General features: G+C 39.0%; 2 protein-coding genes across 3 annotated transcripts; one reads left to right on the top strand and one right to left on the bottom strand.

Annotated features, from left to right (window-relative positions):
* The first annotated feature begins 15,464 nt into the window (after nt 1-15,464).
* PDE7A (phosphodiesterase 7A) lies at nt 15,465-91,958 on the top strand. Of its 2 annotated transcripts, none has more exons than XM_075705473.1 (13): nt 15,465-15,602; nt 56,159-56,219; nt 63,700-63,783; nt 76,676-76,827; nt 79,416-79,479; nt 81,789-81,884; nt 85,007-85,107; nt 86,954-87,085; nt 87,415-87,506; nt 88,122-88,266; nt 89,109-89,205; nt 90,222-90,302; nt 91,651-91,958. In XM_075705473.1, exons 1-13 carry the CDS (start codon nt 15,465-15,467, stop codon nt 91,860-91,862), a joined length of 1,455 nt encoding a protein of 484 aa, XP_075561588.1. In that variant the 3' UTR covers nt 91,863-91,958. The 2 variants fall into 2 exon arrangements, with proteins under 2 accessions (XP_075561588.1, XP_075561589.1); XM_075705474.1 differs by lacking the exon at nt 15,465-15,602 and adding an exon at nt 49,129-49,188.
* Nucleotides 91,959-95,745: 3,787 nt separating this feature from the next.
* Nucleotides 95,746-113,939, bottom strand: MTFR1 (mitochondrial fission regulator 1). Its single transcript, XM_075705156.1, has 8 exons — nt 113,894-113,939; nt 113,326-113,468; nt 109,843-109,941; nt 104,727-104,845; nt 101,444-101,685; nt 99,400-99,652; nt 99,052-99,220; nt 95,746-97,418 (listed from the first exon to the last, which is right to left on the bottom strand). The coding sequence occupies exons 1-8, from the start codon at nt 113,901-113,903 to the stop codon at nt 97,359-97,361; spliced, it is 1,095 nt and encodes a 364-aa protein (XP_075561271.1). The 5' UTR covers nt 113,904-113,939; the 3' UTR covers nt 95,746-97,358.
* Between the last annotated feature and the right edge of the window lie 6,680 nt (nt 113,940-120,619).

Genomic DNA, 120,619 nt, shown 5'->3' with positions numbered 1-120,619 from the left:
TGCCCACACAGCCCTAACCCTCTGTGGTTCCTGCATCGCGTGTTCTTCTGTAACCAGGATAAAAGCAGACAGGCAGCATAAAATCCTCACGAAGCGCTCTGCTAATTCGACAAAAATGTAATCATGTGCCCACACCTGATCCAGATCAAATTTGTACTGCTGGGTGATGTGGCATGGCCCAGAGCCAGCGGTAATGATTGTGGAACCACAGCGCTCGGCTAAGGCTTCTCCTGCAGAAGAATTACCTGTACGGGAGACTGTAAATACAGAAAGTGGCCTATCACTGTGGAAACAGCTTGTGCAGGCTCTCCAGGACATGCCCTGATCTGCACAAAAGAGACATAGCCTAACCCCTTGCCAAACCGCCTTTCTTTCTACCCTTAGAGGGAGGGTGCTAGGTTAGCCTCTGACTGAGAGCATTAAGCAGAGGAGGGGAAAAAAAAAAAGGAAATTACATGTCTGAGGTTTTTCTTTTGGGCAAGTCTCTTATAAAAATAAAGGAGTGTGCAAATGTCTTTGTTTCCCTGCCAACTTTTATAAGAACTAATTAAGACCAAGGAGAGCTTCATTTTCCTGTTTATTTCATACCGAGAACAGCTAAGGAATTTAACCTATTGATGATTTTGCAGCTGGCTGCTTTAATTTGCTTATGATTGAGAAATAAAAAGTTAGTGTAACAGCATGTATTGGGTTTGCATGGCAAGGTTTTGGTAGCAGGGGGGGCTACAGGGGTGGCTTCTGTGAGAAGCTGCTAGAAGCTTCCCCTATGTCCAATAGAGCCAATGCCAGCCGGCTCCAAGATGGACCCACCGCTGGCCAAGGCTGAGCCCATCAGTGATGGTGGTAGCGCCTTTGTGGTAACATATTTAAGAAGGGGGGGAAAAGCCCCTGCACAACTGCAGCCGGGGACAGGAGTGAGGATATGTGAGAGGAACACCCCTGCAGACGCCAAGGTCAGTGCAGAAGGAGGGGGAGGAGGTGCCCCAGGCGCTGGAGCAGAGATTCCCCTGCAGCCCGTGGTGAAGACCATGGTGAGGCAGCTGTGCCCCTGCAGCCCGGGGAGGACCCCACGCCGGAGCAGGGGGATGTGCCCAAATGGGCTGTGACCCCGTGGGAAGCCTGCGCTGGAGCAGGTTTGCTGGCAGGACTTGTGACCCCGTGGGGGACCCACGCTGGAGCAGTCTGCTCCTGAAGGACTGCACCCCGTGGAAGGGACCCACGCTGCAGCAGTTCGTGAAGAACAGTAGCCTGTGGGAAGGACCCACATTGGAGAAGTTCGTGGAGGACTGTCTCCTGTGGGAGGGACCCCACGCTGGAGCAGGGGAAGAGTGTGAGGAGTCCTCCCCTGAGGAGGAAGGAGCTGCAGAGATGGCGTGGGATGAACTGACCGCAACCCCCATTCCCCATAGCCCTGCACCGCTTGGGGGGAAGAGGTAGACAAAATCAGGAGTGACGTTGAGTTTGGGAAGAAGGGAAGGGTGGGGGGAAGGTGTTTTAAGATTTATTTTTTATTTCTCATTATCCTACTCTGATTTGACTGGTAATAAATTAAACTGATTTCCCCACGTCAAGTCTGTTTTGCCTGTGATGGTAATTGGTGAGTGATCTCTCCCTGTCCTTATCTCAACCCAAGAGCTTTTTGTTGCTTTTTTTTTTTTTTTCTTCCCTGTCCAGTTGAGAAGGGGAGTGATAGAGCGGCTTTGGTGGGCACCTGGCGTACAGTCAGGGACAACCCACCACGCAGCAGAGTTGCCAAACCCGTGGAGTGGTCACTGGTGCGTGATCCAGCTGTGTGATCAAACTTCAGTCAGGCAGCTGTGACAACAGAGCGCGGGCTGTCCTTTGGAGAAAGAAACCAGTATTAAATTATGGCCACTGTTTGGCAGTTGCTTATTTCCAAGTCAGCTGATTTGTCCATAATAAGGTCCATATAATCGTAAAGGTATAGAGCGCTGTCATTTATTCCCTGCTAAAGAACATCATGCACTTTTCAACTTCATGATTTACCTATTGATTGCAATAGGAAAGTCAGGCCATAAAATTCAGTGGTAATTGCTATCAATAAATTAAGAATTATGCTTTACCAGAAAGCAATCTTTGGGGGTAAATATTCACAGGCCTTAGCATTACTCATATTTCTTAGTTCAGGCAAATCGATTACAAGGCATTTATCATATCGAAGAGTCCTATGGACTTAATGGAAATCATACAGAATTCAATAAAGAATTTTATGGCTGCTATAAAACCTAAAAAATAATTTTTAATGTCCTTTTGATTCAGCAGGTGAGATCTCAGCCCTCTATAAATCAGTGACAGAACTCCCAAATGAGATTGACAGAAAATGAGCACCCAATCATTTGCGGCTCTTATTTATAAAATTTTCCATAAATTACTCTACGTGACTGGGGAACCTTATGGGTTTTACCCACAATAAATTCTACAGGGTTTTTTTTTTTCAAAAGTGGGGGGAAGATGACTCACTTCAGGGGAAGCAATGTACTTTATTCTCTTGCTTTCCTTAAAAAAACAGCTCTTCAAACTTTTACATGTTATTTCAAAATACTATTTCAAAACAATTTACAAATATTAGATAGGGATTCCCAAACTGTGGTATCCTAGCACTGGAGTACCTAAGCTACTTAAGAAGGCATGTGCAGTCCTTGGGAACTGCTGCTGCCCTGCTGCACCACCAGTCCCCAGCCAAGGTTAACCCTGCGTCAGTCAGCTCATGCATTGTAACAAATGGAAACTAGAATATTGAGAAAAAGGTAACTCTCCACATTTGCACTGTTACATGTTTATTCTATTCCAAAATCACAAGCCTGGAGATGTGAGGCTTTTCCTGGGAAGCTGGGCAAAAGCCTTCTCCTTACAGCAAGTAGAAATTGGTCACCAGCACCCTCTGGCTGGAATGTGGCAGTATTATAAAGACTTCTAGTGTGTGCATGGAGTCTATGCCATAGAAAGGGGAAATGATTTGCTGTGGTATGTATGTCGTATCAGAGCAGAAAAGAAAAGAATTCATATTATGTATTACTTGGTAAGAGTCAGTATATGCTGCTACTGTTTGTTCACATCGCAACCTCCTCTGCTGGTGCTCGGCTCCTGACTTTCTAATCAGTCTTTCATCATCAAGTTTTGATGTCACAATTCAAAACAGACAATTTGCAATAATGGATTTCACCAATTCCTCCTTTTGCTATTTGCATACTATTTAAAAGCCACATGCAATTTAAATTAATGTATTGTTACAAATTACATACAAAACAAATGTTCCTACATTTGATAAGTGGCAATTGTAAATAAGTTTGCATGATGAACATTTGTTCATTTTTTTCCAAGTAGTGTTTAGAAAGATCTATTTCATCAATTGTTTCTGCTAATGGACATTCATCCATATAGACATGATGAAGTGACAAGAAAACAAAAATATATCTGAAAATTGAATTACAAAGCAATTATGCTTTGAATTCATATGTTGCTTGGGAGCACAGCTTCATCCAGTGCATTTTTTTCCGTATCTTGCAATAAACCAGTCACTTGTAATGCAAATGGTACTGACTTGCAGTGTTTTAGTATTAGTTCTGACTTGTAATAAATTGAAGTCAATTCTCCCATTATCTGGGAATTGATTATCTTGGCTACAGGTGCAGTGATGTGTAGCTTGCCCACAGATCATCCAGTTCAAGATCAGCAGCAACATAACCAATCTTTCACCAAATTAAGCTATTTGGGCCTATTTGTTCTCAAACCTTTGTGCTCTGCAGTAAAGTATCAGGGTCTTTCTTTAGAAGCTTTACACTCTTTTTGTCTTTTTAGACAAATCAGAGGTACTACAAATATGTTTTTTCTACTTATTTTGTGTAATCATGAATTGAGTGTATAATTAAACCCCCCTGCATACAACTGAGCAGATATCATGGTTTTCCCTGGTTTAGGTACTGAACAATTTGCAAACTAGCATATTTATTCATATTTTTTACATTTTAGAATGAAATTGCTTAGTAAAAAGTTATATTAAGACATATTCAGAGTCCAAGGTGAGATTAAACATTATAAAAGTTGCTTATTTTCTTAGTCCTATCCTTGAAAAGAGTACTCTATAAACTTCTGGTCATGTAATTTAATCTAGAAAAATGCTGACATGGTATTGATTTATGTAGATTTAACTGATGTTCTGACACATGACTAGAGGGTGTTCTCCATAATCCCAACTCAGCAAAGCATGTAAGCACATGCATAAAATTAAGTACATACTTTGTACCACTAATACTATATGCCAATTAACCCACATTTTTGCCGCAAATTCTGCTATGCCTGTCTTGTATATAAGCATATATTACATATATATTCCACATATACGTTATATAATACATATATATATTATACATTCCATATATCTGTTATATATTTCAGTAAGTTATACATATATTCCAAATAATACCTTTATGTGAGATTTTAAAACTACATTTTCTAAAATGAACTACTGTCATGATTTAACTCTGGCCGGTAACTAAGCACCACACAGCTGCTCGATCACTCCCCTCCAGTGGGATGGGGTAGAGAATCAGAAGAGTGAAAGTGAGAAAACTTGTGGGTTGGGATAAAAACAGTTTAATAAGTGAAGCAAAAGCTGTGCATGCAAGCAAAGCAAAACAAGGAATTCATTCACTCCTTCCCATTGGCAGGCAGGTGTTCAGCCATCTCCAGGAAAGCAGGGCTCCGTCACACATAACAGTTACTTGGGAAGACAAACGCCATCACTCCAAACATCCGCCCCCTTCCTTCTTCCCCCAGCTTTATATGCTGAGCATGATGTCATAAGGTACGGGATATCCCTTTGGTCAGTTGGGGTCAGCTGTCCTGGCTGTGTCCCCTCCCAACTACTTGTGCACCCCCAGCCTGCTCACTGTTGGCGTGGGGTGAGAGGCAGAAAAGGCCGTGACCCTGTGTAAGCACTGCTCAGCAATAACGAAAACAGCCCTGTGTTATCAACACTGTGCTCAGCACAAATCCAAAGCATAGCCCCATACTAGCTACTGTGAAGAAAATTAACTCTACCCCAGTCAAAACCAGCACATTCTCCACCCCTTATTCCATACCATATACGTCATGCCCAGGTCTCACACTATCCAATACATTCTCATTACCCACCCCCCTTCCCATCCTTCAATACAATACACAGATATCATTCCCTTAGTCCATGGACCACCCCTATAAAACATCCACAAAACGTTCATGGAGTTCATTTAGTCCATGACTTTGGGCTCCATCTGTTATGGTTATGGAGTTACTGGGCACCAAAGCCAGCTGAGGTCGGGTCACTGCTGCACTTGCACTGCTTCTTGTAAGGCTTGTCCTCCATTGGTTCAGGTGGTTCCTGCTATACTAATTCCTATAACATGCAACTCAAATCATGGTTACAACAATTTAAAGGTATTTCCACTACAATCTCCACCTCTGGCCCCTTTGGGCCAGGTTATAGGGCTTAACATTGCAATGAACTCCACCGCTTGCCCCTGCTCCAGCTTGGACTTAGCCACAGACTGCAGTCCCTTAGATGCATACCTGCTGCAAGTGGAGCCTTATCTATGGGCCACAGTCTCTCCAGGGTATACGTGCTGTGGCATTGACTTATCCACAGCCATAGTCGCTTTGAGGTGGACCTGTTCCAGTGTGGGCTTCTCCATGGGCCACAATGCCTTCAGAGATAGAATCACAGAATCATAGAATCGTTTAGGTTGGAAAAGACCTTTAAGATCATCCAGTCCAACCATTAACCTAACATTACCAAGTCCACACTAAACCAATTAAGGGTAGACTAGGCTAAACCATGTCCCAAAGTGCCACGTCTACCCATTTTTTGAATGCTTCCAGGGATGGTGACTCCATATATGATATACCTGCTCCAGCGTGGCCTTATGCACAGCCACAGTCCCTTCAGAAGTAAACCTGCTCCAACATGACCTCACCCATGGCTGCTGTCCCTCCAGGGGTATACCTGCTCTGTTGTGGGCTTAGCCATGGCCACATGCTTTGAGGTGCTCCAGCATGGCCTCATGCACAGCCACAGATGCTTTGAGGTGTACCTTCTCCAGTGTGGGCATCCTTGGGCCACAATCCCTTCAGAGGTGTACCTGCTGCAGCACAGACATAACCACGGCCACAGACGCTTCGAGATGTACCTGCTCTGGTGTGGACTTATTCACAGCCACAGACGCTTTGGGGTGTCCTGCTCGTGCGTGCACTCATCCACAGGTCACAGTCCCTTCAACGTGAGTTCATGCTGGAGTTCCAGCCTGTCCAGCACAGCAGCACAGAAACAGCAGCGATGCCCTGGCCATCTGCCAGCCCAGGCGCATCGCCATTGCTGTTATCAGAATGTTCCCAGGCACAGCACAGTAAGACGACAAGCAGTACAGCAGGACAGCAAGCAGCAAAAGCAAAAAGCAGCCACTGACAAGCACTAGACTCTAACATACAGCAAGGCAAGCAAGCCCTGTGGCAAGCACAGAAGCCTGCCAATTAATAGCTGAATAGCAGAAACAGCTATAAATTCAATCTAGCACATTCCAATCAAACCTGTCGTTATCTTGAACCCTTCGAGCCCCACGTCAGGCATCAAAAAGAGCTGTCATGGTTTAACCCCAGCCGGCAACTAAGCACCACACAGCCACTCACTCACTCCCCCCTTAGCGGGATGGGGGAGAGAATCGGAAAGGTGAAAGTGAGAAAACTTGCGGGTTGAGATAAAGGCAGTTTAACAGCTAAAGTAAAAGCCATGCATGCAAACAAAGCAAAACAAGGAATCCATTCACTCCTTCCCATTGGCAGGCAGGTGTTCAGCCATCTCCAGGAAAGCAGGGCTCCGTCACGCATAACAGTTACTTGGGAAGACAAAACACCATACCTCTGAATGTCCCCCCCTTCCTTCTTCTTCCCCCAGCTTTATATGCTGAGCATGATGTCATGTGGTATGGAATATCCCTTTGGTCAGTTGGGGTCAGCTGTCCTGGCTGTGTCTCCTCCCAACTTCTTGTGCACCCCCAGCCTGCTCGCTGTTGGCGTGGGGTGAGAGGCAGAAAAGGCCGTGACCCTGTGTAAGCACTGCTCAGCAATAACGAAAACAGCCCTGTGTTATCAACACTGTGCTCAGCACAAATCCAAAGCATAGCCCCATACTAGCTACTGTGAAGAAAATTAACTCTACCCCAGTCAAAACCAGCACAACTACTTTTTGAATTATATAGTATCTGAGTAATCCCTTACATAATCTTGATTTATACCATGTAGGTGAGTTTTTATGATACAGATGATGTGGTCTAACTGTGGGCTGACTCCAAAAGGGGCACTCCCATTGCCAGTTATATATCTGCACCTTGTACCAGCTGTGCTGTTTGGCTGGTCCTGCTTTACTTGGGGGTGGGGGGCATAAGGTTCATTTTCTGCCAGCTTAACTCCCTAAACTCTCTTGGCTTACCCTGGAGCTGAGCATCAGTACTGGTAGGAGCAAACAGCCAGGAGGAGTGAGACGGAGTGGCATGGCCCCTCTGCATAGCAGCATCTAGCTTAGCATCGATGTATTTTAAAACCACATTTCCAACGCACTCCACACCATTAAGAGGCCCAGTGTCTGCGTTTTAGTGCACTAAACCCCTCCTCAGCTTTTAAACAAGACACTCGTGTCAAATTAAATGCAAAGCTGCTTTTAAGAAATTGATTGAAAAATGTTCTCCTAGTACTTAGACTAGCTTTTATCTGAACATAAGTCAGTTTATCAGAGTTAATTCTTTTAGTATGCACTTGTCTTACAAGAAGAATTTTCTTTCATTTGGTCAAGACAAAGGAATTCAGGAATTTCTGTAAACTAACCCTCCCATTGCTTTGTTGCATTTTTGTTGACATATTGGCAACATTCCTTCCAGTTTTAATTGGATTAAGCACATAGAAATTTAGTGAGTTGTAAATCAGACAGAATTCCAGCTACCTTTTTGCTATTGTTAAAAACAAAAGGTCTAGCAAAGAATAAACCTAAATAAGACCAGAGGTAGTCTCTTGAAAGTAATGAAATCTTCTCACTGCATTTGCTCAGGTAGTTAATGGGAAGACTGGCAGAATGACAGATGTTTTTCCACACTTTCAAGGGGAAGTAATACTAATGCTAACCCCGACACATTCTTTCCTTCACAAAGAAATGTCAGGGCGCTACATGATGGAAAAACATGAGCTGCTGCAAATATTTAATCTTCTCACTTCTATTCATCTGAATGGTATTACCTTTGACTGCTACGGGTTTTGATAGAAGAGCAGTCCCACCAATTAGCTAAAAATGCAAGCACAAAAAGATGACATACCTGATTAATTTTTGATGCAAGCTCAAATTTAATGGAGAAACAGAAGCAGTATATTTGAGCATCTTTTGAAAAGGCAGAAAAACCCCCCCTACTAGGAATATAATGGAATAATTTAATTTGGATACTAATTAGTATACATTTTTACTACTGATGTGATCCTCTGAATGTAATTGTTAATTCTAATTGTAGTTAATATTTATTTCTACTTAACTCTTTTTGTGAGGGAATAAGTGCACAAAATGACACTTCAATAAAAATAAAATTGAATAGTAAAAAAGCCAAAGTGCAAGAGGAAGGTAGGTGTAAGAGGAAGACTGCTAGGTTCCCACAGTCATCCAAATTATCAGATGTGCAAATGCTGCAAGTTACTCCAGTTCCCATTTCTGATTTGGTTCATCCATCAAAGTGAGACTATTGTTAATGTGTCCTTTTTGTTGCTAGAAATTTTCCAATAAGTTTAGCATATATAAAAAAGCAACTATTCTACATTCTCATACAAATAAGCTTCTGCAACAAGGGAGTACACTCATCTTTAATATAACCAGAAATAAATTAAAATGTTCTTTGTCTGAAAAATTCTAGTGTTATTAAGAAAGGTCTCATTTCTGAGCTTTAAATAACAAACTGCTTTCCTTTAGTTTTTGACAACACAACACAGTGAGATTAATAAGACAGTGTTGCTTCAGCCTAGTTGGTAAGCAGGAACTTTAGCTCATTATTTCACTTCTAGCAGTATTTGACATTCTCAGTTTTAATATCACAAGACACCTTTACCAGGTGCCAATAGGCCAGTAAAGAATCAGATGGGACACCAGGAATCTTTTGAACCTAAATACAACTTCCAAATCCAAACCTAACTCTCAGCCCCTAATTATGGGACTGCTTACTTAATTTTTTTAAAAATACGAGTCAAAATTGCTTTAAAAAATCCTTGTTAAGACTGTGCTGAAAATTACACCTTCATGTAAAAAAATCTAGAAAGGATGTGCAATTTTAATGAGGTATTGGGGCAACATATAAAACATAAAAAAGGCTACAAAACCAAATCAAAATAAACCACTACATTTTCTAAAGACAAATTTTCTAAAGACAGAACATGTGATTGATGCTCTACAGCTTAGCACAGAGGCTACCAGGTACTGTACACTGAATGGTACGTTGAGAAATGATTCAGCTGGTGAATGTGCAATGCATTTGTTACGTCTGTTCACAGGGGTGCAAACCCACTTCCATTACCAACACAAAAAGCTGTGAATTTTCAGCTTCTAATAACACCATTAAACTTGTAATCTGCACCTCTGAAACTGCACCTGAGGTTCTCATATCCTCCCACTCTGATATTAAAAATATTCTGCGCATCAGCTGTTATTATGCATGTAAAAATGACACAAAGAGAAGCTTTCTCCACAGGCTTATGCTGACACCAACGCCCTTAGTCATCGTAACTACTGTAGTATAAGGATTTTTGTCCAGACAACCATATTCACTGAGAAAACCAGAACTTCAATGGCTGAGACCATTTAACCTGTGCGCACTCTAGCAAGTTTTCTAGAAATGTATTTAAGAAGGAGTAGAGTGTGAAAAGAATCACCTTTTCACACTGTTATTCCCAGTAATATCTTCGGTGGAGTTACAAAAAGCTGTCTTTGAACTGATATTAAACTTTTGACAGTCTGCAGCTGTGTTCAGAACTGTCTTAGCCTGTTTCCACAGTCAGTACCTGTTTCTGGAAGCTATAACTTGTCAGTAAAACTCAAGTCTTAAGTTAAGCATAGAAGGGGATCCTTAGAGCTGGAAGCAAATTAAAACTGAAATCCTCTGGGATCACTCTTTTTAACTTTCTGCTCCAGGTTGCTGGTTTTGGTGCAGAATTGGTACATGTCCATTAGCCAATGTCAGTTTAGTGAAATTGAAGTTATTACAAATACTGAAAATATTCTAGATAGTTTTCAATATAATATTCAAAATACCAGAAATTGAAGCAAAAGCAAATGAGCAGTCTGCCCAAGCAAGTCAAACCAATTTAATCTGCTTCTCCAGCAGAGTGACAAAACCTGTAGCTAATGGGAACACGGTACACGTGACATAGTTCATCTTTGCTGACACTGCCCTTCTACACGGTCCACCCTGACTCTACCATAAACAAAATCACCTATCCCACTTCATGTGATAGACATCACGGACACAAACTGAAGCGTCTAAATTAGAAGAAAGGCTGCGCTGTGTTCCTTCTTAGTGAAGAGAAAAGCAACTTCAAAGAATAACTTGAATGGCCTGCCATCTTTCCCTTAATTATTGACTGTGAAATTAGCCTTAGGCAACTACTCTCTAGGTTAAGCCTCTAAAATTAGGAAAGATGAACCTGGGCCACAGAGTAGATAAAGCTACTGCAGTATGGGTGCAAAAATGGTTGGAAACCATTCCCAGAGGAGTTAGCAAGGGTTGACAGGATATACTAAATAGCATTCTTCAGGTCTCCTCCAGATCGTGGACTCACTCAATCATAGAATTTTCACTGTTGACCTGGCTGTTTTGGAGAGCACACTTATTAAATTTGCAGATGACAGAGAGCCAGGGAAGACTGCGAGTATATTGAAGGACAGGACTAGTATTCAATCTTGACCAGCTGAAAAAAAAGTCTTGAGGAAATCACAATGCACTCAGGTAGAGACAAGTGCAAATTATCCCACTCAGGAAGGACTAACACACTGAGGAGATGGCTAGAAGTTCTGCAGAAAACAATCTGGGGGTGCAGGGGTTGGCAAACCAGAGTCAAGGACGTCGTATTGCCACAAACATTCAAACAAGCCTGACGCAGACCCAGGGCAAGGCAGAGGGAAGGGACACACTAAATGGGGGCAGAAGTATGCTTCAATGGGGCTGCCAGATGTCTGGAAGTGCTGTGGAAATATACAGTATTCACTCAGACAATAACTCTGGGTAGGAAAAAAGGATGTAGCTGGGTACATGCCAGAGATATGGCACATGCCAAAAGCAACGTATAAAAATGCAGTTACTGAGTACATAACAAATGAAAAGACATTTTCCTGTCTATAGAAATAAACCCTGCCTGTCATACCATGTAACTTCTTCAGATAAGAAGAAAAGCTAAAAACTCTTTTGTGCTTGTCTTGATCATGTACCTGTATAAATAAATATTTTCTGTGTTCTTAGGGTGTTTTCAAAGTACAAGCATGTTATGCCTTTGAGGATCCTTACTTTCTGTTTTGTACAAGAACATGGGAAAAGCATCCCCTTCCGTTCAGACTGTTCAGTTCCGCCAGTGTTAGCTGCCTGTGCCCCAGAGGGGCACTCCGTGCTGTGTGGTTAGCCCCGCAGAATGTCTTGCTGGTCTGCCTGTGTGATTTCATCCTCTTGTCATAGTAACCAGGAAACTAAACTAACTCCAATTTAGTGATCTTCCACCTCTCCGGTATCACGAGTGCCCCTTTTTGTGACAAGTCCGGTCATGAGTAACACTTCTTCCTTGCTAGCCAGCACACTGAAAATGACAATGATGTGTAAAAGACATTAAGTGTAAATGTGTAAAGAATCACTGAAACTTTATTAACGTTCCCTAATTTTGAATAAATTCTGATGTGTAGTCTCTATTAAAGGTTGTATCTGCCATGATAAAGAAGCCACGATACACAAGGCTTACGTAGGTGAACTATGGCACCTCATGATGCCATATGATGCATTTAAGAAGCGCAGCACCATGGTGCCCAGAGAACTCCATGGTTCACAAGGAAAACAACTTAAACAAAATGCTGTGAATGAACACTTCGGTGTTGCTACACCGCTACAACAAAAATAAAAAAAACCCTCTTTCCTGTGCTACAAGCTCTTAACTTGCAGCAAGACAAGACAGCAGACAGAATAGCCAAGATATAAGGCATAGAACATGTATTCTTTTTGTAATGAACGTATTTAGGCTGAAAATATGACTTCCACCATAATTCTAAGGGTTTGTCTGTCATCCTGAGGTGGGATTCTTCCTTGTAAACTCATACAAGAAATCATCACCTGGTTAATATTAGTAACTGCTGTATTTATTAAAAATAGTCATTTGTGTCCTGAAAGCAGAACACTTATGGAATCAGTCACTGCCTGGAAAATTTATGCTTACTTCATAAGAATGTATTTGAGATTCCTTAAAGGTGTTTATGTAACATTAATTAGAGATCAAAGATAATTTGATTATTAGCGAGGGAAAAGAAAACGCTGATTATGTTATTTAAGGATATACTGGCTCAGACTGAGCACTAATATGAGCTTAAAGAACTAGTTTCAACTAGTCAGATGAAAAGTATGTAGAGCTGATAGGAACCATAAAACACATTATCAATGATCTTTATTTATAGTTTGTCCTTGTAGGATTGAAACATATACTATGCATATTCAGTGAAAATAAGAATGTACTTTTTTTTTGCCCTACCAAACACGATATATTGTTCATAAATTGAGTTTTAGATTGACTAGAGTAAAAATCCATCCTACCCGAGTACAAAAAACTGATTTGGTATTACTAGGAAAGAACCAAAAGTAATTTTGAAAAATGAATGGGGGAGGGAAATCCTGACTCCAGTGAAGCTGGTGGAGTTCTATCGGTAACTTAAACACACCATTGATTTAATGTAAGCAGGCCAAATATGAGTAAACTGTCAAAGAATGCGGAAAAAAACCTGACATACCTTAATTACTGGAAAAAAGAAAGCTGAGTGTTATTTTACTGTGAATTATTATGTGCTTATATATTTTAAATTATTGCATGCATGTATTATAAAATCATACTGTGAATGCTTGTGACATTTTTATTTCACAAAATGGGAGAAAAACAGCTGACGAAAGCTTTTAAGGCGAGGCAGTTGATCCAGTATCCTCCTTCATGTGTCCACATGTCCTTGTGGCTATCCATGAGACAACGTGGGATGGCAGTTCTGCAAAGGAACAAGGTGCATTAACTTCATAGGTCAGAGTAAAATGGGCATCAGTCCACACTTGTTTCTACAACTAGTTCAAACAGATGAAAATCCTCTATACAAACCACCTATTCTTTCCAAATGGGTTCCTCCAAAGCCATGTCATTGCCTATAAATAACCGTTATCATGTGAAATCTAAACCTTCCTGCCAGTAAGCAAGCACTTAGAAGAACAATGTATTATGCAAAATTAAATCATATGAATCATTTTGCAAAATCTGATTTTTAAGTGGGTACAGGCACTTCATATATTATTCAAAGAACAGAAATGTTCCCTTACCTGTCATGCTATATTTAGGATTTTTTTATGATGGAGAAATAAAAGAGATGAAAGGATGGAAAAAAGCAGCTGCAGGGAGAGACAAAGGGAGGCTTAGTCCTAAAAACCAAACCATAGTCCTAACTGTCCCAGCTAATGCGATGTACATAGCCACGGACCAGATCACTTTACGAATTCTTCTATTTCTTCCTTAAAGTCCAGTTCCCGGAGTTGCGTAGTTTGCCAGGAATCTAATTTTTTTACCTTAACAAAAACTACAGGGTTTCACCTCTTCATCTTGCAAAACCCCACCCCTCCACACTGTAAAAAATCAACACCAGGGATTCAACTGCAAATACAAACTCCTCCGTGTATGCTTTTGATAGGTAATGCCTTTTAAACCAAACTACCTTTCCATGTTCCATTTTCGAGCAGCGGGGCAAGCCGGGCGTCCCAAGGCCAGGCCGCAGCGACCGCTGCCCGCTTTCCCGCGGAAGCACCCGGAGAAGCCGGATCCCGCCCTGGCGAGGCCCCGCCGCCCCCTCAGCGAGGCTCCCCCAGCCCTCAGGGCACAGCACAGCCGGGTCGGGGGTACGGCACGCGGGGGACCGAGGGCTGACAGAAAACGCGGGCACCGAGTCACCCCCTCGCCCCACGACCGCCTTCCCCGCCCGGGGACTCCGACCATCGCCCCCCCCGCCGCCTCCCCGCGGGGCCCGGCCCCCTCAGGCCTCGCCCGGAGCGGCGCCGGCCATGGCACGTGCTCAGCCCGCCGGGAGGGAAGGGAGGAGGGAAGGGAGGGAAGAAAGGAAGGAGGGAAGGAGGTGCCGCCGGCCGCGGGGCGTGCCGCAGCCCACCCTCCCGGCCGCCCCCCCGGCCCGCCTCAGGCCCGCCTCAGGCCCGCCTCAGGCCCGGCCTCGCCGCCGGCCGCCGCCGCCACCGCCAAAGGCGGGAAAAGGAGGGCGCATGCGCCTGGCGCGGCGCGCGGGGCCCGCTGGCGCCGCTGAGCCACCCTGCTGCGCACGGGCGGGAGGAAGGGGAGAGTGGGTAGTTACGTGATGACGCGCTGCGTGTCGCCAGTCGCGCGACCCACGCAGAGTCCGTCGGGCTTGTGCCTCCTCCCGGGCCAGTGCGCTCGGGGCTGTTCCGAGTGGGGGCGGGCGGGGCGAGGGCTTCCTCCCTCCGCCTCCTCCTCCTCCTCTCCCTCCTCCTCTCCCTCCTCCTCCTCTCCCTCCTTCTCCGGCTCCTTCTCTCCCTCCTCCTCCTCCTCCTCCTCCTCCTCCTCCTCCTCCCCGGGTCCCCTCTCCGAGGGCCCGGCCCCTTTCCCCCGGCGGAGCGGGGCCGTGCGGCGGCGGCGCCTCCTCCTCCTCCTCCTCCCTTCTCCTCCTCCTCCTCCTCCTCCCGGCCGTGCCGGACAATAGGGGCGAGCGCGGCGTGTGTCTCACCCAAAGCGGCCCCCCCAGGCCGGCCTCGCCTCCATGCGCGGCGCCGGGCAGCGGGGCTGACAGCGGCTCTCGCCGGCAGCAGCGAGGCCGAGGGAGCGGCGGCGGCGGCGGCCGCGGGCTCCGGGCCCGGGACTCGCCGCCTCGGGCGCTGACAGAGGCGTCCCGCTTGGCCGCCTCCCCCTCGCTCCCGGCGGCGGTTCCCGCCAGGCTTTGGCGGCGGCGGACAAAGGCCCGGGGCCCGGCGCGGCCCTGCCCGACCCCCCGGGGGGTGCGGGGGCGGTGAGGAGGCGCCGGGCCCCCGCGGGGTTTCGCCGCGGGCTTCCCCCCCGCCCCGCCGCCCCGCTGCGGCGAGCCCTGCGCGGGCAGGTGCGGCGGCGGGCGAGGCCGCTGCCCTGCGGGGGGTCGGCTCACGGAGGCTTCTTCAATGGAAGTATGTTACCAGCTGCCGGTGCTGCCGCTGGACAGGCCGGTGCCGCAGCACGTCCTCAGCCGCAGAGGGGCCATCAGCTTCAGCTCCAGCTCCGCGCTCTTCGGCTGCCCCAACCCCCGGCAGCTCTCGCAGGTAGGCAGCCGCACCGGGCCCGCCGCTTCCCGCCTCTCCGCGGCGGCGGCGGCGGGGTCTGCGCCGGCTCGGCGTCCCGCCGGTCCCCTGCCCGGGCGGGCGGCCCCGGCCAGCCCCCGACGTGCGCCGGGGCCTGCTGCTGGTGCCGGCCGGGAGCCCCGGGGGGCTGCGGCGGCAGGGGCGAGCGGCCTCCCCGCCTCCCTCCCTCCCTCCCTCCCTCCCCGGCCGGGCCGCCGGTCGCGCCTTCCCCGCCTGCCGCCGAGTACGGCGGCGGTGGCGAGAAGATGCAGCGTGCTGTGGGTTTGTGGCTAGCTATTGTCCAGGTTATCTCTTCAGCATTGGTCGCAACGCGAGGGGTGAACTCCTTGGGGTGTCTTTCCAGAGCCACTGAACGATTTGTTTCTTCTGCAGTTTTTGAACTAGGGTTGTTTTCTAGCTTTCTAGCTTGGGCTTTCTTTGAAGGGGCTGAGTTTCCTATAGGGTTGCCAAAAGCTGCAGTGACTTTAGTGAAATGATGAACATGCAGTGCCGTGTTTTATTTGGGATGCTAAGCTATTTCTCCCTCCAACTATTAAGACTTGGCAATCTGGCTAGAAAGAGACAAAGATCCTTGGCTTTTTCGTTTCCACGGTATTGTTCCCTGCCCACATTACATCAGTCACACGATGATCTATACTGTATTTTCTTTCATCTGATCGTGTTGGAAATGCTACAAAAATGGTCATTATAACTGTCCGGACAAAAGGGAGGTTTTTTCTTGTGAACGCTGCCCTAAATTTCTGAATATGCGTTAGTATGGTTTCCCAGCAAAGAGCGATAAAATTGTATTCTGGCGGAAGTCTCTGGAGAGAATTTGAAATTATGGTGGAAAGCATGTGTTTCGGTGGGAAGTCAGATGGTTTTGGCTTCTAGGTATTTCCTATAATGTCTAGATTGAAAGGTCCGTTTTAGTGCTCTGGAGCATGCTGTCCTTACAGAAGATGTTGTCTTCGATCCTTACATGTGTAATGGTCATTTTTTCTTGTTTACACTTTTGGGGTATCTTACTAAGTTATTCTGCTTTTTCATTACTTGCTCTGCTTCATATATGCATATATAGAAAACACAGAGCTACCGGTCTCTTTTGGCTTTGTCCCTGGTTTGGTAGCAGTGAACCTCTGTGTGTATGTGAGCGTTAGGCACGTGTATGTTTGGAAAAGAGGAATCAACAAAATACTGTGTTAATGACCAGGAATTTGAATGCATATGGAAATAATTATTAGTAAACAAATGAAGACGAACATATGTTGGCAACCTTCCCTTCCCTGAGTATGAATGTAATAGTTGATAAAAAATTGTTTTTTATGACAAATTAGTTTTCCATGTAGCAACTGGGTTAGGATGTTTTCCATTTGTACCACTTGATCTGAGTTGCACTTGGTGATGGTGAATTTTCCATATGTATAAGTCTTCTTGAAAGTCCAACCTAATTTAGCACATTTTGTCCTGTGCAAATAAGAGAAGGGTCTCTCTTGTTTGAAGCATTCATGGTCTCATGGGAAAAGGAATAGGCAAAATGGTCAAGGTGATATATCATATTTATTCCTTTTCTGTGTGGTCTCCAGAGCAGGTGACGCATGAAGTGTATACAAGCTTATCAAATTAAATATGGTACTGACATTTAACTATTTTTTTTTTTTTCCCCCAACTTTCAAGCTTCTCAATGGATTCCTTGTTTCCTGACCAATACACTGCAGGTCTATTAGAGTGAGTCACAGGGAGAGGTGCTTGAATAACTTGTAAAAAAAAGTGAAAACTGTATGTGCGCTTGACCAAGTAGTATTTCTTTTGAGTAAACAAGCAAAATAAGCTTATGCATTAATAAAAGGGTGTTAGGATATGTAAGTGAGGAAATCTTTGCTAGTGTTGGCCAGCTGATTAGAGTACAGCTGTATGTATTGCTCTCTTTAGCTTTCTTCGTCCTTTCCCTGAAGTCTTCTACAGATAATAGGATGTGAATGTCTACCAGACCTGCAATCATGGGCTGGTGTACAGTTAAATACACATTTGGCAGATCTTCTTAAAAAATGTAAGGTCTTGAAAATTGAATTCACGCTTATAGATTAAAAGTGAAATATTTTAGACATAAGACATTTTAGGCTTATCCTTTCAGCAGGGGAGGTATTTTGCATGGAAACGCAGGCGAGACAAATGCATGCTACATTAGATGTAGCATTTAATTGTGAGAATGCTAAGCAGGCAAGTATTTATTTCTTTTAATTTATTAAGTGAAATTTCAGTATAATATTTTGTTAAAGTTTCATTAAATGGATTCAGAATGAGCTCTGTGTTACTTTTTCAAAGCTTAAGTAAAGTGCTGCTGGAAATGACCTCAAGAATTCTGGTCTACTCCTCTCAGCCCCAGGAAGGATAAATTGTACTTACAGTGTTATTAGTAGATGTTTGTCTAATCTGTTTGCTTAATCTGTTTTTTAAGATACAGTCTTATGAGATGCGGTGAGCTGACATAACTCATTATTGCTGAAGGTTAAAGTCCTGACATTGGGCATGTATTATTATTATTATTACTTCCTTTATGCCATCTCTGATGCTTGTCAGGTGTTTGCTGATTCAGTTCGCTAAAACAGCAGAAAACTAATACAAGCAGGAAACTGGGTAGCTGCTTGCCATCTCTTTGAATAAAATAGGCTTAGTGAAGTTTGTCAGAACTGATTTAAAGGAAAGGATGGTACCACTAGGCTTTTGAAACCCATAAAAGCCTCAGATAATAGAAATTACGTAATCTCACCAGGCAACTTAACTGTTGTTAATAGTGCTTAACTGTTCTTGTCATAAGAGAGTTCTTTCCTAATACTGAATTTAGATCTTCCTTGTGGCGATTTACACCTTTTACTATCCCCAGTAAATATAGAGAAAAGCTTATTCCTCTTCTCTTTGCAGTTTTTGTTTATGTATGAATAATTTTCCTGTAGTCGTCTTTTCTTCAATTTCAAAGTATTAACAGCAAAAGTAGTAAAAGTGACATCTGTTACCTGGAGGCTATTTATGATATTTATTGTTCAAGTCCAGTCAAGTGAAAAGCTGCTATTGTATGGGTTTATACAATTGAGTTAATAATTGTCTTTGAACATGAAATAATTTAAAATGCTAGTGTTAAAAGCTGTTTTTTAAGGGCACTTGAATGGGTAACTGTTGAAACAACTAGGACGTTTCACACTGGTGAGACTGAATTTAGGTTCACTGTGAGATCAAGTGGATGTTAAGTAGTACCTTGGATCATACATTTAGGGTGTCCATTCCGAATGTTACAAAATTATGTTTTTTAATTTAAAGCTGAGCTTTCAGAGGACTATTTTAGACTTTTTGCCTCATCTGGTTTTTAACTTGTGTTGTTAATAGTAAAAAAGTGTTTCTGAAACTGTACTACTTTCGTGTGAAAATTTTTAGTCTGATTTTTTTTTTTAATGAATAAGGTTTTACAATGAAAACCACTTTACAAACGTAGCTGTGAGCACTTTTAGATTACATGTCCTGCATTGCACCCCTCACCTCCCCCCAAAAGTTGAATTGACATAAACATACCACAAATGAGTAAGAAAACTGCGTAACCTGCTATTTTTGACTCATTTCTATCCTTTTGCCTTGTAACTCGTTCTGCGCTCTCTTCAGTGCCTCCAAAAATGGCATCAGTGGTATCTAGTGGCAGAATCTGAGTAGAAGTAAAGATCTAGTTTTGGCCTTTTTGCCCTTAAATGTTTGAAATTGATGATGGTAAAAGAAGATATCTCCTAAGGATGAAATTGCATGAAAAGGGAATGGAGCAAATAATAGAAGACTCCATTTGAATCTCAGAAATGCAGGCACTAAGTCTCTACCTGAAGTACTGAGTATTACTGTGTACCAGGTAGTACCATGTACTGCTACCTGGTATTTGATCGTCTAGTTCATGATCCCTCTTTATTGCATCTCTATTTCGTGCATTTAAGCAATATAGCATCATGCTTTGTGACTCTCCATGGTATATACACCCAAACACTAGACTGCAGATCATGCACATGGAATCCTGGATTTGACTTAAAGAGGATGCAGTGGGGGAAAAAAGTCACTAAGAGTAGCTGTAGGTGTACTGCACTGGTGGATCCTTCAGTGAAGGGTACACACTTCCTCCGAGAAATGTATTCCCCAACATTAACCAAGTGCTTCGGCTGCCTTTTACTGTGTAACTCCTCTTTTCAGAGTTTGTCACCTGATATGATCCAAACACATTTCACTCTGCATGTAGTATTACAAGTTACAAGACATAGTTAAGAGGTGTATTTTTATGGTCTGAACGTAGGCATTGGCCTTTAATCCCACGGTTGCACCTCTTTGCTGGGAGAAGTGTTGGCGTGACCTATTTTTCCCTTGCAGCTGCTCATTTCTGCTCCTGCATTTTCCTCTTAGTTGTGTCAACTTTTTTTTTTTTCTTTTTGATCAGATTATTTTTCAGCCCTGGCTGATTCATAGTAGTTTCACAAATGATTGTGCCTGTTAATAAGGAGGAAGCAGTACGCCACAATGCTAGAGCAGGAGTAACAAGGGATGGGGAGACAGAGGGAATGCCTTAGGCTGGCCCTGCTATTGAACGTGGAACCTTACCTTAAACCCCTTTCTTTCCTCATCTGCTGTTTTTCATAACTTTTCTTTTATACCTTTCTAATCCTCTCCATCAGTGTTTCTGAGTTGCTTCCTCTCTTTTATTAGCTTTCTCCTGCCATTTCCCATATCTCTGCTGCATGAATAATTAACAAGTTAAAATAATGAAATAATTTTCATGGTGTGATTCCTAGCCTCTGGAATTAATTCTGTGTGTTGCTGCTATGCTTGCCATTCCCTTCATCTTGTATTTATTGTGTCTGGTTGCTGAGATTGCATCTATTCATATGAGAGGCAGAGACTGACTTTGACTCTATGCACAGCACAGACAAGTTCTGATTGGGGATTTCATGCACTACAGTAATTTTATGTTGCAGTTCATTTTTAAAATGCTGTCTGAGTTTTATGACCAATTAACTTTTTCATATGTTGTAGTGTAAAGCAACATTGGTACTTTCATTCTGCAAGAGGTCATAGCAGCTTATTTCATGGCCTATAATTGCCTATGTAAGATCTAAGCAGAATACTAGTTTAAAGTCCCCATTAATTAGATTGTCTTAAATCACCAGAAGTCAATTCTTCTTTGTCCAGATTGTGTAATAGTATGTCTTGTGCTTTGTATGAACCTCAATTTTCTGATGCTATCTTTAAAGAGAAATTGGTTTGAAAAGAGAGATTGTAGCTATGTGCCCCTTAAGTTGTGAAATACTGAATTTTAACCATAAACCAATTTAACATTAAGTCAGCATTAGTATATGAATATTCAATATTCTGTATGAACTAATAATGTAGTAACATAATGTAAATACAGGTTGTTGGGATTAGAAGTGTTTTGTATGGGATGTCTGTTCCAGCAGCTTTTTTTTTTTTAAAAAAAGTAGTATTTGCTAAGTAAGTCAGGTTTTTTTAGGTTGCTTGAGAAAAGCAACAGTATCCGAATTGGGTTAATTCTGAATCAATATGGTAATATGATCAATTGTGAGGTAAAGTATCATAAAAATCACGTAATTTTCTGACACTTCTGTTGTTCTGTTGTTTTGTCATTCAGAAAATAATGTTGAGGACATCTGCAGTTTGAATCCTTATTTCTTCAGTGCGTTTATTTTCTGCAAAGCCTGTGGGGAGAAAAAAGCCCTGGTAATAGTTAAAAGGTGATTTGTTAAAACGTTCTCAGTCATGTCAATGACCATTGGCTTATTGTTTTCTTGTGTTTCCCTCATCACTCAGTATCTACAAGTTTCCACTTGTTTTCTGCTAAAATTGTAGGTTTCTGCATATACTCAGTCATTTTCTAGCACAGAGGATCTCGGATTCGTGACTGTATTTCCAGATCCTGCCAGGTTATGGCTCATGTATAAGAATCACCTTTTGGATTGGACTAAACCTGTTGTATTTGCCTGCCTTAAAAATTCACTGAATCTGCGTAGAAATAGTGATTTGGCAGCTCAAATTAGATTCCACCACCACCACCCCGCCCCCTGCCCCTGAAGTGTGAAACCAAAGTAACTTGGTTGTTCTCTACCATGTAAATCTTTGGTAACACACATCAATACTTTCCACATGTGAATTTGCACAGTTGGATGTCTAAGATATAAATTCATGTATCTCATGATATGATTAAAGGAACGTAGTGTATTCTGTTAGTTAGAATGCCCTTTCCTTGTACATGAGGGGCTGAGGATGGACAGGCTAAAAACTTGAAGAGTTTAATCTTAATCTTGGAAATGATACTAAATAATGCGTTTAGTGCAAATAGTCCTTTGTGTGCATTCACAGCTAAATGAAATGCTCAATTCTACTTGCGAAAATTGTTTTGTATAAGCAAATACAAATGGTTGATGTGTACATGCACATAGGGTCTTACAGGAAGCATGTGTCTGGGACCAGGATTTGAACATAGGCCTTTCAAATTCCAGTTTAGTGTTATGCACAGAAATCCTCATAGGAAAACTTGGAAGAGTTTGTGTTTCATTAGATGTGAAGTTTTCCTCAGTTTGTTCTGATTATGTCATTAACAAGTAACTGCAGTGTAAATAAGCACCCCATGTAATCCAGCAAGGCAGCCTGCCAAAGACAAAATATTTTATTGTAAAAATGCAGTTCTGGAAAAGTGGATTTAAGGGTTAGTTGGGGAATTGTTTATTTGTATGTTTGCATCCTAGGTGTATTGTAAGGAATTTGTAGCCAAATATTTTGTTTTCTTTCTGGTTGAAAATAAACTTGTGGCTGTTATCTCACCTTCCCTGCCCTCCTCCCTTCCATACCCTGAGAATTTTTTATTTCTGTTACAGCAGTCTAACTCCTGTTTTCCTCCCACTTCCCCCTGCTTTGTACACCTGTGATATGGCAATCTGATTTATTATCTTCCTGACCACACTCCCACAATAATTATAATTAAAGAGATTCCTGGAGTCTGCTTTTAATCGCAAGGTAGAGGGCAAATTCTTTTCTCAGCTCCTAGCTGGAGGAGCCAAAATTTGCAGCAGGCCCTCCTTCTCTACCTGCCTGAGCATCAGAAAGAGTATGCTGCAATAAGAACAATGAAGATAGCTCTGTATTAGCAAAAGATTTTACTGTTTCTCCCACTCCTTGCTGCCAGATGAGATATGTGGAGAGAAAGAGGCTGTTTCCTCTACCAGTGATCCCCCCCCGCCCCTGGCCCCAGCAGACATGGCTGAATATGCATTTAATACATGTGAAATACAACTGGTTGCCCACTTTAGGGCAAGGGGTTAATTCTATCCCAAGGGGAAAAAAAAACAAAGGAAAAGATACAGGAACCTATTCCAAGGCTGTGAGGGGAAAAGGTTATAATGGGAAGATTGAGACTTCAGTAGGCGGATCAGTCTTGGTACCTTGGAAAGGTTTAGCATCTTTGTGCGCAGTCTCTGTCTGATGTGGTGGTTCTTGTTGTCTTAGAAATTGAGGTATGTATGGTGTTGAGATGCTGAAAAGCAAGTGATTTCCTAAGGGACTCAGTTATATATCTAGATCAGAAAAAGTTAACGCTCTTACAAAAAATACTCTGTTTTTCAATAGCATAGTCTGGTAGTGGAGGGACCATAGCTGTCATGGCAGGAGTGACGCTGGCCTGTGTTATTTCTTGCTTTGTGTTTGATGTTGCAGTTGATGGCACGCTGAGGAGGTTTCATGTTTAGTCAAGCATGAACTTGCACTTCCATTTTTTCTAACCTTTCCAGTAAAGTTCCTGTGCAACAGTAATCTCCTGAAATATGCATATGTGGTGGTGGGGGGGGTCTTGTCAGTAGTGCCCTACCTTAGCTTCTCTTTTGGAATGCTAAAGGCCTGTAACAAGTTCTCAAAAAGTCTGGAGTACTTAAATTTCCTTGATTGTTACTTGTGGAATTTTGGACTTTAGATTTCAGCAACTGCAATAATTGATCTCTTTCTGGTATTGGGCAAAGAAAAATCCATACAGCTTCTTTTACAGCTGCAAACATGGTGTGAGACTGCTAAATATAAAATGTCTATGTATGGAAGTAAAGGCGAAGAGTTTTCTTTGATGTTCTTGCTTATTGTGCGAGATCTAGAGAGTAACTTTACGGCGTTTTGCTCTGTCGCATCGTCTTTTGTAAAGTCTGAGCTATGTTTCCTTTAGCATGGTGGTAATAGGAGTTTCTGCACTTTTCACTGGACTTAATATATTTAATCAGCTTTTCCTAGCTTGTTTTCATTTGGACAAAATGAACTGATTACCTCTTTGTCCAGATAAAACACCTAGTATTTAGCCCACAAATTGACAGAGGAAATGGTAGAATTTTATCTATTGCCTGAATTTAAAAAAAGGGGGGGAAAAAAAAAGGGAACTTGAGTTTTTTACCTTGAGAATCCCATAATGTCCCAAATACTTAAAAAAAAACCCCAAAAACACGATGTCCATGCCAATTTTTTTTCCTTCTCCATTCAAAAAGGATACTGGTTCTCTTCTGAATATCGTCACCCTGCTTATATCTTGGTCACTTCAGATTATTGAGAGAATGTTGCAACCTACCATAAATGAAGACTGGAAGTTAAACAGAGCATATTGCAGATACTGAGTTACTTAAGTTTTGTTTGTAGGGAATGTGTTGGGCTCATACTCTGTGATCTGTATTGAGTTTTAGGGTTTTTTAAGGAGGAGGAAGGCTTCATCTCCCTAGGAGCGTTGAGTGGTTGAAGCTATGGTTACCTTGGTGTTTTTCTGTTTCATGTGATGATATGGTGTTATTTTTGTCAGTGCCCCCCAGCTTAAGTTGGGGCCCGAAGGGATGTTTTGTGTCTTAATAAAAGGCCCTTGGTTAAAATTCTTCGCCTATCACCTTTTGATACAATAGACTGTAAGTGAAATAATCTGCTGTGCACTACAAGGCTAATCCATTTTCACAAGCTTTTTAGGAAAGATGATTTGAGAGGATTAGACAAGAAGTTATTATTCATGATTGGTTGACTAAGTAGGAAAGACTATTATGACTAATGAAGTTTAAGACTTTTTTTCTTTATCCTTAATACTGTTGTATTTGTATGAGAGCATAGGAAAGAGTCTACATACTAAAAAATCTGATTGTATGGAAACCAATTTGGGAGCCAGGAGGTCAAATTTTTCTCTTATGCTGAATGCAGCAGAGGGTCTGGTTAGGGTGGAAGGAGGCAAAGATCGATAAGCTAAAGGATACATCTTAAGCTTATTTCTTAATGTAATCATACACTTGTTACAGAAGTTTTTTGCTTCTGACACTCCTCAAATTAACATTGTTAAAGTTGAGTATGATGGTTTTTGTATTTAATGTGTCATGAAAATAGGAGGGCGATTTCTTTAATTCTGCCTTGTTTGACACTCCGTGATGCTGTGCTTAGTGCTTGGAGAGGCATAGTGGTTGATGATTATCGTTGACTGAAGCCATAGTTTTTATTACTAATATTATTTTCAGCAGAAATTCTTCTTTTTCAGAGAAGAGTTTTATTTAATGTCTGCAGTCATAGTTCCAAGCGCTTTTGGTGTTAAATGTAAGCAGTGTTGCTTGCACAGTAATTGCTTTTAGCTGCGTATCTTTATTCCTCCTCTTGTGCTGACATCTGTACTCCTCTGACCCCACAGAAAGCTAGTTTACTGAGCTACAGCAGCAGAAAGCCCTTTCCTTTTTGTCGCTGTAATTTTCTGCTTATTTGGCCCTCCCTGGCTTTCTTGCAGGATCTGAGGAGTGTTGGTGCAAGGGAAGGAGCAGGGATGTGCAGTCAGAGGCAGCACAATGTGTGGCAACACTGACTCAAGTTGTTTCCACTGCAGTTGGAGGAATGTCCAGAACAGCTGACAACTGTGTGGAATTGTTTCACTTTCTCCCCAAACAAGAGTGGGCTGAATAATTCCCTGGTGTTATTCAAATTAACTAATGCACTGTATTCTGCTATTCAGTATTCTTGAAAAAGCGTTGTGCACCCCGTGTCGTTTATACATTAGTATTCACATAACTTCAAAATCTGTAATTTTGTCTTTATTAGATGAGTGCATGCTTCTGTATTTTTCAGGTATTGGATAGATTTGGCTAGGTAAAAAGAACATTTTAAGAGCGCTGTTGTTAACCTTTGAACAAGTGCTTGATAAAGTACGTTAAGTCAGAAGAAGCTATATTTCTTCCTCTTTTTTTAACTGTAAAACCTACAGTTTGGAAACCTGGGTTAATAGACTTCTTCAAAATATGAAATTTTGGTTTTAGTTTTTCTCATGTGTATGAATAGTACATTTAGAAATAATGTACAAATGAAAGGTTTTTTTTCACGTGAAACTGAAAGTGTCTTTCCTTTCTGCATTTTTTTACTGAAAAGTAGCTATGGTTGTTACAGTTTATAAATGAAATGTGTCAGAACACAAGGATCGATCCTGTCTTTTGACTTTGGAGAATTGCTTAGAATACTTAAAAGGCTTGCTAATGTGTGTGTGTATGTGGGGGTGTGTGTGTATATGTGTATATATATGAAAATAAATACATAGATACATATGGAAATGTGGCAACTGAATAAGGGTATGGTGGGTGCTGCATAGATTCAGAAAAGAGAAAAAACAGTATTCATTGTACCATTTGCTACCATGCTGTCCTGTGTCTGGCAAAGTCACAGGACAAAATCATATCCTAAATGTATCAATTTCTGGAAGATTTGTTGCTTTCACTTGATCTTTCTAAGCAAGAAGCTTATACTTACTAGATTGCTAGCCTTTATCATTTACAGTAGGGTTTTAGAAGCACTTGGTCAGAATGAACAATAGATAAAGACACATAGTTTTACACTGTGGTAAGTGCTTCAGGGTGATGTCAGGTAACTGCTGGGATTGTTCTTTTTAGTCGTGCCCTCCCCCTGCCCCAGATTCCTATTTGTTAGATAGCTCCTTCAAACTTTGTAGAGCTTGCCCTGAAGCATGTCTTAGGCCAAGGACAGTTGTACCGTAATAGCTGTTCTCTATGTTACTGAGTTGCCAAGTCAAACAAATTTGGATTGACTGAGTACATGTGTGCACAGTTGTTCAGCCATCCGGTTCTGCTGAATTTAGTAGAGCACACAGTATGCTGAATATGTTGATTGGCAGAATTATTTTGAATCCCAGCCTGAAGTGCATCCAGTTCTGTGGAGGTATTTGTGGGTGGGTTTGTTAGGGGCCTGTGTGGAACCCAACCCCTGTCTTAGGAGAAGTGCCTTGAGGGAGTTCGGATGCCATATGCTGGTCTGCCCAGTGCAGCACCACGAGAACATAACCAGGAACCGTCAACATACAGGAGATAAGATAGGCTGCACTGCTAATACATTTGCTGGATCATGATAGAAGAGAGAAGCTGTGGCAATAAATGTATTGGCTTCCATTTCATGCATGCTGGCGTTCGTGAGAAGAGAATTGATCAGTAGCAGATGATTGTTCTGCAGATGAAGTAAAACTTAAGGATAGAAAAAGTGATGTGCATGGGCATCCTTTCGTAGTAGCTCTTCATGTTTGCTGTAGAAGATGCTGTGTAAATGTCTTACCTGAAGTTTCCTTTGTAATATTTGTGAGAGCAAAGAATGAGGACTGACTAAAAGGCAGTGTATGAGAGTTGTGCCACCAGCGCCTTCTGGGGTTTGTCCCCCTTGGGAGAAGGTGAAGATCAGATAATTTGTGTGAAGTGCTTGATGGCAGAGTATTGCCTCTGCATTTTGTGAGATTGTTTTGAAAGCAATATGTTTTTGCTGAATGCACACATCAATCCCATCTGTTTCATCTGTTGTATTTTCTCACCTCTACTACCTGGTTTGTAGCATTGCTTTCTTCACATTCCTGCATGGTGGCACAGGTACAGCCTCCCAAACTCCCTGTGAAAGTTGCAGGTGTCTTTATGGGACCCAGTACTTCCCTTTACTCCAAAAATGCCAATGAAAATGGGTTTGGTAAATAAAGGAAATCCATCTATTGCAAAAATATGGGTTATTTATTATAGTAATATGTAATCAAGTTTTGAGCAGATCTCTGCTTTTTATGAATTCCACTGATTTCATTGCTTTGGGAAAAAGAAGGAAGCAGCTCTGGTCAGGGGTAGAAAGCTGTGGACTTCTAGGGCTTTCATGGACACCTAGTCTTGTGTGTGTTGTCACGTAGTGGTGTATACTTTCATCCCCGCTTCTCATGAAGTGATACTCTTTGCTGGCTATGGGCTGTGCTCCTAATTCTCTGCAGGGGATGAAAAAAGGATCATGCTGCAGAGAGTATGGCAGTGCCTACACAATACAAAGAGGCCTCCAGTGGGGCAATAGCTGCTGAGTTACAGTTTCCAACATTGAGCTTGCTTCTGAATTGCTTCTTCAGTGTCCCTGTATCAGTTTTCTCACCCTTGTTGAAATCATATAGTGGCCTCCAGCACTACTAGAGCAGTGAGACAGCTCTTACTCTTTTGTTGCAGTGGTCTTTTAAGCCTCTCTTGGGGCCTTACAAGGATGCGAACTGCTTCACATCCGTCTGGTCAGTGGTATTGTCTCACAGAGGATAATTATCTGTGCTGCCAGTTTGGGCCCCCTGTGCTGCTGCTTTGCCTCCTAATTCCAGCAGATCCAGGACTGCTGCCTACATGCAACTGGGATAAAGGGTCTGCATTTGAGGTGTGCCTAGCACATAATTCACTGGCGGTTTCAGTGGCCCTGCCTCTGGATTGCAGGCTGATTTTGGGTGGGTGCAGGATACAATACTAGGTGTAAGAACTTGTACTCTATAACTATGGAGTGACTGTCTTTTGGAGCATGGTTGTTAAAGTTCTTGGTAATTGGGGGAAGAGAGGTAGTTGTTGGTTAGAGGTGAAGTGGCTTAACTTGGAAAAGGAAGGACAAAGGGGAAGAGAGAGATTCCTGGTTTTGGAAACGAGCCTGGTTCTGCTGAGCGTTCAGATGGAGAGTATGGTTACAGTTTCTTGTTTCTGTAGTTCTTTCTAAAACCCTACTCTTCTTTTGACTGCTATGAGTCTTCTGAATGCCCAAGTCAACCAGTAGAGGTATAGGCCTGAAATAGTTATAAAGGGGGACTGTGAAATGTGCTTCTGCCTTTTTTCCAATTGTTAAATTGTGGACTAGGTTTGGTAAACACACCAGAGTAATGATATCCAGAGAACTAACAAGGAAGCTACTAATGTGGGTTAATTAGACCCGTAACGAACTGAAATAATTCAAAGTCAGGTTTCATCCCATGAACAAACCTGACATGGCAAAAAAACCCCTTATATGCAGGCAAATGAATTAACATCCTATCATTGCAGTACTTTTTTTAATACCTTCTTTTTTATATTCAAGCCCAGGCATCCTGCAGGTTTTTACTGTTTTATCAGTCCATGGTCCTGCATTTTGTAGGTCAGAAAAAATAAACTGTTAGTGAAAATTAATTGGTGCATTCATAATGTAATGTTTGGGTTCAACAAAGATAGGAGATTTGCAGTTCTGAAGGCAGGTAAAATATTTGTGTAGTTAAAATGGGTATTTAGTGATTATATTCTTTAGTTTTGTAGTGTGCACGTCTAAATACTATGTGAGTTTTACCCTACCTAAATACTTTTTTTTCAGTTTGCAGTTCTGAACTAGATGCATACGTGCTAGCTAGTTACACTTCCTTGGCTGAAACGTGCAAGGGTTGTTTGCATTTTAAATCTTTCTCAGTACTGTTATGAAAAAATGTTACAATAAAATTGGGAATCTCAATACTGTCAAACCTCCACTCTAGGGCTGAGGAATTGTACAAGGACTATAGGTGAGATAAGGGACTTCATCATCTCTGCCCTAACAGCAGTGACCTCTCATGTCCTGTGTGATCTGGTTGAAAGGTCTTGCTGAAGCGTCCATCTCCTGCAGCATCTCTGTTGCTATCTCAGCTATGCAGAGACACAGAAGTGTATCGCTTTGCTTAGCTGTTTTTGGAATCTTTCCTCCTTTGTAAATTCTCTTTCAAAGTCGTACAGGCGCTTCTATAGGCTCTTCTGTCTACCACAGAATATGGTAGTTCTGCTCCTGTATTTTTGAGGGGCAGAGGGACTCATGCTTAGGGGAAAAGGGTCTGGTCAGTCTGTAATCCTTCACACTGCTGTTCAAGACAGAAAAGGAGTGAGAATTGAGACATAAATATACATAAATATTCTTGGGTCTGATGATGCAAGCTGGGTCCCAGGACCAGTAATACACAATTACTGGTGCAGATACAGTAGTAGGCATTAGTGCTAGACTCTCTGGTGTCGCTTCCACTTCTAATTGCAGTGTCACTTTTGTAGCAGTATATTGCTTTTTCACTAAATGAAACTAATGTATTTATGCTTATTTGTGAAAAATTACTCTGTGAGATAGGGACATGTCTTTCATAATAGCTTTTTAATGCTAGATCTTCAACACTTATTTATGCCTCCAACAACAGCCATGGTATATTCTGTTTACTGGACATGTTTTTTTGCTGTGGCGAGCGTGATGATTTCTACCTCTTTAGCTGGGAGAAGGAATCTCTGGTTGGTGGGCTTTAAAATAAAATGTTTTCTTAGTGTTCCATGGATGTTACAATTCCTGCTAAAGGAACTGCATTTATCTTTCATGAATGTTCACCTTCATGAGTACGTTTCAAGTATCAAATGTTTCTGTTTGACTGTTTTTAATAGGTGTTCTGCTAAAGGGAGACTGAATGGTTGTGAAGCTGCTTGCTTTCAAAGTTCTCAAGCAGTGTTTGAATGAGGCTAGCTAGTGGACAGACCCATAAGGGCTGTGCTTGGTAATGCTGACTCTTCATCATACTATGTGAAAACTCCAATAATGGGCCCTTCATACTCACGAAATGGAACACATAGAAATTTGCATCTCCTACTGTCTCATCTCTCATCTAGGAAGAATGCTTTTTTTTTTTTTAACCTCACAACTTCAACTGGAATTCATTTTCTGTCATCAAACAAATATGTAGCGTTTAGGAGGAGCGTGAGCTCTGCTTTTTGATGTTAAATACACAGAGGTAAAATACTTCAACAGTAGTGTGAAGGAGGAAAAAAAGCTACTTGAATGTGTAAAACTAGCAGGAAAGATAGGTAAAATGCATAGTAGAGCCTGTAATTTTAAAAGGAAGAAAAACTGGGGGGGGGGGGATGTTCTTGTGTAGATTTTTCAAATATTAGAGACAGGATTCCTATATAGTGGTATTTAAGAACTATGCATGCTTTGGTCTTGTCCTTTGATTCCTTGTAAGGGTACAAAAGGTGGCCCAAGTGCAGTGCTCTGCTGGTTTCTGTGGTAAAGGGACAAGCTAGACCATTCATTCATTCTCTCTGTTAGACACAGATGCACAGGCACACACTTCGACAAGAAATAAAGGCATTTAAAAATGTTGTGTGTGGATGGACGAGCTTTGGAATTGAGAATTTTCAGGTTTGCTACTTTAAATTGTCCTGCAATCACAGACCAAATTATGGCAAAAGGATGCCTTCTTGAAAATGATTAAGGAGTTTTAAGTATTCTAAGAGCAGCTCTTGAGGCCATGGGGCACGAATTAATTCTAATTAGCCCATGGTGGAATGTGTCATTGAGGTTTTTAAAACTTTCTGTTCTATAAGGTAGATAGCCCAGCATGTTTCTCAAGATGTCTTGCCGTGTTAAAATCCGCACACCACCACCTGGAGCATTCTTCTTTAAATTGCCAGTCTGCTTTGTGATGTGTATCTCCAAAGCCAGCTGACAACTCAAAGCAGTTGAACATCTGCAGGGACCACATTACATAAATGTGTTGGCACCAATGTCAGTTCTTCCCACGCATTCAAATGAAGCTGGTATGGCTGTGCTGTATCTTCTTAATCAACTTTGTCCAGCCATCTAGGTGATCTGTCTTTAGAAATGTTGTCACTTACTTAAGAATTTGTGGTACCTCACATATTGGCAAGGAAAGTGCGGTTGTAAGAAACAGCAGGAGGAACGGAAGCTGAAGAAGCTGGTGATTAAGTTCCCTTCTGGAAGATGAGACCTACAGTATATCTTCAGTATTGGGTCTCTTTCTGCAAACTGGTTTCAGGGTATGCAGATTAATGGAAAAATAAACGTTGTTTTCCTCTGAAGTGAGCTTCTAGGCTTGTTTTTGGTGGGTCTGTGGTGTTTTTTGTTTGGAAAAGCAAAGTAACTGATTTTGTAGGTAATACTAGCTGCCTTGGTGTTGCCTGGAATATAGGCACAGCTGTGCATTGAAAGCTTACAGAGCAGCGCTCCAGAAGCTGTATCTGTACTGACAAATGTAAACAACTCCAGTTGCAACTTGAATATTTTTTACTATCTTAAGAGTTTCCAAGTTCACATTAGCTGGTTAAATTCCTTCCTTAAAAGTTAACTGTTATGTATGATACATTCATTATAATTTGCAGATAGTATTGATTTAAATAATTTGATTAAAAAATGCTTTGTGCGTCAGGGCAAATAATTATTTTTGTATCCTATCGCTTTCATTCAAGTACAATAGGTGAGGCATCATAATTACAGCTATTGGAATACACAAGTTTTTTGTTCCCAGGCTTTTATTCATATTAGTAGAGGGCATTAAAGTTAAGAGAATGCTCTCTTATTTTTTATTCAGCCCCTCTTTTTTTCAGCTTTCATTTAAAGATTGCATGTTTCAATAACTCTTAAGATTTCGGATCAAATTCTCAGTATTTCTGTAACAGTTAACTTTGGTTAGTGTTTTTCTGTTGGTGGAAAAAGTGGAAGTGAGAGTCTTATTTCAGTGTCTTTAAGTTACGAACATTGATAGATGTTGCATCATCAAATTGGTGTTTATTACATTTTCAGCTGTTTTAGAAAGCATAAAATAGGTTTTTATCTTAGCCACTATATTATAACCAAGTATATTGTTCTGATAGTATTTTGGCATGGGTTGGTGCTATTACTGAAAGCAGTCTCTTGATAGGGGATTTCTAAGAGAGTTTGAGGATCTGCTCTTTCATGGATGTCTGGGGAATGGAAAGAGCCTCACCAATTAATGCCCGACTACACTTTACTGTTGCGAGAAACTTTTTGTATGGATTAATGATTGTGGTTCCATCAGCAAAGAGACTGTTCTTTTACCAGCACAATAAAGAATCTAATGTAAAGTCATCATCACACAGATCCAGAATCTGGCATCCTTGATATCTTAAGAGACCTTCGTTGTGACATACGAATTAAGTTGTGGGCTGTTGATATTCTGATTGTTTTATCAATTTTGTTTATAGGTAGTGAATTAGTCTTTATCAACAGATATAATGGGCCTGTTACTTCATTGAAAATAAAACGGCCTGTCAATTCTGTAATTAGGTGTATTACAATTCTTGGCTATTTGGAAAGCTTACAGCATGAGTCTGTGTAATGCTTGTCATCATGCATTGTTTCTAGATATTCATTCCTTTTCTCTCTTGATCTGATGATGCTTCAATGCTTTTAGTGCTGGATACTTTTTGGTAACTTGCCTGTCAGTTTTGGCCACAGGTACAAAAAAATGTTATTCTAGAAAGCCAGGTTACCTCCCTCCCCATTGTGTCCCCCTCCCCCGAGTATTACTTTTTCAGGAATGTGGATTGATAACAGCCATGCCAAGTGATTATTAGCAGGACTATTTCCTTTTCAAGGGATGCCACTGGTATGATGTTGATTTGGTCTGACTGAGTTTGACAACACCTGCAGTTTAAAAAGAAAAGAAAAAAAAAGCTCTCTTACCTACAATGAAATGATGCACGTACACATCAAGGAAATGAGTCACTTAGTATTCTCTATTGGAGAAAGTGGTTAGGAATCTGAGGAGCCTTCTGCACGCGTGTAGCAGGCTTTGACATGCACGGATTTAGTGCATACATGTAGGCTGTTCCCATATTCATAAGCTCACTGAGTCTGTTCTAGACTTTATCCTGTCAAATGATCTCAGTGCCCAGAACGTGCTGATTTGCTGTGTGTGATACCAAGTGCTCTCTGAAGGATTTCCAGATATCTGGCGGTCCAGCTTGATAAATGTAGGGAAATTGGTTAGGTTACTTTTTAAGAACCTTGTCCAAACTGGTGCAGTTCATAGATGTGCTATTGCATATGCACGCCAAAATGGATACTGTCAGGCAGGGGGAAAAAATGGCCTCCTTGCTGCTTGTTGAGGGAGGCAAGAATATGCCTGGCTTCTCTTCTGGTTCCCTCTTTGTGTGAAGTGGAGCCCGAGTTTCTTCTGGATTAATCTGGTGGTGGTGAGGCTCAGCCTGCTACCTGCAGTTACTTCACTGTCACGAGCGGCAGTTAAAGAAAAGCCCGTGGATGTTGTCTGCTCCTTTCTTAGGGTACACATGCTGTGTACATTTATGGATTCGTGAATTCAGTCACTCCTTTTCTCCCAGCTCCTGCAAAGAGTTGGGTTACTCTTCTGACTTTGCAAAATGTTTGCTGATCTTATTTCTGGAGGAGCTCTTGGGCCTCGTTACAGGCCTGGGTGGGTTTCCCCAGCCTCCCATTTTCTAGACTCTTGGTTAATGAGCCATCTTACTGTCAGGTTTCCTGAGCAGTTCGCAGACCTTGTTTAAAAGGTTTCACTGCAGGACGAAAGCGAAAAGGTGAGAGCAACTAAGTAACGCTGTTGAATAGGTCATCTTCTTTGGTCTTGAGAAACATTCATGTATATTCTTAAGAAATTTGTAGGTTTGCTGTACTTTTGCTAGTACAAGAAAAGGGTAGGAAGTGAAACCCACTGAAGTTGAAACTGAGTAAACAAACCTCTATCAGATAATGTAACATGGGGCGGGGGGGAAACCCTAAACCCAAATATGGTTCCTTGAAAACTATATTCGTCTCAAATTTGTTCAGACCTTCCCCCCCCATTTTTTCTGTCTTAAGAGCAAACAAAAATGGTAAGCAGTTCTGATGTTCAGCTTTCTCACCTATTTTTAGTCTCATCTGAAGTGCAGCAGGGGTGCTTTCAGTTCTGTTGTTCATTGGGTTTCTTACATTTCACCCTTTTGTATGTTTGAAATAACAAAAATACTGGCAGTTACAGAAATCACCACCCTTCACTTTTAAAGGAAGAATCTCAAACTGTTACACAGAAATTAACCATAGATGTTAAGGGAAGAAAATACCAGAGGAATTAATCAGGTGAGTTTGTCAGATATTTTATGTATGTACAAAATGTCCAGGAAAAAATGAAGTAAAATAAAGTATGTTACATTTGGTTAGAGAACAACTTTTAAGTTTCTCTTTTGAAGGGTTTGTGATGTAATTTGTACGGAGGAAGGGGCTGGGGGCTGATAAGCTATTTACTTAATTTTGTGTGTGGAATTCCATTTTATATGGAATGATTTTCATGAAAATACTGTGAGAATATCCAGCAAATCTCATCTGCCAGTGGTAAATAGCTTATTGTCCTTTCAGCTGGTTTTGTGGGGGATATTTTTGTGACCTTTGTAACTTTGCATTCAAAGAAATTTTTTAGCTTCTAGATAACCTTCTTTTTTTTTTCTACCAAAAAAAAAAAAGCTATAGTATTAACATGAAAATGTACTGTTTTGATGCAAACTGAAATTTATCCTGAGTGTTTCACAGATATATGCTGGTTTTTAAACATAACCATGTTTTTCTCTAATGTAATAGTAGACTTGCCTTTCTAAGCCTTGAAGAGGTTACAATTCCAATTTCAAAGCTGTCTTTCCGTGGTCTTTTCCAACATGTGATAATAGATACCTGCTTGCAAAAAATTTAAGTTTTTTGACTCCGGTGCCTCTCTTCAGGAGCCCCACATTTGTATGAGCTTATCCCACTCCTTCTCAACATGTCTGGAATCGGGAAGAAGTAGAATAATATATATTGCCTTAGGGCACGCCATGCCTCGGTGGAAGGCTGAAAGGTGTGTAGCTGAAGGGTGGCGAGCCTCCTGTATCATATATCCATGGTACGTGGGAGGCTGGAGCCAGGAAAGGAGTTCGGCTTATTAGTTGTACTGCTTCCTACTTCTCGAATGTGGCGTCTTGGTGTATTGAAACCTGTTTTGCAAAATCAGGGAATAAAAAGAAGAATCTAATAATGTCAGTGCATTGAGGTGCAAGTCAATGCCAGTCCTGGGTGTTGTACCCCACACATACATACTGTAACAGACAGCATAGCAATCTCTCAGTTCAAGGTGATCTTGAAGTACTTATGATAGTAGTCTTGTACCAGTAAACACAAGCCATAACCTGACGATGAGAGGCATCAGTTTTTCAGATAAACTGCTCTATACCTGTGGATTTTAAAACATTAAGCAATTATTTTTATTAAACAAGGAAATTTAATTATAGTGATGTTTAGTCTCATTGTAATTATTGCAAAGGTTCCTAGGAGGCTCTCCAGCACTCTGCTGTGCTCTTGTGGGTAACCTGTTCAAAGCTTTCTACAATGTTAAATTTTCAGGGTCAAAGGCATTTTGGTGTGAACTGTGCAGTTGAAAACTTACTCTCATCACTAAGGACAGATTGCTTTATGGCTAATGCCCTGTCCATGCCTAGCCTTGATTACTATACCTCTTATAACCCTAGTAGGCATTGTGTGTTGAACTAACCTGCCTAGAGGAAGCAGCTTCAGAGAGGTTATAAACCCAGGAATTTTAAAGACTTCTATTGGACTTTTGGGTTTGTAGATAATGAAGCAGCCAATCCAGTGCAGAAAGTTCACTTTTTCAAGGAAAAGCGGAAGTAGCTCAGGTCAAGAAGGATAAAAATGAATCCATGTACATAACTACTTTAATTTTCTTTGCGTTGTACTGCTTTCTGTAAAAAGTTGGTATTCGCTGGTTAAGAATGATTGCTTTAAATTTGTGCATTTGTTTCCAAATACAGCTTATATGTTGAGTGTATTTGTATATCTCTCTATGTATAGATTTATTGCTCTGTTGCGCAGGATACATTTTCAATTTGTTAATTTTTAAAATAGACTTTTAATTTGTTTTCTACTGTTAGAACATTGTAAGTTATGTGTGTATGTAGTTTATGTCTTAAAACAGCAGGGGCCTCTGAGATGAATCTAGAGTTTGCAGCTTCTTTGGGACGTTATGGGTAAAATATGTTCTGACCCAATAGAATTTCACAGTTTGATTATTGGTTTGTTGTTTTTTGTTTTGGATTTGTTTTTTAATTGAAAGAAAACAAAAAACTATGACATAACACTTTTCTTCCCTTATGGATGTAATTATAAAGAGAAGCACAGCATTTAGGAAATACGCATTTGGATTGCCTGTGCATTCCATGTTAACATCCTTACATTGATGCATTGTGAGCTTTTAATTTTGTTAATATTTTCCAGGAAATCTCTGCCTCCTTTATTGCACAGAATGTACTCGCTTGTGTTGTCAGAAGCATTATAGCCATTCCTTGTGGGTTTTTTTGACTAAGAAGAATGGAGGATTGTGTGTATAAGGCAGTTAAATGCCACTCTGGAGAAAAAGATACTTCTCATGCTTCCATCTTGTAATTGCTTATTAGTGGAGACATGTAAATCAAACTTTTCCTAGATCATGAATGTATGCTTCTCATTTGTTAAGTGCTTGATGTGAGATCTTGCAGCCTGATTTGCCTTTCCTGCCCTCCTCATCCCCTCCACCCACTCCCAACAGAGGAAAAAGCTCAGGCTGGGGAGCTATGCTTACATGAGGGCTGTATGTGATTAAAAAATTGGAAGAATACAATTCTAGCAGTCTTAAATTGGGTGCCCAGAAGGACTGATGTTTGGGCTCTGATCTCTTTGTGCTGGGCTAGGGTTTTGAAGATGAGTACTTGTGAAGTGCTCTGGTATTTTTGATGAGTGCTTTAGAGAAGCCACTGAGAAAATTAATTCTGCCTTAGGAGTTTGAGCACTTGGCAATATGTGAAGCCTATTGCCATTTCAGACCTTTCACTTTTCTTCTTAAGTAAAGACTTATGACTTAATTATGGGAGTGACAACCTATGTGCATAAATTGACTTGGGAGCTATGTGGACAACTAGCATGGAATCTTACTCTTGGTCTGTTTAAAAAAAAAAAAGTATATGCTGTAAGAGAAGTTAGTTAAGATGCACCAGTACTCTTTTTTTTTTTTCTTTCTCTTCTTTATTTTGGGGTGGTGGTGGTGGTTAAAATTAAGGACATCATAAGTATGGATTATAAGCAGCTGGCTATGTTGGCTAATGATTCATTGCCACAAATACCTTAAGTTCAGGATATTTTTCCAAATGTCTGTATTATTTGTCTAGAAGGATGTGTCTAAAACTTTCTTGAAAGAAATAGAAATTATTTAATGAAATACTCATATCTCTCAAAGCAGAATAAAAGTTCAGTGTTGAAAATCAATTGATGTGTTATTTTCAGGATTTGAAAAACTTTTGCTCTTTACAGTTTGGAAAGTGAGTGAAAGACCAAGAGTTAGGCTTTTGACGAGGGTGCTGGATCAGCCACAGTACGTGGTATCTTTCCTTCCCTGCTCCCCTGCACTATTACTTGGTGGGATATGATGTAAAAGAGGGGACAGTAGGAGGAGAGCGAGTTTTTTGATTACATGTGGAAAATTTTGGTTAGAGGCATGAGGAACAACTTGTAATTTTGTGTAAGAAGCAATAAAGAAAAAGTTGGGTTAATTGTGGTGGAGGCAGACTGGCTTATAGCATGGGAAGCAAGGCTCTGCTGTGTATGTCACAGGTTGGCTCCCCACGTTCCTCCCCAAAACCAGCGGTCTTGAACTACAGGCTGGGGGTTGCATTTCTTTCTATTTTGTTCCAGTAAGTCTTTGGGGGTAGGCTCAGTGCTTCCAGTACTGTTCCCTTCAGGAGCAATGACATCCATATTCGGTAACTACTTTAAAGCAAAGAATCTTTTTAGTGTTTTCTATTATTCTTTTGTTCTGATCTTTAGGTCTACATGCTCATCTATATTTCCATAAGTCTTAAAATTCCTTCATAAGGTGAGAAAGGCTTTAATTATATTGAGGCTCATGTCTGTCTTCCATCATATTTGGAGAAGTAACTGACAGCAGATCCTCCTTTCCCCCGGAGAATGGAGCAAGCGGTGCTGTATGCCTTTTGATCTGCAAACTCCCAGCTCTGACAGAGTGATGAGGAGCCTGGAATTATGCTGCAGTCGTGCAAGTTACTCCTCTCTTTCTCTTCCCTCATTTTCCAAATGTGTTTCAGAGGTTGATTATGTAGCTTAATTGTTTTGCTCTCTGCTTCTTTCCAAAAGTCCCTCTATAAAATTAGATCACTACATTCATAAGGAAATTATGATCGGATACACTAGACTTTTCCCTTACTGCCTAAGTCATGTAACATTAATGACATTAATTGTGTCTTAGTGTTCTTAGTGTGTTGCACGTAGACAGCACGGATTTAGTACTGGAGATAATCCTGTAGCAAGCTGAAATGGCTTCTCAGAGAAAAATGGGATGATTAGTGACACCGAATTTGAAGACAAAACTGGGATCTGGTAATAAAAACTTGTGTGATTTCTATATACCTGAAATATTAAATGCTTTCAAATGTACTAAGCTGAACTACTGTTCAGGGTTCTCAGTGAAAACGAAAGGTTTTAACACCAGCTTGTGTACAAACAGACAATACTGCAAGCGGACTAAACCCAAGACCAAATAATAAATTCACCCGAAGTAGCTAACTGTTGCCTTAATTAGATATAGCTTCAAAGCGTATGCTAAGATTTTTCCACTACAGCTTTTCATCACTTCCACAAGTTCAGCACGCCCTATACAGATGCTTAATTTGTATGCTGGGCCCTGCGATAAAGCTATTTCTGTCGATGAGATTCCAAAATTATAGGCACTGATGTCAATGCAGATGAGGTTAGCCTAATTTGGTCAAGAGAGGGCTATGCCATGCAAAATCTTCTTTACATGGGCACATAAAGGCCAGTGCCAAGACTGACAGGTGTCCAGTGGGTGGCAAGGAGCTTCAGAGATAAACATTCTTGTTGGTAGTGCTACAATTCTTGCTTCTTTAAGAAACAATGTAACAATTTTGTGGCTTTTTTTTTCAGTATCCCTGCAGGATAACTAAGTGAAATGGAGCTTAATTCTACAAATGTAAACCTTTTAAATCCTATTGAAATAACTTTTTTTTATGCTAGATTCTTAAATTCAATTTCTGTGTAATGTTAAAGCTTGACAATAAAAGTAGCATCTTGTTACCTTCAAAAATGGATTATTAAATTCAGAGGTATGCTGCTGTGAAATCCCTGTAAGAAAAATTACTTTAAAGTGGTTTTTAATTGTAGGAGGTCTCGGAATGTTGTAAATGCAATAAAATGCACACTTGGGTTGAATAATGAGAAGAATTATATTTTTGAGAAGGCTGTAGAAGGGTATTAGTTGTAGTTGAAGAAGTCCCTAGACTCTTTTTCTACTAGTTTACCACCTTTTTTCTGTGTCAATGTGTCAGCTGTGAAGTGTATCAAAAATGTATTAATCTATTAATAGAACACTTTCTTTACCATACCTCCTTCCATGCCTCCCTCTAATAGGAGATTGCAATCATACAGATTCTTTTGCCTGGGAATTTTTTTTTTTGCATTAGTTTTGATTTTGTAATTCTTTGTCAGCTATCTGTTTCTTAATACTGATGTATTAAAAAAAAAAAAAAAACAACCCAAAAAACAAACCAAATGCTCCTTCTTTGCACCCAAGAAAAAATCTTATGCTGACATCTCTGTAATAGAAGGCTGAACCTTTTCAGTGTATTTCAGTCTCAAACACAGTAGTCTTTTTCAGTTTAACACCTGCAGACATAAGCCATAACACTACTGAAAAGTTCTCTCTGTTACTGGGTCAGCTTTATCTATAGTGGGTGAGGTGCTGAAATAAGTAGATCAGGTTTTTGATGAAAAGTCTTTGGATGCATGGATTGCTGGCATCCATGTGCTAACAGAACATTAACGGAAGGCAATAACTACATGTTTTACAAATGTGTAAATGTCTATAAAATATCAGTTTTGCATGAAAATACCTTTCAACTTTATTAGCAAGTTTTTAAAGCATTTGCTGCAAGAAATTTGGATGTGCTACAGGTCAGAGAAGGAGAATTTGGAAGTATGTAAGACCGGGTTGTATCGGTAGCTCAATAAAATAAAAGGTGGGAAGTTGGCAATAATATATTGCAGCCTGGAAAGGGAGGGAAGGTGTTGCAATGGCAGGTGTTGAACTGTGGCATTTGGAAAGTTAGGGTTTTCAGCTTGCTGTCTCATTAGAGCCTTTCTAAGTTTAAGTAGTTCAGCTGAAATTGGTCTGCTTAACCAGTTCAGTTGAAATTGGTCAGCTTAACCTTAATGGGTGTAGGTTTAATTAGTTCTTGGGAAAATGCATGGAAGACTACAAGCATTTTTGGGTATGGTGCATAAGCAAGCTCTGAAATAAGTGTTCAGTGTAGATGAGTCTCCAGGTGAATTTCTTTGGAAAGAACATTGTAGCAAAAACTGTAACTCTCCTAAAGTGGGGTTTTGGGGGGTTTTAGCTTAAAATGTTAGGTTTTTGAGGTGAAAGAAGTTGAATGTAGCTGGCCAATGTAACTTCTCTTAAGCTTTTTTGTATTTCAGATACTATGTGTTGCTGCTTAGTTATGTGCTTTGCTTTTTTGTGAAATGCTTGGGCATGGCCAATATGATCTTTCTTTGAATCTCTTTAATCTTCATAAACTCTGCAATGACTATTTAAGTTAATTATTATTTTCATTTGTAATGCCATCATATTATAAATAAAGTACTATATTGATTTGTGGATTTGACAGCAGATGGTGTAACCAGTTTCCGTGTTTGTCCTGTGTAGTCATTCAGTTATTTTAATGGAAATGATCACAGAATAGGAAAATAAAAGCTAGGCTTGATTTATTTCAGATGTTCTGTTGCCATCTCTGCCTAATTTATTAATGTGAAACTTCCAGCTTTCCCCTTGAAACTTAATCTTTTTTGACAATGTAATATTTTCATGTTTCTGTGTGATGGCTAGCAAGAACCAGAAACAAAGATGATGTTATTACTGCCTTTTTAATGTTTAGCATATTTTTTGAGCTTTAGCATATGCCTGTGTGCCTGGGGAAAAGCTGAAATGTGTTTTTTCTGTGGGAACTCTTAAATTTTTTTTTAAATAAAATTTGAAAATGATATCTAAAATGCTTGCATAAATGCCTGCTTATAATAAATGGAAGCTGTGTTGCCTGGGGAGTCTCAACAGATGTCAATATTTTAATTTTGTGTAAACTACTCTTTAAATATTTCATTCAAAGTGAATTGAAATGTGTATGAGGGGGTTAAGTATTTTTCAGCAGTGCTGGAGTAGCAAAAGCTTGCTAGTTGAGAACCAGGCAGGCAGATGTTTCTAAGGTTGAGAGGGAGTTGAGCCCCCATAGTTATGGGAGATTACCCATCACTTGGGAGTCAAATAGAAGCTCTTAGTTTTTTTTGATTCAATCTATTAATTTCTGATTACTTTTCGTGTCTGAGAGAGAAGCCAGGGAGCAAATCAAAAGGAGCAGCTCACGTACCCTGCCCCCATGCCTTTTAGCCTTCATTCATTGCCCTGCGTTGCTCACCTCTTTGGGTTCATGAGCTAGACAGACGCATCTGTGGAAATTCATACACCCAGCTGCTGTCTGGGGAGGTCCCGATTGCTTCCTGTGCTACCCCTTTCCACACACGCTTCTAGAAGCTGTGAAGCTGCAGAGGTGAGCTAGTAGTGTTCATGTAAGAATAAAAGTTACTGGAGAAGCTTCTGTCCAAGGCAAAAAAGCTTAAGCCTTGAATTTAGAGGACAAGCTTCTTGTGTCCTTTGCGTCTTCTGTAGATAATTTATGAAGAAGTATAAGATGCATCTACTGTGCCTTAAATTTCTGTAATTTCCTTTTCTGGTGTTGTGATGTGTTGACAAATTTGTGATGTTGTCTTTCTGTGAGATTGTAACCTCAGTGTTTTTATTTAGGTGGTTTCCAGCTAAATAGACAGTAAGACAGTCTTTCACTGTTCAAAGGATGTGCTTTAGAAATAGAACATAAATGTTTTATTACAAAGTCTAAAACATTGGTAGCTTTTCTTGTCACACATTACTGTTCATCTGTTTTCACTTATATAGCCAGGTTACTTGCAATATATGAAGTATGTGGGAATTGAAATTACTTTTTATTTGCTTCCAATATACCATTCGGTATTTGAAGGTGTTTAATAGTGAAACACAGTAACTCAGAGTAGCTAAAACTCAACTTCTTGCATCTCACCTTCAGAACAGTCTATCTTTACTGAATGGATTGCAGTCTGAGGCCCTGATAGTACTTTGTCTTGTAACAACAGTACCAGTTTTTAACTCTTCAAAATAATGGATGAAGGCATTTGTGTTGAACTCTAAAACCAGTCCAGTTTCTTGCTGTGCCACAGACCTTTTGTGAATGAGCAGCTGACAGTATCTGCAAACAGATAGCAGCTGATGTAGACCAGCCCTGGTTGAGCATCTGTACGATCTGGCTAAAATGGTTGTGTGTCCAAGGTAATAAACGTCACTACATCTGACAGACAGTTGAAAAATAAGTATTTCCTAAATAACACGACCAGTATATGTGTGTAGCCTGTCATCTTAACTTTTTAATACTATTTTTTTTTTCCCTTTAAAAAGGATTGTAAAAGTGGAATATAGCTTCTTGCCAACATCTTTTCTTTGGAGAGAAGCAGAAATCTGAGTTCTGTGGATTTAAACAAAGCCCTAAAATGCAATAGTAAGTAAGCAGCCTCAGAAAATGAGTGTCTGACAAAAATTGAGAAAGAATACTGCACTTTAGACTTCAGTTCTTTGACTAGGTACGTTTTCATAAGAACAAGGATTATATGGTACAAACTGGCACAGTGACAAATGATCCAATTTAGATCCTTTAAAAGTATAATGGTATGTTCTTTGTAGAAACTGAAATTTACTATGTTAGGTAAAACAAATCACCAGATTAAAGTTCATGATATGACAGAGGTGCTGAGAGTATTCTAATTTGTATTGCAAAAGAAACATTTTAGAAAGAAGTAATCTGTTTCTAGTTGTTTAATCTGTGCAAGGAAATTAAAAATGCATTCTTATCCACCCCTCAACTAAGATATGTGCATTTTTGCCAAATCACTTTTTCAGTGTTACACAGCCATTTCTATTAACCTGCATAAGCATGATGTTGAGCAAATAAGATGAAAGGTTAAAAACAGGCATCAGAAACATACAATGTTTAATAACATGCTTGCTTTGGCAAGGATTTATGCAATTTGTTTATAAAATATAGAATACCTCTTACCCCTTTTGGAAATGCAGTGCACATAGGGTGATTCTGATAGTTTTGTATTGCTATGTTAGAGTAGCTGGTGAATGAGTGGTGGTATGGAAGTGTAGGTGGCTGGATTCCTTTCATTGACATTGGATTCTTTCTTTTCTAAGGGGGGTGTGTGTCTGTCTCTGTCTATCTTATTGAAGCCTGAAATGGAAGATTTCTAAAAAGGAAAGTGGTCTTTAAGGAAATTGCTAAATTCTGCCTTCTGGATCTGTAGCCAGCCTTGGCTTTGGAAGTTCATGTTCTGGAGTTCTAAGCCCTTGGTTTAAGATCAACCAGCCTTTTGAGTTTAGTTGCAATGTGTTAGGTAGTAATGATGATTTATATGTGGTAACTAAGGTGAATTTTGCTAACTTGCTTTAATTTTTTGTGTTTCCTTATTGCTTACTAGCTTTATGTGGTTGAGTCCCCATCCCTTGGACGTATTTAAAAGATGTGTAGATGTGGTGCTTAGGGACATGGTTTAGTGGTGGACTTCGCAGTGTTAGGTTAACGGTTGGACTTGATGATCTTAAAGGTCTTTTCCAACTTAAATGATTCTATGATTTTATTAATAAGCAACTAGAATAGTAGGAATCTTGTACCTAGTTGCAACATAGGCTAACATGGCAAATGTTTTAAATAAGAAGCTGAATTGAAAGTAGAATGCTCATACAACATTTTAAATTAAGACATAAACAGAAGTAGCATTTGTAAAAGTTGGTCATTGTGTATACGTTGTGAAATTCTAAAAGGTCTGCTCTCAGTGTCTGTAAAAATAATGGCATATTTTCCTCTTATTTTTTCCTTGAGTGCAGTGTTTAGTGGTTGGGTTGGGCTGCAGCAATAGCTGCCCACATTTGTTAGAATAATTCTCATAGATTACCGTTTAATTATTCTTTGTTAGTGAAGTCAGCTGGAGAGAGCGATCACACATGACAGATAATGAGGCAGGGAGAAGAGTGAAGAAAAGATGGAAATTAGTTGAGAGCTGTGGGGTTTTTTTACTATGTGCTGATGAATTGGTAAATGATAGGCTTATTCCTCTGCTGTCTTAACTGTATTTATATTAACAGCATGTAAAGTTCCCTGACTGGTCCATAACAAGTAATATATGCCAGTCAGGAGCGTATCCTAGAAATCAGTGTGCCACAAGCCACTGTTCTGTGCCTGTTGTGGAAGGGGGTGTTTGAAGAGCAAAGGAGACTCCATGGAGATCTCATTTCTGGGCCAGGTGTGCAAGTGCATGCATGTGAAATTGGATCATTCTGGCAAGTAGGAGTGATTAGCAACAGGTCTCAAACTTATGCATAAAAACTCTTGTGGTGATGGAGACCTGTGAAGCCCTGCTGCATTTAAACAGGAGCATCATATGAGGCCCAAGAATGTCTCTGAAACATGGTGCTGTTGCTTCAACTCTGGATTTCCTGTAGGTGTTACTGAAATGTTTTGGGGGAGAGAGCATTAAAGACACTTCTGTATGTATAGTAGTTACTGAGGTTTGTAAAGCAACACTGAGTAATTCTTCAGGATTGCTGAAATTTATTAAAAAAAAAAAGGGGGGGGATTGGAACAGATGGTTATTTAGAAATATACAAGTAAAACTTGGATCCTGTACTTGGTACTTCAAAACCAGAGTATGCTAATAGGAAATAATGGGTTTCCATGTGGAGCCTTGCAGATCTGTAGGAGCATATATGGAAATTACTGGATTCTTGCAAATCACCAGGACAGATTGATGGGGAGCTACTTTGAATTGGTAAGAGCTGGTCCCATGTGGTGCCAGTTTCACAATGAGAGCAAACTGATATCTAGCAAATTCCTTAGTGGAATCTTTGTAACAACTGTTGCAAGACCTCAGGTCCTTTCTGCTGTATTGATAATGAATTCTTGTCTAATAAGGAATTACTCAGAAAGGTTTACTCAGGAAATGCAAAAATTGTAGCAAAACATGCCTTTGCTTAGATGCATCTACAATGCTGTGTATCATTAAGTTCACATTGAAGTCATTGGGATATTTGTGTTTCTTTGGAAATGGTAAGAGACAGCAATTGCACATTTGAGCTGATGGTAAGGACAGAGGAACTAGATAATGACTTGTATGCTATATTTGAGTGTTAAGTACTAGAAATCTTGCCTTATCAAACATGGTATCTCTGCATGCATTGAGAAAATGAATTTTAGAAAAAATTAAAAAGAATCTGCTAAAAAGCAGGGAAGAAAAAGAGAAGAAGAAAGAAAATGAAACAGCCTTAGGAACTGCCATCATTTTTAAAAGACAAAAAAAATGCAATGTATGATAGCTGTTCTTTCTGGTGTGCTCCTTCATTTCAAGGTGAAGCTGAGACTGATGGTGATGTCCACAGCCCAAGAGTCACTGATTGCACTCCCAGAACTTGGGTAGTATAATAGGTAGTGTGTTATCACAGAGGGAATTTAGTGCTTATTTTTATGTAGTGTTGTACCTAAGGGTTTACCATACTTGCTAATGACCTTGAATAATTTCTTTCATACACTTGTAAAACATAATTTATTTCACCTTCACCTTAGAATTGTTAATAGGGTTATTCCAAGCCGTACTTTTCCCAAAAGAAGCACTTTTGCTTCTTTGTTGATTTCTTACATTTTTCATACAAACCAGTGCACTTCTTGGTCTTTTTCGTCTCCAAATTCAGAATTCTATTACTGAAACAGTCTTTTCATTTCCAAGCCATAGTTAAAACAAATAATGCTGTAGTGGTGCTTAACAGATGGGCAATATTTTTATTTCTGTGTTCTGGCATTAAACTTAGGCATAAGGCAACAGTTTTAAGAAAATCTTTCCGCAAGAGGACGCTAATTAATTAAAACACTTACTACTGGAAGACAAAAGAGGAAAGGGTGATTACTTTGTATCACTATGTTTTCTAAGGTAATGTGTTTCTGGTATCGGTGGAAGAAAGGCTTGCTCCATGCACCCAGGATAAGACCGTCCACACACTCCAAGAACATCTTCGTGTGTTTTGAGACAGGAAAAGACAGAAGACTAACCAGGGATTGAAAATAGTGGTGACAGAGAGAAATGCTTGACCTTTCAAAGAGTATAAGGCTATTTGTGTTAGAGTTTTATTTGGAGGAGAGTTCAGTCTTGAAGCAAATCACCTCATTGTCCCAGTTTATCATGCCCATTTGTTTGTTTTCCAGAGTGGTTTCGGTATGTGCTAACGGGGCTCCTTTCAAAAGAAACTAAGCCATTCGACTCCTTGTGTGCACCAAATATAGTCTAATCCTTGGTAGGGTTGTAGAGGTTTGACCAGTTATCTGTCACTTTTGGCAGGTTTGAACCTCCTGTGGTAGGATCTGGTTCAGGAAGTTTGAGTAAATGCGGCCTGCAAAAAAACCCTCCTGGGCTTCCTACAGTGTAGGTGTAAAGACCTCAGCAGCAGCTGTGTTTCAATCTGCTCCAGTTGTGCCAAACTGCTGATGCAGATACAGCCTAATGCCATTTATTGTGGTGGGTTTTTTTAAAGCAAAGACTGGTGATGACTAATCATCAGGGTGTCTTAACCTTGTCAAATCTTTGGAGATGGCACTGTTTTTAAATCTACCTCCGTGACAGTTTGTATTTTGGGTGGAACTTCGCAGACCTTTAGATAAGCACTGTATTCGTTAAGTGAGGTACCAAAAGGTCCTCTCTGAATGTTCTTGCGTATGGTTTTGATCCTGCGTATGGTTTTCAGGGGCATGGGAAGGGGAGAGAGAAGATATGTGTTTGGAATGTAATGGTGCTGTAGAACCCACAGCTGGTGCCGAGATCATGCTTACAGCTTAAAACCCAGCACAAATACTAGGAATCATATTATAAAATAATAAAGAGCCCTCTCCCAGTTACTGAGTCTTCTCCTTCATTCAGTAAACATCCACTGTGGTGTGTGTCCCCTTTTCTTGTGGATAGGAGGAAATTCATTTCTCAGTGCTGAAGTTACTCCTTTGGTAATCTGTGCTAACTTTCATATTTTGTGCACATATTGGAATTTGCAATATGATCATCTTGTAGTCAAAAAATAATTATAGGAAGAGCAGAATCTTCATACAATTTTCCTTTCGATTATTCAACTTCATCCTTTTAAACTCCTCAATATCCCAAACTCTGTTCCTTTTTTCCCTCTGTAGCTGCTTTCCCCACCCCACCCCCCCCCCCCCAAACTATTTGAGATTTCTTTGTATTTCTGAAAGGAAACATTTTTGTCAGCTTAAAATGAATCTCAAAGCTGCACCAAGTATATAGGACCGCTTGGCTGTATAATCTGTGCTCTTAGAGGAAGTCAGTCTGCTTTCCAACCCTGGAAAGTGCCGGGCGGGGTGTGAGGGGGATTGCAGGCAAGTTCAACCCTTGGAGCAATAAACCGAAGCAACATGCCAGTTCAGGCATGAGTATGTGTGGCTAGAAAGGTATTATGAAGGATGGCTTGGTATTTAGTGGACAAAAGAAGAGATTAGAGAACAGTGATTGGTTTCAGTGATTGCATGTATTCAGTGCATTAACTTTCTTTCATTGACATTATTTATAGTAAGTTGCTATAAAAGCAACCTTGAAATAGGTTTTGAAGTTCAGTTCATAGCAGTTCTCTAGGTGGCAGAAATAAAAGGAACTTGTGAATATCGGCTATGGTGAAATCTGCTGGAAATAAACTCTTCATAGCATTTTAAAGGTAAGGCAGTATCCTGAATTAGCTCCAGTGGTTTGAGTACTGGAGTTTGATCCTGTAGTCTAGCATGCTTTGCTGTGTTAAAACGTGTTATGAAAGCACGTAACCGTGGTTTTTCATTTCCTTTAGCATTTCTGTAGGGTTCAGTAAGGTTTTACTGTTTGCCGTGTCCTCTGCTTGTAGAACTTTCTTGTTGAGTACGGAGCTGGCAGTGAGACGTATGGGGCAGTGCCGCTCATGCGGAGCAAATTGCTGGGCTGTCAGGTGACGGCAGCCTTGGCGCAGCTGTTGGTGGTGCAGGCAGCGCCTGCCTGCTGCCTGCCTGCTGCCTGCTGCCTGCCTTAACACAGGCTCTTCAACCCTCACGCAGCTTCCAACACTGGCCGGGATCGGGGAGGAGATTATGCTTCAGGTCTTTGGGGTGATCCAATGGGAATTGCATTGATCTGGTGTTTAGCTCTGATTCTTATCAAATGGATTACTTCTAAGGTAGGCCATTTTATTATTCTGTTTTGATGAACGGGGTTTATAAGTAGCCCGAGAGAAAACAAGTCATTAAGAACTTCACGAGTACTTATTTTTCTTTTTTAAATCTAATCTGTTTTGGAAACACATCATTCGTCATTTATCTTAAGTGTTCATACATGATTTTGTAGCTCTTGACTTTTGCCTGCCTTGAAGTGGGAAGAGTGTGTTTGTAGCAGTGCCAGTTAGGAGACGGGGAAAAGGGAAGTGAAATGGCTTCTGAATGGCAGGGGTTTGCTTGCCTCCTTCACTAACAGATCTTCAGTTTTAAAGCACTTTAAAGGCTTTATGGCTTTATGAAAATAAGGAAAAGCGATTTTAAACATAGTGAGAATAATACAGATTAGTGTGTCTTGCTTCCTGGACAGGATATCCTTTTTGTATTGTTGATTTCAGGGTTACAGGAGTGGATATACCAGTTTTGTTTGCTTAAGTGAAATGCTGGCTACTTTGCTTGCTTTGTAGACTTTTCATTTGAGATGCTTGTGCTTTGAAAAATGTGTGCTAATGTTAGATGAAATTAGGAGTTCCCACTCTCATTCTAAAGGACGTAAGTATCCCTGTAATGTATATTGTGGTAGTAGATGCAGGTGGGATTAGTGCCTGGAGATGAGACCAGGATCTTCTCGGTGTAGCTCACTGCCTAACCCGGAATTAATTCCAAAAGGAGGAATAAATTTAAGTTTAGGATTGTGAAGGAGCGCCAGAATCATTGGAGAGAATGAAGGAAACTGGGGAAAAAAATCAGAGTTCATGCATTTATATAAAGAGTTTTTTATTAATACACAATTGTAACATTTTTGTACAATTAACAGAAGAATATGAACAAACATGAATTTGAATTTGATGTGAAAACAAGCTTTGCCAGGTACCCGTGCCTGTATTCTTCAGTCATTGCCAGTAACACAGTTCTAAATTTACTAAAAGCAAAAATGGTCAGGCTTAGTTGCTAGCACTTGTGATAATTTTTTTCATATAAAGGAAAAGACCAGGATACCCTAATGGATGTTCACTTGTGACTGAAGGCAGATTATAAATGCCAGAGTTTTACAGCCAGTGTGCTAGCCTAGTAAGTCATCTGCATTTTACTGGTATACTGTTGAATTGCTGTTCTTTCTGACACTTGACATAAAAAGCCTGCTTAAGGATTATGGCTGTAATTCAGTTTGGTCAAAGATTCTGTTAAGGTGGGAAAAAGAAGAATTCCAGGTAGCTGACATAATACAGTTAAGCATAAAAACCTCTGCCATTTATGGTTGTGTTTCTAAATGTGCTAATGGTTCATTCTTTTAAAGAAAATTTTTTATGTGTTCATCCAATTATCCTATTTAGCTGTTGGTTTTGTGTCCTTCTGCCATTCTGATTTAGTTTCTAATGGTAATACCCCTGTGTGTTTCTGTCCTTACTTAAGTCAATCACTTATGCTTTTTCTGACTATGCTTTCTTTTCTGATCAATTTTCAAGCTTTTGCTTTGTACATTTTTGTTAAATCTTGATGTTTTTCTGTTGATAAAACTTCGGGTAAATATTATGATGCCACATGGTATACATCTAAGGTGTATGAGAGAAAAAACTTTACAGATGCTTGTTAGATGTAGTAATCAATAATGTTGATAACTATCATTCAACCAATAGCTAAGTTTATAAATGATTGCCATCCATCTTGGGAGACGATCATATGAAGTAAGTTTATATGGAAGAAAATAGTAAAATTGCCATATTCAGATATTTGAAGGGGATGTATGTGTCTTATTTCTGATTTGTATTGCCTTCCTGAAATTAAATACACTTTCTTATCACGGGTTTGATAAAATTTCAAAATACTGCTTTGAACTCTGGTGTAATAGTTAGAAAATAGTAGTAGGACTGTTTTGCAGTGGCTTGGCTGAGTTCAATGACAGTTACTTAAGTGCCTTAAAAGAACATTTTTTAGGGCTTTAGTGAGTAAAATCTTGGTGATATCATGTGGAAAACTGTGGATCTTATGTTAGTACGGAACTTTTAATTACTGAAATCCATTCTAAGATTTATGACAAATGACAGTCTTGCTTTTGAAATCCAGTAATAGTTGGAGAAATCCGGTCTAACTAGTTTGTCATTCTAAGGACTTATAGTTGATAAACTGTCTTAGAATCTTAAATTGTTTCCAAGTGTGTATATTTGAGGCGGCATAACCAGCAAGTTGCAGTTGCCATGATATAACAGCTTCTCCAAACTTGTTCTCAATTTCTCTTTCTGAAAACAACCTTCTGACTGTTGGGCAAATAACTTGGGCAGAAAAGTCAAGTACGTAAAAATACCCGACTGGCTGTGTTGCTGTCTGGCTTTTCTTTCCCAGTTTCTGAATAAACAACTGAGTTGCAAAATGAGGGTTGTGCACTCCATCAGAAAGCGTAGATGGTTCTCTCTGATGGGAGGTACTGAATCTTGAAGGCCGACAGCTCCATCAGTTTCTTTCTGCTGTTACAGAGTGAGACCAGCAGTTGATGTTGCTTGACAGTCTGAAAGCTGGCTAGCTGGTGTTGGCCTGAATGAAATGCCCAACATCAATGCTGGCGCTCCGCTCTGAACTGTATTGGGAAGTCCTTGTGATAAAACTGATGCATCAATGGAAACATTTCTGTTTGGCACAAACAGCAGCAGGTGCTCCGTTTCCAAGTGTTACATGCATATGATGTACTCCCTAGCATCACTGAAGCCGTTTCCCTTTGAAGATGTATCTGTGTGCTATTTTGGTATGTCATTCCCATTGCATGGCCTTTACTAACTTCCTATACTCTTGTGAAAAGATTTTCAGAAAGATCTGACTTAAATCTGTCTTTTGGTAGATACTCCCTTTGCCTATTTTTGTGGAGTCCTTATGTCATTGTTGTTCTTAAAGGATTATTGGATCTTCCACTTCAGTTTGAACTTCTTCCATTCACTTTCCATAAAGATGTGACAAAAGAGAGGAGAAATGAAAGCTTTTCTTATTGTGTTGCCCTTTGGAAGAATAAATGACACTCTAATACGAAACTGAAATTTAAGGTGAGGTTTTCAAAGTGGAAGTCCAAGGTAAACAATCCTTCCCAGCCGTCTTTCTGATATCTGTCTTCACTGCTGAAGCAAAACAGCCCAGCCAGTTCAGATGGCTGTACTGCAGGGGGGTTGGGCTCCATGATCTCTCAAGGCCCCTTCCAACCCAAAGCATTCTATGATTCTGTGTCTGGGAAGGAGCGGAGTGGTTAAGAACCTCACCTAATCATTTGAGGAATTTGTTGAATCACTTGGAGTCCTGCAGATATTCCCACTGGACCGAGTTGCCCTTGTTCTTGAAAAGGGAACCTGCCTGAACACGTTAGGATTGTCTTCAGTTTGAGGACTAGTAATTCTGTCTGCCTGTTGGAATGATGCTTATTTGTTTGCAATTTGTACAGAGGGTCAAGGAGTTCAATATGATTTACGGTTGTTTAACAGGTACAAAGCTTCAGGTAGACCAAAGAGGTGGCAGAGATTTAGAAATAAAATTTTATGCTAAATGAGTTAACAATATTAACAATAACGTGGTATTTTGAAGTGCTGGAAGTCAAGCTCTGTCTGTGAATTTTTTAGCCAAGGTTTGTAAGTAGGCTGATAGTGTATGCTGCAGTCATCTCGACAGTGTAAGGAAAGTAAATTTTTAGTGTAAGTATAGTCTTGATGTCTTGGTGTAGGCTACAGAGAGTGGGCCATTGATTAGCAATGGGGGAGGAGGCATTTTTGGTGGTAATCAAGGGTAGAATCCTGGTTATTAAATTGTTTGAACTGTTGAGTGCTTTACAGAAACTTTAGTTCTTCAAGACATATTTGCCTTTCCACTTACAAATTTCCTGCACATGGCAGTTCACATCTTGGTAGAAGCTGATGCATTAAATCTGGTCTTTCTGTTTGCTGGATTTAAAAAGTGGAATCTGGGCAGAGGATCTTAAAGAACCACATGCAGGGTGGATTGAATTACTTCTCTTTTTTGCTTTTTTTTTTTCTTGCATTTTTCTAGAGTAGTGTAGGAGGTAGTATAACAAATACACTGACAGCATTATTTAAAGTGGGAAAATAGGTGATATACCTCAACCTGTGGTACATAGTCTGCTACCGGTTCCAAGTGTGAGCTAACACAAAGTAATCCATGGCTGGATGAGATAGTATTATTTAATTTACCTACCTATCACGAGCTTCTGAAAACCTCTGTACCATTAGCTCCTTCCTCTGCCTCTGACTGCCCATCACAGTGCTCCTAACTATCCGTACCTCACTTACTTGCCAGGTCTAAAGGTACGAGGTCTGACCACTCATCACCCACCCTGTAGCTGTTCCTTGGTGGAACTTGCTAATAAGTGTTTTCCTCTTATCTATTTCATTTAACAAATTTCAATGAATGAAGTGTGTTTAGGACCTCTACCCTTTTAGCAAAACTAGCTGAAATTGTCCTACTACTTTTGAAGTATTATTAGTAAGGTTTACACAATAAATTGTCCCTTTTTCCTTAGGAAACCAAACTTTGAAATGTAATTTTAAAAGGATTTGGTTGTTCAAAGATTCCGATGAGATCTTTCAGAGTCCTTGCAGAATGAAGTCACTTGTTTGTATAAGCAATTGGTTTATGTTTTTGAAAATGTGCTCTGTGTTTGATAGCATACATGGATGTACTATTTTATCTAGCAAGTAATATTTTACATTTTAGAGACCAAGTAATATTTTAGAATCAACATATCAAAAGGATTTATTTTTCAGTAAATTTTTGCATATTGTTTTCCTTCTCAGAGACTAATGCTTCATTTGGACATGGTGGTTCTTAGCTGCATGTGTGCTTAGCTTTCTCCTGTATTAGATTACAGAACTGTACTGGACATGTCCAGAAATCTGTGATAGACAGGTGCAAATTGCAAGTTAGCACTAAATTACATCACTGATTGTGCCTAGTCAGTGATACAAAATGTTCTAGGCTACTGAAAATATATTCAGCTGAGATTTGCTGAAATTCAAAGGTAGGTTATATGAAGAAATTTGAAAATGTTAGTGGGGAATCAGCATCATTTTCTGGCTGATGAGATGGATTGCTGCCTTTCCCATCAGAACAGGCACATTGCTGTGAGAGATGCTGTACAAATATATTTCAAGGGAAGGATTATTTGCATGGTTTATGATCTTCCAAGGAAACACAGAACAAAAGCTAAGACAACATAAAAGTGCTGTACAGCGAGTTCTTCCTTGTAGTCTTTACAACAGCTACTATAATTGGACCCCATTTGGAGCTAGGTCTTTGGTCATTTCTGTAATTAAATACTAAGATTACCTTTGGAAAACCTTTTCTGACTTCAAGTATAAAGTTTTTTTCTTGTTTTAATGTGAAAAATAGTAAAACAATTAAGTGTAACTTCTGGGTTTGGAGTCAACACGGCAGTTGTACAAATCATGCTGATAGAAGTTATTAATATCTAGTTGTTCTTTGTGGGTATTCAGTTTGCTCTGCAGATAGGTGCTTACAAGCAATTTTGTCTTTTTTCCCCTTCCAAGCAATTTGTTTCTTTATCTCTTTTTCTTTCTTTTAGAGGAGTTCTCAATATCCACCGTCTATTTTTCTGTCCTGTTTTCTAAATCGTTTGGTTTCCCATCTTTTGAACTTGTGCATTTTCAGGCTGTTGTGTGTCCCTGGTGTAGTGTTCCTGCTACACAGAGTAAAAAATGAGTGACTGCATTCACTTCCAGGTTGGCTTTTATCTGAAGTTCTCAAAGGGGTATGATAACCCTTTGTGACACCCAGGACTTCACTGTCCTAAGTGTAAATAAGTGGTGTGGTGGACACAGAAAGGTCATAGGAGTTTTTAACGCACACACACAAAAAATACGACTACTTTAAAGAACAAACATTGTGAACTGGCAAAATTGAAGTCTGCTTGTGAAGGTGATCCTCTGATCCTAGGGTTAAGAAATAACATTAATGAAGGCCCTAGGAAGTGGCAGAAGATGGTGAAAGTACAATAAAGGCAAGGGATGAGGCAGGGTGCTAGGTCATGCCAAGCTTTGAAGGTTACATGATGCCAGGGTTGTGCAACTATGAGAACATTCCCCCAGTTTTTAGCTATTAGAGGATCAGTTCACCACACTTGTGGGAGACTTCCTGGATTATTACTATTATCACATGAGCTGAATACATATGGAACATACATATTTTGTGTAGGTAAGAAACAGCCTATATGGGAGTATCTCAATGTCGTGCATGGATAGCTTGATGACTCTTTTAGACTTTTATCATAAAATGTGAAATACCACTTGCTTATTTTCTTTAAAATACCTGTATGTATTACATCCTGCTTCAGTGGTACCTTGATTCGCCTACCCAAAGTACTGGGTGGAATGCAAGTAGCATGTGGCTGCCAAGTCCTGCCCTAGCAGAATATAGGTTGAATTCCTAGGACTGCAGTAATGGTGTCATCTGAGTGGTTTATTTCTTTTAAAACTACTTTTAGCTTTGAAAGATGGAAATATCCCACAGGTAAAAGTAAATAAACAAATAAACCAGGAACTGCAAGTATTTGTTTTAAGTATTACATTCTAGAAGGCTATGAGGAGCACATTTTTTTGTGTCTGCTTAATCTTGTTCTGTGTCTTCTTTTTTATTGTGAGAAATGATTGAGGAACATCTGGAAAGAAATTTAGGGGGGGATTTTTTTTTTTCTACACTCTGGTCCTGTTTTTCACAATCTCTTCGTTACCAATTCCTGACAGTCCTTTGTACACTCCTAAAACAAAATCTATCTATCTATATATATATATGAATGAAAGATGCATATTCAAATTTCCAAAATTAATTGAGAGTTAAATTGGAAATGGACAATTGATACTTACTTTAATTCCAATGTAAAAATGATTTTGTTCTAACTTGCATACAATACACCTTTTTTTTTTTTTTTTTCAGAGACGTGGAGCAATTTCCTATGACAGCTCTGATCAGACTGCGTTGTACATTCGTATGCTAGGTAAGCATACCAGTTTCTATATTGCAAAGTTCTAACATTTATAATTGACTTAAAAGAACTGGTTTTTTTTATATTTGAGTGTTGAATTCTTAAACTTATCATTCCCTTTCTCCTGGATAATATTCTGGTCAGATTCTTTAGAAGAGCTTGGGTTCTTTTGCGTTGACTTGGGTTTTTTGTTTGTTTGCCTTTTTTCTTTTTTTCCTGAGTTAACCATTATGTCAGATGTTTTACTTCTGATATTAAAAAAAATACAAAGTTCTTATAATTAATGTAACGTGTGGTAGAAGTTAAGTTTTCCAAGTGACTCATGATTGATCTTTTATTTCTGTGATGGAATTTATCCCCTCTGCATGGTATCCTTCTAGTTAAAACTGTAGCTTAGAGAATATTTGTGTGAGAGTTACCACACATTTTCAAAAACTTCAGTACTGAGGCTATGAAATGCTCAAGGTGTTATTAAAATAATGATATGATTTTAAACAATACTTCTCTTATTAATCCTAGAAGATGACTTGAGAAGGGAAAGAACGTATGACGGGGCCAGTAGTTTAGGCGACTTACTGAAGAATGTTTCCAGAGTAGCAACTAGATAAATTAAAATGAAAGAACAGTACTGGGAGGTGCAAGCATCTGGGGGAGACCCTCTGATAGTGAGTGCACAGAAAGAGTTGAGGTCAGTCGTTGAGAAAAGAAAGATGCAAAGCTCTTGCAGATCTGGCTGCTGGATTCAGTACTTGCCGCACCTCTTCTGGAGGCTGCTGGTGGTGCAGATGGCATGGGGACTGTGTATATACTCTAAGTCTGTTTCACGGCAAAATTATACCACTTAATTTAAGCCATCTTGAGTGATGATTTTGTGTTGAAATGGACTATGAATGCTTGCATGATGTCTCACATGGCTCAATGAACATCAACAGCAAATGATTATAAATTCTTAACTGGCTCCAACTAAATCAGACAGAACATGTCTTTTTATGCCGAGTCTTTTCAGTGTAGTTGTATATTATTGTACGTGAAGTCCCCAGAAATTCAAAACTGCGTTGTCTATGAATTTAAAGTTCTAAGCTATATGCATGTCTACACATGTGTGTATATATATATGAATTTATAGTTGTAACCTACACATGTAGGCATACATGTGCGCATATATATAAATCCAGTTTTGACTTAGCATCTTTGCATTTTTGTTTTTCAATTATTTTGGTTTTTTAAGTTTGTGAAGCTAATACTATAGCACTGACTGTCTGCTGAAGGATTTTTGATAAGAGAATGTAATTGCTTTGGAGATTTGTTAGGAGGAGGAGGACAGAAGATGCTGGCTTCTAAATGTTTATTGAAAAAGCTGCTGGTGGGTTTTTTTTGTTGTTGTTGGAAATAGGTTTATTTCGTTTTCAAAAGTTAAAATAACTTTTTCATTCTTAATCATCCTTTTTGCCCGATGACCACTAGAATTCTTCAGAACATGATTTTTCTGCTCTAGTCATAAGAATAAAAAATAAGAAAGTAAATTCAGGCCTGAGGTCATTTTGTTTCCTTGATTTTGTGATTTTTTTTTTAAACTAAATTTATTTTGTGCTGTAATTAGAAAATACAAAATAATTCTTAATTTCTGGGGAGAATAATGATTTCTTTTGCTACTTTGGAAGTTTAACTGTACCATGAAGTAGTAAGGCCCATCATTTCTGCAGAAGAGTTTGTGGTAATGCTCAAGTAAATCTAGAGGAAAGCAAAGCATGACTTCTTGTGGTTCTTGGTATATACACCTCAGCTGAGGGGAAAATCTCATTTATTTTGAAATCTTTCTTTGACTATTCTTATAGGCAGAACTGGAATATATCAGAACATGATGTTAAGTAAATTAACTTCTCACTTGTTCTCTCATTGGAATTAATTATTAGACTATGTGATTGGTGCTTGTTATGAATAGCATAACTCTTGCTGGCATTCGTTGCTGTTCAATGATGCTATTCAGAGGCAGCAAGTCTTTTAAAGGATGGACCTCTTCTAGCTTCTATTGGGGGGAGGAGGGTACCAACAAGCAAACAAAAAATTGCTCATGGATGTTTGAACAGTCTGTTAAATGTGTATTACTTTCTCACTTGTTGGTGATTACTTTGTTTTCCCAAATGTTACGTACACTATACTGTACAAGTTAGCAACTATTTACAGATTTATTAGTGTTGTATTCGTAAATGGACTGTAAAAAAGACCAGCCTGAAAGCTGAACAGTTGGATGCATCTGTATGTAGAAACATTCACATCAGAGTAGATTCAAGAATGAATATATTCAATTAGAATTTCTTGCAAGAAATGTGAAGTATTGCATTTCCCATACAGTATTGTGAGGGGTTTGGTTTTTTTATTTATCTTAGTACACTTTAGCAGAGTAAGCTGTAAGGAATCCTCAGCTGTAACTTAACGGGAAGTTAGGCACAGTCATGAGATGTTTTGCCTTTTACTTGGTTGGTTATTATTCCAAACAGACTATATCTACTAATAAAATGTACCTCCATAAGGTGTTTATTTTAGCAGACCAAAAATATAAAGCTAAGGGTATCTAGGACACCTCCCTCTGCCTCTGCTTAGCTGTGCTGGCCGTAGAGTTGCTTCCTTTAACGTTTTTAGGCCATTCCAATGGGAATCCAATGGAAATTCATTTGCACCAAGTAAATAGAAATTCCTGTGGTATGGCAGTGTTTCCAGGTTCAATTTAAAAGACCAAATTTTAGGGGCACACAAAATAAACAACTAACTCTTAACTGTCTTCATCAGTGTCGATATAAACAAACAGTGTTGACTCTAATGACTCATCTGTCATACCCCATTCCCAAAATATACACTAAGCCACTCCCGAGTGGCTTATTTACTATTTTAAAATATAGATACAGATGCAGCATTGTAGAATTTTTCTTTTAAGACCTTGGAAGGGCTAATATATCTGCATCACCTCAGTCAGCTACTTCTCTCAACAACTATGAGGAATTCTCAAAATTTCTTGTAAGTGCTCCTGTGTAATCTTGATACTTTCTTGATTTTTCTCTTCTTTGCTTTTCTGGTTTCTTTTTCTTGTGGTTTTATATTGCCTGAAAGTTTTGCTACTGTGCATGGGGTAGAAAGAGTGGGGCACTGACAGCTTGTATCCGTGAGCATGTGCATCTCTCAACTAAAACTAGAGCATTTTACCCTCCTTCAGAGGTCTTGATCACTTCAATAGGAAACAGTGGGGGCAAGCTACTGTGTAATGCAGGTGCACGCTCTTCTCCAGTAGCGGTTGTTATGTTGTATTCCTTTTGCTTTAATTGTGGCATACTCGGCTGACCTGTCATCTGTTTCTCCAACAAATTTAATAGGAACTTTAATCTGTGAAGCTAGTAATTCTTTCTGGAAATCCTGCTCTTCACAACTTCGTGGCTTTGACTTGGGTGGTTTACCTTGAGGTGGCTGTCGTAATTTCTGCTCCCAGCTGTCCTCCGTGATCTCTGAGATTTCTGCCCCTGCTCCAGAAGGCCTCAGCTCCCCAAGCAGCTGCTGCATTGTTACTGTGCCACACTGGAGTATTAGGGTAGCACAAAGTATGTGCTGTGTAACCCTAACACGCAGGGATGTCAGCTATGGCATTTCAGCTGCCTCGTAAGTATCAGAGCTGTCCTTGCAGTGTGAGCAGGAATCTGAGAGAGGGGTAGGAACTAAACGATCTGTCTCAAGGTAAGTTTTGTTATAGCTCTGATTCCTTTTCAGTTTTTAGTTGCAGCTGCAAACCTCCCTCTTACATTCCTCCTTCCACTACTTATTACGTTTCTGCCTGTACAGCTTTTGCTTAAAAATGCAGGCAATCCTGGTCACATAGAACTATTCTGGAAAAAAAGGTAGTTAAATACTCAGCCAACAGATATTTTGTCATGTTCATGCACAAAATCAGATTTTGAAAGGAAGGCTTCACGTTTTGTTAAATCTTTCTCTTGATTCTTTGGATTCACAGAAACTCTCAAAGAGGAAAAAAAATTGTTCCTCCAAGTCCACTGTCATTAAGATGCTGGACTTGAATATGTTCCCCTAAGGAAACAGAGGAGTCTTTTCAGAGTGGCTAAAGTGGCTAGAGAAGAGACACTTAAGATAAAAACTGTCAGCTTGCTACCACTCCTCCCCGCCCCCATCCCACCCCCCCCCCGCCCCCCCAAGAAATGTACCTATAAGCAAATGGTGTGATCTGATGGTTTCAAAAGATTTTGTAACCACTTCGATTTTTTTTTTTTAAAGGCCTAAATAAATGAAAGCTATTCATAAGTTCTTTTGGTTTAGGTGTTGAATTTTAATTGTCTTTCAGTCACCATAATAATGATTGGCTTGGAGGTTGGACTTCTCTTGCTGTTTGAAGGAATTACGTAACAGTGTCCTTTTGTCTGATAAAAGTAATCTTAAATCTAAAATGCCTTGTGCCTTTTTCTAAAGTTACCTGTAATGATAAACATGGCTCTTCCTTAAAATTAAATCGTGTATCATTTCAGAGTCATAGGGTTCCAAAAAACTTGTGCAGGATTTCCCAAGCAAATTGATGTGAATGTGTTATGTTATGTGCAAGCACAGTGAAGTGGGTGCATTTGGGATCTATTGATCTTTGCAGGTCAGATTAACTGAACATAATGATGCATAATGATGGCCCAGTATTTCTGGATGTTTTGGGGCTAACTATACATATGCAGTGGAGATTAATTTCACTGTGCTAATAGCACATCATTTCATCATGTGCTAATGTGCAGCCAGTTTGATGCTATTCCTTTTTATGCTTCTATATACATAGAAACTTCAGATGGATGTATGGTATCTTCAAATTCCACTCATACCAGTGTTTTCCAAGCACATTTATTGTTTGAAATCTTGAAAAATGCAGTAGTTCTGTACAATGATAACGGAGACAGATCTTCTGACTTCATTTTGTCCCAATAGAAATTTTTCCAGATATCTTTTTCCAGGAAAAAATCTAAATATATGCTAAAAAAATTCATCCACTGTTGAGATCTTGATTCTTAACAAAATACCCTCTGCTTCTACCACGATCAAGGAGAGAGAATTTTGTTTAACAACTATTTAATGAAAATATTTTGCGTTCCTTGCTGGGAATTTCTCATTTCATATGTATGCAAGTACATACCCTCATTTTACCTTTATCTTATTACAGTTGCCTTTTTAAGTTTGCAATGTGCATTTTTAGTGTATCATTTATTCTTTTGGGTAACTCTTTCTGTGAATACATGTTTTAATAATTCCTGTTAAAAGCAATGTAGTTAGTTGCACTTCTCCATTTCACTTGTAGACAGTTTTTGTTGTTTTTCTACTCAAAATCCACAACACTGTGGGCATTTCAAGGGTAACAGGGATACTGTTACTTCATCTACACTGTTAGACTAGGTACTAGTAAATAAAAAAGAACAAAGTGAAGAGAAATTTTTTGGATATCATTTATCAGATGAACCTGCTTGTTTTGTTATTTGCAGAATTCCATGTTAGTCTTCAGGTATTTTTCTGTGAACTTTTCCTATTCTTGACACTTTGAACAAGTAAATTGTTCACCAAAACCTACCTGTACACTGACTGAAACTATTTGCTAATTCACGTTATAGTTGGTAAATTTTGAAAGTTAAGACTGCCTTGAAAACTAAATATAATTCACAAAAGTTGTATCACCTTTTCTGTAAAAAAAAAAAATAGCTCAACTAAAAAAAACTTTTATTTTTCTTTTAATTCAGCTGGTGAACTCATTCACACAGCTGTAGCTATGACTGATTTCCCAGATAAATATGAGGGAAAGGTAATGGAAGTTGCATTTTCCTCCATGTAAACTGATATTTTCATATATAGCTACTAATGCATTTGCCTCCTCTTTTCCAAAATTTCCTCCCTTTTTCCTTTTTATTAATCTATTTTACGAATAAAATTCACCAGTTGCTTGTGCCTAACAGAAGAGTTTTACAATTTGCTGCCTCTGTATTGCCTGGAACAAGACAAGCCTCTTGCGCTCTGCACAGATAAATGCTTGAAACCTTTATAAGTAATATATTGTCAGTGGTCTGAAAAATAGTATTTACAGGTAGTAATTGGGTTACTTTCCCTTGTAGCTGTGTTAAGGTTTTCAGTTTCAAAAAACCGAAAGGAGTAATATCTGAAACACACATGTATTTGGTAGGCTTTTACTGATACATAAACTTTAGATTCATTATTTGGGGACCCCTGGGCCTACTTATCTTTTTGTGGTCCTTTGAGCATGCCTCACAAGATAACATTCATGTGAAGTGTGTCACTATAGATATGTTGGTGTTTATGGATACGTATCTCTAGAAAGATACCTGTTAAGTATTAAAAGTATATTACTGAAGTTTTACTCAGTATCTTTAGCTATTTTCTGACAAGTTGCCTGCTTCAGCATTACAACTTAGCAGGTTGGAGAACAAGAGGAAGAAACACTCTCAAGATGTTAGCAGTTGCTGGAAATTAAATATATTTATTTTTATTTTGTTCTTATAAAATCAGTCTTAGTTCCTTGTGTTAAATACTTAGTTTTGATTCATATGAAAATCGATGTGTTTGAGGAGAGGAAAATACTGCACTTGAAGGATTTTTCATAATTAGAAAATAGAACATTTTCACATCTTAAATTTCACTTTTTTTGTTAGGACTTGAGGAGGGGAACACTATTGCATCCTCAAACTGAATTTGATCCTCAAAGGTTTGCCCAAATTTGTAATTGCTAAAGGATTTTAAGTGAAAGCTTTTAATCTGGGTGAACTACTTACATTAATGCTTACAAATACCTAATGAAAGAATACTGATCAGCTTTCAGTTGGTAAAATGTGTAAGTAGAAATCAACTAGCATGCTAAAGATTCAGGTTGAAGCTAATTGCAGTGCAAAATAGTTTGATAAAATTTTAATACTGAGTTTTGGTATTTTAATAGGCTCTTGTGTAATATTCAAACAGCTGAGCACAAGTAAGTAAATGCTAGTGGGAAAATATTCTATTATGTAATATAAAGCCATATTGTAACTAGCTTACTTGCTAAAAGCTACCATTTCTAGAAGCTGAATCTTTTTTGTATTATACAAAATGTTATCGTTTTATGTGTGTTACTGAGGAACAAATCAACTTGTAATGTTCTTGTTTCCTGTCGTATTAAGGTGCATTTTTGCCATACTGGTGTAGCAAGCTGTTCTTAATTTCATCTGAATGCTTATCACACGCTTCTGGCAACGTATGCTTAGGCAGGAGAGATTTTGACAAGAAAGCATGCGATTGCATGTTTAACAAGTCTTCAAACTTTGTTTTGAATTTCACCTTTAAAACAAAAAGCATTGAAGTAGGCCTATTGTTTGAATAACCCTCCTCCATTAAGTACATGAATCTTTACCCCTCCAGGCTATGTTCATTTGCATTTTATCTCTGCCACTCTTCCACACTTTTATTTCACTCTTGACCCTGTTTCTAGGAGATGTGCGAGTAAGAAGTCGGGCAGGATTTGAAACAGAGAGAAGAGGTTCTCATCCATACATTGATTTCCGTATTTTTCACTGTAAGTATTTAAAAGCAGATAAATGACAAATAAACAAAGGCTTCCATTAATTTTAACAACTGAGCCTCTAAAAATAAAGTTAGCTTATATAGCAAGACCATTTTTTATACTACTTAGGAAAATCTTTCATGCTACTTTATTACCAAAAATAGAAGATGAAAATCTTCACTGCTAAATTTTTGTTTTTAAAAATATAGTTTAAACTCGTTGAATTTAGACCTGAATCCCTACGGAAATGAAGACTATTCATTATCTTGTATACAGCTACTGATGTGTGTGCTGAGTTCTTACTTGGCAGACACAACCAGTTGAGAAAAATACTTTACTGCTTTTATAAAGCAGCAGAAGGGCCTGGTCCAGGATGATGTTTGAAGAGAATTACAGTAGATGTCAATATTCTTGACTTCATCATAATCAATTAACATTACCTTTACTCAAACATGTAGCTAGGGCATAAATTTTTTTGGACATGGACAAATCTTAAATAAAGATTGAAGTGTTATAAGAGAATAGCAGACTAATTTTTTTTGATTATGTGTTTTAGGAACCTTTTTTCTCAGAAGTGTTACAAGGACAGTATTTTCATATAGTTTCACTTTTTTCTCTACATCTATATTGTTATAACTAAATATGTCAGTAGTTGTAATACAAAAGCTTCAATAACCACCAAACCAATATGCAGCAAAAGTACAGGGGATTTCAGTCTTAATTAAATTATGCCAATAATATTAATGTATTAAGTGTCATAAAGTATCTATACGAACATTGTATCAGCACAATTCCCAGTATTCTGAATGCAATGGAGAGATTTAGAAAAACTTATTTCATGGTAACAAGTGTGGTTGTTGTAATTACCTTATTAATAAAAATGAGTGGCAGAAACTGTTCTAATTAATATTCTGATCTTAACTGAAGTTACTCTTTCTAAAAGTAGATCACTACTTACATTTAAAGCTCTTAAACTCAAAGTTTCATTCAAAAGTTAGTATCATAAAATAGGTGAGAAAACAAAGTTTGAAGAGTATGCTATATTGATTTTTTTTCAATAAAGAGGATAAGATTTCTCTCTCAATTCCTGATAATTCTATTGAGTATAATAAAAATTCTCTGTAGAAATAGCATGCGGTTTATTAATTACATAACTGTCTTTTTATATATATGTGGCATTTCATACTGATATGGGAAAATACTAACAGAAGTATTAAAAGAACTACCTGTTAAAAGGCAGTCACGTATGATATTATTGCTTTTGTCAAATTAACTGTATTTTCTGTGGTTCTCATCACACTGTTTCTTTCCATCCTGATGATTGTGCATCAGACAGATAGATCATGACTAATCAGGAAAAGGATTTTCACACCCTTTCTTCTTGCCCCTACTTGTTCAGGCACAGGTACCAACTTTTATCAGCATCAACTGTGGTGTCTGACAGCAAAGAATGTTGCTAGGAGGCCCAAAAAATTCTTTGGCTGTAACTTCCCTCTCGAGTCAGCTGCTGTGGCAGTTTTCAGGGTTGCCGTATTATGGTCACATCTTTTTGCACGACCGGATTGTGGCCTGTTGCAGCGTTGCTCTTTGACTTCAGACTCCTGCTACGTTGTGGAGTTTCTTTCAAAGTCAGTAAGGAATTCAGCCCCATCTCTTGCCATACCACTAGATTATCTATTAATTTACATAATTATTTTTAAAAAATCAGTAGAATGTTTTCTTGTTCTCTGCAATGCTAATTGAGTCCTGATCAGCGTTTCCTTAATTGTTTTAGTATCCTACTATCAGACTGTGGGTAGAGGCAAGTTGTGGGAATCAGACTTAACCTCATTTTTAGCATATTCTCCCCACCCTCCCCCGGTAACTCCAGAAGGATTTTGCCCCATAGAGCTACATGGCTGAAAATTCTTCACCCATATGAGCAATAGGCATGTGAGAGGAGCCAGCCGGCTCTTCTTTGCTTGGGGCAAAAACCGGACTGAAAAGGGTCTCTTCTGCAGCTGAAGCAGGCTGAACCATCTGAATGCTGGCTTCCCCCCCGCCCCTCCCAGCTGCATACTGAACATCAGTAATGCATGGATATGCTTCCTTCAGGGTGTTTGTAAAGTTTCACTGTAACTTTCTTCTACTATCTACTAACCTTACTCTGGTTCTAAATATTTTGCAATGATCGTTGCTTACCTGTTTTGCAGTTACTGGCTGTCATTCACAGTGTGGAAGCGTTATTGCCATTTTGTATTTTGCTTAGCTAACTTTTGTTTAGCGTTGTTTTCTTTTTCTGTCAGTGATGTTTTGTGAAGAAGTTGAATGTCTTTCAGGAAGTCCAGCTAATAATCTGCTGACCACTTCTCTTTTTCCAGTATTTTATTAATAGGCTCTTAACCCAATATTTTATTGGTAGGTTTGAAGAGTACTGAATTTTAAATGCATTACTCTATTTTCAGGAAGCTACTGTTTGGGGGTTTTTTTAATAATAATTTCTGTTTCATAACATTATTTTTACTTGCAACTTCAACTACTGTTACCAAAGTAAAGTTTGTTAGCATTTAGTTCTTAAGACCACTTCTGTTTCTTCTTAAGGATTATAAGCTCAGTGTCTGCATCTTCATCCCAGAGTTCTGTAATTTGCACACGAATATTCAAGTTTCTAAATTGGCTAGAAGTATTCTCAAGGGTAACTTCTTTCTAGGAAATTCCATTTTTAAATGATTGTTGGAAAAATGTCTTTTTTGTTGCTAGAGATGGTGGTATAGGAGTCATATCTGAGGATTAGTAAATGCAGGATTTGACTGATAAAGTTGTTTGGGTGGTAGTTTTCCTTCTATATTATGTGTTATTCCAGAAGTCACATTTTTATAGTGATTTCAATAAACAAATTTTTGTCTCAACAAGATTGCTTCCTGATGAATGGAGAAAGTCAGGATTGTATTCTTCATGTTGGTTGGTAACTGGTTAGCATCGGGACATCAATTAGCAGTTTTTCTGTTATTGTGGTCTGTTGATTACGTCTGTGTGGGACCATGGGCATAAACTCAAGTTAGCTGCTAAAAGCTGCCATTTCTGGAGAGGAGAGAGCAGCTACATGACTTTCTTGCTCAGAAGTAAATTTCTACCTTAAGTATAATGGTCTGTTTTTATTCAGTGGATGTACATATTTCACAGTTGCATGGTAAATTGCGTACGCTTGAATATTTTAATGAGTTGAAATAGAGCACTGGATCTGCTTGTCACTCCTCGGGTAACAAGGAGGGAGTTTGGCAGTTTACTGTCTGCAACCCAGCATGTACTGTTTGGTTGTCAGGGAAGTTATTGAAAAAATGATTGCAGTGGTTATAACCACTCTTGCTCTCTGCTGGTTTACAAGTAGACTACAGTTAACATGATTACTTTTTTTTTTTACATTACTCAAGACATCATGATAGTTCAGTCTGCAATATTGACAGAATATGTTGATAAAAGCTAATGCAAAACAAAACCTTTAGTAGAAGAATTGGTAAATGACAGTATAAAAATATTTCCTTTTTCAGAAATAGCAAACCAGCAATAAAATTTTAGATTTTGTTTGCTTGCTATTGAGAGGTTGTCAATAATGTCTGTTGTTTTTTGTACGCATGTATCTGTGTGTATATGTATACACACACACTCTTAAGAAACTTTGTGCATGCTAGAAAATCCTCACATACATGAACAAAAGAATATATAATGTACTTCAATCACTGTTTCCCCTGAAAAAAAACAATCGGCAAATGTGCTCAGTGATGCGTACAGTATGTTATAGCAAGGAAGTGAAGCCGAAATGCATAAAGTGCATCAAAGAAGCCAAAGTGAATAATTAAGGTAACAGCAAAAATATTGGGAAGTGTCAGATACAACTTAAATTAATGCTTTCAAACTTTCTTTTTAGGAAAGGGTTGTTGGATATAGTCTGGAGAAACCGGATAAAAACCAAGCACTTCAGTTTTGTGAAAGGAAACATTTTTTCTTCTTGCTTTCCCTGTTGTATCTGCACCAGAATAGATAAGATCTTGTCAAAAGGTTTTTGGAATTCTCTTGTGCCACTGTAGTCCGAGCATGCTTCTATGGGGAGATGGTGATGTTGTGAACACATGTGGCTCTATTTTGTGTTTTATAGATAACCAAGTATGTCACATCTGTGAGTTAAAATATCTTAGGAAGAAGAAAGGGGTTTTTTGAGTTAATCAGTATGTGTCTGTAAACGTTTAGGAATGACTCAATTTTGAATCAAATTGATGCTTGCATAAGGTACAGTGCTTCACACAGGAAAGAAAACATGATGGGAATTTAAGACTCAGTTGAGACTTAGATGGTTCTTCTCTTTTGTTGTATAGGGAGTCTTTTTAGCAGGGAAGGGAAAGAAAGGAAGAGTTTAGGTGACTTATAGGTGATGGATAAATCTAATTCTTTTTCTTAAGAGTGCGCATATGAAGAGATTACGGAGTTTATCTTTGGTATACAACTTTCAGACTGTTTACTTGGAAGTTGCAGTTCGTGGAACTTTGCCAGATCTCAAAGTAGCGTATAAAAAGATGTCAGTTGCAAACAGTAGATGCTGTTTCAAACTTTCCAGTTTTTTGCTCACAAATCATTGGAAAAAGTTTACCTTGGACAGTGAATTTAGACTTCCCTTTGGTGAGAGGCCAGAAGTCAAAGAAGGGAGAAGAGTTCAAATCCAAATTGATTGCCTCAAACAGTTTGGGAAATCTTTGTGTAACAGCACCTGATCATGCTTTTGACAATACTATCTAGAGGTTGAGACAGAATGAGCATAGTCCAGATGAAGCTGAATGCCCTTTATTTCAAGAAAATAGAGGCATTATGTAGCTGAATCTGGTTAAGAGTAATTGTCTGTCTCGCTCAACGGTCTACTGTGAAGAAGGGTGAGTTTCACAATGAATAAAGTCATGCAAGAATATTTCTGTGTGGTCATAGGTTGAATGAAATATTTGTTTCCCTGTGAAAATACCAGCACTGAGGAGTGAAAAGCTTGTACTCAAGAGATTTCTCTAAAAGCTGCCTTTCTGTGAAGGATGCATTCTGAAATTGTCATCTAATTATTCACAATCCAGATTATCCAAATAAATTGTTTTCCTCACTGTGAGAGAAATGTTGACTTTGGTTTAGTGTGGAGAATGCAGCCACACAAGTAGAAGTCACAGAAAATGTCCTAAATACAGCTTTGTCCAAAAGAAAACAGTGAAGATAAACTTGAATTGAAAAAATGAGCTTGAAGTGAGCTTGGTTAAGGGAGATTTCAGGGTAAAAGCTTCCAATTGAGAATACAGGACAGATTTCCCCCGCCCCCCCCCCCCCCCCGCCATTGCTATCCTAGATTGTTGTTTTACCTACAATTTCTTCTTTTCAAGTTTCTGTAAAACAGTATGTCTGCTCTGGAGTCTTGCACTGGTACAGCTCACTCAGTGTTTTATTGCTGAGGTAAGTTTGACCTTAGACTACACAACCACATTCTATTTTTTTTTTCTTTTGAACCTCTCCAATGTGTTCCTTCTCCAAGTAGCTTATTTTGAAAGGCCTTTTTTTTTTTTTTTTTTTCTTTTTAATGCTGGACAGTTTGGCATAAAGTATGTGAGAAGTCTTTTGTTTTTATCTCTGCTCTGTTTGACTTTTGTATCAACAGTCATACAGATTCTCCAGGGATATTCTTTTTCTGTCAACCACAATGTGTTACTTTTGAATTCTTCTTTCATTTCTGGGGGTGAAAAATAGCCAAAATGGATTACTTGATGGTTCTGTCATTCCATTGCCATAGAACTGAAGATTTCTAGAACACCAAAGAACAGTGTTTTCTTGGAAGACATCAAGAAAAGGATTTGGTGATGGTCTGGAATATATTATCCTTCTTTTGGGAAAAGAGTTGAACTATTGTATGCCATGCACTTGTTCTTCAAGAGCATCAGGATCTTGATTAACACAGCATAACCCATCTTTGTAAGGGATATATGTGTATTCTGATGGTACTCCTCTAAATACTTCACTTCAGTGAGGTTTGTTAGTTCACACTACGCTGTTGAGCTACAGATTTGCCTTGCCTAGTGGGTAGATTTGGGTAAAAAAAAAAAAGTAGTACACAACTGCAGGATTGCTGGGGTTATGATTCAGTAAATTGGTAGGGAAAGAATATGCCTTGTATATACTGTTTTCTAGTCCTAAGATAACTGCAAGATGTTATGTAGTCCACCACTGGAATAGCATTGTTCAATTTACTTGATTTTGTATCCTTCCTGAGGTGCTTCCAGAAATATTAAGAGGAACCAAAATTCAAGAGTTACATGTGTAGAATCCTTTAGATACCTTTTCACAGTGTTTTCTTCACACTTTTGCTGCTGTGTAATGGCTTACAGTGCCATTGGAGAATTGGTATTTAATTCATACTGAAGTAGTATGATCCCTGCACTTTGAGTAATTTCTTTCAAATTAGCTCTGCTTTGAGCAGAGAATTGGACCAAAGGACTTTCAGAAGTCTCTTCTGTCCCTTCCAGCCTAAATTATTGTACTGTTCTGTGGCTCTATACTTTGCTAAGGCAGTATTTCATTCTGTAAGATCCTTCAGGAATAGATTTAGCTTTGGTGGTGATGCCTCGCAGTTGGCCTCCATCAGGGAGGATCTGTTGAAAACTACCAGAGTTTTTATTAGAGTTGTGGTACTACTAGAGTTTCTTGAAACTTAACAAATTCCGATTCCACTCAGAAGACACTTGCAAAGCCATGTCTATTTAACTAATCCTTAACCCACAGCATATTTTCTGGTGATCATTATTATTTGGGAAAAAAAAAAGTGTGAATGTGTATATAACTACCTATATATGTTACATTAAAACCAAAACAGTCTGGCTTAATTTTTTTCTTTTAAGCAGAAGAGGGGGTATAGTGCCCTACAGTGATGCTAAGCAGGGCTTCAGAGTGGTTCTAAGGAAGACAGGAAGTATAATAAGGTAATTTAGACACCAGTAGTCTTTATACGTAACTTTAAAATCCATGCTGAAATTCATACCTTCCAAATAAAGTCATAGTTTTATATAAAACTTCGGTACCGAATGTCTTAAAAGTACTTTGAAATGCAAATCATGACTGGAAAACTTAGACGAGCTAAATAACAGGACTTAAAATATTTTTTCTTTAAATGTGCACAGATCTAATATAATCCTTTTCTTAATGGTTTGATGGGAACAGATGAGAAATTAGAATGCTTATGGGTCCCTCTAGTGGTGTGAAATGCTAGATAATACTTTCAAATTATTCATAAACAGAAAATTATTTGTATCCTGGAAGGCCTTAGAAATATGGTTATAATTGGTATGTGAAACTGAATATTTCTTTCAAACGTATATATTTACAGGTAGTGGAAACTTTCAGATATGTCAGGTTTGGTGATAGTATCTGCTATGTAAAAATGATAAATGTGTATGTAGGTTTAATACAGAAAAATTGTGAGAGATTACTTCCATGAAAAGAAGAGATTTCCGTGAATGTTTTATGAAAAAACCCTCCTCTGGTGGACCTACACACCTCATACTTCAGGTTTCATGTTCAAACATAAGAAAGATCCATCCTATCAAGTATTTTTTTAAATTCCTTTTCCTGTTAGTGGCAGTGATACTCGAGATCCTCAGTTAGAATCATAGAATGCAGTTAAGCTCTTTCTATTGGTAGTAGCAAAAATGCAATGATTTTTAACATGGATAATTTCCTATTTACCTTTTGGGCTGTAGCAGGGAAGAAATGGAAGTATAGTTCTTACACTGGATAGCCTTGTTTCGACCAGGACCCCCTCAGAGGCTGTGAGTCTTTATCTTTGCATTAAAACAAAGTTGAAGCATTTTGCTAGGATGTAAAGGTTTCTATTAATAACAACTTAAACCAAATCATAATTCAGTTGTCATTCTTCCTTTTGTTGTCTGTCCTTACTCTATGAAAGATGCAAAAATTCTGAGAATAAATATATTGGTATATTATGATTTTGTAAGTGATTGTCACTTGTCTTTACTTTGTATTTTTATTTCAGCATGAGAAAAATATTTAATATCCCTGTGAAATGTGATAAAATTTTTTTTTTTAGGTTTTCATGAAGTACAGCACTTAAAAGATTGGGAGTGGGATGAGAGATTAAAATAAGTGTCTTGGAATACAGATGAAATCTGTTGCATGAAGAAAAAATTATTTTCTTGCTGTATATGCATAACATTAGGAAAATAACTGATGTTAGTAAACAGAATTTTGCCTTTTTTCTTCAGAGAAAGGCATTTTTTTAATTATACCAGCATCAAGATGCTTAGAAACAAGAGTATAATAATTTTAATAAAAATATAAGTTGGAAGTAATAAATACTTTGGGTGATATTCTAACTTAAAGAAGGGCATGAAGAGTTAAGGGAACAAGAATGTCATAGGAGAGCTGCTGTTGACAAGGCACAAAGGCCTACAATTTCAGTCTTTGGTTCCTTGCATCGAAGGCAGTTCTGAATGCTGTAGCTTCCTTCTTAACATTCCCAACGTCCTGACTTTGCTTTCATTCTGTTCCAGTTCTCAAGACTGTAAATGTCATATACATTTATTATTTTCTTATTCTAATTTGTCCTTAAACTGCTCTTACCTCTTAAGAGCAAATGGTCACTATTGGATATTAGAAAAGCATTTAGCACACTGTAAGCTCTAAATGAAATGAAGGATGTCTGGGCTGGGAGGAGGGATGTTTTTGCAGCATGCTTTTTCTTGAGCAAATGTAATGCACTCTTCACTCTTCACCTTCTTGCCATTATAAATATGTTATTGAACCTTTCTGTGCTAGGGTCTCTGAAATTAGCATCTCATTTCGTGACTCATGATAGAAGAGGGTAGGCTGACATTGTCTTATTAATAATGCATATAAAGGGAATGAGTTTTCTGCTTGTGCCAGGAGGGAAATAACCCAAGTTTCCATTGCACAACTGTATCGCTCAGTTTACCAGTCCTTCCTATGAAATTGTCTTTGCCGGTCTGCCAGAACCACAAAGCGTTTGATTTTTGTATCCTTCATAAGAATTTATCTGTGAGGAAAAGGAAACTGCAACCATGGATGCTATCAGTGTTCCTGCAGCTGAAGAACCTGTCTTTTTTTTTTTTTTTTAACCCTGCCCCCCACCTTCCTTGAAAGCTAGCTATTTTCTTTTTCAGCCTCCCTTTTAAATTAATTACCTGTCAAACCTCCACATCTGACTCACCTATTCTGAATTGTCCCATAGCAAATCTTTAGCTATTAAAGAGAGAGCAATTTACTTTTTGGGTTGGTATAGCCCCCCTGAATTAGGTGTTCTGGAACTGCAGAGGGATGGCAGGGCTCAAAATCTCTTCTCTCATTTGGAAGTTATTCTGATTATTCCAGATCTAAATGATGGGATGTTTGGTCAAGCTGTTATTACCCAACTTGGGCTATACCTGTGGACTAAATACTAGTTCAAAGGGATGTGCAAAGCCCTGCCCTGGGGAGGACCACCCCTGGGCACCAGCACAGGCTGGGGGCTGACCAGCTGGAAAGCAGCTTTGTGGAGAAGGAGCCAGGGGTCCTGATGGACACCAGGTTGGATGTGAACCAGCACTGTGCCCTTGTGGCAAAAGGCGGCTAGTGGTATCCTGGGCTGCATTTAGGAGTATTGCTAGCGGGTGGAGGGAGGGAGGTGATCCTGCCCCTCTACTCAGCACTACTGAGGCCACACCTTGAGTACTGTGGCCAGGTCTGGGCTCCCCAGTACCCAAGCGAGATGGACATGCTGGAGAGGGTCCAACAGAGGGTCAGGAAGATGATTAAGGGGCTGATGATGAAAGGCTGAGAGAGCTGGGACTGTTCAGCCTGGAGATGAGAAGGCTCAGGGGGGAATCTTATCAATGTATACAAGTAGCTGAAGGAAGGGTGCAGAAAGGATGGAACCGGGCTTTTTCTAGTGGTGCCCAGTGCCAGGGCCAGAAGCAGTGGGCACAAGCTGAAACACAGGAGGTCCCCTCTGAGTATCAGGAAACACTTTTTCCACTGTGAGGGTGACCGAGCCCTGGCACAGGTTGCCCAGAGAGGTTGTGGAGTCACCATCCTTGGAGATATTCAAAAGCTGCCTGGACGTGGTCCTGGGCAATGTGGTCTAGGTGGCCCTGCCTGAGTAGAGGAGTTTGACCAGGTGACTTACAGAGGTCCTTTCCTACCTCAGCTGTTCTGTGATTCTGTAAATGCAGCACTGCTGCAAGGAAAGCTGGAATGAAGTAGGCTTTGTTGTTTGTTTGAGTTATATCAGCTGGAGCAGTGTTCTTTTCTCTCTCTCTTTTTTTTCCTTTACTCTTTTTTTAAATAAGGGGGAGAAAAAGTAGGATTAACATGTAAGAGTATTGGTTTATGAACTACACAAACTGATGATAAATTAGAGAGTTTAAAAATATTTTTAAGATGTATGTCTCAATAGCATATTGCAAAGTAAAGAGTAATGACTGTTCAGCTTCACAGAAAACTGAGTAATTCATTTGCCTCTGTACCCACATCATCATCATCAGAAAAAATACTGAAGCAAAAATATGTGCAACCCCCTCCAAATGACTTACGAACACAAATGTAGGTTGAGCGCAGGCCTATACTGCCAAATTATCACATTTCTGTGTTCTGTTGTGCGCTTTGCTGGCAAAAGCTGTTGTTTTACGTGTGTTACCTACATCATACTGTTCTGCTAAAAATTAATGGGTGGCATCTGTGACAGTGAGAGTTATTTGCAGCATGACAACAAAAGTAGGTTTCTGTTAACTAAAGATATGTAAAAGACTACTTTGATCAAGAAAACTATCTGTACTTCCAGAAGAGTGCTGATTTCTCCTACTTAAAATACTTCATTCTACTGAGATTTAGTGAAGTTCATGGATTTTGCATGTGACTTTGTGGACATTTTACATCACTTCATGTCCTAAATATTTTTGTATTATTTTATTTCAAACCTAATGACTTCTGTTCTGAAATTTGGCTTTTAAGGGACTGGATCGGAATTGAAGGGGAAAAGCTTCTTACCTGAAAACTATGCTCCTTTAATGGGAGCAGATGTGTTGCTCCCTGCTTCTCTGTTCTGCAGGCTGGCAGTGCTCAGACTGTAACCTCATATTAAGAAATGTGATTAGAAATATTGGTAGAGTAATAGAGCATGACAGAATCTATTTATTTGCCTGCTGTACATGTGAATGTTGCTTTATAAGCACCTTTATCATATGTAGTACACCTGTTTATGGAACTGGGATATATATATATATATATATGTACTAATGTCTCCAGAGGAACTGCCCTTGGCCTTAATTATGACTTGAAGAAAAATATTTCATGTGAAGTTGTCTGTGTTAGCCCTTTGAAACTGATGGGAACTTCAGTATCTTGATGAAGTGTTTCAGGCATGACTGAAAGAATATTCCAGTTTTGTCAATTTAATCTCTGTTAGCGCAGACTGTTGATGTGAAATGCTGCTGCATTTGATTAGATACTGTATGTTCATGCAATTGTCAGTTCGGTTCAGGGGCATTTTATTAGTGTAGATTGGAAATTAGTATATTAATAAGTTAATGTAGAACAGAAGGTACATTGGAACTTCTGCAGGGAGAAGAATTTATACGGATGAAGATTTTTTTCTTATGTAGAATTCAACAGCTTTCACTAGAAATCACTGAGGTTTTATTTGAGGTTGTTAAGGCCACACCTTCCCCTACAATATTTTAGACTGACTTGAAGAATAAAAATTGTACCTGCTTCACCAATTTCTAATATGCCTTGTTCTTGGAAGGGCAAGAGGTCTGTACTACAAAGTTGGGCTCATGTTGGTTTTGAGGATATGCATTTTTGGAAAAGAGCATGTTTGCATTGACTTCCTTAATACCTTTTTTCTTTTTTTTTTTTTTAAACATAAGTCATTTGAGGCAGAATGAGGGAATATCAAGATTATTGACTGTTGGTTATATAAAACTAGTGTTGGGGGTGCTGTTGGGAGTACTGCTGACAAGAAAGTAAAGGCCAAGTTTGGCCTTAAATATTTCAGAATGAAAATAATCTGGCCCGTTGCAAAGAAACTGTAACTGTGTGTAGTTTGATCTTCAGGTTTCTAAAACAGTTCAAGCGTATCAAGTGGAATTGAACATAAGCTAGCATCAGTCATTTGAATAGCTAAACCAGTTAACCTAATAAAAGTAAAGAAAAATATTTAGATTAATCTTTGCAAACAGACTAAAACAATTTTCTGTAGTGCTTTCACTGTACTGGGAAAGGGAATTACATATGTTGTTAAAGTAAACATAGTGCTTGCTTGACAGAGGAGAGGTTCTGAGCATAATTACCTGCAAAAGCACCAAAATCACTTGAGTGTGTTTAAAACTTCAACAGTAAAGTTAAAGAGAATTTCTGAGCTTTCAAATCTGTGTAGAAGTTATTTGTATGTGTTCAAAACCTACTCTTAACTCCTGTATCAACACAGAATTACTGATACTCCTTGCTGGTGTGCATATCTTGTGTGATTTGCTAGGGACACGGATTGGATGTGTATACATGAGAGCAGTTTTCCAAAAAGAACTTGTTTGGAATATTGTGTGTGTTTTTACACAATTGCAATAATATTTTTGTCCTTTCAGTAACAGAGTTCCTTAAAAAGATAAGTTTCAGCTATGATTTAAATATTTGTTTTTCTTTACAGGATGCTTACATAGAGAACTTTCTTTTCTAAGCCATGGCTCTGTACTTCCTATTAATAAAAATCTCTGTGGCTGAAACATTTGATACACCAATTAAAAAAAAAAACAAACTGCAGCGCCTTTGTTGTACCAAAGTTCCCTGAACAATCTTTTATGTAAAGTTTTATTAGAGAGAGTATTTATTTTCTTGTTTTTTGTAGCAAATTCTGAAATCGAGGTGTCTGTGTCTGCGAGAAATGTGAGAAGGTTGCTTAGTTTCCAGCGATACCTGAGATCTTCCCGTTTTTTCCGTGGTATCACTGTTCCAAATTCTTCAAACATTTTAGATGAAGATTATAATGGACAAGCAAAGGTTGGTTGCTTACTTTTTTTTTAAAGTTTGTTTTTAAAAATGTTTGTTAGTATCTAGCTGTATCTTATGTTAAGAGATAGTGCAGCCGAATACAAATTTTAATCATGTGGTTTTTTTGTGTGTGTGTATATATGTCTATATCTTAATAAAAAGTCCAGCCAAAATTACCTGGTTTCTAAAAAAATCCTTCACCTCCCAGAAGTTTACTGTGATGATTCTTAGAGCTTATATGGCTAGCAGTTTTTTTAATAACTCTAGTGAATGGAGGATGCACTGTAATAACTGAAGAAAAAGTGAAGAAAGAAAATGTAACTATTTAAGAAAGGTAATGGAGCAATTCGGACAACTATTCCCCCCCCCCCCCCCCCACCTTTTCCTTTTTAGTCTAACCTCATTGCTGAACATCTGGAAGAGTGACTAACTACTACTGAAAACTCAATTAAATGCATAAATGGATTTATCGGAAGATTATTATGCCAAACTGACTTTTCCTTCGGTAGGCAATTCTTCTAGAAAAGAAAAGTGTGATAAATCTAATATACCTGTGCTGCAGTAAAGCATACTGAGAAGACGGGCAGTACTAAAAGAATAGTTAGTTGGATGAAGGGCTAGTGAGTTGGGGACAGAATATGGATAGAGCTGAAGGGGAATGAGCAGGCAAAGTTTACAGGTTATTCAAGATCCCAAAGGCTGTGTTGTCTTAATGACTGTGTGTAAAGCTTCTTGTTTGTAACCTTGACACAGAAAAGGAGTACGCTTGTAATGCAGTGGATCCATATGGCACATAATCAGGCTGCAGTGTAGGAAGAACATGATAACCTGAAGGGTGGATTTAAAAAGATGTGTGTTTAATTAAACAGCAGAAAGAGCTTGTTAATGCTGTTTGTTTCTTCTGGCAGCTGAGTTTTTTAGTGGCTGGTGGAGAAAAGCTAGAACATAGTAATTGGATCATGAAACAGCTCTACCAATCTAATGAGAATAGGAGAAGGCAAATATCCATTGTAAAACATGCTGGGCAGGTATTTCTGATAGAGGTAGGGAGTGACTGCTGAGCTCTGCTGAGGCCTCGAGTGCTGTTTGCTGTTCTTGTTCATCCCTGTTGCTGGAAGAACAACAAGGCCAAGTGCTGGTTCCTGCACTTGGATCACAACAACCCCATGCAGCGCTACAGGCTTGGGGAAGAGTGGCTGGAAAGCTGCCTGGCCAAAAAGGACCTGGGGGTGTTGGTAGACAGCCAGCTGAACATGAGCCAGCAGTGTGCCCAGGTGGCCAAGAGGGCCAACAGCATCCTGGCTTGTATCAGGAATAGTGTGGCCAGCAGGAGCAGGGAGGTGATTGTCCCCCCCTGTAGTTGGCGCTGGTGAGGCCGCAGCTGGAATACTGTGCCCAGTTTTGGGCCCCTCAGTACAAGAAAGACATTGAGGTGCTGGAGCGTGTTCAGAGAAGGGCAACAAGGCTGGTGAAGGGTCTGGAGCACAGGCCTTATGAGGAGCGGCTGAGGGAACTGGGGTTGTTTACTGTGGAGAAGAGGAGGCTGGGGGGAGACCTTATTGCTCTCTACAACTACCTGAAAGGAGGTTGTAGTGAGGTGGTTGTTGGTCTCTTCTCCCAAGTAGTTAGCGATAGGACGAGAAGAAATGGGCTCAAGCTGTGCCAGGGGAGGTTTAGACTGGATATTAGGAAAAATTTCTTCACTGAAAGAGTAGTCAAGCATTGGAAGAGGCTGCCCAGAGAGGTGGTGGAGTCCCCATCCCTGGAAGTGTTCAAAAACCGGGTATACGTGGCACTTGGAGACATGGTGTAGTGGGCATGGTGGTGTTGGGTTGATGATTGGAATGATGATCTTAGAGGCCCTTTCCAGTCTTAATGATTCCTAGTTTTTACTTTCATTATAAACAATCTAGCCACCAAGGCAGGAGGCGTGGGGTTGCTACACTACCCTTAATTGGTTTAGTGGTGGACTTGGTAATGTTAGGTTAACAGTTGGACTGGATGATCTTAAAGGTCTTTTCCAACTGAAGTGATTCTATGATAAGAACAGTTCATGTGGAGCAACTGTGAAGAAGTGCTAGTTCAGTGAGGTGGAAAGTCAAAAGCCAGTTTCTTAAAAAAGAAATTAAAAGCTTGGCTCATATGTCTAGCAAAGCATCTAGATATTATTTCTCTTCTGTAAACAACAGAGAAAAGAGAGAAACTGAGGTGAAGGACTACACAAAGCTTAACTACTAGCTCATTGCAAAACTTAGAAGTGGAAGAAGTCTGAACACAGACTTATTCTGTCCTACTGTGTCTGGTTTTAACCTAATTGTTTTAAATTTTACTTCTTTTAAGAAATTGACTAAAGGATGAAGGGAAAATCTCAAGCCAGTACTGTCAAGACACTTCCTGTATTTCAGTTTTTCAATTTGCAACATGTATTTAAAAGATTTCCAGTTATCAGACAAATTTAATTGTTATTTTAATACTGTTTTTTGTATATAGCAATCCTGAGAATTGCATCAGTCTCTGAAATCTTAAATACTCTTCTGGGCTATGGGAAGATAGGCATGTGCTGAGAAAAAAGTGACAGCTTTTGTGTTTTCTTTCAGTGTATGCTGGAGAAGGTTGGAAATTGGAATTTTGATATTTTTCTTTTTGATAGACTGACAAATGGTGAGTTTACTTTTGCTATTTCATTTGTGTTTTATCTCTTAGCATAACCATTGCTGTTACGTTGTGGTATGTGATTGCTTGTTCGCTAAAAAGCACAAATTTCATCAAGTAGTACTTTTGATTTAATAGTCTTTAATCTAAATCCTAGTTTGCCTGGTCACTCTTTTAAAATACTGTTACTGTCAGTACTGATAATAATAATGGATTTGTAGAAGAGGCCCTTCTTGTACTTAGTAGGTTGCTGTTCTCTCTTAGTAATTTGAAGTAGTAATTTGATATAAATTAACAAATGCTTTTGCTAACTTAGTCTTTTTTTTTTTAATTATGGAATGCTGGTAATTTATATGGTTGTGTCCAAGAGGTCATTTATATTGAACAAGTATTTTTCTGATAAATTTAATGTTAGATAGAATAGTTCTATTACTTTACAGTACAATAAGAAGGCATGTTGGTATGAATGCATTATAATTACGACATAGAATACCTAGAGAATTAAGAGTTGAGCAGACAGAAGCTGTTGTATGCATAGCTTGCGCAAAATACAAAAAGGAAGAGAATGGTATGGTTAGTTTAGCGCACCCATTGCAAATAGCGGTAGGAACTACAGAAGTAGTGGGTTAAAAAAATCAAATAAAGTATTGTTTAAGTTATGGACAGACAGTTAGAAAAGATAGCTGTAAACATGCTAGAAAGGAGGAAGGAGGGCTGCTGCAGTGGGTATGATGAAGTTATGTATTATAATCACAGCAATGGAAGGTGAGTTTTGAATAGAATGGAAGGAGGAGATGAGTGAGTCCAGCATCACGGTGATGTTTGTGCCAGCATGGGAAGCAAATGGAGGGCAGCTCTTGCAGGTTTTACATCAGTCAAATGGAGTTTAAAGTTGGTAGAAAGAAACAGAAATGAAGTTCAGAAAGGAAAACATGGCACCAAAAGATAACTTGCTCTCCTGTTCTCTTGAAGGGATGCTTGGTTTAACCTACTGTAAAAGCAGTATTCTCACAGTTTGATTTAATACAGAAATGGATATAAAAAATGAAAACAGTGAGGATTTTTACAAATAAAATGTTTATATAGATAGATAAACTTGAGACTAGTTAACAATGAAAAAAAGCTATGTGTGCAAGTTAACCTGTTGTAAGCATAGCTTATATCAGAGTAGTTTATCAGATGGGAGTAATCGGATGTCATCGTTTTTATGAGGTCTTCTCTACCTTTTAAATATGCTTTTTTCAAATACATTTTCGGTACTACCTGTACAGCTTCTATTGTGGAAGCCTTTCTATACCATCCTCTTTGCATCCTAATTTAGTCATTTTAGGAGGACATTTTGAACAGGCAGTCTTGTTCTTGAAAGTTTGTAAGGGGAGAACGCTGTATGTAAAACTCTACTTAAATGAACTGCCCTGGACGAGCCTGCAAGAAACAAGCTACTCAGTAAATGTTGTTCGAAGAATTGTGTATCTTATTGCAATAAAGTGGTGTGCACACGCAAGTACTTCAAGCCTAGTAGTAAGCTAGATTTGGTAAAAATTTTCTTCCTTTTGTACCTCAGTTTCTGTCTGTGCTAGGTTAATTCCTGCTAAATGAAGATTGTCAGAGTCAATGTACCAAAATTAAGTTATCTGTCACTATATATTGTTTGCAGAGTAAATAAGCAAGCTACTTCAAGTAAACAGTTAAGAGCTATTTCTCTGTCTCTTACAGTTTTACTTGTTTTACCACTGCAAGTGATTGTAATATTATAGCTATGAGTAGGCGAAGTATATTGTAAGCTTGTAATAGTATCCATTTCCTAGAGAAACTTAAAACTTTTTCTTTGAGTTCTTGGTGAAATAAGGAGTAGTTTAGCAAAATGCATGATGAAAATGAGTGATAGCGTATGTACAATGTACACTAATTGATAGCGTTGGTTAGCTTTTTCCTTTCCTTTTTGTATTTGGTTTTAAACCCTATGTCTGTTTATAAAAATCATGATGCAACATACTACAAAGTTGAATACCGTTGTAACAGGTTTGCACATTCAAACCTGTTGCTTTTTTAGTGTTCGGTAACATTTTCCTCTTATCAGCTGACAGTGGACAATTGGTGAATGCATTATAATTGTGCAAAGACACTGGTGATTACTAGAGGAGATAGCTAATGGAATCTTGTCATGCAGTAAGATTTAAGTATTTTATCATAAATTGACGTAGAGAAATTTGCTTGTATAATTTTTGTGACCAATTTGTTTGAAATAATACATGACTTATGAAAGAGTCACTGATTTCACGGCTTCCAATGAATTAGTATTTTCATCTTGTTTTTAGGAAACAGTCTAGTCAGCTTAACCTTTCATCTGTTTAATCTTCATGGACTAATTGAACACTTCCAGTTAGATACGATGAAACTTCGTAGATTTTTGGGTAAATACAGCTTTTTATTATGATGAATATTGCTGTTTATCCGCCTTATTATACCTTAACTGAAGTGCTGGTTATAGTTTAGCAATAAGGTTTGAAGAGTACTGATGCAGTCCAGATTGTGCAGTGATTTAAATTATACTGATTTGAGACAATCTCTCAAAGTTTCTATGAGTATAGAACCCTCCATGTTAAATCCAAGCAAGTATTACCAAGTTTAGTAGTTGTAGCAGATGCTGTGTTGTATTTATTAAATCTAAATAATCAGGAATATATGTGACATTGTGTGACATTTTTATTGGGAAAGGCTAGACAGCTCCTTTCATTTGTTTTGAATTTCAGTTCTCTCTTAATCTTAATTTCCAAAGTTCATGATACAGTTTCCTAACTGTATTGAATATGCCAGCTAGGCTGTATTTAATGGTGCCAATTTGATGCTGTCTCTGGCTTGCTCAAACTTTCCTACAAATAAGCACTGTACTGTGTGGGCATACTTTCTCCATAGACAGAGTGCAAGACAATTTTACTTGAATGTTTGGGCCTGCGGCAGTGGAATGCTTCAACAGAAATAATCGTAAATATGATCTAGAATATTCAAACCAAGTGGTACTTTCACTTGACAGCTGAAAGAGCTGTCTTTCTGCATCCCCATACCATAGACACAAACACTGGTGTGAGACTTCCTTCCTTTGGGTCTTCCGTGACAGTACCTTTTATTTAATTTTGTGGAGTGGGATGCTTTTTTTTTAAACTAAGCAGCAGAAACAAGTTTCTGGTCCCTTTTAGCTGGCTTTCACAGTTTCAAAGAAAACAATTTTGTGGTTACAAAGTTTGTCATTTAACAGAGAAGAAATCACATTTAGAAGACTTTTCTCCCCTTTCAAATAAGGGAATGTTTTTGTTTTCATCATTCAGTTCTCTTTCAGCTGTAAAAAATTTCCATTCTGTCTTGCATTTCATGGTGTTTTAAAGTGGACTCAGTTCCTTCCAGTTTCAAAAAAGTAGATCAGATGACCTTGAGGACTGATATATTGGAATGTGAAGAAAATGATTATATAAATCTCATCTTATAAATCTCATGAATACGTGTTGTAACTGAGTGTGTTTGTCTTTCTCATCTTGGTTAATTCTTAGTTAGTTGAGATTTAGCAAAAGACAGTACTTGAAATGAAACGCCAGTTAGGAATGACTGGATTAGTTAAATGGTTATCAAAAGACAAGAATAGTCTTAACTACCTATGACTACTCAAAACCATCAGTCACTAAAATGAGATTAGACTTGGAAGAAGGCAAAATATTATTCTAGCTTTGAAATTCACCACTTTCCAATTTTCGTTAATGCCTTCTACTTAATAGCAGTAAGAAAATAATTTCTTAGCTCTGTCCTAGCCCATCTGTCCAATCAAGGAACCTTTCTTCCAAATACAGCTTCTTAGCATGAACCCAATTCATTCTTTTTGCTACCTTTTATACCCTAGTCCAAAGTAATCTGAAGATCAAATTCCAGAAGACTAGGACAGCTCAAGTGGTCTGTAATGCTACACAAAATTCACTTTGAGAACTTACTGTAATCTTTTTAAGGAGAGAAATCTGATTTTAGTCCTCAGAAGGATCTCAACATTTTATTTTCGTGTGTGTGTATATATATAAAAACCGTACATATATGTGTGTGTATATATATTTGTTTATACGCATACACAGTCTTTCTGTGATTTCCAAAGGTTACTTGGAGATCTGTCTCCTCCTACTGTGTGTTTTCAAGTTCTTATTTCACACCCAAACAGGGGGAAAGAAAATCCAAAGTACTATGTCCCTGGAAACATAGGGTTGTTGTGCAATTCTAGTTCTGGCAAACCATGATCAAAATACTGTCCTAGGTCTGCTCTATTAAAATAAGTAAGTTAAGAAAATTGCAGACGTCAGGTAGCTGGACCAGCCTATGAAGCCACAAAAAATTGAGGAGTAAGCCCGGGACATCATCATCTATCTACTGGATGTGAGGAACAGGTGAAAGGGATTTCTACTGCAGCTTAATAGAGCCCAAAAATGCTTATTTTCGTTATTTTCCATATGAGGTGTCAGCTATGCATTGAGTACTATTGAGATTACACAATGGTTACAGTATTTTGACTTTTCATGTGCCACAGCTCTTCACAAATACCATGGCAGTCATGCTCTAACATTAGTCACAATTACATGGAGGGTACTGGCTTGTAAACTGAGTAGGAAAAGAGGTCCTGGGCATGTTTGTTTGAATGGGACTGACAGACTGTTGTCAGTCAGGAAAATGTTCTTTTGAGTTTTGCTTGAAAGAGCTGATGTGTCATATCAGGCAAAAATTTTAAAATATAGTTTGATTGATCTTCTCCACCTCCATCCTTTTTAACTTAATAGTTCTTTTACTCTATGTACTCAAGCTAATGTGGATGTCCTTTAAAGTATTCTACCTATAAAGTTTAAATACAGCCAGGAAGATGGAGGAGAGAGGAGGAAAGCAAGGAAGGAGTTCAATAGGGAATATGAAATCTAGGAGTGGTTAGTCAGACCGTCATCTAAATGAGATTGTTTTCTAAATTGCATACAGGCTTAAATTTGCCTGAGTACAAGTATGAGAAGATGCCTAAACTATGTAGAGGTGGCTTCCCATGACCACTCTCCTGAAGGGGAAAGAAAAGCACTACATATGACAGGAAAGCAGTGCCTAATTTCTCTGATACTGTCTGTTTTCAAGGCATGATATGAAGTCATCCTGATGCTTTGGTAAATAGTATCATCTTCATTTTATATTCCAGGTTGCCTCAACACTCAGACAGGGTAGATTGTCAAAAGAAGCCTTTCCTAGGAAGTTCTCAAAGTATCTCAGATTATGTATTGATTTCAAGTTGTTTAATTTTTGCTCTGAGATGACTTTACATGTAGTTGATTTCCTTTAGAAAATACTGTTCCTTCACATAAAAATCTTTTATACCTGGGTCTTGGTTCAACTGACGATTTATTGACTTTGACGCTTTTATGTGTGTGCAACTTGTGATATTGCATATTTCTGTGCCTAACAAGGACATATAAAATGGTACTTGAAAAATTGCTATTTTATTTAAATTTGGATATTTGTTATTTTCCTGCAGTTATGGTTCAAGAAGATTATCACAGTCAAAACCCTTATCATAATGCAGTTCATGCTGCTGATGTGACTCAGGCCATGCACTGTTACTTAAAAGAGCCCAAGGTAAGGGAGACTTCTCACTTTTACATCACCTGTACATACAAAATACATGTCTTTGTGTGTGTGCATATAAATGGTTTGTGTGCACATATATACGTGTATATGCACACACTTTTTATTTAAAACAAACCAACCCCAAAACCCAACAAAAACCACTTTTTGAACACAAAAAGGTGGGGGAAGAATCTCCACGTTGCTGAGGCAGTAGGTTCACACTTAGCAGTAATCTTTTCTTTTTTCCCCTGTTCTGAGCTGGCATTGTCCTTTTGTGTGACTTCATGTTGAACCAGAGTAGGGAATTGATTAAGATTGCAGCTGTTGAATGTAGTGCTGTGCCCCAAGACATTTACATAGAATCACAGCCTGAATCAGAGCTGGCAGTAATAAACCTGTGTGTTCATGGTTTCAGGTGGGTTTTTTGTTTGTTGGTTTTTTTCCTCCAGAAACTACTGCTACCCTTGCTTTACTCATCTTTGTTAACGAATAGTATGCTGCTGCTAGAGACACCTTGTAGCAAGACATCAGGAGTTCTCTTTGGCTTTGCTTTCTAAAAAAGGGCAGTGTGACAGATCTTAGAGCTGAGCCAGTTGAGTGTTTTGTTTCTTACTACTTGGACTGCTGGAGGTGTGCTGTAAGTGATATCTTAGACAATTTCAGGGCTAAATCCTGTTCTTTTGTATTAAATTGAAAAGTGTAGTGCTCTCTAGCCAGGTGAGAGTTGTCTACCTTGATGCAGATTCCCACCAATCTGGTATTCTCTTGAATAGCATAGCTCTTTATTCTGCTTCTGAGGTAAAAAAGTTCAACTAAGTTCTGGCTCCATGGGTGTGTTTCAGAGGCTCTTTGCCCACTCCTCCCACTCGGTTTCTCAGTGCTGCTCTCAGATCAATTGTTGGTGCACTGAGCCAAATCAGAGCTGATACATGATGAGCTTTTTTTATGGCATGCAGTTTGGAAGCTCTGAGCAATTTTTATTTAATACTTGTGATGGAAGTTTTGTAATGCTTCGGATACAAGTATAGACTTTGTATTTTTAGTAATACATACAGTTACTGGTTCTGTTGCACCAAAGTACGTTACAAACATGTGAGGCACGATAGATGGCAAATGCAACAGGGAATATAAACTTCTGTCCTTGCAGGGTGTTTGCTGCATTTCACTTTTGGGCAGGCAGAACTGTCCTCTCTGTTTTAGTGCAAGTAGACTTTTTACTGAGTTTAACTCACAGACCTCCCAACCAGAAGTAGTAACAGCTATGAACAGTGAAAATAAGTCCGTGCAGTTTCCTGCTGAGTTAATCAGCATGCACGTACTTCTTGAAAATACTTATTTTTGGCAGATTTTTCTCCTTTGGTTCTTTTCCTGGTAGACTTTGCGTAAGAGTAGAAATCCATTCTGAACAGTTGTAAAGTCTTCCAGAGCATTAGTTTCTTCATTTTAAGATGAAAGGCTTTTATGTCTTTTAAAATATACCCTGTATTTAAAGCGGAATTGACACATACAGACAGACTTGGTAAATGAGATGGCTGCTTTTACAGGATCTGGTTAGAAACAGCACTTTGTTACCAACCAGAAAGTAGCATTTTGTGTGCCAGCATTTGTTAAGACTGAACCTTCCCATTCAGAGAGAATAATGGTTAAACCGTTGTTGAAATTTTGTAGCTTTTGGGGGGGGGAAATACTGTGAAAAGTCAGTCGAATATTAGTTTTGCTTTATTAAAATTTTGTCTGAGTTTCTATTGCCTTTTAATTACTAAAAAAAAGAAAAACAAATGTGACACCCAGATGCTTTTTCTAAGGGCATACTTGCGTTGCTAACAGAATTACATTTGTTGTTGTTATCTTACAGCTTTCCAAATCTTTAACTCCATGGGATGTTCTGCTCAGTTTAATAGCAGCTGCCACACATGATTTGGATCACCCAGGTGTTAACCAACCCTTCCTAATTAAAACAAACCATTACTTAGCAACTTTATATAAGGTAAGGACAGAATTGGTTGTTTTGTTAAAATCAGGTTTGGAGAATGCCTGACGAGTACAAAAAAGGAGTATAAATTGTGATGTGTTTAGCTAGTGGTAGGTTTGAATCCAGACATTGTTTCCATGTCACTGGGATAAAAAAATGTGCAAGCTAACAGTATTCAGGATGTGTGAGTTCTAACCTCCTTGGGGAAAAAAAAAAAAAAGAAAAAAAAGAAAACCACCACCCCTAAAACCCAACAAAACTGTCTGGTACCGCTCTTGGTATATAGCTCTTCAGTTTAAGAAAAAGTCATTGGTTCACACCTGTAATACCCTTTTCATTCACAGAATACCTCAGTATTGGAGAACCATCACTGGAGATCAGCAGTGGGGTTGCTGAGAGAGTCTGGTTTATTTGCACATATGTCATTAGAAAACAGGTATGTTTATACAAAATAGTATAGATTAGTTTAAGATGTAAGCAAGCTGTCACTTAAGTAAGATAGCTTTGAAAAATAAGCTAAATTATTGCACGGCAGTTCTGAATACAAAACGTAGATTGTGATCTATTTTAAGAATTCCTAGATACCGTGCTGTTGGAGTAGAGCAGTTCATGGTGCAATGTGATATTCGGAAAATAACATTTACTGCGAGAACACTGAAGGAGTGTATTCATATAGTCAAGCACCTGTTTAGATTAAACTTGGCAGTCTTTTCTTGTTCTGCCACCACAACTGTAGTTTAAAATAGACCCTTTTCACCTACTTTAACAAGAAATAAGCTTTAAACAATTAGTTTGTGCATTTGGGGGGGGGGGCAGCTAAAAACTGGTTTAGTCTTTGTGAAAGCTGCCAATGAAACATCCTGATATTTCTATGGAAGTTGTAGGAATTTTTCAGAGAGGGAAAACAAAAAAAAAAGCAGTTCAGTAAAAATGCTCATTATAAAGCTTGTATTTCTATAATAATGAATATGATGAATAGACATGTACATCTAGTGATGGCTGTTGTTCTTAACTGTTATGCTTTTTGAATGTTTGGTATCACTAATTTCAGGCAGCTGATGGAAAGCCAGATAGGTGATCTCATTCTTGCCACAGACATCAGTCAGCAAAATGAGTATCTGTCCATGTTTCGATCCCACTTGGACAGAGGAGACCTATGTTTAGAGAATGCGAACCATCGTCACTTCATTCTACAGGTGATCTTTTTGTAGTATTTTTGACATCATTTTAGCGTCAAAAATAATTTACTTAAAATGCTAAATACTACTACTTCTGGGCTATCTCCTACTTTCAAAATGAAGTAGAAATATCTTTTAGTCGTTACAAAAAGGTTGTTCCCTCCACTTCAATCTCCCCCCTCCCACCACTTCTCCTAAGTGATGTTGTGTGTTGGTAACTTAGAGTTGCTAAACCAAGTAGAGTTGTGTTTCCAAGGCAAGGCTTAGTTCTTCTGATGACTCCAGTGCAGTCTCAGAACTGTGAAATGCTTTGTCAGAACCTATTTCAGGAAAGGAAGGCACTATTGTGAATCAGTTTGCAGCTATGCTAGAGAGAGGTTTAGCAAGCTTTAAAAACAAAAGCCTTGAGAGTCTCTTTAGGTTTACCGAAATGTTTGTTATTGGGTTCATATTGTGGACTATAAAAGAAAGTGGACAGAGAGGTAAGTTCAGTCCTGTGCAAACCATTATTAAAAATGTGAACTTCAGAGCCAGAAATGCAAAACCACTGTTGGCTTACTTCGGTGTTTCTTTTTCTGAATTTATTGTTGTCTCCTGTACTAGTGCATATACTAAATATAGTGCCCCTGAAATACTTTGACTTGACTGAATTTCCATATTACTCAGAGATGATCATGAGATCTGATAGTTCCCTGAGCGTTTTTTAAATATGATTATGGAACATGACTTTAGAGAGAAGCACAAATGGTAGGTAGGTTTGTTATTCACAAAACTTAAAATATCTGCTGTCAGGAAATAAATAATTACCGATGCTTCTGTTGGAGGGAGAGGTGATCTAACGCTGTATCTTAACTTACTAGATGGCTTTGAAGTGTGCTGATATTTGTAATCCGTGTCGGACGTGGGAGCTGAGTAAGCAGTGGAGTGAAAAAGTAACAGAGGAGTTCTTCCATCAAGGCAAGTAAGAGTAGAAGTATCTGTTGGTACATTTATTTATACTGTGGAGAGAGCGACTATGAGTCATAGCTGCTTGCAAATAAAGGGATTTATATTTAGGACTAAGATTTACAGTACACTATGGGATTTTTTTACTTTCGTGGGTTGTACTTCTTGCAGCAGGCTGATGTTACTAAAACCCAGTGAAGAATCTGCTTAGAATCTGAATCTAGAATGTCTGGTTCAATAGATCCTTCAGTCTGAAAGGTGCTTCAGGTGAATGATTATGCTCATTTACCTAGTGGTTTCAGTAAATCATGAAATATATTCATCATGTATCTTTAATATTTAAACTTTGGCTGTGAGGCCTGTTGGTAAGCAGGTAAGAGCTAGGGAGGAGATTTTTAGTTACCATGCAGTTAAGGCTACTTATGTAAGCAGTTAATAAAGCTTTTAATTGACAAATGGAGTGAATTTTCTCCATTATTATTAAGTTGTTTTAATAATAAAGTGTGCTTTGCCTTTCTTAAGGCTAGTTTAGCTGACTTGAGACATGGTACTTTGTGCATGGATATGATAAAGGAAGAACAGGCTGCTGTATTTGGTGCTAATCATGTGAAGCTTATTCTTAGATAAAGGTGATGGGGAAACAGAACAAGAAATTGCCTTCAGTGAGAAATTTCTGAAGGCTAAGCTATTCTCGTCCATATTGCTAAGGCGAGGGGAATCTTAATTTGTCGTTTCTATGGCAGTCTAGGAGGTTTTGCAAGGAAGTGTGTTAATCCCTCAGGAAACCTGTGATTTGATGGTTTTTCTTTAATTATTGTTTGCTGAAAAATACAATGTACTGTTGGTCTCACTGACAGACCTACTTGCTTTTTTTGGGAGACGGCGGAGGGAAGTAAATGCATTCAACCTGCTGCAAGATGCCATCCCTGTTAAGCAACTTCCACAACTCATCTCTGTCAGTGTTTGATAATTCCATTTGGGTCTGGATTTGATGACTAACTAGTTGTATTATACTTTTATTTCTTTAGGAGATATTGAAAAAAAATATCACTTGGGTGTGAGTCCACTTTGTGACCGACAGACAGAAACTATTGCCAACATCCAGATTGGTAACTGCAAGTTCAATTTATTTTAGTAGATTTCTTTCAGGATGCAATTTGAAAAAAGTACCTTTTAGATACATTTCCTAGAGGTTATACCTGCTGTGTGTGTGTGCAGCAGCACTTCGTTACAAAGAGCAGTTTTTTTCAATTTGCTGTATGACGTTTGTCCCTTGAGTTTGGCATTTACGAAAGGTGCTGCACTGACAGTCCTGGAGACCGAAGGCCCTGTGTTTTCTCACAGGGCAGGTGCAGCACGGGAAGTCAGCTGCCTGACTCTTCCTGTGCTGCTGCCCAGACCTTTCCTCATCGGAAGTGTCAAGTTTGGGAAGAGGAGGAATGTTCATTCCCTTGTCCGTGCAGTCTCGGGTGCCTTTTGCAGCGACGTTGCCACAGCAGGGTTCCAGCTGCATTTAGCTCTCTGGAATGTTAGCATTCCTTTTAAATGCAGCCGTAAAAAGGGTGGTGGGCAGAGATTTGATGGAAAACTGTGAATAGCCATTATATTATTTTTTTGCTAACGTGAGTTGAATTTAAAGTAGCAGAAGGGCTGACTTCCTATAGTTACTTTTTAAATAAAGTTGTTCATGTAGATTTGAATTGGACTCAATTGAAAACAGTAAAGAAAATAATCAATTTAACAAACATAATGTGAATTAGTGCTTGAAATTAGAGACAAAAAACTGATCTGTTCAATCAGCTGCACTGTTTTAATTTAGAATGTTAGGAAATCATACATTTCTGTAATTGACAGTTTTGGTATTCTTACCATTGAATTTTTGGTTCATGGAAATAGACATTATAAATAAGCACACATGCGCATACACACAAACGCATATAAATGTATGTTGATGTTCTGTGGCCTTTTTGTTTAAAAATTTCTCCGATTTTGTATTGTTACTCAGCTTAATATTGTGAAAAGTGTGTGGTTCCCCCCTGCCCCCATGTAATATAGTTCAGACTCTGTGGGGCAATTTGTTATAAAATCTGTCTTTTAGAAATTTAGGTTTTCTAAAGTAGTTTGTGTGACTTAGTTGCTGATGTTTAGATTCTCCCCCCATGTTTTCCAATATTTTTCTTTATTTGGCCATTATTGTGAAAGAAAGGCAGTTAATTTGTAATCCAATATAATGCTGCTGTTCTGACTGACGGGTAAAATCTTTTTCATTTTGAGATACTATTTTGTAAAGATGCCCTAAATATTGAAATGAATTTTTAAAGGCACACTGGAGAAGCATAGTCTTGATGCATGGTTTACTTTTTGCTACTAAATTTTATTTCAAGTATTTTGTTTGAGTGTTGTTTTTCCTGGTTGTTTTTTTTTCACTTGGCTATGTTTGTTTGCTTGTTTTCGAAGGTTTTATGACCTACTTAGTGGAGCCACTGTTTGGGGAATGGGCCCGGTTTTCAAACACCAGGCTGTCGCAGACGATGCTTGGCCACCTGGGACTGAACAAGGCTAGCTGGAAGGGAGTGCAGAGGGAACAGTCTGGCAGTGGTGACGATGTTGACCCGGGTTTTGAGGAAATGGACTCAGACATATTACCTCAGGAACCTCGATTGTCCTGACCTCAATCTTCATGACGAAACTGCCTCTTTTCTCTTGGTATCTGCACGGTTGGATTAAAGGAAATACTTGCCTGCCCAAGGTTTTGGTAAAATGGTAAAATGATGCCAGCATTATTTATTTCCAAGTTTTCCTTTGACACAGACCATTTGAACCAGAATTTTTTTAAACTGCAAGATCTGAACATAGAGCAATATGCATACGCCTCAGTTGGTTTTCGTTCGGAACCTTGAATATGCAAAGCACAGCAGTGACTTGAGCCTTGAAGGAACAGTACGAAAGCTTCATTGTGCCACACGGTTTTGGTTTTTTCGTGAAATTTGGAATACAGTCTTCAAATCTAAGACTTGAGATGGATTGTTCCACTTCCTTGGAATTAAGCAAGACTTGCATAAATGTGTTCAAAGCATACCTTCCACTCAGTCCCTGTTTTAATACGGAAATGTGAAGTGCCCATCCTCTGCTGCCTCTGGCAAGACTTGATGTTTACAAATGTACTCTGAAACTATTGGTTCTAGACTTAACCTTTGCGCATGGCTGTGAAGGAACCACTAACTTGTTTTTTTTGCTTTTTTAAAAGAAAAAGATCAAATCTGAGACTGCAGCTCTTGTTTCTTTGGATGCCCGAAAAGCCTCCCATTTGCCATAATTTTGTTTGTGCACTGGGAACTGAGCATTCATCATAGAGCACAGCCAAGCTTTACTCCAGTGCTATATGGGAATGCAATTTTTTAACGGCGGAAAAACACTTCTGAGTTTGGGAAGGGAAGGGGGTGGGGGTGGGGGGGAAGCGTCCGAACTGCATTGCGATTCTGCAGTGGAAACATCGCATGTTGTTTCCACTATTGTACACTTGAACTGCACATGCAAGAACAAGGTGGAATGTCTAAACACCATAATCAGCTCAGGGTATTTGCCAATCTGAAATAAAAGTGGGATGGGAAGCGTGTCCTTCAGAACAAGGGTACAAATGCCCCTTTCGCTGCAGTGTGCGTGTATGTGTGGGTGTGTGAGTATGTTTGGGACGGGGGAGGGCGGGAGGGTACTGGGAAGGGTTTGAACAGCAGCATTTTTTTTTTTTTTTTAATTTATTCTTTTAGAATGTGACAATTTCATGAACAGCCACATTGGGGAGGAAACTGTAACAAATTGCTACAGATGCCTTAAACTATGCACAAAGCTAAGTGACCAAATTTGTTTTTGATTTGAAAAATAATAAAAAAAAGAAAGTGCATTGTTTACGTATTCCTCCCTCTACTGAAACATTACCCACTAATGGGTTTTTGATGGGAAAAGGAGAAAATGTTTTTTAGGACAAAATTAAAGGACTAATTTTAAACTTAAAACATTCCATTTTTGTAATTTGTTTTACATTGTTTTAAGTACAGTAAGCACAACTGTAATCTAGTTTGAGAAACTGGTGCTTTCTTTTAGTTCATTTGTATTTCCCTGTTATTATTGTAAAAGACTGTTTATTAATTCTGTTTACAGTTTGTTGCAACAGCCATTTTTGGGAGACAGCTTCAGCGTAAAGCCATTTGTAAAGGCTTTGCCATATTCATTTTAATATGTGCCTGTTGCTGTTAACTTTTAATTAATAAAAAAAGTCTTTTCACATTATGCTCCTGTACATTTAAGTTACGACCGAGTCCAGTGTCATGGAAAGGTAGCTAAGGTTGCAGTCAGCTTCCACTGTAAAACTAAGCCAACTTTTGGATTTGAAAATATTGGTCCTCGTATGCCAAAATTTATTGCCACTTGGAGCTTGGCCTTTTACTGTTTGAAAAGCAAGTCCTGACTTACCTGATTGTTTCCCTTCTAAAATTAAGTTGTTTATTATTCTTTCATGTTCCCTGAAGTAGTATCATTAATCTCAAAGTGGCCATGTTTAAAGAAATAAATTTATAATGAAACCATTTTTTTGAACCTGCGTGAACTTCCTTCCTTTGCTGTCAGTGCAAGTTCTTGCTGTTGTCTGACTTCAACGGAGAAGGATCAAATGTGATAATGAGCTCTGGTTTTAACTCGCAGTAACAGAAAAGCCTTATTTTAACAGGTTGTCTTTGACAGGGTGATACTTGCCAGTGGTGTTTGGAGCTGTCAGGACAAAGAGGTGACGGCTGCGTGTGAGTAACTTACTACAGGGAGGCTGCAGCTAAGCTTCCTTACAGCCTGTGCAGATTCATAGGCTTTAAGTGTGGAAACGTATTGATTCCTCTTTGCTTTGAATAAAGCATCTTCCAAGCCTGCAGCTATTTTCAAAACAGCCACTGAAATCAGTATCTGATGATGTCTTCTGTGATGCTTTTTTTTTTTTAATGTGACTTGGTTTAAAGACAGGGCCTCAACAGCAATATAAATTTTGCTACTTGTTACAGGCTATTTATAAGTATTTTTAATATGCATTTTAATGGAAAGGAAAACAATGAATTTACAAATGCATATATAGTAATATTTCAATATAATATTTATAAACAGCCTGTGATTCTTGAACTTTGTGCAATCTTGCTGTCAGCAAGATTGATCTGCTCTGATAAGAACCAGTACAGCTTGTCAAGAGTAATTTCATTCTGAGCCACCTTCCCCTGGAAAGGGGCTTCCATCTTCTCCTGCAAGACTGGATTTAGAAAGACCGGTCCTGATCCTATCTGTTGGCGTACGTGGAAGCTTGTGACATTTGACTGAATTAAAAAACAACCAACCAACCCCCCCCCCCCCAAAACCAAATTAATGCCTTTTCTTGAACATGCTCTCTAGAAAATGCCTTCTAGAAATCTACATGGAACTTCAGCATTCCTACAGCTTAAATGTTTCATGTGTCAGCTGGGAGCGCACATGTGCCAGGAGCGTGCCTAATGCACTACAGCCGCTAACGTCCAGTCGGCCCACGTGAGCCCAGAAATGCGTTACGGGATGGAGGCCAGGTCCCCACCGTAAATTGTTAAAACAAGCTACAGATCTGCTGCTAACATACACACACAGATCCAAACAGGCCTGAGGTTACATCTGAGATCTCCACCCAGTGTGGGGGAATGTCCTTAGTTTGAGCACTTCTGCTCAAGATGTTTTTTCTGTGGGCAGTGGCATTGTGCATTTCAAGTAGAAAGATACAAATTAAGGTACAGAAAAGTATGAAATTACTTGATGGCAGCTTTGTAATTTTATTTTCTTGTGCAGGTGACATTTCTTTTACCATAATTTTACATCACTAGTAAGGCTTGCCACATGTTTTTGTGTTTCTGGTGTGCTGAATACCTGCACCTCACATCAGTAGTTCAAACTCTAAATGTTTAGTGTGGTTCCCCCCCCCCCCGCCATGTTTTAGCCTAATTTAATATGTCACGTAATGTCCTGAATTTTACAGTTAATGTAACTCAGTCCAGTTAATTATTGCAAATGTCAAGAGCTCGAATGAAGTAATTTGGAACACTTTCAGCAGAGAGGTTTTGTCTCTGAAAGAAGAGGTTTTCTGGGCCAGCTGCTGTGAAGCTGTGGCCCTTTTGGAGGGGGGTGGTTGTGCCACACCAAGGGACGGTCGGGGCAACCCAGCGGACAAGGGGATGGAGAGGCTGTTAAAAGGGCACCTTCCTGCCAAGCTTGTGGTGAGGCATAAACTTCTCACTGGTTCCTGATCTGTTTTGGTTTTTTTTAATCTGAGTGTAACCGAATTAACAGTGCTGTGCTGTTCTGTGACTAATTCTACCGTTATTCCTGCGGCACAGCAAAAGTAGTCCAGTCCTGAAGGAGATGAAAGTAAGCTGTCACCACCCGGATTTATAACCACTATAAAAGAAATGTAAACTATACTTTATTGTGGCTGCTATCTGACTGCTATTGTTTGTAAAACACCACAAATCACATACACAATGTTTATTTTAACTGCTTTTAATTTTATATAGTGGCAATAGAGCATTAAATACAAAACTTTAAACCAAAATTAACTTTCAGAAAGGTGTTTTAAAGGCATTTAAAAGACCACAAAGATTTAATGGCCTATCAGTAAGACTGATGGCAGACTGTTTTGGAAGGAAGTTACATTGTGTACATATTAACACCATTACGTTTCACACTAGAAAACATCCTCCTTGATCGTACAAGTTCCAGTTATAAGCAGCAAAGCTTCGGTCATCTTCACTAACCTAGTCAAGAGCCATTCACCTGTATTTAAGAGGTGCTGCTTTTTTCTTTTCCTAGAAAACAGAAGCTCTAAGAGGCACCTGTACGTGTTCCAGCAGCCAGATAAACTTAGAACACTGAAATACCCAGACTCAGCTTTTTCTACGCTCGTCTACAGTCAGAACAAACCTTGGCTTCGTTTAAGTGTGCAACTAAGTTGTAGCCCTCTGGTTCCTAAAGAGCTTTTTAGGAACCCTTTCTACATCTGCAGCTGGAGGCGTGAGCTCAGGTGGCTGGTTAATGAACTAGCTCTGTACAGGTCTGGCAGCGAATAGCTGCTAGGGGAAATCCCCAGAAGGGCTTCCCCTGGAACCAGGGTAGGTACAACAGCTCACACCATCTCTTCCCTGCAAATAGGACTGTGAGGGCTGGTGCAGCCCCCAGCTGCTACAAACCGATCCAGGGACCCCAGACAGCTGGGGGTAAAAAGGTGTCTGTGAGCATCTCTTTGCACGGCTGAGAGGAGCAATACATGTTTTGGCAACTTGCACCCATGGTACTCTGTACATTTCTTTATCTACACCACTTCTACGCTAGTTAACACATACTCTGACATATTAATTGTTTTACTCTGCTGCTGTCTACTGGTTAATTCAAATTCATTGGTCTACCTAGTCACAGAGGCTCCCACAGCTTGATTTACTCACTTGTCCTGCACTCTTTATGCTGGCCACAGGACGATACAAGTAGGTTTTGCTCTCTTACCCTTGCAAGCTCATTTAAAACAAAAAAACCAAAGAAAAAACCCCAACCCTGCACAAAAATGTGCTGCTGCTTAAAATGTCTTGTATCAGGTGACCTCTGCAGCAGATTTAAGTTTTCACTTTCTTTCAGTAGGAAGCAGAATGCATTCAGGTTTTCTTTGGGCTAAAAATTTGCTAAAAATAAGTTTAAAAGAAAGACTTCAAAATGAAAGATTCAGTATCAAACTAAACGTTGTAGTGCAAGTTATAGTTAGAGCTCAAATAACTGGTATTAACTTAAGGGTGTTATCACTATCATGATTAATATGTACACAAATTTTTAAGGTGGTCAGTTATGCACAAAGAATGTTGGATATATAACTTAGTGTTAATAAACTAAAACCACCACGTAAATCTGAACAGAAAGCCAGGTTTGAGTACAAAATTAATACCTGAGTATAATGGTAAAATTTATTCCCCTTGATAAATCACATACAAACATGTTTAGTGCCTTAATTCTACGTTTCACACTGGGTTTTTCCTGTGTTGTAAGAGACCGCTTGGTACTAGTGCTATTTGCAACATAAAATATTTCAGACAAAACAGCTTAACAGTCTGTCGTGTAGTGATCTTAACGTATTAAGATTTTTCAATTAAAGTCTTCATTTTTCCTGTAGACTTCAGCATGTGCGGTCCAAACTGAGAAGGAAACCAGAAACATGTTCAGATTGCTTTCAACAGAAACCTAGTTGAACTATTATTCATCCAAATTGTAAGTAAAACTAGAACCTGGGCAGAAATAATTTCCTTTATCAACCTGCTTCTCTGCGTGTGGATTTCACCCACTCCATATCCACAAAGTAAAAGGAAACTTGTGTCAGCAATCAGCTGAAATCGCTCAGATGAGGCAGCTAACCATCTGCTGGAGCAGCTCTGACTAGACAGTTGACTCTACCACAGCAAAATAAGAAGATAGGTGCGGTTATCTTTAGAAGTTGACAACCCTAGTGGCAGTTTAACAGTGTTTCTGTTCTTACTCTGTCTTGCATTTTTGTGCAAGTCCTTTTAAAAACCGTATCATACAAGGATACCATACGAGGACTGATCTAGCAAAGAAGTTACATGCTGGTAAGTAACTGATGACAGATGTTTATTAGCTCACTACAGATCAACAGTCTTATTTAACATATTAAACCCTTCAATTTTCTTAGCTTTTGAGGACTTGATGATCCTTAATCTCAAAAGATGGACTGTAAATTTCAAATTGGGAAGTCACAAAAAACCCATGTGTGAATAAAACATTGCCAACTCACATTCTTTTCCTTAAAGCCCCAGAAATGCTGGGGAAAAAACCAATTGATTCTTGGGGAATATCTAGCCTTTTAGTTATTAAGAACAGCCTGAACATTACAGGAATATACTTTAAAGGCCTAAACCCAAAGGCAAGCAAGTCAACATTAATAAGCTGAAGTACTCCAAAGTCCTGAGATTTGTGGCTTGGGGATCGTATTTTCCTCAGAACTTAATTCAGAGTGCAGCCAGCTTCTGGAGTTTTATGTGCATTTTTCCAAATGCACAAAGGGGAAAAAAAAAACCTCTTTACTCTTCCTCTCTTGGTTCTAAAGCACAAGGCTTCAAGGATTGCTTACTAACAAAATTGATCTATATTAGCCTGTTTTTTAAGTTAAGTGTATATTGCTAGAAACTTGCATCTTGAATGTTCACTGCTTAAAAACCCCTTACTTCAAATCAATCTGAAATACACTAGAAGCCATTAACTTGTATCATGACGTGAATTTTCAATATAATTTCATTTTAACATTCTCACGTGATAAAGAAACTGCTTTTATTTACTCAGCATTTCCAATTATTAGAAAAAACTCCCTATACCAAGATCCAGCAGGCATTCTGAACAATTTGCTTTCCACATTCTTAGGAACAGCTGACATGTTTCAAGAATTTGCTTCAGAATTTCACATGCACTATCTGAATGGTTAAGGTTGGTAACAGCAGGCAAACTCAGTCCATATTTGTTTCTGGTATGAGCACTTAGGAACTGAGATTTCAGATTATCACATGCTCATGGCAACAGTAAAGATTTTTGTTTAAAAAAAATAAGACAATGATAACGGCTTTTTAAACCTAGGGCAAAAAGAGTACTCGATCTTAAGACTTGATACTAAACCCATGTGATTGCCACAAATGCTGGTTTATCAGCAGTACTTCATAGAGTTTTGTGGACAGGGATGGTAACTCTTAGGTATTTGCATATGTTGGCTTTCACGACAACTATAATTTAGTCCAAGCATGTGTTCAGAATCACAATACTCACCAGCACTACCTCAGTCTTTGTCTTTGTTTCAGTCTTTGGAATCACTTTTTCTGTTTCACTTTGGCTATCATTTCGGTATCGATAAGCAAATTTCTTTTTGAGCGCTTCTGCTATTAATGCTGCAGGATCTGTAGGGTCAGCTGCTTTAGATTTTGTACCTTCTGATGATCTAGAAAAGAAAATAAGAAGCACTAATATAGTCCAAAACAAAGCTTCAGAAGTTGTGAATGTGTTTGCATTCTGTTTGTAAGACGTTACATCAGCATGTCTCACCTTGAAATAGCTCAGGCATAAAAAGAGATCATTAATGCAAATGTTAATACATTAATATTTATTTATATTTATTACCTTTTCACTGAGCGTAGTTTCACACTGTTCATGTCTTTGAGGATTTCTAGCATGTTTGGTATTTCAGACTTCTTTGGCCCGTTTTCTGTCAGATTCTGTCCAGAGTTCATTTTTTTGTTTTTCCTTTCTTTAATGAGCTCAATTGCAGACACACTGTGTTGTAGACCGGGGGGAGGGAGTGGTGGTGGAGGAGGAGGTGGTGGTGGTGGAGGTGCAACAGGGACAGCAGCTGAAGCAACTGGACTTGACCCAACTACAAATAAAACATGTATTACATGGCAGTTTACTTGTAAATCTCCTTTATATCTCACAAATGCTCAGGTATGAATGACTATAACAGCTTCAATTGCCTCCCCTCTGCCTTCTTTAGATTATCACATAACTACTTCATTCCTAAACCACTTAAGTAGACTCAACTGAAAAGCCACATAAAAATCCTTCTTGAAGAATGAGAAGCATTCTTTGAATTTCCAGTTCAAATTCTAGGTGCATTCATGTCTTTACTGCAATGGGATGGATGTCACAACATCTTTTAGTTACGTTCTGCTCCTAATGTTACCAGTATTTCACTTTGTCCCGAGAGGCAGGTACTGAGCTGGAAGTCACATGTGAGCAGTGTTTCTTCCTACTTATCACAAATAAGAAATTACCATGCAAGATTTTTAAATGTAAATTTCAGAGCTCAAATAGTACTTAAATTGAAGCTTATTCGAGCTCTCTGAGGTTAAGGCCAGCTAATTAGCTGTCTGAATATATAGATTCTCACAATAATCTTGATTTCAAGTTCCCTGTGCTCTTCAGGTAAAAACTGATGTTATAATAGCAGCAATAACTTGACAAATAAATGAAGAAACCTCTGCCTTGAATGCAGCTTTAAAGAAATGAGCAAAACCAGATCAAACAAGAGTTTTGAGGCTGGGAGCATAAAGTGTGTAAAGATATGTATATAGATAATACAGAGGAGTCCGCTCCGTGTACATGTAGGCATACACGGTGTCATTACCATATTCTACCAGAAGAGGGAGGTAAAGATGATAAAATCAAATAAAAATTTAATTTTCCTAATAAATAGAGGTAAAGGGAAAAAGATGAAAAATAGTTATTTCACCACCACCCCCCCAATAATTACAATTAAAGAGTGAAACCGTGCGATCCTTAAAACTATTGCATAGTTTTGAATATGAACAGTTAAGGAAAAATAAAGTTAACTGCTACCAGGTCACAGGTAAAAACTAAACAAGAGCATCTGAAGAATTAGAATATGATTTTATACATAAACATAGGAAAAAACTACTTGCTAAGTGACCTTAGGAAGGAGTGAAAACTGCATGGCTGTCACCTCCAGTTGACAAGGGTCATCTCCCACTAATCTTTAGAGATGGCAGACTTAGAACTGGAAGGCAGTCAGAAGTGAGGGAAAGGAAAAAGAAACTTGGGAAAAGAATTATTATTCTGTTTACTACCAAAAACAGTGCACCACTTCTGGTTCCATCTGCACAACAGAACCAAACAATGTGTTTGATCCTAGAGGTGATTCCAGTAAACAATTAATCTCCTTTTCTGATATTTATTTCATAAACTTGAGATGTATATTACATATTCCAAAAGCATAATTAGCATCTTGTGTGATTACTTCATGATATCAGAGAGCCTATTTCATTACTGGATAGAAAGACTTAAGTGTTAGCAATTGTTACATTCTTTTAGTTTGGTTTAATCTATCATGTTTATCATGAGCTTTGCTCTGAAAGCTGTTTAATATTTCCTTACTTATCCACACGTTCAGAATTCTGGCAGACTTTCACACAAACATAAAGACTCTTGGAATACCAGAAAATACAGAAAATCTGGCAGGTCACTTGTCTTCAAGATCTATTCTGTATCCCCTGGTTAGTATGCTATGTCTGTCTACCAAACTAACCAAAACAATATAGAGAAGTGTTCAGTGTTGCAGTATCTCAGAAAAATGAATTGGCACATTATTAATTATAAAAGGGACAAATTCATTAACTAATTTGTGCTAAAAGTACAGCAAATTTAATACCTGCTGTCAGGTTCTGTTGTTCTTGCAAGATTACAATTTTGGCTATCTGTGCTCTTAAAGTGGCTAGTTCATTTTCTAGAGCACTAATCTTCTGCAGAGCTTCGTCATTTGCGGTCACTATGCTTCTGGACACTGGTTCTTCTTCCAGTGGGTTTTGTAAAGACATCTGTCTGCGTGGGGACTTTCCAGAATTATGTAGTTCACCTGGAAGAGGCTGGGCTGATTTTGACGAAACTTCTGCCCTGTAACAAAAGTATCACAAGATTCCTTTTTTAAAGGCTTTGTTATAGATAAAAACTAAATACCATTACATACAAACCATGAATACAAGTTGAAGGCCTGACTTTAGAATTGGCTTTACACAAATCACTTCCATCAAGACTTTATATAGCTTAAAGTAAACAAGAACTTCACATCCTTTCTGTTTGCATCACAAGCTGTGTTTTTTCTCTTCCCCTAGCCAGCTTTTTGTGGAATCCTTGATTTCAGGAGGAAAAAAGGAATACATTCCCTATCACATCCAACCTATTTCTCTGCCTCATACCTAATGTTTTTTTTTTTTTTAATTAAGATTTGAATTTTCTTTTTTCCCAAATGGGCTGCAAATAGTCACTTGTAGTTGATTCCTTTGAAGAAGGAAGAGTTTCTTAGTTCCAAAGCACAATTTTGTACTTTTTGGACTTCTGAAGGGACAGTCCTCTGTTTTAGCAGTGTTGGGAGTATGGAGTATGTGAAACAGCTTAGTGGCGCAGAGGCTGCTTATCAGTAAATGGGAAAGGGTCTTATATCTAGTTTTCTAACAAATAAATAAAACTATGGAGAAGAAAACTTCATATAGCTTCTAAAGAGCCCGTATGCTTCCCTCTTTCTCACAAGAGCAAGAAAATGCAACTCTGTTGCCTTGCTTTATTACCCACCAAAGCTCAAGCTATATTAAACAGTGAGGCACTACTGAGCGCTTACGAAAGGTTATATTCACTGAAGACACTAACATTTTTAAAGTTCATCTCAAGTAGAATTGCTAAGGATTAATGACAATACATTATCATAAACATTATAACTGCAAAATATAACCACATACTTAACCCCTCAATCCTCCTTAACTTCAATCCCAAAACTTCTCAGGCAGGTCAGGATTCCACTATTTATTCGAACGTGAGAGTAAGAACACTGGCTAGTGATACGACTTTTTAAAATGCGTAGAATGGCTCCAGACTAATACAGTTTAAGAGCCCCGTCGCCCTGGATGCATGAGTTAAGCTACTCTCGGTGCACATCTGCAGCTGTGCTACACTTAAAGCAAGAGCCAAGATTTAAGGCTAGGGCAAACCCTGTGCTCTGACCACCTCAATCCAGGATTAGATACACATTTGAGTCTTCCACGACACTGACAGGAAACATCAGCACAACCTGCAGAACTTTCATCAAGCAGAATTGAGTATTATCACGGATGTTAAAATCTGGGTGCTGTTATCTAGATAGGAATAGAGAGCAACTAAAGCTGAGAAGAGAACAGGATGCTTCCTATAGTCATCTCCCTGCTCTCCCTAAATAAGTAAGGTGGAAGGAGCCAGTGGTCACTTCATCCTTTAAAACCTGCCTTCTAGAAACCCTTTAATGGACCAGAATAGCTAAACAACAAAGGGTATTTTCAGCTCAGAGCAGTAACAGTGTTTTAAGCAGATGTCTTGATTGGAATCTAACACTGTGGAAAAATATTATGCCTGAATTGTCACTACTGCCCTGACTACGGGTGGGGGAAAAAATGGTTTGTCATTTAGTTGCTTCCTCTATAAAACTGCATTCGCAGGAAAAATTATGTCTGCAAGACTGTTTACTGAATTATACAGTGAATATATATTTAACAGTAACACCTGTGTGATCTTGTCGAAACAAGAGAATTTCAAATGCCTGGAAAACACCTAATGCATACTAGCTCCACTACATAATACTGTGCATAGATGTAATAAACGGTGCACATTGAAATACTCATATTTACTAAGTAATTCACTTACCATGCTCCATTATAAGCTGTTTGCCTTAAGGTCACTATGTATCTGCAGGATTATTTTAGTGCCATCCCATATCCATCTGTCCCCCTTCTCCCCTTCACATGCAGACGTCTCAGCAAATATGCAAGTCCTACATCTTTCGTAACAGGTTCTTTGAAGCAACAAAGAACTATTCTCTCTGTTGCCTCCGTTAAACATAATAGCTTTACAGTTCCATCTTTAAGCGAAATGTTTCTATGCAAGCAAAAGTCGCATTGGCCAGTTAATTTCCCTTGCATCAAATACACTTTACAAATAGTGTTTCCCAAACAAGCCTTGATTTCTGTGACTCCCGTCTGAGTTTGTGAAATTAATGTGGCAGTGCCAGAATGTTTGTTATGCAAAGCTTCACTGTGGCAAGTCACGTTGAAGGGCATCTAGGTCATTACTAACCTATTTTGTGCTTTCAAATTAAGAATGGTATCCTCCAGTAATCTTTGGAGCCAACAATCTGTGCCTTTCCCTGGAATGTTAGTTTGTTTAGAAGAAAAACTTCCTCTGCACTACAGAAGTGTACCTTTGTTTCTGGCTAGTCTGAGCAGCAATTTGGGTAGGCTGGAATAGAGAACTTCATCACTTCAGCCAACCTGTTTCATACAGTTACAGTGCTACGTAGTACTCTTGGTCCAACACCACAGTACCTATCACATCATTCTGGACACAGGTGCTCACACGCTTCCTTGCCAGTTTTCGTTATGAAGATTAAAGACGAAATACAAACCATAATTTTTTAATTATCTTTAGCAGACTGCAGAGCCTTAACCAGAAAGGTGAAAAACAACGTGCCAATTATTGGACTGTCAGAATGTGCATTGCTGCTCCATTAGGAAGCCGTACAGTACACTGCCCCATATTAATGAAAATCTCAGGAGAGTTGGAGAAGTATCAGTGTTAGCAATTGTGCCATACCACAGCAGACATTTTTGTGGGGACAAGGTTGCTTGAAGCTGTCACATGCAATTCTTTGCAATAAATAAGTAAATTAAAAAGTCTTCCTTGTATAAAGCCAATCTCCTGTATGTTCTCAAATGAGTCTTCCATTTATAATGCTGTTAGTCTAACCTCTGCTGCTGCTTTTCCAGACCCTACCTTTTCTATCCCTATTCCCTCTCTCTTCTCCCAGCATTCAAGTCCTCTCCATTAATTGCAATGCACAGCAGATTCTCATTAGAGAGAAGCCAGGCTTCCCCCCCTCAGTTCAGAAGTTCAAAGAGAAGATTTGAGGAGCATACCTGAGCCTTGTAGAGACTTCACCTTCTTCTTGAGCAACCCATCCCACATCTGCAAAGGAGGCCACTGCATCTTCTCTAAGTTGATTAGGATGGTTTCCTTCTGTGGCATGAGAAGTAAGCTAAATTTTAAAGACAAGATAGAAGGTTTTAGAGTCACTATTCCCAGCCCATGTCACAGCTGTTTTACCCAATACTTTTAGTGAGGCTACATGTAACTATTAACACATACATGCACAAAACACATCTGTAGACTTAGCACACTTATTTCTGTCCTGAGCTTGGTCCAGAACCGTTTCGCTGACTTCAAACTATTCAGTCTAGTCTACTGAACACTTTACAGAAACTATTTTTATTTTTAAGGTTCACGGCTAACTACATATACTATCACATGACACTACTGGTGAGCAAGGCTCCAGCGAGTGGAACCTTTCTTAGATTTACAGTTAAGTGACGTGAATGGAGATTTGAAAAATTATTTGGACCATCAATATAAGCTCCACAGCCACAACTATACAAAATGGTTTCAAATCTACTTTGAAATACTGGCTGCTTCCCCTGGTTAGACAAGGGTATGCATACTGAGTCACTGGACTACTGAGCAGCCTGGTCTCAGTATCTTAGCAGATGAAACCTACTGAAACATCTTTCAGTAATTTATTCTGCTCAGTCTGTCACGTTGAGTTACTTATCTCCAATGCAACTATACCACCTCTCCTGCTTGTATTACATACAATCCACAGGCCAAATCTGCACACAAGCCATTGCAGCTGTTTAAGTGCTGCCTGCTGCTGGTAGTGGCCAAGAAGCTAGTAATACTGACAAAGATGGTGGTAGTATGTAACAGTCTATGAAGACAGCTTTGATCCAGTCTGTTAGCACTTAGGTCAATTTTCCAGGGAACTCACCTCTGTAAGAGGAAACTATTACGTAGCAGCAACTATGAAATGTTAGCATTAACCTGAATTTGTAGCAGACCTATCACAGTAGGACTCCAGGTTGGATGAGGTGAAACCATTTCTAAAGAACATCCACAGATATTTTAGTTGTAGCCTTTGATACAGAAGTCCCAGGAAGATAGAAGTTGTGGGTTTGGGGTTGTTTTTTCCCCAGGAGTTGTTACAAACAGCTTTGGAAATCTAGATTAGTCATCTTCACCTCACACGCTCGCAACTTGTGTGTAAGCCTTTATCACAGCTCCCAGGAGTGTGTATTGGCACCATCAGATCATTTGGAAACAACAGGGTTTCTTCCAGGTAGCATCAGCACAGATGGTAATATGTTCATCACATTAACAGTTGTGCCTAATACTATCACAGTCTGCCTCTCTTTAAAACAGTCTAGAGAATACTATATTGCATGTTAGGATTTTCATTGTTTGAAGTTTCCTTGGCTTTTTTCTTTTTTTAAAATAAAAAGACATTTTCATGACCACAGCATCTGTATTAATGTTAATGGCAACTTAAAAAATCCATAATACATTAGCCACTTCTTGCAGGTGATACAGATTTTCCTGATGATAATGGCCACATGAGGAACTATTACCATGAAAAGGCTGAAGGCACATTTAAATAAAGGCACTACATGTATTTGCATCAAAAATAATTTTATAAATCAACAGTAAGGAATGCATTTACCACTGCCAGGTTTCCTGCATGGTGAGATAAATAACTTCTAATCCAACATCTAGTAGCAAGCCTTCTGTTATATTGTGATACAAGTTTCTTCTTACTTTTTTATTCGTATTTATATGTAAACAGAATCTGCTTGTTACCCCATACCCAGATGTTTTTTTTCTTTATCCCTAAAAACAACAAGGCCTTCCACAGCAGTGGATTTTGAATTTCAAGTTAATGCAGGATTTTTACTTTAAATTAAAGGACAAAGGCCAACACCCATCTCTTAAAACCTTCACCTGTCTGTAGAATGATGCTTAAACAACTCTGTGACTACCCTATTCCTCCAGCCAACCTCAGCTGAAGAAAACTTGGACAACTGCTCTGCCAGTACCTGAAATGGAGAACAGAGAGCTGAAAACAGAGGCCCAATTCTACTGGATGGCAGGAACTGAGTAAAACAGTGAAAGTAGCCTGCTTTTCTTTCTCTGCAAACTATGTAGTTGCTTCCCACACTTCTATCTCCACAGGCTTTTTTTGCCTATTTTAGTGTGCATGTGTGCTGCACACACACATGCACACCTGTGGGTTTCAGACCCATTACTCCACTAATTTCTGAAGAAAAGACTACACACACTGTACTGCTTTGGCTGATGTCATAGCCAGTTTCAAACTGGGGACCTTTTGTGTATTAGGCGAATGTGATAACCACTACACTACAGAAACACTGCTTAGGAGGATGTCAAAGCAGGATCCCTACTTTTTGTTCGCTCCAGGAAGTGGAAAGCAGAACAAATATTTTTATACATTTAAGGATGGAATAAAAACTCTAATTTCAAATTACTAATACAGTTAGGTATTAAACATTTGGAAATACTTCAAGTAAGACAAACTTGCTATGATTTTTCAAGTTATCACAGTAAACTCTTACGTTTGCTACATGCACACCAATTCCTTAGGAGACTTCTATTGAGTTATCAGGTTTCCATCAAACAAACAGGAAAAGCATGGGACTATAACAGAGATACTGTAGCTGAAGGATACCATCTTGAGAGACAGTATTGTAGGTTTGGTGGAATCTACCTAGGCTATACTGGTAAGTTCAACTTTATTTTCTCCTAAAGACTACAGATAAACCTAAAAAATACGACATACAAAAGAACTATACAAACCATTTTCATTTGTTCATGCCATGTAGAGTATATAAGGTAAGCTCTGCCACCGCTTACTGAATACATAAGTAAGTGGCATGTAGCAATTTAAATGTTGACTACCGCAAGATCCAGAGACACAGATACTACAACAGTCAGTAGACCTCAAAAATCGAAATGTTAGGCTATCCTTTTTTTCAGACTAGCTGAACAAAAGCATGCCAGAAGAGAGGAAAGAATGAACATGAGAGAGATTCTTTTGATATCTCTTACCCATTTATCATAAGGAAAATGAAGACCTGTGGAAAGTTTGTTCCTCTTAGATAAAGTTAGAAACATGGATGATATACATGCACCCTCAGATGAAGCAAGTAAGGTTTGCTTTGGTTTTTAAATAAAGTGACTTACAGCAAGGTTCAGTGCATGGTCCTTTCATAATATAGCTAAAGCTGGCAAGAAAGAAAGAGGAAAAGACAGCTATAGGAAAGAGTCAGTTGCAACAGCATAAAAATGATCAAGACCAGTATTGAACTTCACTATAGAATCTTAACGCTGAGATAGAGACATAAAAAACAGATGTTAGCATCACACTTTTACACATTCAGCAGTTTATATATTAAAATAGTTTAAAGCCTGCATGAACCATATAAATTATAATGTCTTACAAGGCTCAAATTTTGAAATTCATATTTCTATTTCAATCAACTCTGACCACTGTACTTCTATTTTTAGGATCCTTTCCTTTCATCTAGTAGAAGATGAATGTTTATGCTTAGCATGCATAAAATCTAAGCAAAGCTGACAATGTCTCTTTAAGAGGAAAAAAGGCAAATATTTTATTTATTCTAACACAGAATTCAGATGAAGACATATACATATTTTTATTTCAACACTAAAAATATTCAGGAACAGATTCCCCAGATGTATCTTACAGCTCTTTGCAAGTACATAAAACAGAAATGTCTTCTTTTATGTACTATATGAAGAGAAGGCAGTATTTGGCTAACTATCTGCAAATGAGCATCATCTTCCCCTGTATGGCCTTTACAGTACAGAAAATCAGACACATTATAGGAAGACTTCACCGCCTTTCAAATCTGACACACACAAATCCTTATTGCTGGCATAACTACTATTAATTATATATCCAAAAGTTTAAATCCAGCATGTCATTTTGTTGTCCTTCTCACCTGCACAAATCCCCACCCCCACAATGTATATATTTATTTTTTAAGTTTCACCAAGCCACTAGTAGTGGGAGGTGGTTGCCCCTCCTGGTTTCTCAATGTGATTATTTAAGATAGGCAAAATGTTAGCATGACTTTTACTATCACACCAGAAAGTCTTCTATGGTAATCTGAACTATCTGATTTTGCTACTATAATTTCAAGTCCAAATGTTGCTCATACATTTCATATAGGATAAAGAAATTAATTTAAACAGTGAAAAATTTAGCTGTGTGGAAATTACCTTGTCTTAGTGTGGGTGATGATTCCCACCATTCTTCTTCATGTTCCCCACCCTTGCTCAGCCCAAGAAACGTTCCTCTCTCGGCTTGAGTTTCAAACACTAAATTTCTCCAATTCTATACCCACCCCCTATCCCTAACACACACAGAGTTGAAGAGATTATGTGTAACAGCTTCCATTTTCCCATCTGTTCCTGAAAGACATATTATAAAAAGCAAGGGTTTTTTCCTCCTTAAGCTTCTACCCTCACTCTTTTCCCTCCCACTATATGCAGCTGATGTTAAAAGCAAACAAGTCAGCTGCACAGAACTGATGTTCCCCTTTCACCTATACAGCGCTAACCTTGTATTTAAAACAAAAGCAAACAGGGTACTCATGTTACTGTGTTACTAATTTTTTACTTCCTGATGAAGTTGTTTATTTTCCCAAATATTTTTAAGTAACTGTTCATTTTTACATGCCTCTTAAGCCTAGCTTATAAGTACTGTTTACCGAAATAAGTTTCAGACATTTTTCTCTTTTATTTTTTTCCAAGAATAACTTTTTAATACTGTACTGCCTCATTTTAGAAGTTCCAATTTCCTTAGGAAAAAAAAAAAAATCTGTTTCAAGTTTCGTTATGTGTGTTACAGCAACACGGACTTAGATTTTAGGCAGTACAGAAGCTGAAGAATCTGTATTTGGAAAAAATGTGAACTGGAAGTGAGAAGAACTGAAGTAAACTAATTCTCCTATGTGCCTGGTTTTATCATATTCGGCTTTTACAAACCCTCTAGTCATCTATTTAAATTAACTGCATAGTTGCTTAAAATCTATTGATGCAAGAGCAAATTCCTTTATCAGTATAGCGAAACACGTATTCTAAACTGTTGAGAACACTTACCTGAAATTGAACTCTTGGACACTGTATAAGAGAGAGGTTGGTACCAATTTTTCTTACAATACTTCGAGATGAACCATAAGGCTTGCTTGACCACAGCACCTAGATGGGAAGGAAAAAGAAGCCAGCTGTTAGGTAACTGATTTTTATATCATATTGGAATAGTTTTCCCTTGCCCTTCCATACTATGCTTGTGCTAAATGTATTTAAAGTCATTCCTTTCATATTAGAATAGAATATAATATAAATACACTTAAATTTGTATCAGTGAACTCCTTACATTCTATACCCAAACAGGCACAAAATTTGGTTCTGTCATTACAATATAGCTATGGCTGTTTATGTTCAAGACAGCCTTTGCATTAAGTTTAAATTCAAAACAATAAATCAGGTAACACAGGAGGATTCAAGAGCTGGAAGCATCTTCAAAAGCATAAGTTGTCAATTTTCAAGACAATAAAGAACCTGCATTGGGTCAGACACCTCTTTTTAAGGGGTTTCAAGAAAAGCCACTCAATCATGAAAAATCCATAAAGTTATATAAATCTAAATTTCCCAAAATATCATTTTTCTTTTTTAATTAAGAGCTCTTCTAACACAAGAATAGTGTCTACCAGTCTTAATAAAAATAACTATCAGCTAGCATAAGCATGAAAATGTAATTGTGAAATTAAAGAGCAAAGAAAAAGGGGAAAATAAATATGTTCGAATGAAACTTTGTCCTAAAAAAAAAAAAAAAAAAAAAAATCTATCTATACACACACATTCACCTAGATAAAATTGTACGCAGCACCTCAACACACCTGGCTTCATTGGAACTGTTTCTACTGCAATTCAGATTTCTTCTACGTTGTTTCAACAGGGATTGAATTTGCTTTCTTTTGTTGTACTTAATGATGGGAATGTTTGCTCTACTATTTACCATAGTTGTATGAAATAAAATGAGACTTTAATCCTAGGGGAATACTACAAAATGAGCCAGGAGAGAAGGAAAAAAAAACAAAACCAGAGAGAAGCGGGCAAGATTTCAGCGCAGGGAAAGGCAACAAAAACAGTGCAAAGAAGAAAAAGAATAACAGGAAGACTCTAACACAGAAAATGTTGTTACTAAAAAATTAGAACACTGTATGGTAATTTAAAAAACTTGGCCAGTATTTACTTATAGTGGTAGATATGAATTTACTACTCAGATCTTAGTTTTTAAAGGCTCAAAGCTTCAAGCAAACTTAACATCCTGTTAGAAGGTTGCCCAACAAAGAAAACTTAGATAGAATCCAGGCTGTTAATACTGAAACAACCCTCATCTGGCATGGCAATATTGCCTGTGTGATTAGCGTAGTGCAGCTGTGGGATTTTCACAACACACAGCTGAATAACATTTTGATATACTAAGCAAAGATCACTGCTCTTAGATTTTGAAGGTTCTACTAAAAAGAAAAATTTATGCTCTGTGGTATTTATCACCAGATTATATTATCTCAGAAACCACACATTTTGCCTATTTTTAAACAAGTATCTTTCCTTCCTCTGGCTTTATTGGAATGTATAAATTTTGACAATATAAATGTGCACTGCACATATGCTATCCTAGATCCTCACATCAGAGCTGCAACTTTGCCATTAATCCACTCAGACCCATTTTTTCCATTCTATGAAACGTACATTCTCTTGCTTAATATGCTGCTAAGTTTGAACACAAATTTCTTCAGTACAGAGTACACTATTGATCCTGCATTGATCAATAGCACACTATCGATCCTCAAACAAAGACCTCACATTCATCACTATCACATTACTGCTTGTCTGTATGTCTGAGCAAATAGCAGGTAAATCAGGAGTCTTCAAGAAAAAGTCACTGACAAACAGTACCGCAGTAATACAGCCTCACTATTCACAACAGATTCTGATGTTAGAAGCAGAACTGTTGGTGATAGCCTCAAAGCGATGTTGCACTGGAAAAAATAATACTAGTCAAGGGAAGCCTTAATTAATTACAGAAGTACTTCCACAACAGCAAAAGAGCCTAGACTACATGTTGTATTACCAACATAAGTGCAGTGCATTTTAAACGAGTGGCAAAACTTGTTTAGAGATTGCTCAGACCACAGACAAGATGTTGACCAGCACCCAGATCCTCAAAAGTATTTGGTGCCCAAATGCCCTTGGGGTTGTTCAACAACAGTGGTTTGGTGCACCAAAACTTGTAATGACTCAGTTTTGGTAATTCAAGATATGCCTGGACAATATTTTCAGAAAACTGCATGCAAGCTGTGCCACAGGGTATGCAAATAAAGTCAGCACACTGCTCAGCTGAGCTAATAAGCCTCAGCACTGCTCTACCCAAGTTCACACAACTTCTTGTTGACTTGAAGCACTGGCAGAGCAAGTCTGCAGAATATTTAAGTATGTAGTCATACCCTCTTATTGCACCAGTGTTTTGCTGTTGTCCAGAACAGCTGATGTTGTGATAATGCAGTTACATTTCCAAAGCTTGATATAAATAGAGAATGGGGGGAAACAGATTAAAAAATTGTTTCTCCCCCACTTAGGCTGAAAGATGTTGCTGACAATAACTACAGCAACACTCGCGGTAGTCCAGCATATTCTCATACTTTGAATTTTCAAAGTTACACTGCATGAAATCTCAGATCCAAATTCAAACAAAATCCTAAAATACAGATTCTTATTGGTAATTTTAATTTACAATTATAAACAATTTGCTCTCCATGAATTCCTAAGATTGATAAAAGGTTCTGCCACAATAATCCAGAGTAAGAACTGCCCTTCTAAGTACTGCACATAGCTGTTAAGCATTTCCCCATTGTTAAAACATTAAAATATTTTGACAACTCACAGGGATTACTGCATTGAGGTCAATACTTCTACTCAAAATAGCTTCCTAAAGGTCCCAGTGACAAAGCAGTTGATGTGTACCAGATGTCTCTCTTTCTGCTAAGCATTCAAAGAAAACTCTACATACACTTTCCTCCAAGAGGAGAGCTATGCATGCACATTCGTTTCCCCAGTAAAGAACACAGCCGTGTTGCTCTCATGTACTGTAATACTTTCAGAAGAGATAAATATAGCACAATTATCATCATCTCAGTTTCATGGGGCTTTTCATACCTCCAAGATAAGAGCAAAGAAATAAGATCATTTAAGAATTAATATCACTGTTGAAAATCAGTTCCAAGTTTTCCTTCAGCTTCAAAATACACGTAGAAGTACAGCATAAAAAGCAGTGTTTACAAGGTAAACAGTTTGTTATTAGAGCTAGAAGGAACTGCATGGTATTTTTAACACATATATTACCCAATACTTCAGTGTCCAAGTAGTAAACTTCATACATTTTCAGCAATGCAGAATCATAAAAGTATTGAGTGTACTTAAAGTGTTCTACTGGAATAGATAAGCACAAACTAAAATATACGAAGTGCTTTCTGTACCTGATTTTCTGAAAACGTGAAGCAAGTTTGAAACACTTACTGATTCCATGTTTAATCCAACTTGTTCAAAAGCCATCCTAATTAAGCGCTTAAGCCAGCAAATCATTTGGAATGGAAAAAGCCTTTCCAAACTTGGATTTAAGCCTTCCAAACCTACAGGGCTGCGGAGGTTCCATAGTACTTCTGAAATGAGAAACATAAAAATTTTAGATGTATGTTGTGGAACATATACAGAAGTAAACTGCCACACGTATCCCTAAAAAAACCCCACCTTTAGAAACAGTTACTGAAAACAAGACATGCTAGGTGACAACAATTCTTAGTACTGCAATGTACAGGCATTCAAGAAGGCATTTGCTTAATACAGGTGACAAAGATTTTTAGTAGTGTCATTTTTAAGAAATCAAAGTTGTTCCAAAGTTAACGATTAAAAAGCTGGTGAAATGATTGCTCACATGAGCTTGGACAGATGATGGTGTTCAACAACTCTAAGTGAGCACTGAACACTATGGAATGCCTGCAGCTGGGGACTAGCACTACAACTAAAAGGTCATACTCCTATCTAAAACTCAGTTCTATGCAGGAACAAGCTATAGAAAGCTGATCACCTCTTTTCATTCACATTCTCTGACAGCTTTGTTGTTTCCTCCTTTTTCCCACAACTGAGGAGAGAAAGGAAACATGGAAAAATTACTAATGCAAGAAAATGACAGGAAATGGCATAGATGTTGGACCTGAAAATATTCAAGTGATTTATAAAGTTGGACAGATTTCAAATTGCATCTATTTATATGTACTACCATTCACTTAAAGCAAGATGTTTTTATTGCTCCTTTAGTGAAAATAGTGTAGCTTTTCTTTAACTGTGTTCCACACCAGTTGTAACTTGGACGCCACTGAGAAGTGTATGCCACCAAAACCAAGAAGGAAGCCATAGATTTAGGTTTACATTTGTTTTATGTATCAGGCTAGAAAAAACACTCCATTGAACCACCCCGAACAACATATTTGTAGTATGAACAACAGTGTTGCTCTATAGATATATATATACAGAGTGATGACTAAAGCAACATAGCAGCAAGGTATGAGTACTTGGGAAGTTTGAAAGTCAGGAGATGGAAAAGCTATGCTGTTTGAAAGTGCCCACAAGCATTACAGTTAAGCCATCACTGTTTCCATTACAAATGTTTTTTTCAACCGTTTACAGTTTCTTAGTAATAACCTGCTTCTTGTGGAAACTTGGCAGGAACAGTGCAACTCTACAGTTATCTTTTTTTAGATAGGCTTTAAAAAAAAAAAAAGTAGTTAATAATAGTTTCTCATCACCACAGAAAGTAAAAGACATTTCGTAACAGGATTTTCTTTTGTTTCTGAATAAACTAGGAAGAAACTACTAATCTGTCAGCTAAAGGAGGGCTAATGAAAATGTAAGATTAAAAAGCTATTAAAAAAAAAAAAGTGAACCAACCACCACGAGATTAGAATGGAAACTGCAATTGTTGTAAGAAAAACAACAGGGAAGAATAATGGGCTACCTACCAAACAGCCATGAATATAAGCTACAGTCACACACAATAAAATAAGTAAGTCATGGACTTATTTATGGAAAGCTGGAAAAGTCTATCAGAGAAGCATTACCACCTACTTGATCTATTCTTCCTTAAGGCATCTGTTATTCTTCCCTTAGACAAGCTACCGGACTGTATGCATCTTTGATCACATTGCACCTGCTGTGCTTTTAAAACAGGAAGAATACAAGTCTTTCTACATGCCCCATATTAGATTTGGCATCATATCTGGCACTGTAGACATGCAGTGACATAAAAGAGACAGGAATGCTCCTTTAAAAGGGTAAACCTGTTCCAGAAGTGTGATACATGTGATGCATTCCACCTCATTCCAAAGTTCAGACTTGTCGAAAATGTAGTGTGGAAATCAAAGAGAAGAAAAACAGAAGCTGGGTCAAGACATTAAAACGAAAGAGAAAAAAAGGCAGAGACTGTATTGCTGAGCAATTGCAAGTACAGGGCTGGCTGGTAAAGGCAAGTGATAGGACTGTAAAGGGATGACTGTGCCCTGATACATTGCTCTTTCAACAGATAGACAGGTCATTAGTTTAAAAATCCCAAGGCATAGTCAGAGTCATGTTTTGTTTCAGGAAGTGAAGAAAATGTATTATTTTGTTTTTATATTTGTCAGCTGGGAGGACTGAGTCTTTAATAACAGAGACAGATTGGACAGAAATGAAAAGTGTCAGAACTTCCTCTGAGGAAATCAGAGCAGGTCTAGAAAGTTTCCATGAACTCAAGAAACAGAGGCAAAGTAGTAAAGGAATGACACAAAAACTGTCAAGATAACCAATTAAAGGCAGAAAAGCAGACACAGGAAAAAGTAGCATAATATTAGGATGACAGAACAGTACAAATATGAAGTAGTAAGTTAAAAAAGGCTAAGGTACAAAATGCATTCCAGCTTACAGGCATAAAAAAAATCCTACATATGTATTAAGAGTAAGCAGGAGACAAGAGAGAACCATGATGTAACAGGAGAGGAAAGAAAGCAATGCGTGATATAGACAGTCGCTATATTCTGTGTTTTCACTTGAAGATGGCAGAAAAGACAGGAGACAGATGTTAGAACAGGTTACAGACAACTCTGGGAAAGTTACAAGCATCCAGGACAACGGCATCTAATAAAATCCACCTTGAACAGCTCAGAAATTAGCCAAAGCAATTTCTGAGATATTAGTCATTACTTTTAGAAACTTGTCCAATGAGAACCAAAAGACCCAGGAATAAAAGAAGGAGCATGATGACACAAAGCATTGGAAATAGTCCAAAATACTTATCCTGCCCTAAAACATTTAGGTGACCTTTTACAATGCCAGGTTCCAAGACTTTGATGACCGAACACAAAAGAGCATTCATTCAACAAAACAACTACTTCAGTAAAATGATTATTTGTAGTTCACATTATAAATCATTGCTCTTCTGTAGCCTAAATACTTAAAGTACCAAAGACTGGGATCATCAACTCCTTGCTCTTGCCAATGACCTGTTACCTGCTTTTGCAGAAGAAAGCATCAGAAGTCAATCTGTAACAGTGCAGAGTACCAACCAGTTCCTGGATTAGTTTCCTTAGTTCCTGGCACTAAGGAAAACCACCATGTTTTAACACCCTCCAGCTAATTTGTTATCTAAAAGGAAAATGCTTCTAAGTATGTCAGCCTGATATTTTTACAACATCTATTAGTTTTCCAGAATTATCTCCAAACTTGATACTCATTTCTTCCAGACTACATTGCACTATACCTTTCTTCATAAATCTCAGTTATTTCACAATTATTTTATGTGCCAACAACAGAAAGGATTCATTCCAAATGAAACTGCTGGACAGCAAGAATGAAAACATTAGCAAATTTTTCTCTCATGCTCGGTATACATGCCAATTTCAGAAGCAGGAGTTAAATGTTTATTGCTTTTACTAACCTAGAACAGTACCTCTTTTAAAATATTGATGCTTGCTTTATTTATTCTCCATCTTCTTTATGCTACCTAAACTAAAAATAATAGCTAAATTCCCCTACAGCTTCCACAACTCGTTACTACAATAAAATGCCCCAAGTGATAATAATATTGCTATAACATGTGGTCCTTCTGATGTGCTTAAGCAAACTCTTAGAACGATAAGCAGTAGTCATTGGGTAGATTCCCAAAAGAGGTTAGAAGAGTAATAACACAAAGAATTACATTTCACTGCATAAAGCAGGCAGGGTTTGGAATTTCATGTGTTCTTCATTTATAAAACTCTATTTACACATAATTCATCAATGCTGAAGAACTTTCTTTCTGATATAGAAATGTGCAGGAATTCCCTGGTTCAGAAATGAGGGGACCTACATTTCTGAGTGTTGGGTTCTCACCTTAGCCTCCTTGAACTCTCTTTTGCCCCCACTTTTCCCAACCACTTTTGCAGGTTTCATTCAATACTGTCATATCAATACCAGCCTACAAAGCTGAGAGATAATACCACTTATAAATTACAAGGTGTTCATGAAATAAATATAAAGCCTCTGGAGGCTGTACATATAAGGCACACCACTCAGTAAATATGAAATGGAGCCTTCTGCCAGGCTTTCTAGTGAGTCCTACCCATGAGAGATGAAAGAAAAAGAAGATGAAACTGCTTTCAAATTGAAATTCTTCTATGTGTATTTCCTGATGCTGTATTTGTCCATTTCAAATTATGAGTTCTCGCTCTTAAAAAGAAATAAGATATTCATATTTTTCTTACTGAAGGAAGTTTCTCTTGTTCATGTAAGATCCCCACAAAAATAAAAGAGAATGGCTTAATGGGCTTGAGGCAGAAGATCAGCCTTCACAAAGCACAAACAAATGCATGACATCTGAAAATGGAATGTCTAGTCTCTAAATTGAAAGGGTATGCAAAACATAAAGAAGTACAAAATTTTCACAGAAGCATGGTTTCAAAGGAATACCAACCACATCAAAAATCACACACAAAAAGAGTAGGTTCCTCCTTATTTTAGCAGGGAACTAGGGCACACATATCTTTACACTCTAAGACTGACACATGACCCAAGCTCATCTCATGAAATTATATCCATAAGGAAATACAATAAAGAAGTAATAAAGAAAGATAAAGCCAACAAAAAAATGTCACAGTAACAGCAAGCCAAGTAGGCAGGAAGAATCTTCTGATAAAGGACTAGATCCTCTCCGAACACAGACCGTAATGTAAGTATTTGGCAGAGATCACACAGCCAACTACAGAGGTCTGTTATTTGGCTTGGAAGCCACAAATAATGAAGTGCCCTATTACTTTCAGAAACACTTGTTTGGAAAGATATGCCAAGAGAGATAAAAGTCAGTGAATACCATAGAGACAATCAAGGGTTTATCTAAGCTAATATCGGCATGAAATCTAAAGCAAGAATTGAAAATAATACATACTTGAAATAGAAATTGTCAAAGCTTTCTTAAAAGTATAACCTAGTCATATACACCTCAAAGTGCAAAACCATATTCATCACATCTTACCCATGTAACCGTATCTTGCCAAGTAAGGGTGGAAAACAAAAAAAACCCCATGTTTAGACACTAGTTTAATCAAAAGCCTTTGCTCATCAGAGTTTATACCTACACAGTGCAATATGATATCATGTAGTGGTAAATGAAATCCTTCAACATCTCTAAACCATACAGTATTACACTACACAGTCATAGGCATATACCTACACTTTCCTGCCAGACATACAGACCTCCCCTAGTCATTGCTGTGAACGCCAGCCATTCTGCTACATCTTTGAGACACAAGAACATGCAAATTTTTTTAGCAAAATGGTGTGTTTTTCTGAAAAAGCATTTAAAACGTTCTACGTTTTCCCCTCAAAATCTCTCTTTGTAACAACATCGAGTTCCTACATGCAGCAGTTGTATTTCAGCTAGTGACCGCTATGAAGAAAATTATTTTGAATTCAGCAACAGTTAACTGGAACTTCTAAAGCCAATGTGCAGAAAACTTAGCTCCCTTTTTTTTTTTCTTTATCACCTAGGTAAAAAGCAGCGGGTATCAGAAGACAGAATTATTTCCTTTTCATTTAGTCTTTGCAAGTCTTGTCTTCACACGAGCTAGAGGACTACGGCTGTCTGAGGACACCATGTAAATACTAATGAAGCCTTGCTGATGCTATCAGACAGAGATCAATAAACTACGGTTGATGTCAGCACTCAAACTCTACTCACACTCAGTACTTGGAATTTCAACAGCTTATTAAACAAAATAAAACCAAGCCTCTAACAAGTTACTTATTTATAACAATTCATAACAATTGCAAAAGAGCAATTTAATAACTGAGCACAGTAGCAGTTATCACTAAAGGTATACAAAGTAAGCATCATAAGTTTACAGAAAAGGAATATAAGCACCAGACCCCTTGACAGCTCCTTTCTCTCTATACGCTACCTCTGCATTTTAAAGCCTCCTTAAAAAACTTCCCTGAAACTTCTCCATGTTATCTCCAGATTATCTTTTATGTACATCATTTCTCGTGACCTGTCAGGCCCATTACAGCAAGGTAAGAGGGTTTCAGTTTCGGAGAGCTTGCCTGGAGAAAGGACAGCTTTGACCCCAACACCCCAAGCCGTTTCCTCTGGAAAAGCGGCGCAAGCACGGCACCTTCGCAAGGCCATTGCCCGCCCGGCACCTGCCCTGGGTCGGCCCTCGGGGCTGCCACGCTGCCCGGGGACAGCAGCCGTGAGCGGGGCCGCCATGAGCGGCCCGTCGAGCAGCACCCTCACCTCCCCTCCGGCGCCGCCTCGGGAGCTCCTGAGGGCAGAGCCCACAGGAGGGCAGAGCCCACAGGAGGGCAGAGCCCACAGGAGGGCACCACCTCAGCACCACCCACCCACAGAGGCCTCCGGTCTGAGGGGACCCCGGCTCAGCAGCAGCCCGCGACGGACGGGGAGAGGCGTACTAAGGGCCCGGGTCGCGCTCCCCTACGCGCACCGCCCCCACCCCGGGACGGGGCGCGACGAGAGGGGCTGCCCAGGAGAAAGGGGAGGCCCGCAGGGGCCGCTGCGGGGAAGGGGCCGCCACCCGCCTCACCCACCGCCCGCCGCCGCCGCGCTCCCTCACCCGCTTCTTCCACAGCGGCTCGCAACTCCCCCCTCCCCCCCCAACACCCGGCAGCCAATCCGCGGCCGCTCCGGCACCACCCCGACCAATAGTCGCCGCGCCCGCGGGAGGCGGGACTTCGAGTGCCCTCCGCAGGCTCCGGCGCGATGACCTACCCGGCAGCCACCGGGCCCGGGGGAGCGCGCCGTGACCGCCGGGACACGTGACCGGCCCCCGACCAATGAGGCGGGCGGCGGGGCTCAGCGCGGCTCCCGCGGGCGCCGGGGAGCGGCCCCGGCCCCGGCCCGGCCCTGCCCTTACCTGGTCGTTACCGACCCGAGCCCGCCGGGAGCAGGATCCTCTGAAGTGCGGGAGTTGCCAGTGTCGGAAGCGCTCGGGGCCTGGCCGAGGGCGGGGGGAGGTTTCCTGGTGTTACTCTGGAGCCTCAGCGGTGGCTTAACGGCGCTGCCAGGCGGCTGCTGCTGGCTAACGGCGCTCCGGGGCGCGGGTGGCGGCCGCAGCAGCGCCGGTGGCTCTGTGGGTGGTGTCGGCTGTGTCCCATTGAAAGGTGCGGGGAAAGGACGGCGAGTATGGCCGCGCATACGAGTGGAGCAGAGGAATGTGAAAATGAAAAACCTTTGCACCTTGCGGGGGGCGGGGAGGAACCCAAACTTTCAAATAGGGTTAAGATGTGCTTA

This window comes from Pelecanus crispus, chromosome 2, assembly GCF_030463565.1.
Source record: "Pelecanus crispus isolate bPelCri1 chromosome 2, bPelCri1.pri, whole genome shotgun sequence".
In the NCBI taxonomy this organism is placed as follows: Eukaryota; Metazoa; Chordata; class Aves; order Pelecaniformes; family Pelecanidae; genus Pelecanus; species Pelecanus crispus.
The sequence above is the reverse complement of the archived record's forward strand: the minus strand, read 5'-3'. Positions and strand labels throughout refer to the sequence as shown.

What these genes read in the sequence shown, in the direction of transcription:
- PDE7A (XM_075705473.1), top strand. Translation starts at nt 15,465, where the DNA reads ATGGAAGTATGTTACCAGCTGCCGGTGCTGCCGCTGGACAGGCCGGTG. An exon ending in ATTATAATGGACAAGCAAAG is followed by an intron (nt 76,828 to 79,415) that starts GTTGGTTGCTTA and finishes GTTTTCTTTCAG; the next exon opens with TGTATGCTGGAGAAGGTTGG. An exon ending in TTTTGATAGACTGACAAATG is followed by an intron (nt 79,480 to 81,788) that starts GTGAGTTTACTT and finishes TCTTGTTTTTAG; the next exon opens with GAAACAGTCTAGTCAGCTTA.
- MTFR1 (XM_075705156.1), bottom strand. An exon ending in GAAGTCTCTACAAGGCTCAG is followed by an intron (nt 101,686 to 104,726) that starts GTATGCTCCTCA and finishes CTTTTGTTACAG; the next exon opens with GGCAGAAGTTTCGTCAAAAT. An exon ending in ACAACAGAACCTGACAGCAG is followed by an intron (nt 99,653 to 101,443) that starts GTATTAAATTTG and finishes TTTTATTTGTAG; the next exon opens with TTGGGTCAAGTCCAGTTGCT.